General features: G+C 45.3%; 6 protein-coding genes across 19 annotated transcripts; 1 reads left to right on the forward strand and 5 right to left on the reverse strand.

Annotated features, from left to right (window-relative positions):
• Window positions 1-4,341: 4,341 nt before the first annotated feature.
• Window positions 4,342-15,844, reverse strand: LOC133748665 (vomeronasal type-2 receptor 116-like). The gene is made up of 5 exons (XM_062177597.1): window positions 15,762-15,844; window positions 14,914-14,983; window positions 12,836-12,952; window positions 7,761-7,884; window positions 4,342-5,255 (listed from the first exon to the last, which is right to left on the reverse strand). Exons 1-5 carry the CDS (start codon window positions 15,842-15,844, stop codon window positions 4,342-4,344), a joined length of 1,308 nt encoding a protein of 435 aa, XP_062033581.1.
• Window positions 15,845-16,495: 651 nt separating this feature from the next.
• Window positions 16,496-28,917, reverse strand: ZNF582 (zinc finger protein 582). The gene is given in 6 exon segments (XM_062177817.1): window positions 16,496-18,648; window positions 18,651-19,844; window positions 24,942-25,037; window positions 25,306-25,432; window positions 27,242-27,330; window positions 28,654-28,917. Coding segments are annotated over 5 exon segments (1,527 nt in total). The 5' UTR covers window positions 27,251-27,330; window positions 28,654-28,917; the 3' UTR covers window positions 16,496-18,547.
• Window positions 28,918-37,212: 8,295 nt separating this feature from the next.
• Window positions 37,213-55,135, forward strand: ZNF583 (zinc finger protein 583). 4 transcript variants are annotated; one of them, XM_062177813.1, is made up of 5 exons: window positions 37,213-37,311; window positions 38,180-38,400; window positions 42,640-42,766; window positions 43,046-43,135; window positions 52,858-55,135. In XM_062177813.1, exons 2-5 carry the CDS (start codon window positions 38,392-38,394, stop codon window positions 54,327-54,329), a joined length of 1,698 nt encoding a protein of 565 aa, XP_062033797.1. In that variant the 5' UTR covers window positions 37,213-37,311; window positions 38,180-38,391; the 3' UTR covers window positions 54,330-55,135. The 4 variants fall into 4 exon arrangements, with proteins under 4 accessions (XP_062033797.1, XP_062033798.1, XP_062033799.1 ...); XM_062177814.1 differs by having other exon boundaries at window positions 38,306-38,400; XM_062177815.1 differs by having other exon boundaries at window positions 38,337-38,400.
• A 10,809-nt stretch (window positions 55,136-65,944) lies between these two features.
• On the reverse strand, window positions 65,945-83,525 carry ZNF667 (zinc finger protein 667). 11 transcript variants are annotated; one of them, XM_062177808.1, is made up of 6 exons: window positions 83,467-83,486; window positions 82,090-82,149; window positions 81,687-81,777; window positions 79,949-80,075; window positions 76,441-76,533; window positions 65,945-67,586 (listed from the first exon to the last, which is right to left on the reverse strand). In XM_062177808.1, exons 3-6 carry the CDS (start codon window positions 81,744-81,746, stop codon window positions 66,007-66,009), a joined length of 1,860 nt encoding a protein of 619 aa, XP_062033792.1. In that variant the 5' UTR covers window positions 81,747-81,777; window positions 82,090-82,149; window positions 83,467-83,486; the 3' UTR covers window positions 65,945-66,006. The 11 variants fall into 11 exon arrangements, with proteins under 11 accessions (XP_062033792.1, XP_062033789.1, XP_062033791.1 ...); XM_062177805.1 differs by lacking the exon at window positions 83,467-83,486 and adding an exon at window positions 83,130-83,203; XM_062177807.1 differs by lacking the exon at window positions 83,467-83,486 and adding an exon at window positions 82,914-83,035.
• Window positions 83,526-90,484: 6,959 nt separating this feature from the next.
• Window positions 90,485-114,528, reverse strand: EDDM13 (epididymal protein 13). Its single transcript, XM_062177598.1, has 8 exons — window positions 114,444-114,528; window positions 108,665-108,691; window positions 105,608-105,661; window positions 99,720-99,746; window positions 98,929-98,955; window positions 94,059-94,183; window positions 92,256-92,293; window positions 90,485-90,509 (listed from the first exon to the last, which is right to left on the reverse strand). Exons 1-8 carry the CDS (start codon window positions 114,526-114,528, stop codon window positions 90,485-90,487), a joined length of 408 nt encoding a protein of 135 aa, XP_062033582.1.
• Window positions 114,529-134,362: 19,834 nt separating this feature from the next.
• Window positions 134,363-139,231, reverse strand: LOC133748668 (zinc finger and SCAN domain-containing protein 5B-like). Its single transcript, XM_062177600.1, has 3 exons — window positions 138,848-139,231; window positions 137,120-137,308; window positions 134,363-134,794 (listed from the first exon to the last, which is right to left on the reverse strand). Exons 1-3 carry the CDS (start codon window positions 139,229-139,231, stop codon window positions 134,363-134,365), a joined length of 1,005 nt encoding a protein of 334 aa, XP_062033584.1.
• Window positions 139,232-142,395: the final 3,164 nt, after the last annotated feature.

The following is a 142,395-nucleotide window of genomic DNA, read 5'->3' on the forward strand; positions in this document are numbered from 1 at the left end:
TATTTAAGACGTGAATATTTTTAACACCTTAATGGCACTTGATATTAGGAAGTCATCTCACAGCAATCCCCCAGATAGGAGACCTGGGGACAATATTTGCCCTGAGGTCATGCACCTATGTCTCGGTTCCAGAGAAAAGCAAGTGAAAAAAACATGTTTGGAATTTGCCACATCATGCCCTCATGTGTCAATGTCTTAGACCCTTGGGCATCAAGACTCCAGGACTGTGGTTCCCCTGAGCCAGAGGCTGTTTGGCCGTGTTGTGTCCTTAACGGGTCCAAGCCATGTTTTGGCTTTGAAGGGTCCTGAATGAAGTTGGAATGCCCGAGAGCTCCTGGGTCGGCAGAGCACTTCCCGGCATCCCAATCTCTGAGTCAAGGTAGAGGGCATCTCTGAGCCAATGTGGCCTCACACCCAAAGTGTCTCAGTCCACTGGGTCTCTACAAGAAAATACCAGGAAACAGGAAGCTTAAAAAGTCAGAAAGTTATTGCCACCTGTTCAAGAGACTGGGTCATGCTGGCAGCCCCCTCTGTGTGCTCAAGCCTGGATTCACTGAGGGTGCCTTCTCACTGTGCCCTCACACTGGGTCGGGGTCACAAGCTCCCAGGGGCCTGGTTTTTCAGGGCAGGTATCCATTCTTCAACACCTTCACTCATGACCTAATCACCTCCCCAGCAGTCCCCGGGACATCCACCAGTCTGTGCAGGTTAGGATTTTTACATATGGGTTTGAGGGACACAATCATTCAGACAGTAGCACAGGATGCATTGCAGCCCCACAACAATCCTCACTGTTCACGTTCCGGAGCTGCCATGTTGATGTAAGGAAATGGGCTTCCAATAGGCCATGGCCAGCGAGGAAAGCAGCATAACTTTCTCTTCATTTATTTTAACGTTCTGTCCCTTGACATTGTTTTTAAAGAAGGTGGTGGCTGTACACACACCATTTGTCAGCTGAGTGATCCTTACGTTGAATTTGCTGTTCTAGCGTTCAGGGCTGGAATCTTCTGAGTGTCACAATATGAGCACATGTTCATTTAACACACATTGGTGTTAATTTTGATCCCTGTGACAAGGGGCTGCCCATTTCCCTATCTATTGGTTCAAATCTCTATTATTTCATAACTTTCCGCTGGCAACATAGAGTCATTCTGTGAGGATACACTTGAAGAGATGTAAACATCCTACTACTTCATCAATGCTTCTAAGACCAGATCTTTTAAAAAGATTTAATTTATTTTATATGAGAGGTAGAGATACAGACAGTAGAGAGATCAAGAGAGGGAGAGAGAGAGAGAAAGAGAGAGAGAGAGAGAGGTCTTTCCTCTGTTAGTTCACACCTCAAATAGCTGCAATGGCTTGAGCTTTGCCAATCACAAGCCATGAGCCAGGTGCTTCTTTCCCGTCTCCCACATCCACTCCAAATCATTGCAACGGCCATACCTGAACTGATCTGAATACAGGGCTTCCCCAGGTCTCCCACACGGGTGCAGGGGCCCAAGCACTAGGGCCATCTTCCACTGTTTTCCCTGGCCACAGTAGAAAGCAGGATCAGAAGAGGAGCTGCTGGGACTTGAACTGATACCCACATGCAATGGCAGCAGAGCAGGTGGCAACACTATACCCCAGCCACAGCGTCAGCCCCTCCCTACCTTCTTTTAAAGAGCAATTTCTGACTTTATGAGATGATGTTATATTACAGAGTCACCTTATGTTTGGCCTGACCCAAACCTAGGATCAAGAACTGTGGACGACTGGTTGTCTTCAGTGCAGGATGAAATCATACATCAAGAGTGGGCGTTAAGTTCACTCCATGCTACTGGGGTGAATTGTTCTCTGCCTTTCAACAAGAGCTGGGAAATATGTCCACATGTCTGCTAAATGAACAGACACGTGTGGGTACAGACATAAACCCTTTCAGAGTTGTTTCTAAAGTTGAAGAAGGTATTTTCCTTTGTATATCAGACTCTAGAAAGTGATGACTTAGTGAACAGACGTAAAAGCTATGGATAAAGAGTAGCTTTGCTTCACTCTACCCCCGTCCTCCTTGGAGAGCCTCCCCACTGACTATTAAGCAGGATGTGCCCTGGTGATAGTGGTACAGCCCCTGTTAGTGCTCATTAGCTTTCTCCTTTCCTTTTTCTTCTCTGGACAAGGACTTGCCAGAGTTCTTTCTACCCCTTCTATTTAGTGCTTTGTCAGACAAGGTGGAAGTGTGGAGTCATCGGAAGTATCGTAAGTTTCCACTTTATCTTTGAGTTTACAGTTTTCTGCTTGTAGTAATGCTTTTACTTTTCCACTTATTTTTCTTATTTCTCAATCCTCCCAGTTTTCTACTGAAAACAGTTTTAAGACTTTTCTTGCTTTGAGATGGAACATCCTGTTGTGTATGCACTGTTTGTTTTCTCACAATTTGTAGCCATTGCATTAAGAAAATCCAGGGGCTTCCATTGTGGTGTAGCAGATTAAGCCATCATCTACAGTGGTGGCCTCCCATATGGGTGCCAGTTTGAGCCCTGGCCACTCCACTTCCTTTTTTTCCAGATATTTATTTATTTATTTGAGAGGTAGGTTTACATACAGTGAGAAGGAGACACCGAGAGAAAGGTCTTCCATCCATTGGTTCACTCCCCAAATGGCCATATTGGCTGGAGCTGAGCCAATCTGAAGCCAGGAGCCAGGAGCTTCCTCCGGGTCTCCGGCATGAGGAAGTGGCCCAAGCACTTGGGCCATCCTCTGCAACCTTCCCTGGCCATAGCAGAGAGCTGGAAGGAAGTGGAGCAACCGGGACTGGAACAAGCACCCATATGTGATGCTGGTGTCGCAGGTGGAAGATTAACCTACTGTACCACAGTGACAGCCTCTGGATTTTGAATTAATGATGCAGAGTGAAATTGGGTGTGGAGAAATGAGACCCCAGTGTCTGTTGCATAAAGAGGTCTGCAGTTGCCGGAGACAGAGCCAGAAAACCTGACTGGCCCTTTGGCACATTCAGCTCCCTCTTCCCCATCCTTCATTCTGCCACCAAGATGATGTTGATGTCGTAATGACTGTGCCTGGCTCACAGCCCTCGCAGGCTCCCATCCACCATGGAAGAGAATCCTAGAGCCTGAATGTAGCCCAGTAGGAAATACCAATTTGGTCCATCTTCCCAGCAACATCTCCCATCTCTTCCCTTCTCACTTTGCAAAACTGTAGTGAGATCATGTTCTTGTGACTCTGTTCTTTGGGGAAAGGTGTTTGATGCACCTAGGAAGACCATTCCTCTACTCATTTTCCTGGTCAGCCTCGCACAGATATATACCCACAGTGCAATTTTCTCTGCTATCCCTGTACTTGGTAAATCAAATTAGTGGATTTGGCCCTAGCTGAATAAGAAAATATGTGATTTCTCATTAGATGTGTCATCTTTACTGGACCCTTGGTTACTCTGATATTAGATCAACAGTATTCTGGGGTTTCTGGTTGGTTGTTTTAGATGAGTGTTGAAGTTGGTGGACTTTGAGCAAAGAACGTTTCCCTTGCTTCTCTGGGTGGGTCTCCTGTAGTCAGTGGAAGGTCTGAATTGAAAACCAAGACAGGAGACTTTGCAGCAGGCAGCTCTGGAATCTCATCGACAACTTCAGCAGGACACTAGACAAGGCCTGCAGCCTTGGCCTTCCTGAGTTCTGAGCCTCCTGGTCTAACCTGCAGATGTTGGACATATCAGGCCTCATAATGGCACAGTCCAATTTCCTGTACTCAAGCACATTTATCTGTGATGTCACACATAGGATAGTGGTCCTGTGGCTCCTGAGGTCAGGAGAAGGTGTGGAAAATAGGTCAGAGGTTACAAATATGTAGTGAGTTATACGAGTAAGTCTGATGCACACAGATTAACTACAGCTAATAATCTTCCATACCGGAAACAATTTAGGAGCATAACTTTTAGCTGCTTTTGTGTTGCACACAAAGGAAAATATAACTACGCACATGATGCATATGTGACTTTGTTTGACTCTAGTCATCAGTTCACTTTGTATAGCCACATCAAAACATCATGTTCTGCAATTTAAATATGTAAAGTAAAAGCATGTTAAGAGTAGCTGACATGACAGAATTAGAAATTTTAGGTTATCATAGAAAATTAATTTACAAGTCAAAAGAAAACACCTACATGTTATTAAGGTGAAAAGAAAGAGGTTAATGTGTTCTGAGCTGTTGCAGAAAGAAATGAGAGCCTCGTGTCCAATGAGAAGGTGCAGTGTTCTGCTCTATCTCAGTCCTGAGGACTAGAGCGGTGTGCTTAGATTCAGCCCTTGCTTTCATTTTACAAAACCCGGGAGTAAATGTACAGTCTGCTTATGGTCCCCTAGACCTTGCTTTCTCCTTTATTCCTCGTAAAACATTCCTGTTCGGTCGGACCAGAAGGATGTAGAACTTTGGGGCAAAGATGCAGCCCAGGAGTCCAGCACTGGAGGCCAAGATGGAGAAGACCTCCACAGCCACCATGACCTTCCCCTTGGTGCTATTATACACGGGAATGAAGGTCACCCACACACTACAGAACACCAGCATGCTGAACGTCAAGTATTTGGCTTCATTGAATGTATCAGGCAGACTCCTGGCCAAGAAAGCCACTGAGAAGCTGCCCAGAGCCAGGGACCCCAGGTATCCCAGCACGAGGTAGAAGAGAGTGGCAGAGCCCTTGTTGCACAGGACCAGGAGCTGCTGAGGCTCAGCATGTGTGTCTGTGTCAATGAAGGGAGGACACGTTCCCAGCCAGATTCCACAGAGCACCACTTGGAGGAGGGAGCAGATGGGAATGACGGAGTTAGGTGCCCCGGACACCAACCACTGCCTCATCCTCTTCCCCGGTGCCGTGGCCTTGAACGCCAGGACCACGGTGATGGTTTTAGCCAAGATGGTGGACACAGCCACTGTGAACACGATGGCAAACGTGGTCTGCTGGAGGATGCAGGTGGCTGTGTTGGGACGGCCAAGGAAAAGCAGGGAGCAGAGGAAGCACAGACAGAGGGAGGCGAGCAGGGTGTAGCTGAGGTTGCGGTTATTGGCCTTGACTAGGGGAGTGTTTCTGTGCTTCACAAACAGCCCGAGTACCAGAGCAGTGAGCACAGAGAAGCAAAGAGCCACCCCGGCCAGTGCTGCTCCTAACGGGTCTTCATAGGCCAGGAACACCACGACCTTGGGCAGGCACCGATCTCGTGCAGGATTTGGGTACTGGTCGTCTAGACAGCGCACACACTGCTCCACATCTGGTGAGACAGGCAGGGCATTATTTGGCTGGCAGTGATTTTCGGCATTCACTCACCCCTGGCACAGAAAATATTTCTCTCTACCTGTGCTGCCGTAGTTAGACACCAACCAAGGAATATAACATGGAGTATATTTACAAGGCAATTTTCATCCTCCTCTCCTTTTCTTCCTCTTCTTTTTCTCTCACTCTCTCTCATTCTCCCGCTCTCTCATTGAGCACATGCATGTACTCTCTCCCTTGCTTGGTAATAGCAATAAAATTCATATATCCCCTTTGTGATTAGCTTTTATGTTCAAAGTGTAGTTTTCTGTATCACAATGAAACCATCATCTATACCTATTTTAGCTCAATACATCATTCTCCCATATTTTTATTCATTCATGTAAAAAAAATAAGGAACTAGCAAGGAAGGGCCTAGGTTCTGGGTGACATTACATGATCAAGACATAGAATGTGGACTTGAAGAACTTTGGAATTCCATTTTTAACCCCTGAGATATTCCATTTTTCAGAAAAGGAAAATGCACCATAGAGTGTAATCCATGCATCTGATGTCCTGGAAGAACTAGGATTCAGATGAAAGGGAATGTGAGTGAAACCCTAGCATATTTCTGCCCTCCAACACCTTTCTTATCGTCAATAAAACCCATAAATTTTCGCCTAAAATGTTCTAGTTCAGCAAACTATAGAAATTACAGAGATATTCCAGGGAGTTCCAGGTTTTAGTATATAACAGTAAGAATAGTGATATATGTGAGGAGATTTGTGGTAACTATAAAACATTTCAGAATATGAATACAGAGGTCATAGGAGTGTCAAAAGGCAAAGAAAGAAACCCTGTCTCAGTTTAAACATACATTTTCACACGTGATAGTCAATGTCCCCTCTGTGAATGTGGTCTGGAATCCAGTCCTCTCATTATCCTTCCATTTTGCCTTCTGAACACTTTGTCAAGTCCCAGTGTTTGTTAGAATGTCACAGTGGACACCTTATAGATGACAGGAACTGATAACATTTAGAGTCTTCTTGTCACTAAATAGAGTATCATTTTAGCAGTTCATCCCTGTTTCACTCACTTCCATTTAATCAATTCTTATGTAGGCATTAGCAAATTTTGGTAATCTTCATTTCATGCTTGAAGTTACTATAGGAATGTTTCTTGGTATCAGCGGAATCACTGCTTTTTGCTATAATTAATATCAAGCATATTTTTTGCATAAATTGAAACTCTTAGTTACTATACTGATTAGCTAACTGGCAAACTTACTGAAGTCTAATATTAATTTTAATGGTACTTAATTATAAGGCAGAGAGAGAAAGAGATGGCAGGAGACACAGAAATGGGAAGAGATAGAAAAATAAAGAGGAAGAGAGATTTTGCCCTCTGCTGGTTCATTCCCCATAGCCTGACATTGACAATGCCGGGCCAGGCCAAAGTCAGGAACCTATTTCTCTCAGGTAGGGATCCAAGTATTCAAGTAATTATCTATTTATTTCCAGGGTGTGCATGATAGGAAACAGGGGTTGGGAAGGGGCAGCATCATGCCGGAGGTGGTCAAGCTGCTGCCCACAATGCCGGCATGCTATATGGGTGCCTATACCAGTGCCAGCTGCTCCACTTCCAATCCAGCGACCAGGTAATGTGCCTGGAATATCAGAAGAAGAGGACTCAAGTAATGGGCCCTGGCACCAGCATGGGAGACCTGGATGGAGTTCTGGCCTCCTGGCTTCAGCGTGGCCCAGTCCGGGCCATCATGGTGTTTAGGTGAATCAAATAAAGGAAGACTTCTTTCTTTGTCTCTCCTCTCTCCCTCTCCCTCTGTATTCTCATTTTCCAGAAGATAAAGAATTCTAAAACATGCACAACAGCACAGAGCTGGATTGGAAGTGGAGGAGCTGAGACTGGAACCAAGCATTCTGGTAGAAATGCAGACATGTCAACATGAGTTAGCAGCTGTGTCCGACAACCACTGGAGGTCTCTCTCTTCTCTGCTACTTCTTTCATTTAGACTATTTTCCCATGACCAATCCCACCATCATGATTTCTAGCTGTGCACACTGGGAGAGTAAGCAGTCTCCAGCACTCTCTGTTCCCATTCAGGTAAGCTTACATGTGTTCTGTGGGAAGTGCTGGACCTGTTGTAGGGGGAAGAGAAGAGTGCTAGGATAGGCTGCTTAAAAAAATAAATTAATAAAAGCAGGGACTGTTGTACCTGAGTGCCTACAGTCATGACTACACAGAGGTGAACAACGGGGATGAAACAGGCCAGAGTTTGGATTCACTTGCATCCCTCATGAGCAATATGAGTGAGCAGTGCCAAGGACAGTCAGGCTGAGGTGGTTCTTAGACGCCTTCAAGCCCGCAACACATGATCTACGCTAAGCTCTCTGTCTCTAGACCCCAACAAATTTCAAATTTGCATCTCATGCCATGATGTCATGGTAGTCAAAAGCCTAATTTAAGTTAAGTTAACCAAAACTACAGAGATTTTAAATTCTTATACCTGTCTCATTAGAAATCTCATTCTCTGGACAAGGGGTACAGTCGAAGCAACAGGCAGCCTGTCCCTCCTGGTGGGTCTTCCAGAATCCTGGGCCACAGCTCTCACTGCACACAGAATGGGGAATCTAAAACAAATCAGAGAGTCTTGAGATGTGTCATGATGGTTATCTGATTCTGTTCCCACTGTACTTTTTCAGAATGTCCAGGTGCACAAGAAATCGGCACACTCCATTTGTGGCCTGGGCACTCTGTTTGATCAGGCTACACTCAGTTATCCACAGGGAAACATTTTCTTGGACATTCAGTGGAAATCACCAGAGTAAGGAAAATGGCAGTGCAGAAGGGAAGCATTTACATTCTTCTCAGCAGTACATGGAACCTTCTCTAGGATTGACCACATACTAGGCCATAAAGCAAGTCTCAGCAAATTCAAAAGAATTAGAATCATACCATGCAGCTTCTCAGACCAAAAAGGAATGAAATTGGAAATTAGCAACTCAGGAATCCCTAGAGCATATGCAAACACATGGAGATTGAACAACATGCTCCTGAATGAACAATGGGTCATAGAAGAAATTAAAAGAGACATGAAAATGTTCTGGAAGTAAATGAGGATAACAGCACAACATACCAAAACTTATGGGATACAGCAAAAGCAGTATTAAGAGGAAAGTTTATATCAGTAGGTACCTACATCAAGAAATTGGAAAGGCACCAAATAGATGAGGTTTCAATTCATCTCAAGGATCTAGAAAATCAGCAGCAAACCAGACCCAAATCTAGTAGGAGAAGAGAAACAATTAAAATCAGAGAAGAAATCAACAGAATTGAATAAAAAAAAATTACAAAAAATCAGCCAAGCGAAGACCTAGTTTTTTGAAAAAATAAAGAAAATTGACACCCCAATGGCCCAACTAACTAAAAAAGAAAAGACCCAAATCAATACAATCAGAGATGAAAAAGGAAACATAACAGACACCACAGAAATAAAAAGAATCATCAGAAATTATTGGACACATGTAACCTACCTAAATTGAACCGAAATTGAACCAGGAAGACATAGAAAACCTAAACACACCCATAACTGACACAGAAATTGAAACAGTAATAAAGGCCCTCCCAACAAAGAAAAGCCCAGGACCAGATGGATTCACCGCTGAATTCTACCACATATTTAAAGAAGAATTAACTCCAATTCTCCTCAAACTATTCAGAACAATTGAAAGAGATGAATCCTCCCAAATTCTTTCTATGAAGCCAGCATCACCTTAATTCCTAAGCCAGAAAAAGATGCAGCATTGAAAGATATTTATAGACCAATATCCCTGATGAACATAGATGCAAAAATCCTCAATAAAATTCTGGCCAATAGAATGCAACAACACATCAGAAAGATCATCCACCCAGACCAAGTGGGATTTATCCCTGGTATGCAGGGATGGTTCATTATTCGCAAATCAATGTGACACACCACATTAACAGACTGCAGAAGAAAAACCATATGATTCTCTCAATAGACATAGAGAAAGCATTTGATAAAATACAACACCCTTTCATGATGAAAACCCTAAGCAAACTGGGTATGGAAGGAACATTCCTCGATACAATCAAAGCAATTTATGAAAAACCCACGGCCAACATCCTATTGAATGGGGAAAAGTGGGAAGCATTTCCACTGAGATCTGGTACCAGACAGGGATGCCCTCTCTCACCACTGCTATTCAAAATAGTTTTAGCCAGAGCCATCAGGCAAGAAAAAGAAATTAAAGGGATACAAATTGGGAAGGAAGAACTCAAACTATCCCTCTTTGCAGACGATATGATTCTTTATTTAGGGGATCCAAGGAACTCTACTAAGAGACTACTGGAACTCATAGAAGAGTTGGCAAAGTAACAGGATATAAAATCAATGCACAAAAATCAACAGCCTTTGTATACACAGGCAATGCCATGGCAGAGAAATAGCTGCTCAGATCAATCCCATTCACAATAGCTACAAAAACAATCAAATACCTTGGAATATACTTAACCAAGGACATTAAAGATCTCTATGATCAGAATTACAAAATCTTTAAGAAAGAAATATAAGAGAACCAAAAAATGGAAAAATCTTCCATGCTCGTGGATTGGAAGAATCAATATCATCAAAATGTCCATTATCCCAAAAGCAATTTATAGATTCAACGAGATACAAATCAAAATACCAAAGACATTCTTTTCAGATCTGTAAAAAATGATGCTGAAATTCATATTGAGACACAAGAGACCTCTAATAGCTAAAGCAATCTTGTACAAGAAAAACAAAGCCAGAGGCATCACAATACCAGATTTCAGGACCTACTACAGGGCAGTTGTAATCCAAACAGCATGGTACTGGTACAGAAACAGATGAATAGACCAATGGAACAGAATAGAAACACCAGAAATCAATCCAAACATCTACAGCCAAATTATATTTGATCAAGGATCTAAAACGAATTCCTGGAGTAAGGACAGTCTATTCAACAAATGGTGCTGGGAAAACTGGATTTCCACATGCAGAAGCATGAAGCAAGACCCCTACCTTACACCTTAGACAAACATCCACTCAACATGGATCAAAGACCTAAATCTATGACCTGACACTATCAAATTATTAGAGAGCATTGGAGAAACCCTGCAAGATATTGGCACCAGCAAATACTTCTTGGAAAAGACCCCAGAGGCACAGGCAGTCAAAGCCAAAATTAACACTTGGGATTGCATCAAACTGAGAAGTCTCTGTACTGCAAATGAAACAGTCAGGAAAGTGAAAAGGCAACCAACAGAATGGGAAAAAATATTTGCAAACTATACTACAGATAAAGAATAATCGGAATCTACAAAGAGATCAAGAAACTCCACAACATCAAAACAAACAACCCACTTAAGAGATGGGCCAAGGACATCAATAGACATTTTTCAAAAGAGGAAATCCAAAGGGCCAACAGACACATGAAAAAATGTTTAAGATCACTAGCAATCAGGGAAATGCAAATCAAAACCACAGTGAGGTTTCTCCTCACCCCGGTTAGAATCTCACATACAGAAATCTACCAACAACAGATGTTGGCGAGGATGTGAGGAAAAAGGGACACTAACCCACTGTTGGTGGGAATGCAAACTGGTTAAGCCACTATGGAAATCAGTCCTGAGATTCCTCAGAAACCTGAATATAACCCTACCATACAACCCAGCCATCCCACTCCTTGGAATTTACCCAAAGGAAATTAAATTGGCAAACAAAAAAGCGGTCTGCACCTTAATGTTTATTTTAGCTCAATTCACAATAGCTAAGACCTGGAATCAACTTAAATGCCCATCAACAGTAGACTGGATAAAGAAATTATGGAACATGTACTCTATAGAATACAGCAGTAAAAAAAAAAAAATGAAACCCGGTCATTTGCAACAAGATGGAGGAATCTGGAAAACATCATGCTGAGTGAATGAGGCCAGTCCCAAATGGACAAATATCTCCTTCTCCTTTTCTTCTTTTTGGTCTATTGCAAAAGATTATCTTCCAGTTCAGATATTCTTTCTTCTGCTTTACTTAGTTGTTGCCTAGGCTTCCCACTGTATTTTTATTTGTCATATTAATTCTTCATTTCTAGCATTTCAGTTTTTTATTAGTATTTGTGTTTCCAAGAAGAATTTCTTATCCATGTCACTTTCAGACTTATTTAATTCATATAACTACTCAGTGTTTTGGAGTAATCTTACCATCATTCTTTTGAATTCCTTTTCAGGCATTTCATCAATCTCCTTGTCTTCACAGCTTAATATTTAAGTATTATTGTGATCATTTTGGGGAGTAATAGTGTCTTCTTTGTTCATGTTTCTATTATTTCTATGTTTATTTTTTCTTCTGGACAAACACTTGTTGATATCTCTTCTGAGGGGAAGGACCCATAGGCAGTGGAATGCCACCACCTTTGGTGGATATCCAGAGGTGTGTGTTGGGTGGGACCAGGGAGTTCTGGCCAGCATTTTTGAGTGAGAAAGAGCCCAGGGTGACACCCAAGTTATTTGTGGTAGATCTCTATAGTCAGTAGAGAAGATAGGATGATCACTCTGGCTAGCATGATCACTGCCCCTATCCTTCTCTATGCCAAGGTGAAACAAGTGCCTAGGGTGAGCTCACTGTGGCTGCAACCACCCCCTTCCCAACTCACCTCAGGTGCATAGTGTGAGCATGGAGCCCTCCACCATGTCCATTCTTGTCCCTCAGAGAATTCTGAGCTTCTGGGCTCAGACTCAGTAATTGCCTAAAGACCCGGCAACACCTCACATCTTTATTGGTTTCCCAGCCTATCGCACAGTCACAGGACTGCTGCAGCCACAAGGTGCAAGGTTCCCACAGTCACAGGATGCAGGGGATCTACTCTTTGCCCTTTGAGCCTATCGGTCCAGAGATAATTACCCCACAACCTATCCCTGAAGCCAGCCAACTGTCCAACAGAGGTGGCAGGTGATCCACATTGGCAAGCTGAGTCTGACACTTTGGTGGGAGGAGGGGAGGGGAGCAATGTGCCAAGTGGGAACCTACCCCATGTCCAGCTTTCCAAGCCAGACTCAAAGTCAGTGGGGACTGTGGATTTCTGACAACATCCATCATAGGTGCACAGGCCACAGTCTTCACTCACCTTTTTCTGCAAAGGTAGTGCTTACCCCGCTGGTCACCAGGCACCTTGGAGGGGGGAAGGGAAACAATGTGCCCTCTGTCCACAGAGTTAAGTGGCCACCCTGCCCCAGCCAGTCATCTGCCCAGACTCAAAGTCAGTGGGGACTTCGAATTTCTCCCTGTGACAAAACTCACCTGAGGTATGCTGGCTGCAGCCGCCTCCACTAGCCTTATTCTGGAAGATGGTGCTTCCCACTCTGGTTGCTGGGCACCTTGCTGGGAGGGGGGAGGGGAGCCAAGTGCCCTCCATTCACTGTTAAGTGGCACCCTTCTCTCTGCCAACTCGTCTGTCTGGACTCAGCTAGTGGGGCTCACAAGGTTCTCCCCCAGACAAGATCACCAGTGGGGCACTGGATTCTGTACCTGCCTCTTACCTTGTTCTGGGAAGATGGCTCCCCTGCCTGCTGCTGGCCACAGGAGTCAGTGCTGGCATCCTGGGAGCTGCTGTGTGTTTCTACAATCTCCACTGCTCCATGGAGGCACCCTTCTTTCTGCAGACTTTTCACTCAAAACTTCTCTCCAACTGTCTCCTAGGAAAGTAGATCCTCCCATTTTACTAGTGTCTTCTCATGATCAAAATCAGTGCATCTTTTCCTTATTCATCCAGCTTGGAACTCCTCAGCAAGTCTCTTAATTCTTCTGTGGTTTTTTTTTTTCCTTCTACAAAAAAGAAAAAATCATCTAGGGGCCAGCTGTGTGGTATAATGGTTAGAGCCACTGCCCGTAGTGGCAGCCTCCCATATGGGTGCCAGTTCAAGTCCTGGCTATTCTACTTCTGATCCAGCTCTCTGCTATGGCCTGGAAAAGCAGTGGAAGATGGCTCAAGTCCTTGGGCCCCTGTACCCATGTGGGAAACCTGGAGAAAGCTCCTGTCTCCTGATTGGCCCAGCTCTGGCCATTGCACCCATTTGGGTAGTGAACTAGCAGATGGAACACCTCTCTCCCTGTCTCTCTGTAACTCTGCCTTTCAACTAAATAAATCTTTTTTAAAAATCTAACCACAGGGTTGTATTGAGGAATTTTGATTAGTGGGATTAAGAGAGGTGTTCAGCAGAGGCTGAATTTCACACCTCGAGAATCAGAACACAGGAAGATACATTTTTCTTGGTATAGTAAAAGTAAGTAAAAACAGGAAAATTCTTTTTACTGTACATCTTTTATACATCTTCAAGTTTTTGAATGATGAGGTCACACTAGTAATCCAAATATTAACATTTTAAAATAGAAGTGAATTAAGAAGTACTACTTAAGTAATATGTAGGAAAAAAGTTCCTTGAAATGAAAATTTTAAAAAGGCTCCAAACTGCATACCCAACTTATGATCCTAAATTTCAAAGATAAACTTTTATCAAGTGCCAGACAGAAATACTTTCTTAATGAGATAGCCAAATACAGCCAGCCAACTACAACAACTAATCCCAGAAATCTGTAAATATGCCACATGGCAAAGAGGGATTAAATTGCAAATAAGAATTTCAGGTTCTTGGGGCCAGCATTGTAGCATAATAGGTTAAACTGCTGCCTGCAATGCCAGTATCCCAAAATATGCGCCAGTTCCAGTTCTTGCTGTTCCACTTCCTATCCAGGTCCCTGTTAATGCACCTGGAAGGTGGAAGATGGTGTAAATTCTTGCCCCCCCCCCCCCCATCTATGTGGAAGACCTGAATGAAGCTCCTGGCTTCAAACTGGCCCAGTCCCAGCCATTGCAGCCATTTGGGGAGTGACCCAGTGGATGGAAGATCTATCATCCCCCTAATTCTGCCTTAGAAATGAACACATTTTTTAAAGGAATTAAGGTTCTTAATCAGACGACTTTTAAGGTCAGATAATCCTGAATTACACATGTGAGGCCCTAAAAGTGGGAAAGAGGCAGAAGGGTCAGCATCCGACTTGTCTGGTAACTTCTGCCTTTGAGATGAAAGAGTGACACCAAGCCAAGAAATGGGGTTACCCTCTAGAAGCTGAAAAAGCCAAGGAAAAGGATTCTCCCATTCTACTTCCTAAGGAGAACTCACAGCTGCCAATATCTTGATTTTTGTCTGAGACCTATTCAGAATTTTTACTTCCAGCTAAATGTTTTCTTAAAAAAAATAGTATTTTTAAAAAGATTTAACAGGTAGAGCTAGAGAGAGGAAGAGATAAGGAAGGTCCTCCATCCACTGGTTCACTCCCCAAATGGCTGCAATGGTCAGAGCTGAGCATATTTGAGCCAGGAGCCAATAGGTGCAGGGACCCAGGCACTTTGGTATCTTCCACTGCTTTCCCAGGCCATAAGCAGAGAGCTGGATCAGAAGAAAAGCAGCCAGGACTCAAACCCCCACCCACATGGAATACTGGAGACAAAGACAGAGGCTTAGCCTCCTATGCCACAGCGCCATCCTCAATAAGTCTGTTCTAATTTGTTAAATTTTCATTCTTTGTTATAGTAGCAATAGGAAACAAATATACCTACATAGGCCAAGATAACCAGACTAGTACTGGGTTTCTCCAAGACCAGAAGTCTGACTTCACTGACATGACATCTGTAGAGTAATAAGAAAAAAAACCCTGCAGTCCAAGAATGTTGTTCTCACCTAAGATATAATTTATGATGGTGCAAGAAACTTCTGGAATACAGAGTCACAAATGACCATTTACTGAATAACTATGAATAATTAAGAAAACAGTCCAGTAAACAGCATATGAACTGAAACTGGAAAACAATGAAAAATGGGACCAGCAAGGATTATCACTGGGTTTGTGTAAATTTAGTGGCAATATGGGTAAGTCTGAGAAGTAATAGAAGTATCAAAACATTGATCTCAGAGACCTATTAGCTCAGTTTTCATTAGGTTTTGAAAGATTTAAAAATGAGCTTTCTAGTGTACTCCTCCTACTGAATACATCTTTCTTTCCTTCTCGCATCTCACAAACAAAAGCTAACTGCTGAGCTTGTAACAGACTAAAGTGTTCAACACATCAATAATGCCTGGCCTTGGGAAAGCCAGCTCAAGTTGGAAACTAATCTGACTTAGCCCAGGCAGCATGACCAGAGGACTGAATTTATTGTAACAGACTATAAAGGGATGCAAATAACTAAGAGCACAGGAAGCACTGCCATCTAGGCTGAACAGGCCTTGTCCCAGTCAACAAAACACTGAAAGCTCCTAACACAGTATTTTTTATCTTTCAGATGCCAGCCAAATAATATCCCGCTATTGCCTCCTAACGATAAAACCATCAAGCAGCTTTTTCAATGAACTATGTTGACATCCACGGTTAACAAAATACCATTATCAGGCACACAACCAGCTCCAGCACCTATCTGTTCCTGACTTGCCATTAGTCACATCCTCCGCAGCCCAAACTCCCTTTCGTACTTCTTGAGAGCCTAGTCTGTTCATCTCCTCACCCACCTGTAGGTTAACTCTTTCATTTGTCCTTTAACCTTTTCCTCATTTATACTGACTTGGCACCATTGACAGGGACCAAACTTTTGGTGATAGAAGTAAAGGAAAACCTAAGATTGGTTTCTTCTGGCAAGAGATTAGCCAATAAAATTCTGTGTTAGAAAGTGTGAGGTCAGGCCCACGCCGTGGCTCAATAGGCTAATCCTCCACCTGCGGAGCCGGCACCCCAGGTTCTAGTCCTGGTTGGGGCACCGGATTCTGTCCCGATTGCTCCTCTTCCAGTCCAGCTCTCTGCTGTGGCTCAGGAGTGCAGTGTAGGATGGCCCAAGTCCTTGGGCCCTACACCCACATGGGAGACCAGAAACACCTGGCTCCTGGCTTTGGATCAGTGCGGTACGCTGGCTGCAGCTCGCCGGCTGCAGTGGCCATGGAGGGGGAACCAACAGAAAAGGCAGACTTTTCTGTCTCTCTCTCTCACTGTCCACTCTGTCAAAAAAAAAAAAAAAGTGTGAGGTCATTCTGATCAAATAATGACTATTAAGATGGGGAGATAACCACTATCCTAAGGGCACAGTGGAAATTCCAATTAATCCTTTGAGTTTTAAAACTCAGTTAATTTTTTTCTTTAATAAGAAATAACTCAGATCAAGTGACAAGCTGAAAACAAATGGATGGGCAAGTGTACCAGGCAAACAAACATCAGGTACCAAAAGAACTGCTCTAGGCCAAGGGTTGGCAAACTTTAAGAGTCAGAGACTAAATATGCTTTTGTGGTCATGTAAACTGCTGTGCCTACTCATTTGTGATGTAGCTGTGCAGATGCAGACGATAAACAAATGAACATGGCTGTGTTCCAGTAAGACTTTATTCATCAAAGACGCAGCAGGCTGGATTTGGCTGGCAAACCTCTGTGATAGGCAAAATTGGTTATTATGTAATTATAAAACCTACGATTCATAATGAAGGGTTAGTAATGTATTTTATAGGCAAAGAACATAAATTAAAAAGCAAATGTCTCTGGAAGTTCAAGATCTAGGTTCAAAAAACTTCAATTTTAAGAAATTCCAAGCCTGTAATTCAAATTATGTAAAACATGGGAGAATTTTATCATTATAATTCAGTGGCTTGATACTTATTAGAAATGTGTACCCTAAAATATGTATTTTCTCAATGTTCATGGAACATACACAAAAATCAATCCTGTATTGAGCCACAAAGAAAAAAAATGTAAAATTCAAAACAGTAGGTATCTTCAGGCCACTTTTATCAATCATAATAAAGTAAAATTTTACTTAGTATGCTATTGGTTACGAGTTTACAAAATATACAACTAACAAATTTCACCAATAAAGGTTTAGTTTTCCTATAACAAGGCATCAAAGAAGCAGTTCTAGCTGAGTGCTTGTCTGAATCCTGTTTTCTCCTCCTGGTTCCAAGATAGCTGCAGGCATCACACTCGAATAGCAAGATGTTTACAAGCAAGAAGTGAGAAAAGGAGTCTTCCATCACTGTTGCTGTGGATTCATTCTGAGGTGGAGGAGTGTGGTGGGGGCAAGAGGTGCGGGGTCACCAAACAGACCCCAGGAGTCAGGTGAAAGCAGGCCAGAGGCAAGCAGCCCTTAGACTCATTTATTTCAGTTGGTACAGCAGCTTAAATAACCAAGATAGCCAATCTGGTCGAGGGGCAGTTTATGCCCTAACCAATCACAGCCTGTTGCCAGGCAGGCTCTGTTGCCACGTGGTTTCCAAAGCCATCCAATCACAGCCTGTTGCCAGGCAGGCTTGGTTGCGAGGTGGGTTTCAAAGCCATTCCTGAGTAACTGAAGCTCACTTGTCAGCGGCTACTTGGCATGGCCTTCTCATTCCACCACACAATACATCTCTTCTGAATGAGAAAACTCTTTCCCCAAACCCCCAGCATATGACACTGGCCAACACTGTGGGACATATGGCCACCCAAAGCTGCACACACTACAAAGTTAGTATCTGATATTTTCAGACACTAAGGCAAGGCAGGCTCTTCCATTAAGGAGAAGAGGGCATGGGTGCTGGGTAGGCAACCAGCATTTGTCTGTCATGGAATTCCTGATAACCCCAATTATGAAACACTCCCAAACGTAGACCACTCCTGAATCACAAAGTAATTAAAACTAAGATTCCTGGACTGGACTACCCTCACTCTCTGTCTTTATTTCATTCTTCCATTTCCTGGGTTCTTGGCAGTCTTGAATAATACATTTAATGTGTATTTGATATAGTCTTTCAGGTTTCATGTAGATACACGACCTTGGCTGTAAAGATTCCACTGTGGGTAGGTCTGGGTGCATCTTTTGGCAGCTTATACATTATCATTCATGGTAATTTTGATTTTTTTTTTTTTTTGTGAACCTGAGAGTAATTTGGCTTTTCGTTTTCTATTTCCAAGAAAATTAAACTTCAGCTTTTGCTATGATTATTACAATGTGGTTAGAAAATGTGATTCTGAAATGTATTAAACATCTTTTTCCCTTCTTCCTCTGCTTCTTAGGCAGCCATGGGTTAAACCATTTACAACCATAAAATGTTTCTTGGGATAGAAATTTTCTGACATAGGATAACCTCTAAGCGAATGTATTCTCACTTGTATTAGAGTCCTGAAGACTTTCTCCAAGACACAGGCGTTAGCTTGGATCAGCCTAAGCTAATGGGCTTTCCTTGTTACTTCCATTCATATGGCTGCTTGCCAACATAAATTCTCTGATAATTAATAAGGGATACGTGCTGATAGGCCTTTCTACATTTATTATATTCACATGTGTTTCTCTGTTATGCAGCTTCTGATGTTGAACAGTAGTTAAATCGTGAGTTAAGGTCCTCCTACAGTCCTTGTATTTATAGGGTCTTTTCTCAGTATGAGTTCCTTGATGTTGAATCAGTTGTGAGCAATGACTAAAGGCCTTCCCACATTCCTTACATTCATATGGTTTCTCACCTGTATGAATTCTATAATGCACAGTAAGATGCGAGACCCGTTTGAAGGCCCTTCCACATACTTTACATTCGTAGGGTTTCTCTCCAGTGTGAATTCTCTGATGCTGCTTAAGCTGTGAACTCACTCTAAATGTCTTTCCACATACTTTACAATCATACGGTTTCTCACCAGTATGAATTCTCTGATGTCGAATAAGAGTTGAGCCCTGATTAAAGGCCTTCCCACAGTCCTTACACTCGTAGAGTTTTCTGCCAGTATGAACAGTCTGGTGTTGAATCAGCTGAGACCGATGACTAAAGGTCTTCCCACATTCCTTGCAAGCATATGGTTTTTCACCAGTATGGATTCTGTAATGTACTTTAAGATGTGAGATCCGATTGAAGGCCTTGCCACACTCTTTACACTGGTATGGTTTCTCTCCAGTATGAATTCGCTGATGTTCAATCAACTGTGAACTTCGACTAAAGGCCTTTGCACAATCCTTACACTCATAAGGTTTCTCCCCAGTATGCACTCTCTGGTGTTGTATGAAATTCGATCCAGAATTGAAGGCCTTCCCACATTTCTTACATTCATAGGGTTTCCTTCCAGAATGAATATTCTCATGTTGAATCAGTCGTGAGCCATATTTAAAGGCCTTCCCACATTCCTTACATTTATAGGGTTTCTCATTAGTATGAATTCCTTGATGATTAATAAGAAAATCCTCCTGCCAGATGTTTTTTCTACATTTGTTATATACAAAATGTTTGTCTTCAGTATGAATTTTCTGATAAAAAGTAAGGGATGATTGATGGTCAAAAGTGGGCATTTCTTCGTGACTGATTAACATTTGATTGAAAGGTCTATGTGGATTTCCTGGCTGTCTGTCAAACTGGCTTCTGCCATCCCAATCATCCAGGACACTTGAATGCTCAAGATCATTACTTGTGAGATGCTCCCTTACCCCCCACTGGGGTACCTCAATTTCACAAAGAGGCTGCTCTGGAGATGATACCCTGGTATCATATTGGGACTCCAACACTGAAAAAGAACAAAAAGGCAAGCGTTTTGTTTATTCCCTTCCCTGGAAAGAGGACTGCAGACAAAACTGGAAGGTACAGACTGCAAACAGCTATAGCCCCTTCCTGTGGTTAAGCAACTGCAAAGTGAACAGGGAAAAGAGAGAAAGGGGAAATATCATGAGGTGAGATGAGGGAGGTAACCAAGTGAGAACTGATAACAACAGGTCTAAAATGCTAGTGTGACTCACTCATCTCTGAACCGTGTTTTTTTTAAATGAGTGTTTCTATGAGACTCTAGAAAAGACAAAAATAATCTGTAGAGTGACAATTAGAAATCACTGGTTGCCTGAGGCTGAGAAACTGAGCAATAAGGAACAGAGAGAACTATCAGGGTAAAGCAGATATTCTGTCTCAATTGTGTTGGTGGTTACATGAGTGTAGAAATCTATCAACACATGGCTGGCGCCGTGGCTTAACAGGTAATCTTCCGCCTTGCGGCGCCGGCACACCGGGTTCTAGTCCCGGTCGGGGCACCGGATTCTGTCCTGGTTGCCCCTCTTCCAGGCCAGCTCTGCTGTGGCCCAGGAAGGCAGTGGAGGATGGCCCAGGTCCTTGGGCCCTTGCACCCGCATGGGAGACCAGGAGAAGCACCTGGCTCCTGGCTTCGGATCAGCACAATGCGCCGGCCGCAGCGGCCATTGGAGGGTGAACCAACGGCAAAAAGGAAGACCTTTCTCTCTGTCTCTCTCACTATCCACTCTGCCTGTCAAAAAAAAAAAAAAAAAAAAGAAATCTATCAACACTTATCAAGATTATACTCAAAACATGTACTTTATTAAGTATTCTATTGGGTATAATACATTTGGATTTCACAAGATGAAATTAGTTAATAGTTGTATAACATGAACATAATATTAAATTGTATACTTAATTAAAATGATATATATTATGAGTATTTTACAACTTTTAAGAATGCAAATAAAAGCAACGGAATGAGTGTGGCACTGGACCCACACCCTGCCTCAGTGGCCAGAGGACATGTGGGAGAAGGAACGAGCCAGAGCCTGCCAGGGATGTGGCAGTACGGTAGCAGTTATTTTCACATACCCACTGGAAGTTATGGGTATGCTGCTGCCACCTTCTGTGACAGTTCCTGTATCCGACAATGAGCTGAGCACCAACTGAGCAGAAGCTTCCCTTGGATCTTCCCACTGCTTAAAGGTAACCTTGGTAAAAGAAGGCTCTTGTTCCTTGTTTAAAGGATTAGGTCCAGTTTACTGGAGATGGGCACCCCTGCAAAGCAACAAACTTCACTGCTTATTCAAATTCCTAGGACAAATTGAATGGGATATGTGGTCCTGACTTGACACACGGGGCATGATTGCAGCTACAGTGGCAAGTTTTTCTCAGTTACAGTACGTAACTCCACATGAATTAAAAAGTCTCCTTAAAGCTTGATGTGAGACAGAAAAGCAAATGAATGCCTTTGACTGTGGCCATAAAGTTTACCAGATGGGTGGCCTTAGAGGGCTTCATGGGCACATGTCTGCTGCACACACTGGTGTATCAGAGATTAACTCATTTTATTATTTGTGAAAATGCTAAGCGAAAACTACTGAAATACAGGATTGCCTCTACAATGGAAAATACTGAAGACTGAAAAGGCATTAGATTTTTGTGGGAATGATGTTGGCTGTCACTTTAAAATTTTATGCCACAACTACTATGCATTTATGTATCACTGCAACAAGATCATATAAAAAGAACAACAAAGATATTAGCTCAGATACTGTGTTTGGATGTTCAAGAGGAAGTCTATGGCTCTTTTTGCTGTGGTCCAACTATTCATCTGGTGATATAAACTGCAAACACAACCATTAATGATGGCTACCTATGTATTATTTACTCAATGGTTAAAGACACCTAGTTGGTATCTTACAAGAAAGAAAACTAAGAGATTGCAGTAGACTGTGGGACAGTAAAATTAACATGGTGCTGAAAGCTGGGTTCCCAGTGTAACAATATTGAGGTGGCGGAACCTTTAAAAAGGAGGGATTAGAGGATGGGGGCAGGGGGAGGGGCAGTGACCACCACTGGAAGGGACTAATGCCCACCTCAGAGGAGGGCAGGTATCATGTGACTGAGTCAGCTCTCCTGAGAGGAGGCTGTTATCAAATGAGGCCACTCCAGGTGCTAGGGCCCCTGCGCAGCAGCCAGTTCCCTTCCTGCTTTTCTGCCACTGTGAAATCACCCTTATTGGGACTCCAGTGCCATCCTGTTTGGGAATCACAATCCAAATAAACCTCTTTATAAGTTAACCAGTTTCAAGGATGAAAGTACAAAATTGAATTGAAAGATAACTTAATTTTCCTGCAAAAATATTTTGGAATCCATTCAGTTTTTTCATAATATGGTATCTCCCATGAACTTTTTGAAGACACCTCAGATATTTAACAATGATTTAAACTGCATTTCTCTCTCTCTCTGCCTCTACTCTCTGTGTAACTCTTTCAAATAAATAAATAAATCTTCAAAAGGGGGGGAGGGCGTGCTGTGGCGCAGAGGGTTAATGCCCTGCCCTGAAGCGCCAGCATCCCTTATAGGTGCCAGTTTGAGACCTGGCTGCTCCACTTCCCATCCAGCTCTCTGCTATGGCCTGGGAAAGCAGTAGAAGATGGTCCAAGTCTTTGGGCCCCGGCACCCACATGGGAGACCTGGAAGAAGTTCCTGGCTCCTGGCTTCGGATCAGTATAGATCAGCACAGCTCCAGCCATTGCAGCCAACTGGGGAGTGAACCATTGGATGGAAGACCTCCCTCTCTCTCTCTTTCTCTCTCTGCCTCTCCTCTCTCTGTGTAACTCTGACTTTCAAATAAATAAATAAATCTTTAAAAAAAAATAAATTGCATTTTTAAAAGAGTATTTTAGACAATGTATTTTTTGCCCATTCAAATCTCTTCCTCATCATGCCATTGTATTTCCCATTAATCATTGTATAGATTAATGACTTTTACACTAATCTTTTAAGAGATCTAAATTGTTTTACTTTAGCTTTTGCTAAATTATTTGAATGTATACCACTGCATATATAAAGAATTAAATAATGGCCTATCACTCATAACTAAAGTCAAGTTCTTAAGAGTTGGTATCTTTTGATTCATGTGAGGTTTGCTATTCTTGCATTTATGTAGATGGCTGTAAATCATGTGCACTTGCTCCATATTTGTTAACTAGATGACTTTTATTTAAATTGTTAGAAGTTAAATATGTACTTACAAAAAAGAAAAAATGATGGGGATTCTGTCTAAAGAACCCAGCAACCAAGATGAAAGGATTCTCACTGGCTAAATCTGGAAAAATACGAACACGATGATAAATAATGGTGATGGGTTGTAATTTAAGTGATAGAAGATCGACTAATCTATTTGATAAAAAATAAATGCATAAATGATGAAAAGGAAAAAGTTCTTCTTTATAGATAAGCTAACTAATGAATGAGGAAGAATAAAGTTTTTTTTTTTTTTTTTTAATCACTATTTTGTAGTCATTGTAGGCAAGATCTGACAGAGAGAACTCTCAATGGATTCTGAATCTGGCAAATGAAAAATCTGTTGAAAGGACATTTAGGCCAGCGCCGCGGCTCACTAGGCTAATCCTCCGCCAGCGGCGCCGACACACACCGGGTTCTAGTCCTGGTCGGGGCGCTGGATTCTGTCCCAGTTGCCCCTCTTCCAGTCCAGCTCTCTGCTGTGGCCCAGGAAGGCAGTGGAGGATGGCCCAGGTCCTTGGGCCCTGCACCCCATGGGAGACCAGGAGAAGCACCCGGCTCCTGCCTTCAGATCAGCATGGTGCGCTGGCTGTGGCAGCCATTGGAGGGTGAACCAACGGCAAAAGGAAGACCTTTCTCTCTGTCTCTCTCTCTCACTGTCCATTCTGCCTGTCAAAAATAAAAGAAAAGAAAAGAAAGAAAGGACATTTATATGTTCTTAAAGTTCCCACAAATCATAGTGTGGCCCTCCCCTCCAGTGGCTGCCCACAGACAGAATCCAAACCCCTTAACATGGCTGCCATTCCCATTTTTCCTTTGTGCTCCTTGCCTTGTTTCCAACTCCAGCCACATTAGTCATCCTGCCTCTCAGAGGTACCAGTGCTTCCCCTGGGCAAGTCTTTGACACACACCAGCTACAACTGATATTTTCCCAACTACAACTCAACTACCATGTCTCAGCTAAACTGTCTTATACTTGGAGAGGCCACCAGTCGCACATGCACCCCAACAGAAACAGCTTTTTCTTTCATGTATCTGCATACACATGCATGTATGTGAATGCCTATTTTCTCCCCACAGTATGTGTATGTGTATGTGTAAATGTCGAATTCTCCTTACAGTATCAGTTCCATGAAGGCAGGGATTAAGTCTGCCTACCTTACCAAAGTTTACTGTAGCACGTTCTATGGTGCATAATAAAGGCTCAATATGTATTTGCTGACCAACTTGTTCCTTTAGAAAAAGTAGTCAAATGGGGTGAGTGGCACAGGGGTTAAGAAACCCCTTGGGATATCCATATCCCATATCACAGTGTCTGCATTTGAGTCCCAACTCCACTTTTGATTCTAGCTTCCTGTAACGCACACCATAGGAAGTAGCACCAATGCCTTAAGTAGTTGGGTCCCTGCCATTAACATGAGAACCTTGTACTGAGTTCTGGCTTCAGCATAGCCCACCTCTGGCTGTTGCAGGCATTTGGGGAGTGAACCACTGGATGAGAGATCCTGCTTTCTGCCTTTCAGATAATAAAAAAATTTGCTAATTGGATAGAAAAGGAGAAGTGGTCAAAAGATAGAAACATCTTCCTAAAGAGAAAATGCTTTCCTCAGGAACAACCATATTTGTACTGTAGCCCTAAAATGCAAGTGGAATTTTCAAATGTTCCAGGAAGGAAAAAGCAACTACTCTAGTCATATGCTACTGACAAACCAACAAAGATGATAAGCTACACTTTCTGAATTTGGCAACTTGGAGGGAAGATTTTCCAATGAAAGAGCCTACTTCCTTGCCAATCAGCTAACATGTGAACCCACAGTAGCTGCTCCCTTCCCACTGATGTCTCACTCACCTGGACACAGGTCTCCTACTGTCACTCTCTCCTTCATCCAGGGCTCTCTGCCTTGCTCCAGAAAGGAGATCACATCAGGTTTGGATATGCAAAGACCTGGAGATGAAACATGCCTCCTTATTATAGTGTGTGTGAGGGGTGGGGTGAGGGAGGATAAGGTAGGGAAGCAGAACCAGGGCTTGGTCACTGAGCAAAAGGGGCATTGCAGGGACACCAGGGGAAGACATGACAGTCATCTGAGGGTGGGAAGATGCAGCTTCAGCCAATGGGCTGCACTTTCACCTCAAAAATGAGCATCTAGTCACAAAATGAAGGCACTCAGAAACTGACCAGGAAGGGATGAGCATAGACCAGATTACCTTACCCAATGAGACCAGGCTACTGTAGGTCTCCAGCATCACGTCTCTGTACAAATCCCTCTGGACAGGTGCCAGCCATTGCCATTCTTCTTGAGAGAAGACTATGGCCACATCCCTGAACAATTCTGACCCCTGAAACAACAGACATGCATGATATATGTGTATTTCAATGTTTCACTGTGGTATGAGAGCAGTTGCATGGGTTTCTGCAGGAAGGGGTTGTTCTAATGAAAAGAAAGCAGGGGCTGGTTGTGAGCAGATGATAGTGGACTATGGGCCTGAGAAAAACAAAATGTTCAAACATTCTGAAACACTCCATTTTATTGCAAATCAAAGCTCTTGTGCACAGATATGGGATGGGATTAAACAATTAAAATCAAATCAAATGCAATTTTCCTTACTGTAAGAAACAGTGTATTAAACATGTTGTCTACTCTGCTTAGCATATAATAAATTCTCAAAGTGACAGATTTATCATTTTTATCTTCATAGAATAATAATAATACAAAGCTTTTTGATGGACTATCTTCAAATATTCTGTTCAAAAATATTCTATAGGGGACAGTGCTGTGCCACAGCAGGTAAAGGCCACCAGTGCTGGCATCCCATGTGGGCACCAGTTCGAGTCCCGGCTGCTCCTCTTCTGATCCAGCTCTCTGCTATGGCCTGGGAAAGCAGAAGAAGATGGCCCAAGTCCTTGGGCCCCTGCACCCTTGTAGGAGACCCAAAGAAGCTCCTGGCTCCCAGCTTCGGATCGGCGCAGCTCCAGCTGTTGTGGCCAGTTGGGGAGTGAACCAGCAGACAGAAGACCTCTCTCTCTCTAACTCTTTCAAATGAATAAATAAATCTTTTTAAAAAATAAAAATATTCTATAAGAACTGTTTTAAGAGTGGGTATTCAGCCTAGCAGTTAGGATGCCCATGTGTCACGTCAGAGTACCTGCACTAGATTCCTGGCTCTTGATTCCAGTTTCCTAGTAATATAATTCTGGGAGGCAGCAATGACAACTCAGATAACTGGGTTCCTGCTCCCGTATGGGAGGCCTGGATTGAGTTCCCAGTTCCCAGCTTCCATCCCAAAGGCCAGCCCTGGCTATTCTGGGCATTAGGGAGGGAACCAACGGATGGAAGCTCGGTCTATCTGTCTCTCAATTACATTTTTAAGAATTTCCATTTTTCTATCTTACAAAGAGTATTTTCATGTATGTCAACACTTTCTTGAAGAGCTAAGTTCACTGCTGCATCAGAACATACCACAAGCATTTTTTATGAGAAAAACATGAATACTGAATGTGCAATTTCCTATCAAGTGAAAAGAAAGACTCATTCGTTTATTTTATATGCATAGGTTGGATCAGATCTCCAAAGCTCTTCCAAGTTCTAAACATGTGCACATCTGACTGTCTCCCTTGCCATCACCTACCAGCCATAGCTCTGCACAGCTGTTGCTCATAAGCTGAGGAAGCCAACACAGAGTGACCCAGCATCAAACACCTTTCAACTTCAAACTAGAGGTCGAACACCTAATCTTTCATAGAGTCCCAGCTAAGCCTCAATTACACAAGGAAACATAACTCTCTCCCAAAGCAGAACACTGCAACAAGGCTGAATTTGAGTCCAACCAACACCACTTCCCCACGTAATCACTAATAGTAAGTGCTGATTTCTCTCTCTTCAAACTTCAGTTCCTACAAGGGATGCTCTCAATTCCTAATTGGAAATGGACTTCAGCTCCACTTAGCCTCCTGGCAGAAGACTGAACCATGAGGATATACAGAATCCTATACAGCATGAATCCATGAGGAGGGAGCAATGGGAGAGGGACTGGTTGTGCGGACCTTTTAATTCCCTAAAATGGGAACCTCTAAGAACCGAATTCCTGTGTGAAACCCACGTGCCAAGTTTCAGGATAAGCAAATATTTACATGATTTTAAAACTCACGAGGGACATGACTTTTAGAATGTCAAGGGCTGACGAGTTCTCCTCCTGGATCCTCCCTTGGGGAAGGGCAGATTCCTTAGGTGGCAGAGCTGGGGGAGGAAAGAGCAAACATGAGAGGCTAGGCTTGCCTGACAGCTTCCAGAATGCCAAAGTTCAAGTCCCTGCCTGCTGGCCCTCCACCAACCACAAAAATTAGAGCGTTGAGACAAACCATCATCTTAACACAACCTCAGGAAATCACCGTTAGCTGGCAAGGAGACAGGGAACCATGGTTCTTTCTGTCCTGTTTCTACTAAATACTCAGAAGTTCTGCCTTCTCTGGAGACGCAAATCTGAGGGAGGAATGCTGAGACCTGTTCTCACGAAATCCCACCTCAAGGACAAGGAGGGCTCTCAGCAGCCCAGGGATCACAGAGCACCCACATAATTTGCATCCTCGGCCCAAAATAAAGCCTTGCCAGGACCAAGCCATTTGACTTTGTCACGTATCAAATGTCACACCAGGAGGCTACCTGGCTCTTTTTGGCATTTCCAAGTTCACAAAGAGCCCCACGACTCAACCTGAGGCTTCATGGGTTCTGCCCTGAGTTAAGAAACAGGGTGGGGCTGCAGGGGACAAGTGGACAACTTAGATGGAGCAGGCCCAGTGCTCCATTATCAGCACACGAATATGCCCTTCCATTAAGACACGGCAGTGTACAAAACTGCACACACAGTGTTATCTGCCGCAAAACTGGAAAGCAGTACACAAAAGGCACTTCTGGTGCCAAATGACTGGGTTAATTCTGAGGTAGCTTTAGTATGCAATGCCAAGCAACTCTCAGAAACGATGTTGGGCAATGTTAACTGACCAAAAAAAAAAAAAAAAAAGATGTTCGCAATATGTATCCTTTGTACAATATGAAGTCAGTCAGCAAAACAAAAGCCAAGCCCATGCATCCACCGACAGGAACGGCAGCTACTAAGTATTTAGAGCGTTCTCATTTAAACCACTTCTCTAGTGTATCGTTAAGTGGGCGGCACTTTGTAAAGGCGCGTAGGACAGCACCTTGCCCGTCACAACTATTTAATTCTAAGCAATGCGTACGTGAACTAGTCACATGATGGAACCGGCAGTCTCACGATGACGTCTGTCAGTATTACTGGAATCGCCGTAGAACACTCTGGCACACGTAGGGCCTGGATTGACTCGACTGTTCCACTGCTAAACATGGAATTCGAACGAGGTCGTCTAAAACGTCCCCGAGTGCCAGGCTGCTTCTGAACTGCTGGTTCCAAACCTTTTGGGACCACGTCATTACGTCCTGGAGGGAGTTACTGCAGCCGTGTGTCAGCGCACGCATGGAACAACACTTCACCCCGGCTTCAACCAAACACTAGCAATCTAGGGCCAAGGACCCCTCCACACCCACCTACGAGGTCCAGGGGCCTGGGCTATGACGCTGGGCGCAGAAAGGGGGCGCTGGCGGGGCCCGTGCCCCAGGGGCCGGCGGGAGACGTAGTCCTGAGCGGGAAAAGCCACAGACGGCCGCCGGCGCCAGACGTCCCGGCTTCTCTCAGGTCCGAGGCCTGCCTGGCCGTGGGTCTCGCTCCCGCTACATCCCAGGGACGCCCGCAAAGCCCCAGAAGCCCTCACGTGCCGCCGCCTCGGGCCCAGGTGCCGCCGGCGCTGCCGAGCGCTCCCACCCCGGCAGCGGTGAAGTGGCCGCCTGGAGCCGGAAGATGGCGCAGACGCACGAAACACCGCCGGCGCGGCACCGTGATTGGGCCAGCGCCGCAATGACTTCTGGGAAACGTAGTCTCCACCAAGCCTCGAGGCCGGGCAACGCGAGGCTTCCGAGTGTGGACGGCGCATGCGCGCGCGCGTCCCGCGTGTTGGACCCCGCGTCGCCGTGCCACCGTCCGCCGCCGCGGCCTTGCCGGCTGCGCGTGGTTCTGCAGCCGTGCGTGCGGGGCTCTCCCGGCGCTCCGCGGGGTCCGCTTCTCGGGGGCGTGGGTGGTGGCTTCGGTGGCTGTAACAGGTCACGGCGGCCTCACACACTGTGTGGGCTGTGAAACACCTCAGCCGTGAAATCGCCGGTTCCGTGAGGTACAAGTTCACCCGAGGAGGGGGAGGGGGAAAGCGAGGCGCCTGTCGGGAGCTGACATGGGAAACTCGGGTGTCCGGAGTGCAATGAGCAGAGAGCGACTTGGTGGCGGCTCCAGTCAAAGAATGTATTTGTCGGCCGGCGCCGCGGCTCACTAGGCTAATCCTCCGCCAGCGGCGCCGGCACACCGGGTTCTAGTCCCAGTTGCTCCTCTTCCAGTCCAGCTCTCTGCTGTGGCCCGGGAGGGCAGTGGAGGATGGCCCAAGTGCTTGGGCCCTGCACCCCATGGGAGACCAGGAGAAGCACCTGGCTCCTGCCTTCGGATCGGCGCAGCGCCGGCCGCTGCAGCTATTGGAGGGTGAACCAACGGAAAGAAGACCTTTCTCTCTGTCTCTCTCTCTCTTACTGTCTAACTCTGCCTGTCAAAAAAGGAAAATGGTTTTCCCCAAGCTGGCATAATCTCAACTTATTGTAAGTCTCGTATTTTTATATGTTTAGTCTGATGCTGTTAAAAGACACTTCTTGTTAACATTTGTGAGGGGATCGCAATGTTGTGGAGGATGGTACGGTTAAGCTCTAGTTGGACAAACTAAAGTTTCACCCTGGTATTCCCCATCCTCTTTCCCCCTGCTCTCTGGTTTTAAGTCCCATTATCACATCTGAAGAAATTAACAGTCGTAATATTCACATACATACAGCCCAAGTTCAGGTTTTCCACACTTGATTCTAATTTTTAAGTGTATACTTTACTGAGGTGTGTGACCAACTACCCTACCCCAACATTATTTTTTTTAACTTTTTTTAAAACTTTTATTTAATGAATATAAATTTCCAAAGTACAGTTTATGGATTACAATGGCTCCCCCCCCCCCAAACTTCCCTCCCACCCACAACCCTCCCCTTTCCTGTTCCCTCTCCCCTTCCATTCACATCAAGATTCATTTTCAATTCTCTTTATATACAGAAGATCACTTTAGTATATATTAAGTAAAGATTTCAACAGTTTGCCCCCACATAGTAACACAGTGAAAAATACTGTTTGAGTACTAGTTATAGCATTAAATCACAATGTACAGCACATTAAGGACAGAGATCCTACATGATATTTTTTAAAAATTGATTAATTTTCTATGCAATATCCAATTTAACACCAAGTTTTTTTTTTCATTTTCAATTATCTTTATATATGGAAGATCGATTCAGTATATACTAAGTAAGGATTTCATCAGTTTGCACCCACACAGAAACAAAGTGTAAAAATACTGTTTCAGTACTAGTTATAGCATTACTTCACAACTACTTATTTACTTATTTATATGAAAGAGTTCCAGAGAGACGGAGAGGGAAAGAGAGGGAGAGAGAGAGGTCTTCCATCCGATGGTTCACTCCCCAATTGGCTGCAACAGTCAGAGCTGTGCCAATCTGAAGCCAGGAGCTTCTTCCTTGTCTCCTACGTGGGTGCAGGAGCCCAAGGACTTGGGCCATCTTCTACTGCTTTCCCAGGCCATAGCAGAGAGCTAGATCTGAAGAGGAGCAGCCGGGACTAGAACCAGCACCCATATGGATGCATGCCGGCACTGCAGGCGGTGGCTTTGCCCACTACGCCACAGCACCAGTCCCACTTTTAACTGTTGATCCAGCCTCTGATTCAGGTTCATACAATGTATTTACTATATCTTTAAACTTTCAGTTTAGGAGAGAATTTCCACCTGTTTCACACTTAAGACATTGATCTTAAAAACTCCTTCAACTACAAAAGATTAATTTTCACCTGCTGTAACCTTGTAACCTGTAACCATGTTGAAGAACAGATCCTGGGGCAGGCGCTGTGGAATAGCAGGTAAAGCCTCCACCTGAAGCACCGGCATCCCATGTGGGCGCCAGCTGGAGTCCCCACTGCTCCACTCCAATCCAGCTCCCTCTTATGGCCTGGGAAAGCAGTAGAAGATGGCCCAAGTGCTTGGGACCCCACATCATGTGGGAGACATGGAAAAAGCTCCTGGCTCCTGATCGGCACAGCGCTGGCCATTGTGGCCATCTGGGGAGTGAACCAGCAGGTGGAAAATCTCTCTGCTTCTGCTCCTGCCTCTGCTTCTGTAACTCTGCCTTTCAAATAAATCAATCTTTTTTTTAAAAAAAGTCTGTTATAAAAAGTAAAAACAGTTCCTGATCAGACTCTAAAGAAGTCTCACTCATACCCTACAATCTCCTTACTGCACATGTCAGTGCAGACTAGCTTTACCAGTTTTGAACTTTGTGTAAGTAGAATTAAAATGTGTGTCAGCCTTCCTCCAACATTTTATTTGAAATTTGTTCATGTATGTGTTGTACATCTCAAGGACATCAGTTCTCCAATACTATATTCCCCCATGAAAATAGACGGGTGGAAAACATGCATGAATGTCTAGGAATACCCCAAGAGGAAAGCTATGAGGATATACTAACCTCATCAGATGTTAAAACATCCTGATCAACTTTTCAGTTAAAACTGTATGGGATTGACCTATGAATTGTTAAACCAGTAGAATAGAATACAAAGTCTAGAAATACTTTCAAACAAGGAAATTTAGTATACAATAAAGAAGATAAATCAGGTTAAATGGATGTTCTTAATAAATTACATTGGGGAATAACTGGGAGAGTCATTTAGAAAAGATTCAATTGTATTCATACCTTCTTCTATTAGAATAAAAATTCTAAATTGACCTGAGGTCTAAGAGAAGCTTTAGAAATACCAGAAGGTTTAGAGGTAAATTCCATTATAAACTGTATGTGTGAAAATTCTTTCTATTTGTGGCTGAAAACTCTAGACTTAGTAAATGAAAAGACATTTTTTAGAACATGAAAGCACTTATGCCGGCACTGCTGCTCACTAGGCTAACCCTCTGCCTGCGGCGCCAGTACCCCGGGTTCTAGCCCCGGTTGCTCCTCTTCCAGTCCAGCTCTCTGCTGTGGCCCAGGAGGGCAGAGGAGGATGGCCCGAGTGCTTGGGCCCTGCACCCACATGGGTGACCAGGAAGAAGCACCTGGCTCCGGATTGGCATAGCTCCAGCCGTAGCAGCCATTTGGGGGGTGAACCAATGGAAGGAAGACTTTTCTCTCTGTCTCTCACTGTCTAACTCTGCCTGTCAAAAAAAAAAAAAAAAAAGCACTTATACAAAGTAAAATACTCTATAAGCAAAGGCAAAAGACAAACGAAAAATTGGAAGAAAATATTAACACCTTTATATACCTCAGATAAAAGCTAGCAATTTTATATAAAGAAAACAAAACAAACAAGAAGCCATAAGCAACTTCTGATCACTCAGAAAAGCATGGATAGTGATGTGGAAACTATTCATCATAAAATTGAACAAATTGGGGCCGGCGCTGTGGCGCAGCAGGTTAACGCCCTGGCCTGATGCGCCGGCATCCCATATGGGCACCAGCTCTAGTCCCGGCTGCTCCACTTCTGATCCAGCTCTCTGCTATGGCCTGGGAAATCAGTGGAAGATGGCCCAAGTGCTTGAGCCCCTGCACCCACGTGGGAGACAAAGAAGAAGCTCCTGGCTCCTGGCTTCAGATCGGCGCAGCCAATGTTAATATGAACATGTGAATTATCACCACTCTTTGGCATTATAAAGCTGCAGTGAATAATTATGTACCACTTTTTACATGTTTGTGTTTCCACTTTTTATTTTTTTATTAAAGGTTTATTTATTTATTTGAAAGAATTACACAGATAGAGGAGAGGCGGTGGGGGGGGTCTTCCATCTGATGGTTCATTCCCCAGTTGGTCGCAACGGCTGGCCAGAGCTGTGCCAATCTGAAGCCAGGAGCCAGGAACTTCTTCTGGGTCTCCCACATGGGTGCAGGGGCCCAAGGACTTGGGCCATCTTCTACTGCTTTCCCAGGCCATAGTAGAGATCTGGATTGGAAGTGGAGCAGCTGGATCTCAAATTGACACCCATATGGGATGGCAGCGCTTCAGGCCAGGACGTTAACCCACTGCACCATAGCGCTGGCCCCATGTGTTTTGACTTTTTAAAACATTTATTTGAAAGCCAGAGTGACAGAGAAAGGAAGAGACAGAGAAAGGTCTTCAGTCTACTGGCTCATGCCCCAACTAGTCACAATAGCCAGGGCTGGGTCAGCCTGAATCCAGGAGACCAGAACTCCACCAGATCTCACACATGGGGACCAACACTTACAGCACCTTCTATTGCCTTTCCAGTTGCAATAGCAGGAAGCCAGATTGAAAACAGAGCAGTCAGGAGTTGAACCAGCACTTCTAAATGGGATGTCACTTTGCAAATGGTAGCTTAACCCACTGTGCCACACCACCAATCTCTGTATGTTTTCGATTGATTTATTTATTTGAAAATCAGAGTTATAAAGAAAGAGAAGGAAATGCAGAGAGAGAGAGAGAGAGAGAGAATGTCTTCCATCCTCTGGTTCACTCCCCAAATGGCTGCAATGGCTAGAGCTTCTTCTGAGTCTCCCACATGGGTGCAGGGGCCCAAGGACATAGGTCATCTTCCACTGCTTTCCCAGGCCATAGAAGAGAGCTGGATCGGAAGTGGAGCAGCCGGGACTTGAACTGGCGCCCATATGGGATGCTGGCACTGCAGGTGGCGGCTTTACCTGCTATGCCACAGCACTGGCCCTTTTTCACTTTTCTTAGCTATAAACCTAGAGCTGAAATTGTTGGATAATAGTTACTCTAGGTTATAGACTGAATTGGGCCTCCCCCAACATTTGTCGAAGTCTCAGTTCTAGTACTTTAACTATATTTAGAAATACAGTCTTTAATGGGTATAATTAAGTTAAAATGAGGCTGTTCATAGGAGATTCTAATCCAATGTAACTGGTGTCCTTGCAAGGGGGTAGAGACACAAGGGATGCACAGGCAGAGAGGGAAGAGCAGGTGGAGAAGCAGGGAGAAGACAGCCATCACAAGTCAACAACAGGGTCCTCAGGAAATACCACAACTGCCAACATCTTGGCCTGAACCTTCACCCCCGGAACTTTGAGAAAATAAATTTTTGTTGCTTAAGATACTTGGTCTGTGGAGTCGGTGCTGTGGCTCAGTGGGTTAAAACCCCGCCTGCGGCACCAGCATACCATATGGGCACCAATTTGAGTCCCAGCTGCTCCTCTTTTGATCCAGCTCTCTGCTATGGCCTGGGAAACCAGTGGAGGATGGCCCAAGTCCTTGGGCCCCTGCATCTGTGTGGGAGACAGGGCAGAAACTCCTGGCTCCTGGCTTCGGATGGGCGCAGTTCTGGCTGTTGCGGTCATTTGGGGAGTGAACCAGTGGAATGGAAGACCTCTCTCTGGCTCTACCTCTCTCTACCTTTCAAATAAAATAATTCTAAAAATAAAAAAAAAATACTTGGTCTGTGGCATTTTATTATGGCAACCCTAAAAAATCAATATACTCCATGCTAACCTTTTGAGAAACTTCCACAATGCTTTCCAAAGCAGCTGCACTATTTTAGATTCTCACCAGCAATGTATGAGGATTCCAATTTCCCCACACTCTTGCCAGCACTTACTATCTTTTTTATCCTGGCCATCACAGTGGGTTTGAAGTATACCACTGTGGTTTTCATTTGCCTTTCTCCAATGACTTAATGATGTTAAACATTGCTTCAAGTTCTTAGGAATCATGTATATATTTCCTTTAGAGAAATGTCTATTCAAATCTTTGTCAACTTAAAAATCTGTAGTATCTATATTTTTATCAATGAGTTGTAAGTGGTCTTTACATGCTCTAGATGCATGTCCTCATCAGATATCTGAACTGATTTTTTTCTTTGAGAGGCACAAAAACAGTTCTAACGGGGAAGTTTAGCCTTTTCTACAAATACTAATGCAGCGATTGCACATCTATCTGTGGGGAGCCAGCCCCCACAACCTCTGCTGTCTGCCTGCCTGCCAAGTCCTGCCTGTAGACTGATGTGAAGTAAAACAACCAAACGTTCCCACCATTCCAATGTGCACAGAAAGGCTATCAAAAGGACAGTACATACCCTCAAGGACACTCTCTAAAACAGGGGGCTGCGGTATGTGATATGCCATGGAAGCCTCGATCTCTCTCTTCCTAACTGCCTCATTGACCGCTTGCTCCTACACTGTTCTTAGGGTGGACCGGTAGTCAACGACGGGTAAGCACTCGCAGGCTTCTCTGGCAACCTAAGATGGAGGACAGAACATGCTTCCTGTATCCTTGATGACGGGTAAGCAGAGTAAGCGCTGCGGGGCACCTAAGACACACAAGAGTCCACGCCTTCAGCGTTTAACCCGAGGGACTTGTGGGGGATGGGCCCTCCCCCGCGGCCCTCTGGACAGTGGAGACACCAGTAACCATAAACACCAGGCCATTCTTATACAAACAAGAAGGGGGAGATGTCAGGGCTAGTGGCCCTGGCCCGAAATGAGATGCAGCAGGCTGAGGCTGTCCCTTATCTAATCCTGTTTCCTGTGCTTATTGTTCTGAAGGCACAAGACTCATTCCTGCAGGCAGGATGTGACTTCTGATAAAGGTTTATGATGTTCTTTGCTCTATCAGCAGAGCTTATACCCTGATCTTTGCTACCTTGTAAACTTGTTTTGTTCCTGTGCTATGCATGATTGCACACAATGAATGTTATCTGTATGGGGCCTGGGGTATATATCCTTGTCTTTCTGTGTGCTCAGGGCTGGAGGCTGAAGAGTTTCCCCAGGGAGACGGCCTCCAATCCCTCATCCCCGGGCCCCCTACTTTGGCCTGGAACGGGACGAGGCAATAAACAGTGTGATGAATTGACTGAGTGCTGCTTCTCCGTGTGGTTTGTCGGGTGGCCTCCGACATCTATCCATAAAAAATGAGAGAACACTGACCTAAACATTAAATATATCATACAAAAGTTAACTCAAAATGGATTGTGGGCTTAGGTTTGTTTCAGTACTAGCCCGTGAAAAATCAAACAAGGCTTTCTTATTATAATTGATGGTGAAATAAATGGTGCCTCTTCTGCCCGAAGATTCCATGATTTATCTCTACGACTCAAGATTCTGCACTTAGGAAATTCTATTAAACTTGGATATGGTAGGCAGACATCTACCGGTGATTACTCATTTAAGGACAAATGTTTTACTGCAAATCAAAATACACTTTGATTCACCTTGTGACTACCAACCCTCATAGAGGGTTCTACAAACAGAAGAAATTTACGAGAAAACAGAAAGTATTACCACCTGGCTTCTTCAGGTTACAGATACCCAATCTCTTCATATGTCTGTGAAATACGGGGGAAAAAAACCTAGAACTTTGATGTCTTACCTCGCATAGGGTTTTAGCTTGAAAAAGAAACAGGAAAAAAAGAGACCAAAAAAAGAGACAAACACGCAAAAGGAAGAAGCAATTATTTCAACACTCACACAAAACCAAGTACAATGTAAACTCCGTACACGGAGGACTATTTCCCAGTATTGACGGCCGTAACCGTCTCCGGGCCCTCACGGCTCCCCCCCCCACGGCGGGATGCGCGTCTACCCAGCGTGGGCTCCGTCACGCCGGAGAGTTCTGTCAGCGCCCCGGCGGCGACAGCGAGCACACCCGGCGCCGGACCCCAGCCGCGGGCTCGCCGCCGCGCCCCTGCGCATGCGCCACCGCTGCCCGACCACCAGGCCCAGCGGATCCCGGGGGTCGGAGCGGCGTCCCGTGGGCGGCAGAGGTGGCGACGCGCGGGTCGGACGACCCGAGAGCTCGGGCTCAGGTCTGAAGACGACTCGCAGGCGAGACGCGGGACCCAGCGGCGGTCCCGGCGCCCCGTGGCTAGCAGTCCCAGAATGCTCTGCGCCGCGCCGGCCCGGACCTTGGACTCCATTTCCCGGCGGCCCCTGCGGCTGCCTGCCCGAGCGCCCAGGCACCTTTGTGAGCGCGGCCGGCGGCTGGAGATCGAGCCCCGGCCCCGGCCCTCTTCTCCGCGCACTTTGCGGACCCGGAGGGAGGAGTCGGTGAGGAGGGCGGGGGCGGGCGGGCACCTGGGCAGCCCCACCCCCACCCCCGGGACGGGGCTGGCGCCGGAAACGGGCACCGGGGGCGGCCGAGCCGCCGTGTGGGAGAATGTGTGTGACCTTGTGGGACAGCGTGTGTGGCCGTGCGGGGCCTCGTGCAGCGCCGTGAGACCGTGTGGCAGCGTGGGACGGTGTGGGAGGAACCTGTGAGGGTGCAGGGTCGTCCTACCGTGTGTCCCGGGGCCTGTGACCGTGTCTGCGAGGCGGCGGGTGAAGCCATGTCGTCGTGTGTGGGCAGTGTGAGGGGTGTGTGGCTGAGACTGGGCGTCCGGATCCCCAGACCCGGGATGCTTCTGCGACTCCCTTTTCAAGGCAGTGTGGTCCGGTGGAAGAGAACTCGGGACTCAGAAGTTGGGATGGCTGTTCGCACGGGCAGCCGCTCCCGCCCCTTTCCTCTCCCTGAGAAGTCCAGGTGGATTTCCAGTTAGAGTTGCACAAGCCAGGAACAGATCCGGCCTGTCCTACTCCTGGACATGGGCCCCTCTGGTTCTCCAAGGCATTCGCTCTGTGGCTTTTTCTCCTGTCCTTGCAAAAAGGGTAGGGACAAACGCCCTGTCAACATCACCGCCTGGTGAAGACTAACAAGCCAGACTTGGTTTCCACTTTGGTTAATTATATATTACCATGACACCTCAGGTAATTTCACCAACAGTCTTCCTGTGTGAAAGTTTGCAAAACCCTTAGTTGATAATGCCATTCCGTAATTACGTTACTGTTTATAAATAGACAACCTATGCACAGAAAATGTATATTCTTGAGATCTAAAGCATTAGGAAACATAAACTTTATATATTAATTACTTCTTCAGTGACACATAGATCTGCTTCTGCGGTGGGGAGAGAAACGGAAGGAGAAGGAAAGGAGCTACAGGAGGCTCGTGATGCTGGGAGCTGCAGGAAAGGCCTGGTGTTTTATGGTTTGTTCCCTTTCCCAGCTGTTTCTCAGGATTCTTCCCTTCTCCACAGAGGAGCCTGAAGAAGGAGGACCGAAGAACTGTCATAAATTCTTAGTCTTAAAGCCATGTCCAAGGTAAGGACGCATTTCTTTTCTCCGAGTTGCCCTTTCACTTTTCAGGTTATGTGAACATTTTGCTTTTCTTTCCAAATTCCCCAGCCTAACAAAGTCCATTTATTGAGTAAACTGCTCTTCACGTCTTCCATTCCACTAAAAGGAAGTGCTAAAAAGTCCAGTGATCTTTTTTCTCCCAGCCAGCATTTTATCTTCATTCAAGAAATAGTTCAACACTTTGTGTGAGTTCAGTGTTTTGTCAGGCAGGTACATACTCCTGTGTGAAACAAAAGGCTTCACTGTGAGGACTTTATTCATTGTGGGTGAGGGGTGTATTCAGTTGTGACTGCTAGCAGAGGGCTTTTCCAGAGATCTGGATTTGAAAGGAAGGCAAGAAAGCGATGTGGGTAGTGTTTTTTTGTTTGTTTGTTTGTTAAGATTTATCTATTTTGCAAGTCAGAGTTAGAGAGAGAGGGAGATATATATGGAGAGAGATCTTCCATCCACTGATTGACTCCTCAAATGACTGCAACAGCCAGTGCTGGGCCAGGCCAAAGCCAGGAGCTTCTTCTGGGTCTTCCATGTGGATGGTAGGGACCCAAGTACTTGAGCCATCATCCGCTGCTTTCCCAGGTGCATTGGCAGGGAGCTGGATCAGAAGTGGGGCAGCCAGGACACAAACTGGCTCCCATATGGGATGCGGGCATTGCAGGCTTTACCAGCTATGCTACAGTGCCAGCCCCCTTATTGCACAGTCTTCATCATATCATAGGCAGAGTCTCGTGCTCAGTATGATTTTGAGGAACGGGATGTGTTGAGTCTTGAGTATTAAAGTGTGAATCAGCTAGGAGAGATGTTTTCTACATGCTCTGAGCTTTGATGAGTAAATTTCCAGGGGAGTAGTGATGTACCATTTAAGGGACATTCTGAGCAGCAGGCTACAGCTCTGATATTCTATGTCATCCAATTAAGATTAGTAGGATTAATATCAGAAAATAGAAGAACTTTTTTGAAAAATATACAGTCCCATGTTTTTAAAAAGCTACATAAATCCATAACAAAACATCAAAAATACATGGAATAGGAACCAGAAGAAATGAACCAAAAGAGCATATAATGTCCAGAAATAAATACAAGTATAAGAAAGGAAAATATTTATTCACTCACTGCATATGGTTATTAAAGACTGTGTACTAAGTACTGTGGTAGGGGCCAGCACTGTGGCCTAGTGGGTTAAGCTGTTCCTGTGATGCAGGCAGGCCACATGGACACCAGTTTGTGTCCTGGTTGCTCCACTTCCAGGCCAGCTTCCTGCTAATGGCCTAGGAAAAGCAGCAGCAGGTGGCCAAGTGTTTGGGCCCCTGCCACCCACATGGGTTACTTGGATGAAGATCTTGGGCTCCTGGATTTGGTCTGGCCCACCGTTGGCCATTGGGGCCATCTGGGGAGTGAACCAGTTATCTCTCTCTCTCTCCCTCTCTCTCTGTAAATAAAAAAAAATTTTTTTAAATACTATGGTAAATAGGCTGGCGCCGCAGCTCACTAGGCTAATCCTCCGCCTGCGGTGATGGTACTCCGGGTTCTGGTCCCGGTTGGGGCACCGGTCCTGTCCCGGTTGCTCCTCTTCCAGTCCAGCTCTCTGCTGTGGCCTGGGAAGGTAGTGGAGGATGGCCCAAGTGCTTGGGCCCCTGCACCCGCATGGAAGACAGGGAGGAAGCACCTGGCTCCTGGCTTCGGATTGGCGCAACGCGCTGGCTGTAGCAGCCATTTGAGGGGTAAACCAATGAAAGGAAGATCTTTCTCTCTGTCTCTCTCTCTCTCTCTCACTGTCTAACTCTGCCTGTCCAAAAAAAAAAAAAAAGAAGAAGAACAGTACTATGGTAAATAGACAGTTGTTGTCTTCATAGAATTTAATATCTACTAACTTGCTTATTATATGATAACGTACTGATACTATTTTAAATCAGTGGGGAAGGAATGGGTTATTCATTTAGAGAAAAACAGCTTTTCTCACACCTATAAACGCCTAGTTAAAATATACAGAATGATTGTAAAGAAGAAAGTCAGATGCAGAAATCAGCTAGGGGGCCGGCGCCATGGCTCACTTGGTTAATCCTCCGCTTGCAGCACCAGCATCCCATATGGGCGCCGGATTCTGTCCCGGTTGCCCCTCTTCCAGTCCAGCTCTCTGCTGTGGCCCAGGAAGGCAGTGGAAGATGGCCCAGGTGCTTGGGCCCCTGCACCTGCATGGGAGACCAGGAGGAAGCACCTGACTCCTGGCTTTGGATTGGCGCAGCGCGCCGGCCTTAGCAGCCATTTGGGGGTGAACCAACGGAAGGAAGATCTTTCTCTCTGTCTCTCTCACTGTCTAACTCTGCCTGTCAAATAAAAAAGAAAGAAAGAAAGAAAGAAAGAAAGAAATCAGCTAGAACAACACTGTCCAATAGAATTTCCTACGATGATTGATGATAGAAATGTTTTATATTTGCACTGTCCAATCCAGTAGCCATTAGCCACATGTGGCTTTGAACACTTGTGTATGCTAGCCTGACTGAGGAACTGAATTTTCCATGTAGATTAATTTAGATTTAAATAGTTTTGTGTGACTAGTAGCTACTGTATCTGCACAGATTTAGGCTCATAAAATGAAAAGGCCAGGAGGAAGATTATGGATGATCTTATCCGAGTTACTCATTTTACAGATGAGGAAAAAGAGGTAAAGGAAGGAAAGGGATATGTCTGTGTTACTAGTTAGTGACTGAGTCAGATTTAAGAAGTTGTAAAATACTTTGAGGGTTAGTAGCATAGATGATGGTTAGAGATTTGAAGAGAGTAGTAGAAAATAATGAAGGACATTGGAGAAACTCTGCTGGGGGCCATCATTTCACTTCCCAGGAACTTCATCAGCTTTCTGTCTTACTGGGAATGAAATGCTGTATCCTTCCTGTAGCCTATAAAATCCTATGGAAGTGTTGGAGTTTCTGTCCAATTGATAATCGGCAGTGCCCTTTCCTGTTTGACACAGGTTTTGTCTTTTCAGACCCAACTCATGTTTCCATCCTTTCTCAAAGGCCTTTCTCAGATTGTTCTGCTTTCAGAAGTGTTTTAGAGATGTTTCAGTAGTTCAGCTTTTCAAACAGCTAATGCATGCAACTATTTCTTGGAACTATACTCTTCTGCCCCTGATGGATAGTTGCCACTTTTAGAAACATTTATTTATTTTATTTATTTGAAAGGTAGTCAGATAGAGATCTCCCATCATGGGAGATGGGCCAAACTGAAATGAGGAACCATGAACCAAAATTGGGTCTTTCACATGGGTGGCAGGGATTCAACCACTTGTGCCATAACCTGCTGCCTCCTACCATGTGCATGAGCAGGAAACTAGAATCAGGAGTGGAGCCAGGCACTCTGATATAGGATGCAGCATCCCAAGTAGTATCTTAACTACTATGCCAACTACCTGCCCCACCTCCTTAGCATTTTTTACATTGCTCAGACACTAGCAATTCAAATATTGACTCATTTTTCATTAAAATTCTTTCTGCCTAAGATGACCAGTATATTTGAATATACCTTCAAAAGGAAGACTCTGCAAAGAGTCATATAAAAGTAGGGGTAACAGTGGGGGATCTGTCACTCAACTTGCTTTTTTAACGCATACATCTGTGTAAGTCATAGTTTTGCAAAATCACTTGTTTACTATGCCTATTACATATATTTAATGTTAGAAAGTCAACATTATAAGCATCAAGTATATTTACATATAACCCTATTGATATCACCAGAACACTGACCATTCTGTTGTACAGCTGGGAAAAATACCAGTTTAGACTGCTTACATCTTAGAAGGTTTAACTCGTGACCTGCCCCCACACTCTTTCTTTACTGCCCATTGTGTCTTGATTTCCCTATACTGAAAAATGCTCTGGCAATTCATTTGAATAATGGATTATTTTATTCTTGATTGTTTACAGTGATGGGTTATTGCACTATTTTGTAATTGTATATGTTCTATTTTCTCCACCAGTAGAAATTATCTCTGAAATGGTACACTTCCTATGACAAAATATCAAAACTAAGCATAGAGAAGACATCTAATAATTACTTGTCATATGTTGATAAAACCCAAGATGCCATCAGATAATTTCACTCTATGTACTATTTCTCTCTACAAGTGCAGTCAGTATGACTCTTCGGCCTAGGCTTATGTGAGGATCTGAACCGTAACTGAGCCAGAACATGTTTATGTTATTTCAGGATTTGGTGACATTTGGGGATGTGGCTGTAAACTTTACTCAAGAGGAATGGGAATGGCTGAACCCCGCTCAGCGGAACTTGTATAGGAAGGTGATGTTGGAGAACTACAGGAGCCTAGCCTCACTAGGTGAGAGGATTGCCCTGCAACTTTCAGTGCTATAGCTGGGAAGCCTCTGTATGCTTTACTGCAATCTCTCTTTCTTGTGGTCCCCAGAATAGGTTGAGTTTTATAGAATTGGTAAGCTTTATTAGACTATTTTCTGCAACTTCATCTTCCCTAGTCTTCAGAATACTTTCTCTCTTCGTTCTTTTTGTTAACTTCCTCTTGTAATGCCCTACTTTCCTAATGTCTGACTGCTCTTGATTTGGACACATGGCTCATTCTCCCTTCATTTCTTCTACACAGGAGTCTCTGCTAAGCCAGATGTGATCTCATTATTGGAGCAAGGAAAAGAACCCTGGATGGTGAAGGAGGGAACAAGAGGCACATGCCCTGGTGAGTGAAAGTGAACTAGTGAAGTGGAAGCCATTTCCTGGAAAAAGCTCAGGTATTCTGAAAAGTTCCAGCTTATAATTGTTTCTTCCTGAAAGATTTTATTAAAAGCTCAAGGCCTGGGAAGAAACATTGAGGTAATTTTAGCATGAGCTCCCCTAATTTATTCTCTGTGTATTTTATTTCCTAAGTTACTGTCGTCTCTGATGACCCATTTTTTCATTCTCTGGGTCCTGTGTTACTCATTCCTTTTAGATTCAAAGATTAAGGCATTTACTTATTCACATATTCTTTTGCCAAGATTATTCAGAGATTTCTAAACCATCAAGATAAAAAAGGTGTTTCTAGTTTTATTTTCAGGACTGGGTAACTGGAAGGTGATAGCACTTAATAGAAATAATCAGAATAAAATGATAGGAGGAAAGATGATGAATTTACTAGGAAACATGAGAGATTTATTTTTATGAGATGGGGAGATTCCCAAGGGAAGAAATGCAATATGCTATTGGGTTGCAAAACAGAGGCTCAGAAAAAAAAGTGTGATTTAAAGATATTGATGTGAGGCCGGCACTGCAGCTCAATAGGCTAATCCTCCGCCTATGGCGCTGGCACACCGGGTTCTAGTCCCGGTCGGGGCGCCGGATTCTGTCCTGGTTGCCCCTCTTCCAGGCCAGCTCTCTGCTATGGCCCAGGAGTGCAGTGGAGGATGATCCAAGTCCTTGGGCCCTACACCCGCATGGGAGACCAGGAGAAGCACCTGGCTCCTGGCTTCGGATCAGCGTGATGCGCCGGCTGTGGCGGCCATTGGAGGGTGAACCAACGGCAAAAGGAAAACCTTTCTCTCTGTCTCTCTCTCACTGTCCACTCTGCCTGTCAAAAATAAATAAATAAAATAAAATAAAATAAATAAATAAAGATATCAGTGTGAGTGAGCGATCACCCGTCTTAAGAGTTTGCGAGACAAAGCCTGATGCTTAGGCGTTTATGGGGAAATGGGTCTTTGAAAACTTTCTCAGTGTTCTCTAGAGTTTATGGCTTTGGTTAAATGCTATATTTTTCTAGGTAATTATCCTATTCATTTGGTTATCATATTTCCATGAACTTGGGCAAAGTAACCTATAATTTTTATTTCTTTTATATCTATAATGGTTTCCAATTTTAATTTATTTTATATAATCTATTTTAGAAGAATATATTTATTGGGTTTGCCTGTCATAAATCATTTTTTATTTTTTAAGACTCAGCTTACAGATTTATCTATTAGTGCTTCCATTCTTTCTTTTCCAATTCACTATTTTGGCTTTTCTCTTAACTAATTCTTCAAATTTTATTTTGCTCTCCATGTTGCTAAAATGAAACCTTAATCTATTCTTTTCATCCTCTCTTAAGTAATGAAATTACTAAGTATTACTAATTTTCCTCTGAGTTTATCTTCAGCTGTCTTAGAAAAATTCTGATACTACATATCATATATGTAAATTTACATTGTATCTAAGAGTTGTCTAGAATAGAGTTTTCTGGTTTTATTGTATTTTGATCAGATTATCTTACTATATTTGAACAGATAGGATTATTAAAGAATTATTTATACGCAGTAAACTATATCCATATTAATTATACAATTTGATGAGTTATGACATTTGCATACACCCCTGAAATCATTACAGACAAGATACAGCATTTCCATCATAACATAACATTGCTTGTCTCTTTGCAGTCCATCTTCTTTTCCACACCTAGTTCCAAACACTAATCTGAATCTTGTTATTTTAGATTAGTTTGCATTAAAACTAAGGGGAAGCACGTAGTATCTATTCTGCTATATTTGGCTTATTCCACTCAGCATAATTACTTTGAAATTCATCTGTATTGTGGCATGTATGCAAGTTGAGCTGTATTATGCTAAATAGTATCCATTCACAACAAAATGTTTTATACATCCACTAACCTGGGGACATTTAGGTTGTTTCCAGTTTTTGGCTATTATAAAGCAAACTGCTATGAAGTATGCAGAGGACGTTGTGTGAACCTTCGTATTCATTTATTTTGAGTGAATAACCAAGAGTGGAAGAACTAGTCATATTAAGCATATGTTTACTATTTTAAGAAACTGTCAGATAGTCTTCCAGAGGGATTGTAACATATATTCATTCCCTCTAGCAGTATATGAGAATTCCAGTTGTTTCCAAATCTTCATCAGATCTTAGTAATTTTCAGTAGTGTTTCTAATTTTAGTCATTCTAGTGGCATATTGTGGTTCTAATATGCGTCTCTGTGATGACTAATAATGTTGAACATCTTTTTTTTTAAGCATATTGGTCATGCATATATCTTCCATAAAGTGTTCGTATCTTTTGTCCCAGTTTTATTGGGTTGATAGCCTTCTAATTATTGAGTTGCAAGAGCTGTGTATATAGTTGTACTAAAATTTTTCTTTATTTATTTGAAAGATCTCCCATGTATTGGTGCACTTCCTAAATGCCAACCACAGACAGGGCTGGCCCAGCCCCAAACAGCAGGGACCTCAATCTGGGTCTCCTACGTAGGTGGCAGGGACCCAGCTACTTAAATCATCACCTGCCACCTTTTAGGGTGCATGTCTGCAGTAAGCTGGAATTGAGAGCAGAGTGGGGACTTGAACCAGGAATCTCAAGCAGTGTCTTAACAACTACACCAAATGCCCTGCCCTCCCCGACCTGTAGATAGTCTTAAAAATAAGTCCTCTGTTATTTATATAATGGGATATATGCATGCCAATTGTGACTTGCCTTTTCGTTTTTATGCTGCTCTCTTTTGTAGTGCCAAAGTTTTCCATTTTTAAAAGATTTATTTATTTATCTGAAAGGCAGAGCTAGAGAGAGAGAAAGGTCTTCCATCTTCTGGTTCACTCCCCAGATGACCAAAGGACCCAGGAACTACATCCATGTTTCCCGCAGATATGACAGGGGCCCAAGCAGGAGCCATCTTCTGATGCTTTTTCAGGTGCAGTAGCAGGGAGCTGGATCAGAAGCTCCCTGGCAGGACTTGAACCAGCAACCGAGCACGGGATGATGGCATCCCAAGTGGCTGCCTGACCTGCCGCACCACAACACCAGCCCTGACATTTTTCAAATCCAGTTTATTCATTGATTTTGGTCGGAGCTTCTTTTTCCTATATAGGAAATTCTTGCTACTGACAGGTCACAAAGGTTTTCTTTTAGGAGTTATGTATTTTTAGGTTTTACATACAGTCTGTGATTCATTTTGAGCTAATTTGTGTGTCTTAATATGAGGTAAAGCTTGAGGTTCATTTTTTTCCATGTACATACATATCTGTACAGTTGCCTCTTTACTCCTTGTAGGGACTTTCCTTCCCCATCGTATTGCCTTAGTGCCTTTGCTCAAAATTAGTTGATTGCATTTACATGAGTTTGGTTTTCAACTCTATTCTGTTTCAATGACCTATGTCTGTCTTTCACTACTACCACAGTTTGAATCCAGTAGCTTTATCATAAAAAGGACAATTTGTAAAATTGGTTTGACTATTTTATTTTAGATCATTTGCATTTCATATACATTTCAGATGAAATTCCTCTCTTAGGAATATTTTGTAGTATCCAGTAGAGTGGGCTTATATGTCTTTAAAAAATCTATTCCCAAGTTATTTTATGGTATTTTGAATGCTATTATAAATAGAATTATTTAACATTACATTTTTCCAATAGCTTGCTGCCCAGTATGCAAAAATATTAATTAATTTTAAGACTAACTTTGTATCTTATTACCTTCTGGATTCATTGGGTAGTTGTTCTAATAGTTGCTTTTTTAAAAGATTTATTTATTTATTTGAAAGGCAGAGTTACAGAGAAGGAGGAAGACACACAGAGATCCTATCTGCTGATTCACTCCTCAAATAGCCATAGTGGCCAGGGCTCGGGCAGGCTGAAGCCAGGAGCCTGAAACTCCATCCAGGTCTCCCATGTTTGTTGCAGGAGCCCAGGTACTTCAGCCATCTTCCTCTGCTTTCCAGTGCATTAGCAGGAAGTTGGATCAGAATTGGAGTGTCCACACTCAAACTGGCTCTCTTATGGGGTGTCTGCATTGCAAGCTGTGGTTAAGCACTGTGCCACAACACTGTCCTCCCTAGTAGTTGTTTTGTAGGTTCCTGAGAATTTTTGTCTAAGGCAACCATGCCATCTGCAAATACAGTTTTATTTCTTTACTTATGATCTTTATGACTTCTTTTTCTTTACATATTGCAATGACTAGGACCTCCTGTACAGTGTTGAACAGAGTGGTAAAAGCAGATATACATGTACTCCAGTCTTAAGAGAAGTACATTCTTTCACTATTACATAGATATAAGCTGTAGGTTTTTCTTAGATGTTCTCGATCAGTTTGAAGAAATTCCTTTCTATCCTGGTTTGCTAAGAATTTTTATAATAAATAGGTCAAAAACTATTGAAATCATCATGTGATTTTCATTTAATCTATTAATACAATGAATTACATTGATTTCTAATATTAAACCAACCTTGCATTTCTGAGATTAAACCCTACATGTCAAGATTGTGCTTCTCATATGTTACTGGATTTGATTTGCTGCAGTTTTATTAGGAATTTTGCATTTATGTTCATGTGCTACATTGAGCTGTACGTTTACTTTGGTAATTTCTTTATCTGGTTTTATTATCAAGTAATACCAGTCTTATGAAAACAGGAAATATTTTTCCCTCTTTTATTTTCTGAAAGAGTTTGGATAGAATGGTATTATTTCTTCTTTAAATGTTTGGCAGACATCACCAGTGAAGACATCTGTGCCTAGAATGTTTCTTATGTAATAGGTTTCATAGTTATATAGTTCTTGAGTCAGCTTTGGTAGGCTATATCTTTCAAGAAATTTGTGCTTTCAAGAAATCTGAGGCAACGAGTTGCCTAATATGAGTTATAAATAATATTATCTTTTTTTTAACATTTTTTTTTTGACAGGCAGAGTAGATAGAGAGAGAGAAAGGTCTTCCTTTTTGCCGTTGGTTCACCCTCCAGTGGCCGCTGCGGCCGGCGCATCTCACTGATCCAAAGCCAGGAACCAGGTGTTTCTCCTGGTCTCCCATGCGGGTGCAGGGCCCAAGCACTTGGGCCATCCTCCACTGCCTTCCCGGGCCATAGCAGAGAGCTGGCCTGGAAGAGGGGCAACCGGGATAGAATCCAGTGCCCCAACCGAGACTAAAACCCGGTGTGCCGGCACCGCAAGGTGGAGGATTAGCCTGTTAAGCCACGGTGCCGGCCAATAATATTATCTTTTCAATGTCTGTGGGATGTTTAATGATAACTCCTCTTTCAGATCTAATGTTGCTGATATCTGTTCCAAGCAAAAAGACTTGGTCAATGATCTCTTCAAAGAAGATTTGGCTTCATCTTCTTTTTGTTTTCTCCTAAGTGATTTTCTCTTCTTAACTTTTTTGTTTCTGTCTACTTTCTTTGTCTTTGTTTCAGTCTTTTCCTGACTTCTTTTTTCCAAAGATTTTTAAAGGCACACTGAAAGAAAGAGAGGGAGAGAGAGATTTTCTGTCTGCTGGTTCACTCCCCAAATGGCCATAAGAGCCCTGGGATGGGCCAAGCTGCAGCCAGGAGCCAAGAACTCCATCCAGATCTCCCTCATTGGTGGCAGGGGACCAAGCACCTGCGCCATCATGTGCTTCTTTCCCAGGTGCTTTAGCAGGCAGCTGGATTGGAAGCCAAGCAGCCAGGACTGGAATTAGCACTGTGAGGTGGGATGCTGGCGTTGCAGGTGGCTGCTTAAACTTCATATGACACCAACCCTTTTCTTCACTTGCTTGGTGATGCCTTAGATTATTGATTTTCAGAGTTTAAGTTTTTTTTTCAATATAAGTATTTTAAAACTATAGATTTTCCTTTAAGAACTGTTTTAGGTGGGTAGGATTTAAGGAAAATAAATTATTTTTTGAAAAAGAACAGTTTTTAACTGTATCCCACAAGTTTTGATGTGTTGTACTGTCATTATTGATCAATTCAAAGTATTTTGTAATTTCTCTTGTTATACTCTTTAGCTCATAGATTATATAGAAATATGTATTTCAATTCCAAGAGATTTCAAGTTTATTAGACCTCACTATTGATTTTTAATTTAATTCTGTTGAGGTTAGAAAACATACTTTTTATGATTCCAGGATTTTCATTTTCTTGAGACTTGATCTATTTTGCCCAGCATGTGGTTGTCTTACTGAAGGCACCATGTGCACTTGAATGCAAGTTGCACCACTGTTGGGTATAGTGTTCTATAAATATATTAGATCAAGGTAGTTAATCCTGTTGAGATTCTCTAGGTATTAACTAATTTTTGTCTAGTTTTTGTCAGTTGCTGAGCAAAGCATATTAAAATCATTCATTAGGATTATGCAATTGCCTATTTTTTTTTTAAAGATTTACTTATTTATTTGAAAGAGTTACACAGAGGAGAGGCAGAGAGAGAAAGACAGTGAGCGCCTTCCATCTGCTGGTTTACTCCCCAATTGGCCTTAACGGCTAGAGCTGCACTCATCTAAAGCCAGGAGCCAGGAGCTTCCTCCGGGTCTCCCATGTTGGGTGCAGGGGTCCAAGGATCTGGGCCATCCTCCACTGCTTTCCCAGGCCATAGAAGAAAGCTGGATCAGAAGTGGAGCAGCTGGGACTAGAACCGGCGCCCATAAGGGATGCCAGCACTGCAGGCAGCAACTTTACCTGCTATGCCACAGCACCAGCCCCGCCTATTTCTTATAACCATTTTGTTTTATGTATTTGAGGCTTTCTATTAGCCACCTACACACTTCTGGTTATTATGTCTTCCTGAGGAATTGATCTATTTATAATTATGACATGACTCTCTTAATCTTTGGTAATACTCTATTTGAAGTCTATTTTATCTAATATGAATATAGTCTTGTACCCTTCTTACACTTAACTGTTTTAATGTTACAGCTTTCTCCAGTTACCATATCCTTATAGTTAATGTTTTCTGTAGGCAGCATATGGCCTGGCTTTCCTTTCTTATCAGTTCTTTCAAAGTTGGCCTTTTCTTGGATGTGTATGCCATGAATATTTAATATAATCATTCACATAATTTTATTTGAGTCCATCATTCAGTTTTTTCTTTGCTCTTTATTTTTGTGGCTTTGTTCCCACTTTCCTGTATTCTTTGTGGTTGTCTGAATATTTTTTTAGAATTCTACCTCAATTTATATGATGGATTCTTACCCCTCTTCTGATCTAATTAACCAGAAACTGCAAAGGTCAGCAATCTGTAATTCTGATACTCTAAAACTTGAGAATCATGGCTATAATTATTGTAATATTACAGCATGAATGGTTCTATCTAAGATGAATTAATATAATAAAGACCATACCTGCATTTTTACTTTCTTATCATACTTTTATAAATTTGCTTCTGGGTTTAATTAGATTCAGTGCACCCTGTCATTCACTTCATATTCCCTGCCCAAAGAGCTCTAGGATTTCATCTGCATGTTGACCTTCTTTTGAGGTATTCTTGAAAGTGATTTGTAATTATTTATTTAGAGGGAGGGTAGAGTTTAGAAGGGCATTGAGATAGGGCATCAAGAGTTAGCAGCTTCAATTCAAGTATTCTGTCTTTAGATTTTTCTTCCTACCAATTCTGGCTATCTAACTAGTTCATATGTCCAGTACAGTGGTGGTTTTATACTTGATTTAAGCCATTTACCCCATTCATGTAAGCAGATGATTCTAATGAGAGGATGAATTAGTGTTCTATATCATGTATTCTTGATTCATTAAATTGTTAAATACCTTCTATCTGCCAAGCCTAACTTAGGCAATGGGTATCCTTAAGTTAAAAAAAAAATAAAATAAAAAACAAGTCTTACATGTGAAAGTTTACATTCTAGTGAGGATACAAGAGTAAATTAAAATGTAATATAATATTAAGTAACAAATTAAGTACTATGAAGAGCAAGATAGGAAAACAAGTCGGGTGTAATATTTTATCTTAGATGGTCGAAAAGGCCATAATGAATACGTAATATGTGAGCAGAACCTCAAGTGAAGAAATGTATTGAAAGAATGGGTCCAGCAGATATCTGGGGGATATGTTTTGTAGACAGAGAAACAGCAAGTGTGCTACTTTTAACATCTGAAAAGTGCTAACCCTTATAGCTGAAGAGGAATAGGCAAGCGAGAGATGAATGAAAGATGAGGTCAGGGCTGGTGTTGTGGTGCAGCAAGTTAGGGTACATCCTGCAATGCTGGATCCTTCATGGGAATGCTGGTTCAAATCCTGGCAGCTCTGCTTCTGATCCAGCTCCCTGCTAATGTGCCGGGGAAGGCAGTGGAAGATGGCCCAAGTCCTTAAATTTATTTTATTTATTTGAAAGACAGAGTTACAGAGAGAGAGACAGAGAGGTCCTCCATCCACTGGTTCACTCCCCAGATGGTTGCAACATCTAAGCCAGGAGCCAGGAGCCTCCTCTGGGCCTCCCATGCGAGTACAGGGGCCCAAGGACTTGGGCCATCCTCTACTGCTATCCCAGGCCACAGCAAAGAGCTGGATTGGAAGAGTTGCAGCTGGAACTAGAACCGGTGCCCACAAGGGATGCCAGTGCCTCAGGCCAGGGCCTTAACCTGCTGCGCCACAGCACTGGCCCCAAAATACTACCTTTCACATACCTAAATAAAAAATAAAATGGGAGGTTGCTGTTGTGGCTTAGCAGATAAGGCTGCAGCCTACAATGCCCACAGCCTATATGGGCTCTGGTTCATATCCCAGCTGCTCCACTTCTAATGCAGCTCCCTGCTAACGCATGTGAGAAAAGCAGCAGCAGATGGCCCATGGGGAGACCTGGAAGAAGCTTCTTAGCTTCTGGCTTCAGCCTGGCTCAGCCCAGGCCATTCTGGTCATCTAAGGAATGAGCCAATGGATGGAAGATCTCTTTTTCTCGGCTTCTCTGTCTCCCTCTCTCTGTAACTCTGACTTTGAAATAAAAATAAATCTCTACAAAAAGAAAAAAAAAAAAAAAGGTCAGAGAATACCAAATCATTGTCATTTTGTAAACCTTGACAAGAATTTTGCTATTATAATGTGTTGGCAACCACTTGAGCCAAAGAATGATGTGACCCAATTTGGGAATGGAATGGGAAAGCCAGAGTAAAGCCTGAGTAAGTTGATAAAAGCAAGCAGCTTGATACAAAGTTATTTTTTATGAGGGCAATTTAGCTTCAGGGATCAACTGAAATTTTACATTTAAGTGGAACTTAGCACCTAGAAAAGGTTTTTAGGAAGACTTTCTTTTCTAACTGCAAAAGTTTCACCATAGAGTCTCATGAGCATCCTAAGGCCATCTGGTGTATCTTTAGGTATAGGTATCCAATGGAGGTTTTTAAAGCTAAATTATCCATATTTTAAAATTGGCTTTATAAAGATAATTCAGCTTGAATGCAGGATAACCTGCAGCAAAGGAGGAATGATGTTGAGGATAAAATAATGTGATTTTAGATGACTTCTCAAATGTTTTCTGACATGTACCTTACTGGTTTTACATGATTATTTCCTTAATCAACTATTTGCATTCTCATTGGTTATAACTTCATACTTTTTAGATTGTATTAAGAGCTATTAAATCCTTGAACTTCACATGTACTTTATTCACTCACTTTTATTTTAGAAGTTTATTATATTATAATCAATAAATATAAAATGTTTTGATATCTTTTAGATTGGGAGTATGTATTTGAAAGCAGTGAATTTTCCTCAAATCAAGATATTTTTGAAGACTCATCCAAACTAATGACAATGGGAAGAAGCCATCTTAGTCATAGCCTTGACTGCCGCAGTTTGAAAGAAGATTCTGAAAGTTTGGACTGGTGTAAAAAACATTTGGGAAGTCAGGAGCCACATTCTAGTCAATTGATCATCACTGATAAAGAAATCCTCTCTGAAGATCAAAGTAATAAGTATAATAAATCTTGGCAAACATTCCATCAGGTTGCAATACTAGATATTCAACAGAATTTTCCCACCAAAGAAACAGTACATAAGCATGTGCCACAAAAAAGAAGTTACCGAAAAAAATCTGTTGAAATGAAACACAAGAAAGCCTATGTAGAAAAGAAACTTTTGAAATGTAATGAATGTGAGAAAGTCTTCAACCAGAGTTCATCCCTTACTCTTCATCAGAGAATCCATACTGGAGAGAAACCCTATGCATGTGTTGAATGTGGGAAAACCTTCAGCCAGAGTGCAAACCTAGCTCAACATAAAAGAATACACACTGGGGAGAAACCCTATGAATGTAAAGAATGTAGGAAAGCCTTCAGCCAGAATGCACACCTTGCCCAACACCAGAGAGTTCACACTGGAGAGAAACCTTATCAGTGTAAAGAATGTCAAAAAGCCTTCAGCCAGATTGCACACCTGACTCAACATCAGAGAGTTCATACTGGAGAGAGACCTTTTGAATGTATTGAATGTGGAAAAGCCTTTAGTAATGGTTCATTTCTTGCTCAGCATCAGAGAATTCACACAGGGGAGAAACCTTACGTATGTAATGTGTGTGCAAAAGCCTTTAGCCATCGTGGGTATCTAATTGTACATCAGAGAATTCATACTGGAGAGAGACCCTATGAGTGTAAGGAATGCAGGAAAGCCTTCAGCCAATATGCACATCTTGCACAACATCAGAGAGTTCATACTGGAGAAAAACCCTATGAATGTAAAGTGTGTAGGAAAGCCTTCAGCCAGATTGCATACCTTGATCAACACCAAAGGGTTCATACCGGAGAGAAACCCTATGAATGCATTGAATGTGGGAAGGCCTTTAGCAATAGTTCTTCACTTGCACAACACCAGAGAAGTCACACTGGAGAAAAGCCCTATATGTGTAAGGAATGTAGAAAAACGTTTAGCCAAAATGCAGGCCTTGCTCAGCATCAAAGAATTCATACGGGAGAGAAACCTTATGAATGTAACGTCTGTGGGAAAGCCTTTAGCTATAGTGGATCTCTGACCTTACATCAGAGAATTCATACTGGAGAGAGGCCCTATGAATGTAAAGACTGCAGGAAATCCTTCAGGCAGCGTGCACACCTCGCTCACCACGAGAGAATTCATACTATGGAGTCGTTCTTGACTCTTTCCTCACCTGCCACATCCAATCAGTTACCAAGACCTGTAGGTTTTATCTCTTAAATCTGTTAAGAATCTGACCCCTCTAATCCATTTCCACTTTATCATCCTAGACTAATACATATTAATCTGTTTGATACGGGATATGGAAATAACATTCTACTTGGTCTCTGTACTTTCACAATTCTTTGTCAGTTGTTCACATTGCATCAAACCTATATTTTTAAAAAGTAATTCTGATCATATCATTTCCCTCTTATTAAAATCCGTCAGTGGCATCCCTTAGTTGTAGGTTAAAGCATACATTCCTCAAAATAGCTTAAAGATCCCCAACGTCCTCCAATACCTTTTTGTTGGACTACCTTCTAAATCCCTTTTTCAAGTAAGTATCCATCTTGTTTTCTGGATACTCATCCAAAATTAAGAACTTATTCCAACATCAAATAGATTTTGGTTCCAATCCTTCCTCTTCCATTTTGTAGCCCTCTTATTAAGGGGTCCATTTTGTTCTTTTAAACTTTAATCCTCTTATATTATGGAAATAATAATGGTACTACCTCAAAAGTTAGTGGGAAAGGTAAATAATGCATGTAAACTCAGCAGAGTGCCTAGCATAAAATAATAAATATTAATGTAAAGAAAAAGTTACCATGTATAAAAAGAAGAGCTGATATCTCAGCCACTCACCTGAGAAATAAGCAGCAACTTAGGGTCGGAAAGGTAGGAAGTTTTTTGGTTTTTTTTTTATCGCTAAGGAAAGAAATTGCGAGGAGTTTTGATAAAGAACAGCAGTAACTCTTTTGCAGATAGTGATGAGGATATATGATATAGTACTGATCTTAATTTCCATGATGATATAGGTTAGATGGTGGCTTCTATTTCAAAATGAATATATAGATACTCTATGACTTCATTGACAAGAAAAGCAACCTCATTAGATATTCAACAATTTTAATAAGTGAGACTTTCTTTTAGAACAGGCAGAGTTAACGGAGATGTATTCATTATTAACATGGAAACAAAGGCAAAACAGAAATTTGAAAACTTGAAAAGACAAATAACTAATGAAGAATTTAAAATGAAGTGTAGTTTGACCCCCTTTCCTGGTTCCAGTTGGAAAAAATTGTATCAAACATTTAAATTAGAAGAAGTTTCCAAGGTTCCATAACTACAGGAGAAAAAAAAGCAAAACATTAGGTTAGTACTCGTAAACTGCTGCTCAAACACGTCTGATTTGGTATGTGTTGAGTTTCAAATGAACAGGAATACCTTTGGGAGAGCATTTGTTTTCCAGTTCTCCAAAGTTCAAACCATTACATATTTATTTCTATCTAGTGTGCTTTATTCTTTATTTGTATTACTTTCCAACTCCTGCCGGCTTTGAGTATGCAATCCATACAGTAACCAGTTCATATATGAATACAGATACAAGGAAAATGATGAAAGTTTAATGAAGGATGAAAATGAAGACTTGAATAGACACTTAGCTCTTCTCTGGGGGAAGACTTACTGTTACACAGATGTTAGGAACTCACAGATTAATCTGCAGATTCTTTGTACCTAACAAAATCCAAAAAAATGTTTCAAGGTTTGAAACATTGCATGTGAACATACACACTTACACATTCATATAGATATGCACATAAAATACGGAATAAAAGTGACTTCACATCAGTGATTTTATAGTACTGGGAAAATTGATTCTGTTCTGTATAAAAACAAGCCTTTTGTCCTGTACTTGAAAGCTTATTTACCTAAATGTGGAAAGGAAAAATTAGAGAATATTGACATTTTATAGTGATGGATAAGAACAGTTTTAAAAATGGCATGAGATCTAGAAGCCTACTCCTCTCATACACAAAGATTTATAGGTTAACTGCATAAGAAACATATTTTTTAATGTTCAAAGAGTTATAAGATTCTTTTAAGCTTCAGAATGGGAGAAAATCATTACAACACATAACCTATAAAATTAATATGCTCAACATAAAAGTGCTCCTACAAATCATTATAAAGTGACACCTTCTGACCCCTATGGGCAAAATACATAAACAGGCAATGTGTGACTTATAAACTAGGATCAGAAAAAAAGAGATAGCCATTTTCCAGTATACTGCTACATTTTCATTGTGAAAGCATAGAAGAAGAGATACTTATGTGTGTTGATGTGGGAAAGTATGAGTTTGTATAAGTTTTCTGGTTGGCAATCTGACAAAATTTTCATTGGGAAAACTAGGCACACAACTTTACTTCTCCCCAGATCCCATTCCTAGGCATGTGAAAGGTACCGAACAAAAGGACAGAAGGGTAAAGGGGTCATCAGTTGATGAGAGAGTTAAATGTTGTAAAAGACAAAAGGAAACTAGAGTTCACTCACAAAGTACAAATGGCTAAAAACAAACACCTGCTTAACCTCCCCTTAACTTCAGTGTTTAAAAGGTTAACCTAAGTATCAAGGGAAGCTTAACAGTATTTAGAGAAACAAAGTTAAACAGTGTAATGTCAAATATTGGCAGTGATGCAGGGAAATGATTACTAACATCGCAGCTACTGTAGAGGCAGAGAGGTGGGTTTTTGTTTTGTTTTGTTTTGTTTTTTTTTTTTTTTGACAGGCAGAGTGAACAGTGAGAGAGAGAGGGAGAAAGGTCTTCCTTTTCCATTGGTTCACCACCCAATGGCCGCTGTGGCCAGCGCACCACGCTGACCCGAAGCCAGGAGCCAGGTGCTCCTGGTCTCCCATGTGGGTGCAAGGCCCAAGCACTTGGGCCATCCTCCACTGCACTCCCGAGCCACAGCAGGGAGCTGGACTGGAAGAGGAGTGACCGGGACTAGAACCCCGTGTGCCGGCGCCACAGGCAGGGGATTAGCCTATTGAGCGGCGCCGGCTGAGGCAGAGAGATTTTTTTAAATAGACAATTTAGAAGGCAATATAGTTAGTACATGAAACACTGGAAGCAATTTTTTAAAATTTTCTTTAGCAATCATGTCTAAATTAAGCAACAGTTTAAAAAATGGACTGATAACATTGGTATGGGTTTGAATAAAAGACTGGTTGAAAAAGAAAATATTCTGGAACATAGTATATTTAAAAATACATTTCTTTTTTAAAGATTTATTTTATTTATTTGAAATGCAGAGTTAGAGAAGTAGAGAGAGAGGTCCTCTATGTGCTGGTTCACTCCCCAGATGGCCACAATGGCCAGAGCTGCAGAGAGCCAGAGCCATTAGCCAGGAGCTTCTACTGGGTCTTCCACACAGGTGGGCCATCTACTGCTTTCCTAGGCCACAGTAGAGAGCTGGCTCGGAAGAGGAGTAGCTGGGACTACAACCAGTGCCCATATAGCATTTATGCAAATACTCAGATTTTTTAACATGTTAAATGTTTCTTCTGGAGAGGGAACTGGGATTGGCTGCTAAGTCAAAGGGAGACCTAATGTATCTATACTGTCTGAAGTCTAAACCAAGAAAATAATAATTAATTTAAAATTGTTTAAAATATGAAAACAAATTGAACTTGTGGAGAACTAGGTCAGCTAAAGAGAAGACCTGGCTGCCTAAATTAAAGCCTTTTTGGAATTTGGAGGACCCTCTCAGAGATTTGCCAATCCTAGACACGGGTGAATTTTCCCATTCTTAGAAACACCTACAGTGAGAGTATGTATCCAAAGAATTCCCTATCATTTAACTAATTAAACCATGTCATGTGATTAAGATGAATAAGTCTCAAGAGATAACTAAATATAGAGTGGGAGGAATCATGTTACAACAGAAGAAAATGAAAATTTTATCAATCTGATATTTGAACACATGTTCCATTTTTAAAACAATGAGAAACTATCTTTTTAAAGGGAAAAATTAGGTAACAGAACTAAGTTTTGAAAAAATACATTGCTGTGGTTTGAAAGAAATTTAAGGGAAAATCTCAAGTATATAAGAATAAAAGAAAATGACAGACAAAATGGGACAGGAGAATCTATAAGGTCCAACATCTATTTTCTGAAATAGAAAATGCAAGAGTGTATCAAATAAATGATTAAGACCCTTTCTAAACTGAAGAAGGTATGAATGGTCAGCTTGCAATATAACTCAATGTTTGGACAGGATGCATTGGGAAAACCAACCACAACGGGTATAAAAAAAAAAAACACCAGAAATATGCTTATGAAATCTCAGATTTAACACGAGAACAACATTCTAAAAGCTTTCAAATAGTGTCTAGGTCACATAAAAAAATGAAAGAGCAAGAATTAAGAATTAAGATAGCTTTGGTTTTTCTTAAGTCGTAGGAGAGAAGACAAAATAGTATCTTCCAAGTTATGACGTAAAATTACCTTGAACCTTGAAGCCTATACCCAGCCAATAATTATTAAAGACCAAATATTGCTATCTTTGAACATGCAGTTTACTTCCATATATCCTTTTTGGGGATATTAAATGTAGGCTCTAGCATAATGTGGATCAGAAAGGAAGAAAATAGAACAGGCTTCAAGAACAGGCTTCAATAAATAGTGGATCTAATACACAAAAGCGATGTTGAGGATTACTAGGATGACCACTCTGCAACAAGCATAGAGAGCAACCAGACCAAATTATTGCTAAGCTAAGAATTCAGGAGTCAATGAAGAGAATTTTCATGAAGAATGGAATGCATTCCATTAAATAGAATTCATATGAAGTTGGAGTATCTTAGTAGTATGATGGAGACAACTTTATTCTTAAAAAGAAGCAAAGACAGACAATTACTGAGAAAAATGGGGGAAAAAACCATAGCAGTCATCATGGTCCTAATATTAAATGTGACAGTCAAGGACTTGCATTCTTCTCCTTTCCATTCTCATTTCAGATTATTTTGGAGGCAGGCAAAGGAAGCTCCCATCTGCTGGTTCCTTCCTCAAATGCCTGCAGAGACTAGACAGGGAGTCCTGCCAGGAGCTGGGAATGCACTGCCATTCTCCCACAAGGGAGGGAGAAACCCAAGTACTAGAACCATCACTGCTGCATCCTGGTGTTATGACCTACAACCAGAAATCAAACCCAGATCCTCTGATGTGGGATGTACATCATCATAACCATTAGGCTAAATGCCTGCCCCATGAATATTTGTTCAAACAATATACTAGTTAACACATACAAATCTTACATGATACATCTATTTTCTTTCTTCCATCCTTTGTGCTTTTCAAATCTTTTACTTTCATATATGCTATAAACATACAATGTATTCAATGTGTACAATGTATTTAAGGTTTATTTTGAGAGGGTTACAGAGAGAGGTAGAGACAGAGAGGTCTTCCATCCGCTGGTTTACTCCCCAGATGGCTGCAATGGCCAGAGCTGCACCGATCCAGAGCCAGGAGCCAGGAGCTTCTTCCAGGTCTCCCAAATGGGTGCAAGGACCCAAGGACTTGGGCCATCCTCCACTGCTTTCCCAGGCCATAGCAGAGAGCTGGATGGGAAGTGGAGCTGCCGGCCTGGAACCAGCACCCATATGGGATGGCGGTACTTCAGGCCAGCATTTTAACCCACTGTGCCACAGCGCCATCCCCTATGATGTATTCTTTATTTTAGATAGCCAGTTGTCTTTTAGGTAAAAGGAAAATTATTTTGCATTCACTTTTTCCATTTCTAGGTCTCTCCATTTCATTGTGTACAAATATATCCAAGTACCTATTGTTTCATATTCCTTTTGCTTGAGAAACTCCATTTACTATTTTCCATAAAGTGACTCTTCTAGTACTGAGTTCTCTCACTTTTCTCTGAAAAGGTCTTTATTTCTCTGTTAATTTGCAATATATTTCCATGAAAAATAGATTATTATCTCTTTCAGCACTTTAAAGATGCCACTACACCATCCTTTTATCTTTGTTCCTCTGTATATGTCTTTTCCCCCTCTCTGACTTTAGTATTTTGTTTTCAGCAGCTTGACAATGCTATGCCTAGGTGTATATAATGCATGAGTGTGCTTTTGGTATGTATCATTCCCTTTTTTAAAAAAAATTATTTATTTATTTGACAGGTAGAGTTACAGTGAGAGACAGAGAGAAAGGTCTTCCGTTGGTTCACTCTCCAAATGGTCGCATCAGCCGGAGCTGCGCCGATCCAAAGCCAGAAGCCAGGTGCTTCTTCCTGGTCTCCCATGCAGGTGCAGGGGCCCAAGCACTTAGGCCATCCTCCACTGCTATCTCAAGCCACTGAAGAGAGCTGGACTGGAAGAGGCGCAACCAGGACTAGAACCGGCGCCCAAATGGGATGCTGGCACCGCAGGTGGAGGATTAACCTAGTGTGCCATGGCACTGGCCCCGCTATGTATCATTCTTGATGTTTCTGAGTTTCATAGATTTATGTTCTGGGGGGTCACTAATTTTGGAACTTTCTTGGCCAAAGAAGTTTCTTCTTCAGCTATTTCTTCTACCTCGTTTTCTTTATGCCTAATGGGATTCCAATTATGTGTGTGTTCTAGCAGTATTTTCCCACAGCTCTTGGATACTGTTTTTATATTCCCCCCTCCCCTGGTGTTTCAGTTTGGATATTTTTTATTAGTCTAGCATCAAGCTTATTTCTTGGGTGTGCCAAACATATTGATGAATGTGTTGGAGACACCATGCTTCTATTACTATTTTTCATTTCTTAATATTTCCATTTGGTTACATTTTTCTAGTTTTTAAAATTTTAATGTTTTTAGTTTTTATTAATATACAGAGGACAGATTTAATATATTTCATAGGTACAATTCAAAGAAGATAACTGTACTTCCCTCCCTTCCTCTTTCCTTCAGTCTTCCTCTAAGTTTCTGAATCTCTCCCCAAATGTTGCCTATTTTGTACTTTTATCCAACTGGTAACTTATCATTAAAGGGATTTAAAATTCCATGTCCTATAGTTCACAAGGGTTAAGTCACTTCTGAATTTAGTTCTGATGATTGCCTTGTTTCTTGGGAGGTGTTTTCTTGGGTTTTGGAAATAAATTTTAAAAAATTTACTTGAAGGACCAAGACAGTTCATTCCTCAAATGTCTATAATGGCTGGGGTTGGGTCAGGCAAAAGCCAGGTCTCCCACCTGGGTGGCAGGAACTCAATTTACTGGGCCATTACTGCTGCCTGCCAGTGTTAGCATTAACCTAGCTGAAGTCAAGAGCCAGAGCCAGGTATCAAGCCCAGGTACGCTGATATAGGACACAGGTGTCTTAACCAGCATCTTAACAGTTAAGCCACTCACATTTTTATGTGCATTTCTGTGTGCCATTTTACTTTTGTCTCCTCTGGAAGCCAGGTATCTTATGAGAGACAGTAAAAAGTTAAGTAGGTCCTGAGAGGATATGTCTTTCCTTCTTTTAAACCTATAGTGTTTGTGTATGTGTGTGTGTTTTAATATAGGGTTAAGGTTTTTTTGTTGCCATGGTTAACCCATAGGCTTTAAAATCCACTAGTGTTGCAGTTCATTTCTCAACAATGTTGCAGTGGATTCGTTTCTGAGAGGAGGAGCATGGTGGGGGCAAGAGGCACGGAGTCACCACACAGACCCTGGGAGTCAGGTGAAAGCAGGCCTGAGGCAGACTCATTTGAGTTAGTACAACAGCTTATATAGCCAAGACCAGCCAATCCATTCAAGGGGCGGTCTATGCCCCAATCACAGCCTGTTGCCAGGCAGTTTTCAAAGCCATCCAATCACAGCCTGTTGCCAGTCAGGCTCTTGCCACCAGGCAGTTTCTAAAGCCATCCAATCATGGCCTGTTGCCAGGCAGCTTCTGTTGTCAGCGGCCATCTTGGCATGACCTTTTCAACTAATTCCACCACATTTCCCCCTTTTCATTTATTTTTGAGCAACGGGAGGCATGATTCTTGGCCATACCATTGTTGACCCCATTCCATGTGGTCTCTGTATGCAAAGGTCTCCATACACAGCTGTGCCTGTCTTAGGTTGTCCCCCAGGGAATCTTACCCGTCACTGACTAACCAGCCCTCAAATTGAGAGACCACAGGATTGCTTGCTCAGATGGGGGTAGGAATGAGGAACAATGGTAATCAGGAATGGCATGACCGCACACAGGCTGTGGGCCGTTTGAGTGGCTGACAGAGTTAGTGGGGTGCAAAACAGTAACAGATATGGCTATGGGCAGTTTCTCAGGGTAGGATAATAGGGCAGGTGCATCTGCTAACAAGGCAGATTCTGTCTTGTTCAGCTGGTTCTGGCAGGCCTGATGTTTCTGGCTGGTACCCAAATGGGCTGTGCTGCATTCTCTGGAAAGACAAGCATATCCTTGACCCTTGGTTAGCAGAGGGTGTGGTCCTTTCCATTCTCCTGTCAGGGGGTCTTTCCACCTAAGCATAGGGGCTGGGGTCTGGGATGGAAAGGATCCCCAGTGTTTATAAGCTGGGCTGATCCCTTGGGAATCAAAAGAAAATTGATAGTGAAAAGGACCTCAGTCAAAGCAAGTTGTGGGTCTGAGGGCATATGATGGTTTTTCTTTTTTAAGAGATCTTTAATCATCCAATGAGTTCTTTCAATGACTGCCTGTCCCTATGGGTTGTATGGGATACCTGTGGCAGACGGTATGTTCCAAGATTTCAGGAAGGAATTAAATTCCTGTGATGTATACGCTGGCCCTTTATCAGTCTTTATGGTCCAGGGGACACCAAGGACCAGCATGGATGACTTAACTGCCTTTATCACATTACTAGCCTTTTCTCCGGATTGGGCTGTTGCAAATACAGCCTTTGAATAAGTATCTACCACCACAAGGACAAACTCAAGTTTACCAAAGGATTTAATGTGGGTGATATCCACTTGCCATAGCTTATTAGGAGAAAGGCCTCGTGGTGGAATGAGGTGAAAAGTTCATGCCAAGATGGCTGCTGAGGTGAAAAGCTCATGCCAAGATGGCCACTGACAACAGAAGCTGCCTGGCAACAGGCCATGATTGGATGGCTTCAGAAACTGCCTGGTGGCAAGAGCCTGACTGGCAACAGGCTGTGATTGGATGGCTTTGGAAACTGCCTGGCAACAGGCTGTGATTGTTTGGGACATAGACCGCCCCTTGAACGGATTGGCTGGTCTTGGCTATACAAGCTGTTGTACTAACTCAAACGGGCTGCTCGCCTCAGGCCTGCTTTCACCTGACTCCCGGGGTCTGTGTGGTGACTCTGTGCCTCTTGCCCCCACCACTCTCCTCCTCTCAGAAATGAATCCACTGCAACATTGTTGAGAAATCAACTGAAACACACTAGTGATTATTTTTAGGAGAAAAGCTAGTTTTCCCAGAGTTTATGCCAATGCCTGGGTCTTTTTCAGGTTTAATGTTTCTATGGATTATGCTTCAGATACTATTTTCATTCATTCAGATATTTGCATATTTACCACTTAACTGTGTACCAGTTGCTGTACCAAATGTTGGTACTTTTAACTCCGCAAATACTCCACTACCCTCTGCCATTATTATATGCAGCTGTACTTTTTTCTCTGCCTTGAATAGCCTTCCAACTTTTGTGTGCCTTGTAAATTCGTATTCTTCTTGTAATGCTATCACCATCTCTAAAGCAAACAATCCCTGCCCCTAAACTCTCCATCATCATGGAGTTCATCCTCCTCAGTTCTACCTGTGCATCTTAGACATCGCTGTTTACCTGGTAACTGTAGGTGGCTGGGATTATTAACCATGTCTTATTAGTTTGTACGTCCTCAAGGTTTATTACTGATTGGTCTAAGGTAGTTACATATACAACAAATATGCAGGAGAGATGTTTGCTAAAGAAGTAAAAATCCTTTAGCATCTCTTAAAAAGCAAAATATCGTCATAATAGACATCTACATCAGTCTAGTGACTATTCAAATAAAGCATTTTTCTTGTCAATTAGATTCTCTCAGTTTTCATCAAAGTTAGAGTGATCTAACCCACATGATCATACATTGAACAAAATTGTCAACATATGTGTTCTCAAATTCAGCTTTTGCAGGTGAACTTACATAGAAGAGCTCAACTGTGTATACTCTAAGTTTTAAAAAGAACTCCGATTTTTATTTCTCACATATTGTATACAAGCTGCAAAGAGGAACTGATAGCTACTACATAGAGTGAACAGTTGATTAGGAAAATGCCAGTATATAAATCTAGAGTTTTCTCAATATGGTAGCTCAAGCAACTACAACAAAATACCATAGACTGGGTGGCTTACACAAGACAATTTCACTTCTTGCTGGAAGCTAGAAGTCCCAGATCAGGGCATCAACCTGGTCAGATCCTTTTGAGAGCCCTCTTTCCGGTATGAAGATGGCTGCCTTCTCATTGTGTTCACACACAGTGCAGAAAGACAGCAGGCATCTTGGTGTCTCTCCTTAAAAAGGCACTTCTCCCATCATGAAGATCCCATGTCTATGACCTCATCTAACCCTGTTTCCCAAAAGCCCTATATCCAAATATTGTCACATTGCAGGGGAGGACTTGTGCATATAAACTGTGGAGTGGAACAAACATGGAGTCCATAATGCCACATATTCCAACAATTACTTATTGCACAACAGCATTATTGCACAAAAATATCAAGGTATATTCATATAAATATAAACAATTTACTTTCAAATGCAAAATAAATAATTTCTCCCTGCTCTAATCTTTGTCATTCTTCAATACATCCTGGTTATTTTCCTGTTAACCTATGTTGGCCTTGTTAGGTGTTCACACCATAAATAGCATATGTCCTCATGTCCAAGGAGACAGTATAGTGATGTCTCCATTGCTCCACACCATTGTGAGTGCTATATTTATCCACCTAAAGAATCACTCTTTATCCTCACGTACAAATTCAAGTGAAAGGGGCACTTGTTTTCCCAAGAAGCTCCATAAATTTGATAGTTCTAGTCCTGAGGAATAGACTCACTCTTCCTGTGATTCTACATGAGGCTCAAAGCCCCACTGACAAAAAAACGGACTTCACAATTCCGCTTTGTTGGCTCTGGCTAATGAAATATCTTTAAAACTACATTGAAAGTAAAATATCAGTCATTCTTATCAAATGAGAAGTTTTCATTCACAAAGACAGATCTAATCTTCTGAGCTTGCCTCATTTGATTTCAAATCCTCAGGTTAAAGCAACCAATGATTTTTGTTCTTTGGCTATCAAAGTGGGATACAACATCAATTAGTCCTATATATATAAAATTTATATTATGGACAAGTACAGACAGTCTTTGACTTAGGATGTTTCAACTGGTGATTGTTTAAATTTACAATAGTAGAAAAGTGACACTTCTCAGTAGAAATTATTCTTCCAATTTAATCTTTTCCTGGGCTAGCAACATGTGGTACAATGTTCTCTCATGATGCTGGGCTGTAGTGACAAGCTGCAAGTCTCTGTCACCCAGGTGACCACGGGAGTAAACATGGTATTCAGTGTACCATGCTGCTAAGCTGATGTGCAGTGGGTTAGGAGATACACATTTTCTTTCTTTAAATTTTAAATTTTTTTTTTTTTTTTTTTTTTTTTTTTTTTTTTTTTGGTGACAGGCAGAGTGGATAGTGAGAGAGAGAGAGAGAGAAAGGTCTTCCTTTTTGCTGTTGGTTCACCCACCAATGGTCGCTGCGGCCAGCACATCTTGCTGATCCGAAGCCAGGAGCCAGGTGCTTAGGGGATACACATTTTCAACTTAAGTATAGTCACCTTACAATGAATTTATTGGGACATAAATATGTACATATTTTCACATTTGTTTCTACTTTTGCCTTTACAGATTTAAAAATAAAAAAGCCTTAGGTTTTTCCTTCACAATGTGTATTCTGATGACGAATCAAAGATGAGCTCCGACTATATGCCTTTCCACATTTACTACACTCATAGGGTTTCTCTGAAGAGTGACTTCTCTGATGTCGAATAAGGTCTGAGCCACTGCTGAATGCCTTCCCACATTCACTACATTCATAGGGTTTCTCTCCAGTATGACTTCTTTCGTGTAGAATAAGGGATGTGCGCTGACTGAAGGCCTTCCCACATATCTTGCATGTGTATGGCTTCTCTCCAGTGTGAATTCTTTCATGCTGGGCAAGGTGTGCACTCTGGCTGAAGGTTTTCCCACACTGATCACATTCGTATGGTCTATCTTCAGTATGAATTCTTTTATGTCGGGTAAGAGATATTCGATGACTGAAAGCTTTCCCACATTCCTCACACTGATAGGGTTTTTCTCCAGTATGAATTCTCTGATGTTCCGTAAGAAATGATTGGCGGCCAAAAACTTTATTACATTTATTGCATTTGAACGGTTTTTCTTCAGAATGAATATTCTGATGTATTTTAAGGTTTGCAGTTCCAGAAAACATCTTCCCACATTCCTTACATTCAAAGAGCTTCTTTTTCTTTGTATGAACTTTCTGATGTTGAATAAGGGATGAATGCCTATTGCAGACCCTCTCACATTCATTGCATCTGTATAGCTTTACCCCATTATGAATTTTTAGATGCAGAGTAAGGGTTGAAAGCTGCCTGAAGACCTTCTCACATTTATCACATGAGTAGAGAATCTTTGTAGTGTGAAGTCTTTGATGAAGCATAAGCGGTAAAATCCTATTAAAGGATTTTTCACATTTTCTGCATTTATAAGGATTCTTTAAATGGTGAGTTCTGGGCTGCAGACTCTGACTTAAGGCCTCTTTATTTCCATAGGTTTTCTCTTCAGTATGAATTACTTTATGCCTGACAAGGACTGATCTCTTCTTGAAGCCTCTCCTACATTTATTACATTTATGTATTTTTTTTCTATTGTGCATTTGCTTATGACCTAAAAAGGATGACACACAACTGAAAACTCTGCCACATGTTTCGCATCGGTGGGCATTCTCAACAACATGAAATTTGTGATACATACTTAGAGATGGGCACAGGCTCAAGGTCTTCCCACAGTCAAAGATCTCCCTTCCACCATGAATTCTCTGATGTACACTAAGGGTTGCTTTCTGACTGAAGCTTCCCCCACATTCATCACATTCATAGCTCTTCTTTGTATTATGAATTCTCTGATGAAGAATGAGGGATGAGATCCGTCTGAAAGCTTTTCTACACGTATTGCACTCATAAGGCCTCTCTCCAGTATGCAAGTTCTGATGAAGTTTAAGAGATAAGCTTCGACTAAAGGTTTCCCCACATTCATTACATTTTAAGGATCTCTTCACTGTATGCTCTTTCTTGGGCTTTATTAAGATTAAATTTTTGTTGCAGTTCCTCTTTCCTGTAGGAACTTTTTGTTGTGGAGAAACTGGTTTTTGATAGATGCTTTGCCCAGATTTGTTGCATTGATTTGAAGGAAACTTCTTGGTCTCACACTTAGACCTTTTATCTAAAAGACAACAAGAAACTAAATATTTTTCTGTTCTGGAAAAATGAAGTTTGTATAACATAAATGCAGTTATCATCATCATCAATCATAACAATTTTAATGTTTTGGCATACTTTTTTGTCATATTACGGGTTTTACAGAAATATTTAATAACTAAAACAGTAGAATATGCAATTTGAAAATTAATAAAGGTTTTAGTTATAGAATAAATTTTATACCATCTATCATATTCAATTTTATGGGTTGTTCATTAAATGTTTTTTTGCATTTATATTTATTATATTTATTGTATTATTTTATTATATAAAATTTCCCTAAAACACTCACTCTCTCCCTCCCTCTCCCTCTCTGTCACTCTGCCTTTCAAAAATAAATAAATAAATAAATCTTTAAAAAATAAAAAAGTACAAGGGGCCAGTGCTGTGGTGTGGTGCCAGCATCTCATACTGGAATGCCACTCTGAGTCTCAGCTGCACTGTTTTGGATCAAGCTTCCTGCCAATGCTCCTGAGAAGGTAGCAGAAGATGGCTCAAATACCTGGGCCCTGCCACCCATGTGCAAGACCCAGACAGAGTTCCACACTCCTAGCTCCTAGCTTCTGCCTGGCCCATACCTAGCTATTGTGGCCATATGGGTAGTAAACCAGTAAATGGACTATTTCTCTCTCTCTCTCTCTCTCTCTCTCTCTCTCTCTCTCTCTGTGTGTGTGTGTGCATCTCCCACCTTTCAAATAAACCAAAAAATACTGAAACAAACAAACAAAAAAACACCACTAGATTATACCCTTGAAATGGGTGAAATTTTATGATACATAAATTATGGCTCAATGAACTTGTGAACTTTTAGAAATGTACTCTTGGGGCCAGCGCTGTGGCACAGTGGGTAAAACTACCACCTGAAGTGCCAGCATCCCATATGTGGTTTGAGACCCTGCTGCTCCACTTCCAATCCAGCTCTCTGCTATGGCCTGGGAAAGTAGTAGAAGATGGCCCAAGTTCTTGGGCCCTGGACCTGTGTAGGAGACCTGAAAAGAAGCTCCTGGCTCCTGGCTTCAGATTGGCACAGCTCCGGCCACTGCAGCCATCTTGGGAGTGAACCAGCGGATAGAAGACCTCTCTTTGTCTCTCTTTCTCTCTCTCTTTCCCTCCTTCCCTCTCTCTCTGTAATTCTGCTTTTCAAATAAATAAATAAATCTTTTTTAAAAAGCTACATGGCGGGGGGGGGGGGGGAGCCATTGTAATCCATAAGCTGTACTTTGGAAATTATATTCATTAAATAAAAGTTAAAAAAAAAAAACTACATCAGAGAAAAATTCAGTATTTAAAAAAAAAAAAAAAGAAATGTACTCTTAAAATCAAATCTCAAGGGGCAGGCATTGTGATACAACAGGTTAGGCTACTGCTTGGGATGCCCACATCCCATACTGGAATGCTGGTTCGAGTCCTGGCTACCCCACTTCTGATCCAGCTCCCTGCTAATGGCCTGGGAAAAGAAGAATATACTTGGGCTCCTGCCACTCAAATGGGAGATCCAGATGAAGTTCCTGGCTCCTGGCTTTGAACTAACTCAGCCCTGGCTGTTGCAGCCACTTGTGGAGTGAACCAGTGAATCTCTCTCTGACTTTCAAATAATTTTTTTTATTTGTATCCCTATTTTTATATAAAATTTAAAAATTTAAAAAATCTATTCACACTGAAAACAAGAGTACTGTGACAGAGGGAGACTCAGAGAGGGAGGAAGAGAGGGAGGGACAGAGAGAAATCATCCAACTGCTGGTTCACTCCCCAAATGCTTGCAATGGCCAGGACTGAGTTGACACCAAAGCCATGAGACAGGAACATAATCCAGGTCTCTCACATTAGTGGGAGGAATCCAGTCACTTCAGCCAACCCCTCTACCTCTCCTCTGTCCACATTAGCAGGAAGCTGGAATCAGGAGCTAGAGTCAGGTATGCAATCCAGCTACTCCAATTAAATGATGCAGGTGCACTAACCAATAGGCCAAATATCCACCCCAATACAGAGTATTTAAATATTTAGAGGGGTAAACATCTGTGGCCAGCATGGCAGTACAGCAGGTTAAACCACACCCACAACACTAACATCCCATATAGGCACTGGTTCAAGTCCCAGCTGCTCCACTTGCAATCCACCTTCCTGCTAATTAGCCTAGAAAAGCATTAGATAGATAGATAGATAGACAGACAGACTGACAGACCCAAATGGAGTTCCAGGCTCCTGGCTTCAGCCTGGCCCAGTCTCAGGTGTTGCGGCCACTTAGGGAGTGGAAGACCTCTATCTTTCCATCTTTCTGTCAAATAAATAAATACATCTTAAAAATTTTTTCAAAGGGGCCAGCATTGTGGCATTGCAGCTAAAGCTGCTGTCTGTGGTGGTGGTATCCCATATGGGTACTGGTTCAAGTCCCAGCTGCTCCACTTCTGAACCAGATCCATGCTAATGGCCTGGAAAAGCAATGGAAGATGGCCCAACTGCTGGGGACTCTGCCACCCATACGGGAGACCTGGAAGAAGCTCCTGGCTCCTGGTTTTGGCCTGGCCCAGTCCTAACCATTGCAGCCGTTTGGAAATGAACCAGCAGATGGAAGATCTCTCTACTCTCTCTATTCCCCTCTCTGTAACAATTCCTTTCAAATAAAGAAATTATTAAAGAATTTTCAAAAAATGGGGAAAAAAAATCAAACTCAGAGAAGAAGAAAAAACCATAAAGAGAAAAGATAAAAAGAGTAGGTCAAAAAGAATGAATCTATTAATTAACAAAATAGACGAACAAGTAGAACATAAAAGCCCAAATGATTTAAAATACCTGCTGGTGTGGAAGAATGATTATCATCCTGAGTGTGTAGGGCACCACAAACAGAACAGGCCTTAGAGCTCTGCTATTCAATCTGGTAGCCATGGGGCATGTGCAGCTACTGATCACTAGAATGTGGCTGGTCTTATCTTCCATCCATTGGTTCACTCCCCAAATGCCCACCACAGCCAGGTCTGGGCCAGGGCAAAGCCAGGAGTCAGGAACTCTATCCTGGTCTCTCATATGGGAGGCAGGGGCCTAGGTAGTTGGGCCATCAACTGCTGCCTTCCAAAGTACATTAGCAGGAAGCTGAATCAGAAGCGGAGCAGCCAGGATGGGAACTGTTACTATGATATAGAATGCAGTCCACGCAAGTAGCAGCTTAACCCACGGAACTACAATGCCAGCCCCAACTGCTCTGGTTTGAGATGTGCTATGCAAGTGTGAAGATTTAGTATTAAAGAAAAGGATGTAAAATATTTTGTAAAAATCTTGATTAAATATTGTAGTATTCTGGATATATTGGGTTAAATAAAATATATTATTAAAATTTTTCTAAAAAGCTATTTCATGTAGATACTAAAAAGCTTTAATTATATATGTAGTTCATATTTTTTAGAAGATTATTTTATTTATTTGAAAGGCAGAGTTACAAAGAGAGGAGGAGAGAAAGGAGGAGAAGGGAGGGAGGCAGGGAGGGGGCAGGGGAGGAAGGGGGAGAGAGTGAGAGAGAAAGGGTCGGGGGAGAGATGGAGAGAGGGAGGTGTCTTCTATCTGCTGGCTCACTACCTAGATGGCCCCAATGGCTGGGGCTGGGCCAAGCCAAAGCTAGCAGCCTGGAGCTTCTTCAAAGTCTCTCACGTGGGTGCAGGGGCCTAAGTACTTGGGCTATCTTTCACTGCTTTCCCAGGCACATTAGCAGGGAGCTGGATCAGAAGTGGAGCAGCTGGGTCTCAAACCAATGGCCATATGGGTGGACACTTAACCTCCTATGTCACAACACCGACCCCTGTAGCTCACATTTTATTTCTACTGTACAACTGTGCTGTAAAGGTAGACTTGGAACCTACTGAAGTAACAATTAACTATATCAGAGTGACAAACTGTTAACTATACTCTTATGCTTTTTAAAATGAATAAAACTACTTACCTCACAGGGTTTTTTTTTTTTTTTCTTGAGAATTACACATAATAAGTACAAAATCTGTGGTACATACTATATTTCCCTATCTGCCTTTCCAGTATCCAAAACTCTGAGAACTGATGCTTTCTTTTTTCTTCTTTGGTTGATGTGTGTAAATTGAAGGGAGACCCCCTCTGAACGCAGTGAGGATATTCACAGCCTTAATTTGATCATACTTATGAAGACTACTCATACTTTTTTTGTAGAAATATTAGTAGTGTTTGATTTTGGAGTGCTAATCCAGCCTCTCTGGGTATATCATGCAATATTCAGTATTTTTACCTTCATAAAATCTGAACAGATTAATTAAGAAACACATCTTGCTCCAAGGATTCTGCAGAAGGTTTGTGGACCTGCAGTTGTTTAATATCTAGTAGTAGCTACAATCATAATTCTTAGGAGTAAAGATACCACAGTGTGGCCTAATGGAGAATTAAGGAAGGAAGATAACCGAAGTTTTCAGTGATAATAATAGCAGCTCCCAAATAAGAGATCCATGATTTATTCTAGAATCCTGGCTGTTCCATATCTCAAAAGTGACATCAGCTCTGCTGGTTTTTCCACCCCTCAAATTCCTGTCTTCTCTTCATCTCTGCAACTTTCTCTATTCAGGATCTCACTCATTCTGAGTTAAATCTAACAAATATCTTTAGCTTATCCCCTGTCTTTAATCTGAAAGTTCTCTAAACCATGTCATACAAATTAACCCCAGGTGAATTAGCTCAATATTAAAATATAAAACAATTAGAAACAAACTAAAATAATATGGAATATATCCAAAATTCTAGAAGGCAGAATAATTTCTAATCATGAAAACGGCATGAGAAATTACAATGTGAATGTGAACACCTTCAACCACACAAAAATGAAAACAATTTTCATATAACCAAAGAGAAAAGCAAGAGGTAAATAAAAATAAAAACCACAGGACAGGATGGAAAATACTTAGAAGTAAAATGTGGTATTGAATGGTTAGTCTCTTCAATGTTAAAGGTCATGCTGAAGAGAAGAAAAAAAGCAGTCACCAGTAGATAGGAGGGGAAAGATAATAAGCAATTTAAGAAGAATAAGAAAACTGGAAAACAAACAAATGCCAGTAAATATACACAAAAGATACTAAGGGCCAGTGCTGTGGCACTGGAAGTTGGAATCAGAAGCTGGAGCAGGCATCAAAACAAGACACTTTAATATGGGACAGACATCCTAACCAGCACCTAAACCTGTAGGCCAAGTATCCACTCCCAAGTAAACGTTTTAATGACAACATCCAATACTAGTAAGTATTAAAATCCAAGTGATACCATACCCCCTTATTGATGGTGCTTATTTGATAATTCCCCCTTTTCAGTTACACTCATGGCTACAATTTATTATTGTGGAAAACAGAAAGCAAGATAGTACATGGAAAGGCTAACGGGCAGATTCCAGAGAAAACCAGGTACAAGCTTCCAGGAACCATGTCCCTATTAAGTTACACAGTCTGTGCTTCATTCAGCCAGCAATAAATTGTGACAACATGTGTGAAATGCTGTCTACTAGTAAAGCTCATTGGAGAGTCAGTGTGCAGAATTTGTACTGAAGCTGGCAATTTGACAATCCTTCTGAGAAGCAATTTAGCAGTCAGTGTCTGTAGTCTAAAAAGTGGCTGTACCCTTTAGTCCAGCAATCCCATTTCTGAGACTCAATAGTATAGAAAAAGATAAAATAATTAACATAAGTATGTTGACTTTAATAGAAGAAATCAGAATCTAAATGAAAAATGAAATACAAGGAATCACTAATAGAGTATTTCTACTGGGGCCAGTGCTGTGGCATAGTAGGTTAAGCCTCTGTATGTGGTACCCCCCTAAGGGTGCTAGTTACTGTCCCAGTCACTCCTCTTCCTATCCAGCTCTCTTGTTATGGCCTGGCAAAGCAATAGAAGATGGCCCAAGTATCCCTGCACCCACGTGGGAGACCTGGAAGAACCCTTGGCTCCTGTGATCGGCCCAGCTCTGGCCATTGCAGCCATTTGGGGAGTGAACTAGTGGACAGAAGACTTCTCTCTCGTTCTCTCTGCCTCTGTCTCTCTGTAACTCTGCCTTTCAAACAAATAAATAAATAAATCTAAAAAAGAAAGAATATTTCTACTAAAATAAAATGTGAATGAATATATGAACTTGATTCAAAAAAAAAACAGTGAAAATCAGTTTTATGAAATAAACCAGTTATCAGTGATAACTATGTTCACTCTTTTGGTCTTTTTCTAAATTTTACATAATGTGGCTAAATTTCTTCTGTAACTTAAGATATTCTGCTAAAGGCTATCTCTTCTCCTCTCCTGTCACAATGAAGACATTGTGTTTGCACCATGCTGCCATCTGGAGTCTTTCTATTACACACCCTTTAGAACCTTGAAGTCACACGTCAGTTGCCAGAGTTGGTGGCCTTTCCTCCCAGCTTACACTATGTAGTTGACACTATCTCCTAGCATGGCATGTCCCACGTCCAAAAAGAAATACTATCACTTAGCATGGCATGTCCCACATCCAAAAGAGTATGTTAAACAAACACACACATAAAAGAATATATAAATTGACCAACTGTATTATTTAGCTTTTTGTGACTACAACAAAATATCTACAGCAGGCCACTTTATAAAGAAAAGAGATACATTTTGGCTCATGGTTCCGGAGGTCAATGGTCCAAGATGGGTAGGCCTCTTGCGTTTGGCCTCTAGTGATGGCAGTCTCACTGGCAAAGTCCCAAGGTGGTACAGAGTACACATGGCAAGAACAGGGAGTGTGTATGTCTATGTCTTTTCTTCTTACAAAATTATCAAGATTCAAGCACAGCGGCTCTACCTTAAATTTCTAATCCAATAGAAACCACTTTCCAAAAGTCCCACTTTGTAGCTACTTTTAATTGAATAAAGTTTCTACTCTCTTAACACCATTAACACGTGACTTTGGGGACTAAACTCGAGTTCAAGGGGACAAATATTCAAATCATAGCACCAACCATAGAGGAATTCTATTTGTAAAGGAAAAAAATCCTTGCAAAGTAGCTGAAAAGAACAATTATGGAAATTTTTTTTTTACAGAATTAAGAAAATAATGCAAATTTGAACATTATCATATTACTATAATCATCAGAGGTTAACAATATCCTCTCTGAAGGGAAATATGAAAGCAGACACCCAGTGGGGTGCTAATGAGGATGAGGGTGAAAAGAGCTGAGACCCGGCCCTCACTAGGTTAATCCTCTGTCTGCGGTGCCAGCATCCCTTGTGGGCGCCGGGTTCTAGTCCTGGCTGCTCCTCTTCCAGTCCAGCTCTCTGCTGTGGCCCGGGAGGGCAGTGGAGGATGGCCCAAGTGCTTGGGCCCCTGCACCCGCATGGGAGACCAGGAAGAAGCACCTGGCTCCTGGCTCCGGATTGGCATAGCTCCAGCCGTAGCCATTTGGGGGACGAACCGTCGGAAGGAAGACCTTTCTCTCTCTCTCTCTCTCTCTCTCTCACTGTCTAACTCTATCTGTCAAATTAAAAAAAAAAAAAAAAAAGGAAGAGCTGAGACCATCAGCTGGGCTTCAATCCTGGCTCCAGTGCCACTACCTAACAAGGTGACCTCAGCCAACTCACTGAAACTCTCTGAGCATCAATTTGCTCCTCACACCACGCACCGTAATAGCAGTCCATACTTCATGAGGCTGCTGGTAGGAACCTGTGCTTAGAAATGGACCCAACACTTCGTTAGGACTGACTAATGTTGATTTTCTCCCTTTAAGGACTCATTCTGAAGAGACAGACACTCTATACAGGCCTGGAGTTCTGCAGTGTGTGTGGAAGCTCTCATATGATGTCAAGAGGCTGCTCTCACATTGCCTCTTACACAGAATTCCCATTTATACACTGCAACAGAATGAATGTTATACCTCCCAAAATTCATATGTTGAAACATTTTTTAAAAAGATATATTTATTTATTTAAAAGGCAGTCATGGGGGAGGATGGGATTTTCCATCTGCTGGCTCACTTCCCAAATGGCCAGGACTAAGCCAGGAGGCAGGAACTCCATCTAGGTCTCTCACATGAGTAGTAGGAATCCAAGTACTTGAGCCACCTTCCACTGCTTTCCAAGTGCATTAGTGGGGAGCCAGATTGGAAGCAGAGCAGCTGGCACTCGAACCAGTGCTCTGACAGTGGCTTAACCCACTGTCAGCCAGCCTCCGCATGTTGAAATCGTATCTCCCAAGGCCATGGAATGAGGAGGTGGGGGCCTTTGGGGGTGATTAAAGTCATGAGGTTCCACCCTCATGAATGGGATTAGCACCCTTAAAAAAAAGGACCCATGGGAGAACATGTGCCACTATGGGTTCAGTTGTCACTTGGGACACCTGCATCCCACATTGGAGGGCCAGTTCAAGTCCTGGCTACTCTGCTTCTGATTCAGCTTCCAGCCAATGCATCCTGGGAGGCAGATGATGGTTCAAGTGGGTGAGTTCTTACCACCCATGTGGGAAATCTGGATAGAGTACTAGACTCCTGGCTTCAGCCTGAGCCAGCCCTTGCTGTTGTGACCATTTGGGGGAGTGAACCAGCAGATGGAAGATGTCTCTCCCTTTCTCTCTGTTGCTCTGCCTTTCAAGCAAATGAAAACAAATAAACTTTAAAAGAGGCACTACAGAGCTCCTTGGCCTCTTTCACCATCTGAGAAACACGAACCTGGAAATCAGCCTCACTAAACACTAAATTAATATACAACTTGATCTTGGACTTCCAATGCCCATGACTGTGAGAGGCAAATTTCTCTCGTTTAGAAACCATGCGGTGTATGGTTTTCTGTTATAGTAAGACATAGCCTTGGTTCTCTGTCACTCACCTGGGCCACGGTGTCTTCTCAACATCTCCACCATCCAGGGTGCCTTCCCTTTCTCCAATAAGGTGATGACATTTGGTCTCCGAAAGGAAAGACCTGCAAACAAGACAAACATGGAGACTGACCATGATGTGAGCACCATGGAAGTTAGAACCAAACCCTGTGCCAACAGGTTTTATCAGCATAACGTAAGCACATAGAATGGGAAGGGCAGGTGGAGAATGGGGAGTGTTATACTGTGATGTGTAACATGAAATATACACTGGGTTTTCATCCCTGCCTCATGGCACACAGCTCCCAAATTCCTTAGGCTCTTCAAAGTGATAGGGGTGTCTTTGTAGGCTAATGAGTAATTGGTGGTCAAGGCCCATGAACACCCTCAGTATGGGCTGGTTGTCTATGAAACAACCTTGTGATTAAAGGGTGGGAAGCTTTATCCCCCTCTGACCTCCTAAAATGGGAGAGGGACTGGAGACTGAACTGATCACCAAGGGCCAATGGCTGTAATCAAACGTAATGAAACCTCCACAAACCCAAAATGCTCTCCAAACCTTCTGAGCCGCTGAATACACAAAGGGTAGCACACCCAGAGAGGACACAGAAGCTCTGCGCCACTTCCCCATCCTCTATCCAGTGCATTTCTTCCATCTGGTGTTCATCTGTATCTTTTGTAATATCTTTTATATTAAATCAGGAAAGTATTTTCCTGAGCTCTGGGAGCTGCTATAGTAGATAACCAAACTCGAGGAAAAAGTAATAGCTTATGCCAGTTTATAGTCAGTCAATCAGTCAGAGGTCCAGAAGCCTGGAGTTATAATTTGTGTTTGAAGCAGGATAGTCTTTTGGGACTAACCCCTTAACTGTGGGATCTGATGCCATCTCCAGGTACGGTCAGAACTGAATTAAACTAAAGGATACTTAGTTGGCTGACTACACATGAAAAACAATTTAGTTTTTTAAATTTCACACAGAGAAGATGAAAATTCAGTTATAGCCAGTAGAGTTGTTTATTTCTAACTCTACAAAGCAATTATTTTCCTGGAAATTGGGTAAGACACTCTTGAGGCTGATTATAAGGTTGCCCCTATCCTTCTATGCTGTCTTATGAGGCCAGGGCAAGGGCTCTGCAATCCACACCTCCCCCTCACCAGCTGCTTCTGTTCACTGTCCACTAATACAGCCTATGATGGTTTCAATTTCTAGGTTTTTTTTTTCCCTAAAGATTGTTTATTGTTTTTTTGAGAGGCAGAGTTACAGTCAGAGAGAGCAAGAGACAGAGAGAAAGGTCTTCCATCTGCTAGTTCACTCCCCAGATGGCCACAATGGCCGAAGCTGGGCTGATCCAAAGCTAGGAGCCAGGAGCCCCCTCCGGGTCTCCCACATGGGTGCAGATGCCCAAACACTTGGGTCACCCACCACTGCCTTACCAGGTCATAGCAGTGAGCTGACTGGAAGAAGAACAACCAGGACACAAACTGGCTCCTGTATGGGATGCCTGCGAGGCAGGCGAAGTTTAGCCTACTGCGCCACAGCGCCGGTTTCTCTAGTTTTGTTTCATAAACTCCCAGAACTAGCTCATCTTGATCCCTTAAAAATATAAACAAACCAGGCAGCGCATCCCACCACCCTTTCATAAGCCTGAGTCCCAGCTCTGCAGGGCCTTCTAAGTCCTAAAAACCTCAAACTCTTCCCCTTGTACCCCAAGCCCCAGGGAGGGTGGCAGTGTCTTACAATTACCCTCTCTGTGTTCCATCAGTGTCTACAATGAGCCTTTTAACAGTAACTGTTAAATCAACTGCTTATGAAATTTTCTCAAAACAACTGGGGTGTCCTCAAAAAGTTACACACAGGAGCCAGCACTGTGGCATAGCAAGTAAAGCCACTGCCTGTGGTGCTAGCATCCCATGTGGGCACCACCAGTTCAAGTCTTGGCTGCTCCACGTCCAATCCACCTCTCTGCTATGGCCTAGGAAAGCAGTAGAAGATGGTATAAGTGCTTGGGCCCATGCACCAGTGTGGGAGACCTGGAAGAATCTCCTGGCTCCTGGCTTTGGATTGGTGCAGCTTCAGCTGTTGCAGCCATTTGGGGAGTGAACCAGAGGACAGAAGACCTTTCTTTCTGTCTCTCCCTCTCTCTGTAATTCTACCTCTCAAATAAATAAAGTCTTAAAAAAAAAAGAAAAGAAAAAAACCTTTCAAGCAATGTCTTTATGTTTCTAAAAAAAGTTACACATACAGCCAACATTGTGGCACAGTAGGTTAAGCTGCTGCCTGCGTCAGTATTCCACAGGAGCACTGCTTTGAGTCCTGGTTGCTCTACTTCCAATCCATCTCCCTGCTAATGCACTCAGGAAAGCAGTGGAAGATGGCCCAAATGCTTGGGCCCCTTCCACCCCCGTAGACCTGGATGGAGCTTCAGGATCTTGGCTTTGGCCTGGCCTATCACTAGCTCCAGCAGCCACTTGGGAGTGAACCAGTGGATGAGATCTATTTATCTATCTATCTAACCTCCCCCACCCCGACACACACCCATTATGTTGCCTTTCAAATAAATAAAGAAATCTTTTTTTTAAAAAGTTACACATAGAATTTCCATATGACTTAACAATTCCATTCTTAGGTATCTACCCAAGAAAAATGCAAACAAATATACACACAAAAATTGGTACTTGAATATTCACAGCAGTATGTTCACAATAGCCGGAGAGTGGAAACAACTCAAATGCCCATCAGTAGATGAACTGATAAAAAAAAAAAGTGACCTAGCCACACAGTGTAATATTATTCATCAATGAAAAGAAATGAGGTACATATTCCAATGTGGGTAAACCTCAAAAACATTATGGTAAGTGAAAGAAGCCATATATTTATGATTTGTAAATTTATGATTTATGATTTGTAAACATCTAGAACAGGCAACCCTACAGCGACAGAAAGTAGACTGCTGGTTGTCTAATTTGGGGGAATGAGGGAATGAAAAGTAACTGCTAAGGGGTTATCAGTGTCTTCTGGGGGAAGTGGAGGAGAGGGGCAGGGAGGGAGAGTGCCCTGGTCTACTGCTTTACTACTCAAATGCCTGAATCAGTCAGGGCTAGGCAGGGAAAAGCTGGAAGCCAGGAACACATTCCAGATAATGGCAGAGACCCAATTACTTAAGCCATCACCGCGGCTTCCTAGGGTCTGTATTATCTGGAAGTAGGAGTTAGAAGCCACAGCTGAAAAACTGAATCCATGTACTGTGATACAGGATGCAAGCAACTTAACTGTAGGGATAAACATCCATTCTGAAAATTTTCCAAGACCGCAGTGATGGATGCACAACTCCAAATACACTAAAAACCAGTGAATTATATATTTCGTACAAGAGGATTGTACAGTATGTGAATTACAGCTCAATGGGACTAGTAAAAACACACAAACTGGAGTAACTTCTGTTTTCCAGGCTGGACCAGACCTGACTGACATATCCCTGGACAGGCTAGTTCTAGATTAAGGGGAAGGAAAGCCTTACCGAGGGAGACCAGGTTCTGGTAGTTCTCCAACATGACTTCTTCATACAAATCCTTCTGAATGGGACTTAGCCATTCCCATTCCTCCTGGGAGAAGTAGATGGCCAAGTCTCCAAATGTCACTGGTGCCTGAAATGTAAAATCACATGTCCAGTCCTACCATGAGTTTGTGTTTTCACACAGCTGGAAAAATATAGCGAACTCATCTCAAACATGGGGAGACATACGGGATCAGGAATCTTTTGAGGTTTGAAGGCCAAAAGGGGCAAGTGTATTAAATAAAGTTAAGTACAATACAATGTGATTTGTGTAACTGCTATTAAAGATTATGTCGCATAAAAGCATAGCAACTTGGATCTATTGGGCACTTACAAAGTCTCTGTACTTTTCTAAGCACCCAACTGTCCTGGCTCATTTAGTGCTCATGCTAACCAACAAAGAAACACTGCCAACAGAATCAGAGTGATGGTACAGGTGACAAACCGAAGCCTAGCGAGATGAGGCAACTGACTGAAGACCTTATAGCTAGCAACTGGTGAGCTAGGGTTCAACCCGGACAATCTGGTTCCCAACTCAAGCTGCTAATCACATACTCTCTAAAGATCACGTGACCATGGTAGGAAAGGGTCTCAACAAGTATAATTAGTTACCAACCAGTTGATCCTAACTTAGGCACATTACCCTAACTTGACCTGGCTGGCTTACCTACTCATTGTTGCTGGTTTAAAGGCAGGAAAAAGGGATCACAAGGAAAGCATGAGAAGAATTGAATTCTGCCAAAAACCAGCATGCGTGGAAGAGGACCTCAAGTGAGAACATAGCTAGTTGACACCCTGATTTCAACCACTGGAGACCTGACTAAACCACGGTGCCTGTACCCTGACCCATGAAATTGCACAAGAAATGTATACTGTTCTGAGCTGTAGAAATTACAGTAAATTTGTTATAGCAGCAAGAGGAAACTAATGCACAGAATTTGGAAGGCAAATGTGTTTCTTTCAGGAAACTGAATTAAAGGTGCCTATTCTGGAAAAGTACTTGATCATCTCCGGGGTGAGGCTCACTGGTCTCAGGAGACTGACCCTGCCCTCACTGCCCTGGCTCCATTCAATAGAAAGACTGTGCAGTGCTAGCTAGACAGAGCTCCACGCAAGTATGGGTTCATAAGAAGCAGCAAGCGACATGACAGCATTAACCATGGAGCAAACATGGAATGTCCCTGCCTCAGCAGGTCCCACCTGGGCATGTACCCCCCACCCCCACAGAAATCACAGGGGCTCTTGGCCTTCCAGGAACAGCATTTATCCCAGCCTGAACAGATACCTGGGAACGCTGAACAAAAAGGCAGGTGGTCATGTGCACACTGAGGGGGACAGAGAAAGGACTGCTGGTGGCTTCCTGGGCTGCTGGGCCCTTCTCAGCTCGTGCTGAGCCACGCACGACCCCTGGTCGGTGGTCGGCGAGAACCAGCTACACCGCCGACACAGCGGTCACTGCGTGCTGGGCTCCGGATCCCCTCGCGGCCCCCCGCCACCCCCAGGCGGTGAGCTTTTCTCTTTCACCCGGGAAGAAAGCCTCCAACAACCGGACGGTTTCCGATTCCCGGTGACAGGAGAAAACCAGGGACCAGGGCTTGGTGGGCGCCCAATGGGCAGGAAGTCTCCAAGGATGGACAGCAAATGCCCCACATATTACAGGGTAAGACAAAATGTTCCTGAAGAAAGAGGAATCACCACTTACCTTGGATTTCAATTTCCCTCGTACTACAGGCATTCTTCCCCCCGCCTTGAAGGTCCACATTTGGAGAGGAGCGGTGTCCAGGAGGGCAGGGCTGGGGACAAGAGAGATCATGAGGTCCACTCCTGTGGGTGGTCCCAGTTTCCAGACCTCTCAGCTGGACACATATGTGCGTGCATGCATACATACAAACAGAAGCCGGAACACCTGGAGCTTTCCTGTGCTCTCCTGGGGTCAGAAAAGGGCACAGGCAACATATTGAGTTCCTAAGATTACAATAGGCTACTGATCAGGAGACAAAAGAGCAATGCGCACACCTGGCCATCCATCGGACAACTATGTACTGATTGTCTGTTGGGAACCAGGTGCTGGGAGACCAGAGTTGGAAAACATCAAATCCAAGCACCTTACACGTCAGCAGGGAGAAGCCAGTCCATACAGAGTACAGGCATAGCTGAAGTCATCCCTATGAAAGAAGGGAGACGGAGTGGCAGGTCAGGCAGGGAAGGTCTCTGCAGGCGGCAATAGTGGGCTGAGGTCCAAATGGAGTATGAGCCACGATGGTGAGGGCAAGAGCATCTGGGCAGAGGCACAACAGGTGCACAGGTCCTGTGGTGGGGGCAGGTTTGGGTGTGTAAGGAAGCCAGGAGGTCCATGTACGGAGGCAGGGTAGTGATGTGGGGAAAGAGGTGGTGGGGGCAAGAGAGGCCAGGGCAGGAAGAGGGTGGCGATCAGTTTGGATCAAGACATCGCGGGGAGAAGAGGGGGAGCGCTGAGTAGAGGAGTGACACAATTCCACCTAACTTCCAAAAAAGCTTTTTGGGGTGGCTATGTGGCAAATAAACTGCGCGTTGCGAGGAAGAAGGGGGAGAGCAAACACTGAAGGGAGGCCCATCAGACAGCTGTGCTTTAATCTGGGGGCCGGGGGTCTGGTGCTGCGGCACAGAGGGCTGAGCCACGCACGACCCCTGGTCGGTGGTCAGCGAGAACCAGCTACACCGCCGACACGGCGGTCACTGCGTGCCGGGCTCCGGATCCCCTCGCGGCCCCCCGCCACCCCCAGGCGGTGAGCTTTTCTCTCACCCGGGAAGAAAGCCTCCAACAACCGGTTTCCGATTCCCGGAGCGGCCGCTCGGAATTCTCCTCAGAGGAGCCGGTCTGCAGCGCCAGCGAGCACGGGGACCCCCCGCGCGCTGACCCACGCCGCGCCAGCCCCTCTCCCTCACTCACCACACAGCCACCTTCCTTCTCCCGCAGGCGCGCCGTGACCCTCACACACAGGCCGACTCCGCGGCGCCCCGCACCTCACGCCCGGAGCCCACCACACCGGCGCGGGGCCCCGGGGAACAACGCGTCGGCACGCAGAGGCGCCCCACGGGGCACTCGCACAACCCAGCGCAAAAGCAAACCGCAGGCGGCCGCGGGACCACGGCGCCAGCCGCTCACCTCCGTCCTCGCAGTCCGAGACCGCGTGAAAACCCACCCAACCAGCCGGGCAGCAACCCCGCGGCGCGCCGCCCCTCGCGCCTGCGCACTCCCCTCCGGGACCCCCGAGCCCCAAGCGCCGGCCCCGCCCCTCCCACGCGCAACACGTAGGCGGACGTACGGCCCCGCCCCCAGGGCGTCCCCGGAAGCGCGAGGCCCCGCCCCCAAACAAGCCCCACGCGGAGCGCACGCGCCAGCCCTCGCCTCTCCCGGAAGTGGCCCCGCGTCGCCCTCCTCACGCGTGACAGCCTGCCGCGGCGCGAGGACACACGCTCAGGCCCTCCTCATACGCACGCACCCAACAGCCCCAGCAGCCCTTGCTGCGGACCCCACAGCTCTGCCCTGTCTGGAGCCGACGCGGAGCCGCACGCCCGCGCGTGCGCACCACGAACTCAGCCTGCGACTCCCAGGAGCCTTCGAGGTAAGGCGCGACTACGGGCCGCCGCGCTCTGACCTGCCGGTGAGGTTCAGCGGGCCGCGCCCGCTGCCAGCCGTCGGGTCCGGAGACCCGGCGACCGCGGAGAGGGGCGGAGGGGTGTTCCTGCAGGCCGGGAGTAAGGACTGTCGCCGGCGCCTTGATAGAATGAGAAGGCGTAGCAGCCATTGCGGCTCCTGGACTACATTTCCCAGAAGCCCTCGCGGTCCGTGGCTGCGCCGGGCGGTGTTGCGCCTGCGCGGCCGGCGGGCTGACTGGCGGGCTCGCGGTGGAGGCGATTCGGAGGCTGGACGCGAGGAGGTGTGGAGGGTCCGGAGGCGCCTACCGCGAAGGCCTTTGAAGTGACCGTAGCGAGATCATGAGCCTCGTGCGAGCGGGTGTGAGGTGTGGCCCCGCTTGGGCAGCCGAGACTGGCGGGTTGTGATTGCGGGGGGGTCTACACTGCGGCTGCTACGTTCGGGATCGTATTTTAACCGACACTACACATTATTTGAGCCTCCAGGATTTTCTCTACCTCCCGATTTCCCCGGGGGTGAAGGGTGCGTGTTTTAGGATTTTACATCAAGAGGAGCTCGGGTGTGGAATGGCTAAGGTCTTCCATCGTTAGCATCAGCGTTTTTCTCTTGTAAGTGTTCAGTGCGTTTATCTGTGGAGTGAACTAGTGGATGGGCGCTCTCCACCACCGTCTCTGTGTCTGCTTCTGAAACAAGCGAGCAAAAATGAATAAATAACCATCACAGTCACCAAAATAGGAGGCGAGCGGTAAATATGTAAAAACAGCCAATGCAGAGCAGAAGTCAGTAGCTAGTGGGCCGTGGACCACACCCAGCTTCGGCTACAAGGTGTGTCCACCAGCAGTTTCCATGCCTAAAAAACAGGTGCTTTCCACATGAATTGGGGTTTCTTGAGAACAGTCTCAAGAGAGACGAACTCTGGGTCTCGATCCACTTTGCTGGAGATTTATGGTAGCTCCCCCGTCTCCCACAATCCTGTTGACGCCCTGTCTGACCTGCTCATGTGGGATCTGTTCTTAATGTGTTGTCCAAGGTGAAGTAATGCTATAACTAGTACTGAAACAGAATTTTACACTCTGTGTTTCTGTGTGGGTGCAAACTGATGAAATCTTTACTTAATACATACTAAATCGATCTTCTGTATATAAAGATAATTGAAAATGAATCTTGATGTGAATGGAATGGGAAAGGGAGGGGGAGATGGGAGGGGTGCAAGTGGGAGGGAAGTTTGGCGGGGGGGGGGGGGGGGGAAGCCATTGTAATCCATAAACTGTACTTTGGGAATTTATATTTACTAAATAAAAGTTTAAAAAAATAAGAAAAAATAAATGGAGGTCTTTATGTCTCATAAGTCATAGTTATGTCTAATTGATCACAAAAGATGTATCGTTATTGGGTGCTTCTTTAAAGTTAAGTTTCTTGGGGCTGGCACTGTGGCTCACTTGGTTAATTCTGCGCCTGCGGCGCTGGCATCCCATATGGGCGCCGGGTTCTAGTCCCAGTTGCTCCTCTTCCAGTCCAGCTCTCTGCTGTGGCTTGGGAGGGCAGTGGAGGATGGCCCAAGTGCTTGGGCCCCTGTACCCGCATGGGAGACCAGGAGGAGGCACCTGGTTCCTGACTTCAGATCAGCGCAGCGCCAGCTGTAGTGGCCATTTGGAAGTGAACCAACAGAAGGAAGACCTTTCTCTCCCTCTCTCTCACTGTCTATAACTCTACCTGTCAAATAAATAATAATAGAAAAAAACATTTAAAAAAAAAGTTGTTTCTCAAAAAAAATGAAATTAAATTTGAGATGCAATGACTTTGAACAGCCCTTGTCTCGACTGTTGAGGAACAGTTTTTTTTTTTTTCGTGCAAATTGTTGAACTCTTTACTTAGTATAGACTTGGTCTTCTGTGTATAAAGTTAATTGAAAATGGATCTGAGTGGAGAATGGGACTGGGAATGAGAGAGGGAGGAGGTGGAGGGGTGGGAGGATGGGTATGGTGGGAAGAATCATTATATCCCTAAAGTTATACTTATGAAGTGCATGAAATTTGTATTCCTTTAATAAAAGTTTTCTTTGGGAAAAATTTTAAAGAAAAAAAGGAAACTGTTAGTATGATAGTATTACCTAAACTCCACACTTCCTTCGCATTTCCCCAGGTTTTTCTCTGTCCTCTTCCTGCACCAGCTGGGACAGCACGCCACACTGGGTGTCTCCTCTGGCCTGTAGCCTGCTGCAGACTGTCCTTGTCTGATGCCCAGGAGGTTCTGAAGAGCCCTGGCCGGGTTGCTGTAAAGTGCTCGCCCTTTGAGTTCGGTGCTTGCTCCTTACCAGGCTTGGGCTATGGGTAGGAACTGGCTGTTTAGTTCAACTGAAATTTAAAATTGACACATTCAGTTATTGGACAGGTATTTTGGAGCAGTTTAGAACTGTGACTCTACCCTTCCACTGTAAATTCTGTGTTCTGTAATTTGAAGAAAATTTAGCATTCAAATTGAGGTGTGCCATAAGGAAGAAATACACGATTAATACAGATTTGATACAAAAAGAATGTAATTGGCCTAATTAATTTTTTTTTTTTTGACAGGCAGAGTGGACAGTGAGAGAGAGACAGAGAGAAAGGTCTTCCTTTTGCCGTTGGTTCACCCTCCAATGGCCGCCACGGTAGGCGCGCTGCGGCTGGTGCACCGCGCTGATCCAAAGCCAGGAGCCAGGTGCTTCTCCTGGTCTCCCATGGGGTGCAGGGCCCAAGGACTTGGCCCATCCTCCACTGCACTCCCTGGCCACAGCAGAGAGCTGGCCTGGAAGAGGGGCAACCGGGACAGGATCGGTGCCCCAACCGGGACTAGAACCCGGTGTGCCGTCGCCGCAAGGCAGAGGATTAGCATAGTGAGCCGCGGCGCCGGCCTTGGCCTAATTAATTTTTAAATCTATTACATATTGGAAGGATAATTTTGGATATTTTTAGTTAAATCATATATATTCAAATTGTTTAACCTGTTTCTTTTTTTTTTTTTTTTTTTTGACAGGCAGAGTTAGTGAGAGAGAGACAGAGAGAAAGGTCTTCCTTTTCCGTTGGCTCACCCCCCAAGTGGCCACTACGGTTGGCGCACGCCGATCCGAAGCCAGGAGCCAGGTGCTTCCTCCTGGTCTCCCATGTGGGTGCAGGGCACAAGCACCTGGGTCATCCTCCACTGCACTCCCGGGCCACAGCAGAGAGCTGGACTGGAAGAGGAGCAACCGGGACAGAATCCGGCGCCCCAACCAGGACTAGAACCTGGGGTGCCGGCGCCGCAAGCGGAGGATTAGCCTAGTGAGCCGCGCCGCTGGCCGTGTTTTTTTATGTGCCTTTTAGTTTATAATAGCTGTGGCTCCCATTAGATTTTTTTTTTAAAGATTAATTTTATTTATTTGAAAGAGTTAGAAGGCTGGCGCCGTGGCTCACTAGGCTAATCTTCCGCCTGTGGCGCCAGTACACCGAGTTCTAGTCCCTGTCGGGGCGCCGGATTCTGTCCCAGTTGCTCCTCTTCCAGTCCAGCTCTCTGCTGTAGCCCGGGAGTGCAGTGGAGGATGGCTCAGGTGCTTGGGCCCTGCACCCGCATGGGAGACCAGGAGGAAGCACCTGGCTCCTAGCTTCGGATCAGTGTGGTGCACTGGCCGCAGCGGCCATTGGAGGGTGAACCAACGGTAACGGAAGACCTTTCTCCCTGTGTCTCTTTCTCACTGGCCACTCTGCCTGTCAAAAAAGAAAAAAGAAAGAGAGAGGCCTTCCATCTGCTGGTTGCTCCCCCCCCGATGGCCGCAACAATCGGAGCTGCACCCATCTGAAGCCAGGAGCCAGGAGCTTCCTCCGGGTCTCCCACACAGCTGCAGGGGCCCAAGGATTTGGGCCATCTCCCACTGCTTTCCCAGGCCATGCAGACAGCTGGATTGGAAGAGGAGCAGCCGGGTCTTGAACTGGCGCCCATAATGGATGTTGGCACTGCAGGCCAGGGCTTTAACCTGCTGCGCCACAGTGCCGGCCCCTCCCATTAGATTTTTATTAGACAGTACCACCCCAGATGATATAATTAACCTTAATTGAGAACATACTGTGGGCTCTCTTTGTTCACTTTGCACTGCTGTAACAGAGTAATTCATGCTGGGTAATTTATAAAGAGGAGAGGTTTATTTCACAGTTCTGGAGGCTTGGGAGTCCAAGAGCAAGGGGCCGGCGTCATGTGTCGGCCTTCCTGCTGCGCTTTCACGGGGCGGAGGTAGAAAGGCTCTTTTTCTAGCATTCATCCCCTCATGCCCTGAACACCTCCCAAAAGTCTCCACCTCCAACACTGTGCCACTGGGAGTAGGTTTCTTTTCTTTCCTTTTCTTTTTTTAAATACATTTAGATTTATTTGTTTATTTGAAAGAGTTACACAGAGAGAGAAGGAGATGCAGAGAGGTCTTCCATCTGATGGTTCTCTTCCCAGTTGGCCGCAACGGCCAGAGCTGCACCGGTCAGGAGCCAGGAGCTTCCTCCAGGTCTCCCACACAGGTGCAGGGGCCCAAGAACTTGGGCCATCATCCACGGCTTTCCCAGGCCATAGCAGAGAGCTGGATGGGAAGTGGAGCAGCCAGGACTTGAACCAGCGCCCATGTGCGATGCCAGCAATTCAGGCCAGGGTGTTAACTTGCTGCACCACAGCGCTGGTCCCAAGGGGAGTAGCTTTCCGAAACATGAATGTGGGGGGACACATTCAGATAATAGCAGTGCCAGACATTATGTTGTATAACTATTATCTCATTCAAACCTTAACCCTGTGAGGTTGACTCAGTAGAATCTCTCTCTCTCTGAGACTTCACTGTTGTTGTTTTTAATATTTACCTTCATGGCCTCATTAGCTCATAGGCTGAATTTTTTTTAGAGTTATTTATTTATTTGAATGTGAGAGTTACACAGAGAAAGGAGAAGTTGGGTGGGGCACTGCAGGTGGCAGCTTTAACTGCTATGCCACAGCTCCGGACCCAGACTTCACTTTCTATGTGATCTCTGGAATAACCAGCATTCTCCAGCACCTCTGTAAAACATACCTGCGGATGTGGAAGGCTCAGCTAATGCCCATGGCTAGCATAACGCTTATCCAGTAAGCCTGCATCCCCTCACACCTGCCTTCCTCCTGTCAGTTCAGTTGTGTGATTACCAAGAGCAGGTTGTATTTTATTCCCAATTTTTCATGCTAATAGGATCTGTTTCAGTTAGGTAATACAATTAACTAACATAAACCATGAAAATGTACATAGGTGAATACCTACTTTTTTTTTTCAGGGGCAGAGTTACAGAAAGAGAGAGAGATGTCTTCCATCTGTTGCAATGGCAGGAGCTGGGCCAATCCAAAGCCAGCAGCCAGGAGCTTCTTCCAGGTCTCCCATGCAGGTACAGGGGCCCAAACACGTGGGCCATCTTCTGCTGCTTTCCCAGGCCACCGGCAGAGAGCTGGATCAGAAGAGGAGCAGCGGGGACACGAACCAGTGCCCATATGGGATGCTGGTGCCACAGGCGAAGGCTTAACCTATTACACCAATAGCACCAGCCCTAGGAATTACTTTCATTGAAGTAAACTTAAGTGATTGGGGAAGACAAGTTAAAGGCCAGTCATTAATAAAAAACAATGGAAAAAAATGTGTTAAATTCAAATTGCCAAGCTAGGCACAAAAATGAGATTTTCCTCTTTTTAGTCTAAAAAGTTTCTAGGGCTGGCACTGTGGAATAAGGTTAAGCCACCACCTGCTGTGCCAGCATTCCCATATGGGTCCTGGTTGCCCAACTTCAGATTTAGCTCCCTGCTAATGCACCTGGGAAAGCAGCAGAGGATGGCCCAAGTCCTTGGGTCCTTGCACCCATGTGAGACCCAGAGGAAGCTTCTGGCTCAGCCCTAGCCATTGCAGACATTGGGGAGGAAACCAGCAGATAGAAGAGCTCTCGCTCGCTCGCTCTCTCTCTCTCTCTCTAACTCTGCCTTTTAAGTAAATAAAAGGGTTCTGTTTTCAAATTGCTTTACTTGAGAGCCTATGTTCCTGCTCCCTATTTAGGGGACAAATTGCAAGTCCATAGACCGCATTAGGAAAAAAATAAACAAAAACTGTTGGTCTTCTATCAACAGATTAGCAAATGAGTGTATGTATATGTGTTAAAACAAAATGGTCACAATATCTTTACCCATGGTAACCAACAGTTTGTTGAATGAACCAAATAATGGTTCTAATCATGATGATGAGGGCTTATACTCTACTATATGGTAGAGTAAGGCATTAAGAGACAGTTACTTCCCCAAGTTACATATGCAGTAAGGGGTGGAGCTGGTGTTGGAATCCAAGAAACTCTCTGGAAAACTAGCACACAGTAACTCCTGGAGCAGCCATATTTTCAGACCCATATTTATTTCCTAGGTGAGAGGCCTCAAATCTTTGTACAAAGAATAGGGGCTTTGAAACAGTCACATGTGGGTCAGATCTCAGCTCTGTAGCTTATGTGATCCTGGGCAAGGTGTTGATCCATCTGAGTCAGCAAAGCACAGCAGTACCTTCCAATAGGGTTGTTGCCCAAATTAAATGATATTCTCCTGTGTTGGGTGAATGGAAGAACCAAGCAGTCCACCATTTCAACAAGTTGAGTTTTATTATAGAAATACTGAAGAACGGTTGGCAGTGGTCTGGAAGAGACCTGTCTGGAGCAGATGCACGCTCAGCTGCTCTCTGAGCCCTCAGACACCTGCCATGACTCTGGGCAGGCAATGGTGTTCCTCAAAGGGCCCAATCCACGCCCTCCACGTCAGCAAGCCCTGGGACAGAGGGTGCCTGGGCGGTGGAGGACTTGGGAAGGTTGAGCTGAGGTGGAGCAGGCTCGCTAGAAAGAACAGCAGGGGTCGTTTCTAAGGAACGGGACAAAGGAGAGAGAAATGTGTCCGTGCATTTGTGTATGCCTTCATACATCTCAAGCTTCTTGCCTTGTGCCATCCCCCACCCACTCCCATAGGGCTTGGCATGACCAGCCCCAAGCTCACCGCTTCCCACTTTCACCCTGGACCACAATCCTCTTTCAGCTACTTTTTCCCTCCGCCCACCAGGCTGCCCCACCAGCCAGAACACAGCCCTCTCAGACCTCATCAGGGCTGGCTCGTCCTCATCACTCAGCACAGCTGTCTCCTTCTTAGAGAAGGGCTCTTCCAGCTACTCAGGGAAGAAGCCGCCCCTACAGTCCCCCTCTGTCCCCAGCACCTGTGAGATGGCTTATTTGCCACTGCCCCACCTCCCTTGAGAAGTTGCTTCCTGAGACCAGAGGAGGCCATGCTGGTCCCTCATCCCAGCACACTGGAGGTGTGCAGAGTTATGCAGGAAGTAAATATACAAGGGTACTCCAGAAAGTTTGTAGGAAAGAAATCAAAATCCATGCATGTTTCTTTCATAATATTTTCTATGAACTTGTGTTAAGGCCCCTCACACTGCATAGATTTCAAAATTTTCTGCATTAAAATAAACATCTTTCAATTCCATTTTCCATGAACTTTTTGATGTGTCTTCATGCTGTATAAGGTTTGCTTGTGGGCGCTGGAATCCTGGGGATGGACCAGGTTTCATCTTGCTCCTAGAGGGGCTCAGTCTCGTGGTCTGCAAACTGAGTTCTAGGGAGCCAGCTCCAAATTTGGAAATTTTTTGTAATTGTTTTTGCAAATGCAAAATGGTTAACAAAGTTAACCATTTTAAAGTGTACAGTTCTCACTATGCAACCATCACCAATTTCAAATAGAGCATTTTCATCAACCAAAAAAGCAGCTCATGAAGCAAATACTCCCTTTCTCCTGCCCCTCCACCTCTGGCAACTACAAATCCACTTTCTGCCTCTGAACTTGCTTATTCTGAGTATCAACATAAATGGGGAGGTGGCAGGGAATGCTGAATGGCTACAGAAGTTATTTTGAAATGATGGACATTTTCTGTAAATGGATAGTAGTAATGGTGCCCTACACTGTAGGTACTAAACAAATGGTAAATTTGTGTTTTGTGGCTGGCACCGTGGCTCAACAGGCTAATCCTCTGCCTGCAGCGCCGGCACACCGGGTTCCAGTCCCAGTCGGGGTGCCGGATTCTGTCCCGGTTGCCCCTCTTCCAGGCCAGCTCTCTGCTATGGCCCGGTAGTGCAGTGGAGGATGGCCCAAGTGCTTGTGCACCTGCATGGGAGACCAGGAGAAGCACCTGGCTCCTGCCTTCGGATCAGCGTGGTGTGCCGGCCACGGCGGCCATTGGAGGGTAAACCAACGGCAAAGGAAGACCTTTCTCTCTGTCTGTCTCTCACTATCCACTCTGCCTGTCCAAAAAAAAAAAAAAAAAAATTGTGTTCTGTGCATTTTGCCACAGTTTCTGAAAATCGACAATAAAATGTATGGAAGAATGTATGAGTTCCTCCAGAAGTACATGTACTGTGCTTCATTGGACTCGTCGAACAGTGGCTTGGAATTACAGGTGATACACTCAGGATTTCGTGCAGCTGTGGGATTCCGTGATTGGAGCTTGCAAACCCACTTACCGTTTGCAACCTCAAGTGCCAGGCGGTTGGGATGAATTGCTCCCCACCCACCCAACCCCAGCATGGGCAGAATCCCCTTTGCTGCATGGCATACCTGATATCCAGTTCTTGGTTGCAGTAGTGGCAGTAACACTTGGGAGGTTGACAAGGCAAGGAATGGGAACAGAGGAAGAAGCAGTTGAGGTGAGGCCAGTAAGCTCCCTTCCTCGCCTTTCCTGCCTACCTCCATCTCCGCTCCTCCCTTCCTATCCTGGCTTCCTGTGGTCTTGCTGACCTGTCCAGCTTAGCCTCACCTCTCACTGCTCACATTCTACTTCATCTTCCAGCCAGTTGTCCTCACCCCATAGGCAACACGATCCACTAACCCAGGGATGTCCCATGAAGTTTGGGGCATGGAACAGCATCCCCGGTCTCCACCCACTAGGTGTTAATAGCACTCCCTCTTCTTGTTGTGACAACCATATGTGATCCCAGGCACTGCCAAGTGGCCCCTGGGTGGCACTCACTCCTGCCTGAGAACCGCTAGTCTAACCACAGGCTCAAGTTGAAGTCTGGGCCCCATCTCCTTTACTTCACACTGGATCCTCCAGCAGTTCTTTGTGGAGCTACTGTAAATGTCTCCTCATCTCCACTGCCATCCCCAGAGCCCCTGCCCCGACTGGGACCTCCACCTCTCGGTCTCTCTGCCCCCACCGCCGTCACCAGATCTCCTGCCCCGACTGTGGGACCTCCACCTCTTGGTCTCTGCTTCCACTCTTGGCCTGATTCCTGCTGCCTCTGTACACATACCACCCAGAGCAATCTTTCCAAAACTCAAATCAGATCTCTCTGATGGCTCTCCACCACCCTTAGAAGAGAAGCTTCCCCTGGCCCTGGCCTGCGAGGACCCTGTGCTAGCTCTGCCCTTGGCACACAGTGCTTCTCTTCCTTCAGGCCTGCCTTGCATGTTTGCTTTGCTCCCAGTGGTTGTCCCCGAGCAACTCACGACCCAAGAGCCTTCTACCTACACACCTCTCTGTCCAAATTATCTCCCCAGGAAAAGCAGCCCACTGCCCTGCATGTCCTGTGATATCACCCTGACTTCATTCATTGGTTTTGGAGCTTGGTGCTTGTTTATCCATAGCCCTTCTGCCACTGTCATGTGAACCCTGTGGGCTCAAGGACCTCATGGATTTTATTCTCTCCAGAGCCCTCAGCACCTCGCATGGGCCTGCTACACACAACGTGTTTGAGGAACAGATAGATGACTACTTCTTTCTTGCACTTTGCCTTTTCACTGAGTCTTTGCACACGGTGTCCCCTCTTCCTGGGAGCACCCTTCCCTCATTTCTGCTCCTCAGTGGCTAATTCCATCCTTTCCGTAAGAGAGAATGAAGGGATCTCTTTGAGGAAGCTTCCATGAGCTCACACCCACCCTTCCTCAGGGAGGAGGGTAGGATAAGAGCAGTCGCCTACTGCACTGACAGCTCCGGAGGACCTATGAGATACAGCCACTCGCTAACGTGGGCATCTCCTGGGATGCCCGTCTCCCTCGCAAAACTAAGACCTGCTCAAAGGCGACTTGTCCAGCAGAGTCCCCAGCAGCCATAAAAGACTTGGTCCTGGAAAACCTCCCTTATGTGAAGACAGAGAATGAGAATGAGTGAATGGTCATATTTCACAGAAAACCCCAGGGCTGTGCTGGTGCAGAATGGAGTGGCTGTTATCCCAGCCTTGGGAGGGGAGGGTGCTTTGCACAGAGATCGCTCTCCTACCTTAAATGGCTTGGCACGGCTTGGGCTCCCTTTCTTCCCCTTCTGTCTGCATCACCTCCTCTTCTTCTTCCTCCCTAGCCTTCCCTACTTCTCCCTCCTCCCTCCTAATAGAAAGACCACCGTGGGAATGGACCCCTCTTTACCCAGTCTCCTTTGTTGTAGGACGTGAAGAAGAAGGTCATCATCATGTAGGCACATTTCAAAAAGTTCCATGAGTTCCTCCTTGGGAATGGTCTCTTGGAAGGGGTGGTGGCTGGGATGAGCTTCACTGGAGAGAACCAACAGGCATTGCTTTCACTGAGGGCGTGGCCGCTGCACTCAGGATTCCCTGCCCTCTGCGAGTCTTCATCTGAGCTGCACACCCAGCTCCACCTGCTGGCTGTTGCTGCTGGCTTTCCCCCATACGAGGTGGTGCTCACTGTCCCTGGCAAAGTACCCGTCGTCTTCTTGAGCTCTCTCCCTCCTCACCTCCAAACATTGCCAAGTCTGCCTCCGTGTTTCCCAGCTCTCTCACCAAACCACCTGTCCTCGTGGTCCCAGCCTCCCAGGCTCTCTTGGTCGTGGTTTCAGCCCATCATCTGGCTGACTTCCTCACTTCAAACCTAATGGGATGGGGTGGGAGTTGGGCACATTGGCTAAGACACCAATGAGATGCCTGCATCCCACTTAAGAGGACCTGGGTTCAAGGCCCGGCTTCTTGCTAATGTGCACCCTGGGAGGTAGCAGGTGATGATTCAGGTAATTTGGCTCCTGCCTCTCACGTGGGAGACCAGAATCGAGCTCTGGGCTCCTGGCCTTGGCCTGGCAAAGCCCTGGCTGTTGTGGGCACTTGGGGAGTGACCAGCAGATACAGGATTTCTAGCTTTCAGTCTTTCAACAAATAAAAACAAAAATTTGTTTTAAAAAAAAATGGTTACAACCTGGGGCTGGCGCTGTGGCATAGCGCGCAAAGCCACCTCCTGCAGTGCCGGCATCCCATATGGGCACCGGTTCATGTCCCAGCTGCTCCACTTCTGATCCAGCTCTCTGCTATAGCCTGGGAAAGCAGGGGATGGCCCAAGTCCTTGGGCCCCTGCACCCTCGTGGGAGACCAGAAGAAGCTCCTAGCTCCTGGCTTTGGGTCAGCGCAGCTCCAGTCATTGTGGCCATCCAGAGAGTGCACCAGCAGATGGAAGACCTCTCTGTATCTCCCTCTCACTGTCTACAACTCTAGCTCTCAAAAAATAAATAAATAAATAAATCTTTTTTTAAAAAAATAAAAGCATTACTTCTAGAAAACTTAAATTTTTACAAATAAACATACCTGTCTAAACAATTCCTATATCAAAAAGGTGGGACATTACTAGTATAAAGGTAAATGCAAATGAAAAATAAATAATCCTCCTGTTGAGAATTAGGACAAAATTTCCTCTGCTTTTTTCTTACAGAATCCAGTTTAGAAAACTTGTCTCTTTGAAATGGGTACAAATCTCTTCAAAAGCTAACTAAGCGCTTTGCCAGTAGTATGACCTTGATTATGACCTTGGATGTTTTTCTCAAGGACCTCAGAGCCATCGCTTGGAAGCCTAAATATTGAGGAAGGTAGCACTGCTTTTCTCACAGTTCCTGAGAGAGGGTGGAGACTAACTTTGGTGGGTATCTTGCTCCAAGTTGTAAAACCGCCTTCTGCTTGTAAGACAGGAGAGTGAGTCTTTTCTTTGGATAAAGCTGGTGCAGGTGGTCACCTCGATTTCCAGGTGATGTAGCAGGAGCCTCAGGTGACAAAGGGCGCTGTCAGCTCTCTCCTGTGCAGGCTCACTGCTGTTCACCTGGATAATGTGATTGCAGTGGTGGTACCTGCGTGGCCATAGAAGAGCCCGGGGCTTCTGTGTCACTGCAGCCTCTCAGTTTGTATCTGACCCACTGCCTCTGCAGTAATAAAACTGCTCTGTCTGCTGCCTTGTGGAGAGGTTTTCTGGTTGTGCTAGATTTCCTTGGCTCTGTGGCTGAAGGATATCCTTTTATGATATGATTTCCATTACTTTCTTTTGACTTACTCATTAAATGTTTTCATCATTGCATATTTTTCTTTTTAGTTGAAGAGTTATATAGCCTAGGGCTGGCACTGTGGCTCAGTAGGTTAAGCTGCTGCCTGTGGCGCCAGCATCCCTTATGAGTGCCGGTTTGCTTCCCGGCTGCTCCATTTCCCCTCCAGCTCCGTGCTAATGGCCTGGGAAGCAGTGGAAGATGGCCCAAGTGCTTGGGCCTCTATACCAATGTAGGAGACCCAGAAGAAGCTCCCAGCTCCGCCCATTGTGGCCATTTGGGGAGTGAACTAGTAGATAGTTTGTCTGTCTCTCTCCCTGTCTCTAACTCTGTCTCTCAAATAAATAAATTTAAGAAAAAAGTTATGTAGTCTTCAACCATTCTTTAGTGGTTATAGATTATACCATCCATCCTCAACATAATAGGTTTTAATGCTACTTCTCTTACCACTTATTTATTTATACTACTTAAAAGGCAATGTTACACAGATTCAGGGAGAGACGGAGAGAGATCTTCCATCCATTTGTTGACTCCCCAGATGGCAAAAACAGGAGCCAGGAGCTTCTTCCAGGTCTCTCACATGGGTTTAAGGGCCAGAGGACTTGAGCCATCTTCCAGTGCTTTCCTAGGCACATTAGCAGGAAGCTGGATTGGAAGTGGAGTAACCAGGACACAAATCAGCACCTATGCAGGATGCTGGTGTCACAGGCAATGGCTTAACCCTCTATGCCACCAAGCCAGCCCCCAGCACTTCTTCAATACTACTTATTGTTACCACTGTTTCCACGCCTCTGTACAATGCTAGGAACATGTTAACATCTTCCTGCTCCAACCTTCCTATTGTTACTGTGAATTTTCTTAATTCCTGCTAGATACTAGTGTTGTTTCATTCCATTAATGTTCATTTTTACTTAGCCATGTATTTACTTTTTCCATTATTTTTAGTCCATCTTAGAATTCATGGTTCCATATGGGATATCATCTTTCTTCCTGAAGTATTTCCTTTCGTGTTTCCTTAGTATACCTTAACTAGCAACAAATTATGTGTTTGGATTTTTTTCTGGAAAGTATTTTGCATCCATTTCTAAACATGCAGAGTTCCAGGTGAGCAGTCCTCTTCCAGCACCGGAAGCCTCTGGTGCCCTCACCTTCTATCTCTGATCACTCCCAATGAGGGGCTGCTGTCATTCTTCTCTGCTCCTTGGATGACAATGTCTATATTGTGGGCTGAGTTGTGTCTCCCCTAGAGATAGGGTTAGGTCCTAACCCCCAGTGCCTGGGAACGTGAGTCTAGTTGGAATCAGGTCTTTCCAGATACAGTCAAGGCCAGATCCCACCGGGTTAGGGTGGTGCCAATCCAGCCACTGGTGCCTCGTCAGAGAGGGAAGGTTTGGATGCAGGGCGCACAGGAAGAGCACGGTGTGATGGCAGAGGAGTGACGACAGGTGCTGTGATGAGCCGAGGAATGCCGTGGATGGATGCTGACCACCGGAAGCTGGGAGAGGCAAGGAAGAGCTCCTCCCTGGAGCTTCTGAGGGCAGCACAGCGGCCACATGCTGATTCCAGACTTCTAGGCGTCATTGCTGTGGGACGGCGAGTTCCTGCTCCTCTAAGCCGTCCAGGAGACCGATCCGTGTCTCTGCTTTGCACCCGTGTCTGGCAGTGTTCTAGGAGTGTTTTTCTGTGTAGTCCTTTCCCTTGAGGTTCTCAGGGTTTTAAAAATCTTTTGCTTGATGGTGCAACTTTCTCAGTCATGAACCTACCTGATATTTTCTCGGCTTCATTGTCTCTTGCTCCTCCTTCTGAGATTCCAGTTTCACACAGCACAGCTTTTCACTGCCTCATACGTCTCTGCTGCTCTTGTCAACAGTTTCCAATTTTATCCATTGTGCTTTGATTTTAATATTTTCTCCTGACCTGTTTTCTAGCTCCCTGGTTGTCCTATTGCTAAGCCCAATAGAAGAAATTGAATTCTTAATTCCGGTTGCATATTTTAAATTCCAGAATTTCCATATTTCATGTCATAATTTTCTGGTGGCATTGCCCTGTCCTCTTAATAAGCCTGGTTATTATAAAGCACTTATTTTCGACATCTGGGTCACCTGAGGTTTCTCTTCCCTGGTTTCATTTCTTTTGGTTTTCAGCTGCACAGTCCTGTTACTCAGTCCTTTTATGGAAATGGCCAGAGGTAAAGAGAGGGTCCGGCAGTCCACAGAAAGCACATGAGTAAAGATGTGCCCTCCTACTTCAGTCGGGTCTCCTATCCCGGAGCCACACGGTGGGGGCCCACCTACCTCAGTCGGGTCTCCTATCCCAGAGCCACACGTGGGGCCCTCCTACCTCAGTCTGGTCTCTATCCCAGAGCCGCACGTGGGGCCCGCCTACCTCAGTCGGGTCTCCTATCCCAGAGCCGCACGGTGGGGGCCCGCCTACCTCAGTCGGGTCTCCTATCCCAGAGCCTCACGTGGGGGCAGTGCAGTCTGCAGGCTGGGGTGCCCTTCCTGAGAGCAGCCTCTCAGATACAGGGCCTCTTACCTGGACCTCCTGCGACCCTCTCCTCCGGGATCTCCATCACAACCCAGACCAAAGGAGTCCCCACCTCTGGGTGGAAAAGGCAGGGCCCTGGGGCCTGCATTGTGCTGCAGCGGGTTAAGCTGCCACTGGTGTTGTCGGTGTCCCGTATGGGCGCTGGTTCAAGTCCCAGCTGCTCCACTTTTCATACAGCTTCCTGCTAATGCACCTGAGAAAGCAGTGGAGGATGGCCCGAGTGCTTGGGTCCCTGCACCCATGTGGGAGACCCCAAGGAGGCTCTTGGCTCCTGGCTTCAGCTTGGCCCAGCCCTGGTCATTGTAGCCATTTAAGGAGTGAACCAGCAGATAGAAGACCTCTCTCACTGTCTCTCACTTTCTCTCTAACTATGCCTTTCAAATTAATAAATCTTTTTTTAAAAAGAAAAGAAAAGGAGAGGGCAGGGCCCCAAGCACTTACCTTCTTCCTTGCAGTCATTTGTTTCTTCTAAAATGGGGAAGGAAGAAGAGGGGGAGGGGGAGCAAGAGGAGGAGAAGGAAAGAGAAGGAAGGGAGGGTGGGGAGGAGGAAGAGAGGGAGGAAGAAGGAGATGGAGGGAAGAAGAGAGGAAGAGATGGAGGGAAGAAGGGATGGAGGAAGGAAGGGGAGAAGGAAAGAAAGGAGAAAAAATAAAATACTGAATTATGAAATAGGTGGAAACTAAACAGTGATCTCGGGTGCATTGGGCGCGGAGAGAAGGGACTGCTGTGGGCTTCCTTGGTGTTCCTTGGTCCCAGCACTCCCCTGCCTCGGGGCCTTTGCACATGCTGCTCCCTCTGCCTGGAATGCTCTGCCCTCTCACACACACACATCTGGCTGCCTCACCTCCCGATGTCACCTCCCCTGCTGGTCCTCTAAAAACATCCCAGCGTCTCCCACATTCTTCCCCTCTGCCTCACCCAACAGCTGTGTAACCTGCTTTATTATCATCTCCTTTCTTTCTCTTATTGGAATGCAAGCTGCATTCAGGCTCGTATTTCTGTCTGTTTTATTCCCTGCTATATCTCTGATACCTAGAATAAGACTCAGCATAGAGTAGCTAACATTAATTGATATTTGTTGGACGAATGGAAAAAGTTAACATTTTCTGCTGCCAACAATGGTTGGTTTGATGTTATTTAAAGTCTTCCAACATAAAAAGAAAAAGGTGAACAGCACTGTATTTCTGTGTCGGGGAGAATCATGGGGCCCAGTAGCCATCACCAGACTCACCACTCAACACCTGCAGGCTCAGCAAACCTGAAAGAAAGCAACAAACAAACAGTCCCAACCAAGAGACAATGAGACAAATGCCGCAGACCAACGGGTTCAGCAACCTTGCCCAGAGCTGCTGCTACTCTGAGAGGTCCTGCTGGTCTCCCTGGCACTGTCCTCACTTCTCCGTCAGGCCATTGGCTTATATTATAATACAAAGTTCTGTCTTGTCTGCCTTCTCCATCAGACTGTAATACAAGGATCTGTCACTTGTCAACCTCCTCCATCAGATTATAATACAAGGATCTGTCACTCATCTGCTCCTCCATCAAACTATGAGTTTATGGAGAGGTATGAGCAGGTGAGATTGAGGTTTCAGGTTCCCCATACTCTGCATGGTCCTGTCATATTCTAGGCAATTAAAAAAATATATTCTTGATGAGCAAGCCCCAAGACATGTGTGCAGGGAGGTACTTACCTAGGATCTCTGATGTCATCCATCCAGAGGAAGTATGGTGCAGGAGGTGGGCACAGGTCAAAGATGCAGACAGGGTCCAGAGTGTTGAGTCCCAAGGGCCATGGAAGGAGAGGCCAGAGCAGGAGACACAATCACACCATCAGAAGGCAGAGGGATGGGGAGTGGCTGGGAACAGAGCTTAGGACAGATCTTAGCGAACAGTTAGACTACAGCAGTGAACGGGAGCAGAGCATCATGTGGGTGGCATTGGGGGACCAACAGTGGTCAATTTCTCAGAGACAGGAAGTAAAATAGTGGCTGCCAAGGACCTGGGGAAGGGGGAGAGTGGGAGTGGCTGCTTAATGGGTTTGGGGCCTCCTTCTGAGGTGAAGAAAAGTCCTGGCTCTAGATTGGGGTGGTAGTTGCACAACACTGCAATGGTGCCATGTGTCACCATATCATATAAAGTGGCAAAGGTGGTATGGTTGGGCTTTTTGTTTTGTTTTAGATTTTATTTATTTGAGAGAGTTACAGACGGGGAGAGACAGAAAGGTCTTCCATCTGCTGGTTCAGTCCCCAAATGGCCGCAATGGCAGAGCTGTGCCAATCTGAAGCCAGGAGCCAGGCGCTTCCTCCTGGTATCCCATGTGAGTGCAAGGGCCCAAGCACTTGGGCCATCTGCTGCTGCTTTTCCCAGGCCATTAGCAGGGAGTTAAATTTTAAGTGGAGAAGCCAGACTGGAACCGGTGCCTACCTGGGATGCCAGCTCTGCATGTGGATGCTTAGCCTACTATGCCACAGTGCCGGCCCTAGGTGGTAAGTTTTATGTTACATATTTTACCACAAAAAAATCAAAGAGAGCATGTGACTTCTTTGTCAAGCAGTGACCTTTTTCAGCAATGGCCTCTTGAGATAGCCAGAGCTGGACTCTGAAAGGAGAGTCTGGCTGTGCACAGGACAGTGGGCAGCACAGCCACATGGTTAAGCCATGGCGTCAGACCGGTGTCCATCACCACCCACCTTGTGCCTCCAGCAAAGTGCACATAAATTGGGGCCGGCACTGTGACACAGAGGTTAATCCTTCACCTGCAGCACTGGCATCCCATGTGGGTGCCCATTCAAGTCCCGGCTGCTCTTCTTCTGATCCAGCTCCCTGCTGTGGAAAACAATGGAAGATGGCCCAACTTCTTGGGCCGCTGCACCAGTGTGGGAGACCCGGAAGAAGCTCCTGGCTCCTGATCTGCTCAGCTGCAGCCATTGTGGCCATTTGGGGAGTGAAGCAGTGGATGGAAGACCTCCCTCTCTCTGCCTCTGACTGTCTGTAACTCTACCTCTCAAATAAGTAAATAAAAAGTTAAAAACAGACACCCAACCTGTTCAAAGGTGAAAATGATGGAGCTATTATTCTTCCAGAAAAGGATGGTCAGATTCTGAGGGAGGATCTGGGGCAGAGAAGAATGGGAGTGAGTGGAAGGGCCAATGTGTGCCCCTAGAATCTTACGTTTCAGTACTGTTGACCCGCGAGCATCCAGGAGGACATCCGGTCAGTCATTGGGCAGCAGCAGGCGTGCAGGTCAGGAGGAAGAGAGAGGGTCAAAATGCCTCTGTCCTGCTCACCCACCCTTCTGGTCCTCAGGGCAAAGGGGAAGTGGCAGTGCCTTCCAGGGCTCACGGAATGGGCTGGGGGATGGGAGGGGGCTCTGGAAGCTTCCGGGACACTTGACTCCTCTGGAGACACTAGGAAGTCTGGAGGGGGAAAGCTGAGGAGGGACTGGGCCACTTGCCCTTGGTTCTCCTTATTCCATGTCCTCTGCACAGATGTGCCCACCTCAGTCCTTCCTGGTGTTCTGGTTCTCAGTGCTTGAGAGTCCTTATGAGACCCTGCTCAACACTTGGGGACTTGAGTGGCTAAGGGCTCACCTTCCTGCCCACACGGTGTGGTGCAACTCCAGACCCACATGTGCCTGGGCACATCTCACAACTTCCTGTGCAATCACAGGATCAGGGAGTCTCCAGCCGGTCCCCAGCCTCCTTCAGGGATGGAGGCCATGGACAGAGGGTTTTCCTCAACCTGTGTCCTAAATTGAGAAGATCTACCCAGAGATCTCTTTCTTGTTTCCTCTCCATCCCCACATCTAGAAACATTCCAGTTTCCCAAACAGAAGGAAAAATAACTTACTTTTCACTGGAACATACCACCAACCAGCCATCAAGGAATCAATATGGAAAAATGAGCAAAAGACAGGGTCAGCATTAGCACCCCTCCTGTCCCTGGTCCGTTCCTTTATCCATTCATCGAATATTTTAAAGTTATTTAAAACCTTACTTTCAATATACCATTAAAGTACACCAAAATGGAGACCCACCCTGAGTGACTCAGTTAGGCCTCCTATCACCTCAGTCTTGCTTGGTCTGCAAACTTAAGTGAATCTTAGCTTGGGCTATTTCTTATAAATACCTACAATGAAAGACAAATAGAACTTAGGTTCACCAATCAGAAGCAGCCAACACCCTTCTATAACTAGGGATTTTCCAACAGTATAGACCAAATAAGGCAGCTCTATCGCTGTGGCCATCACACATTTTTTCTGCTTCACTTCCAGGTCCATCCTATGAGGGCCTCGCCCTGATGGAGCTCCCAGAGCACTTTCGGTCTGGAGCTCCCAACTCATAAATTGTTTGCTCAGATAAGCTCCTTGTAATCTCACTGTGCCTCAGTTTACCTTCTAAGCAGTATTAGTGATGCACAGAACATGGGCGAAGAATAGCACAGAGGAGTCCTGTGTCCCCATCACCCAGTTTCTCCCAGTGGTAGCCCCTGGTGGAATCAGAGCATGCTATCAAAACTAGCAAACAAGTGCTGGCCCAGTACAGCTGTGCATATAAGACTGGTGAGACCTAGGTAAGGCCCTGGGCTACAGGCCTTACCTAGGTCTCACCAGTCTTATATGCACTCGTTTTTGGTGCTTTACTAAATATTTATTTGATGGTCAAATTGACATAATAATTATCTTTATAAATGAAGGGAGGGAAATGCGTGTAGTGGGGGAGTTTAGGTTTAAAGGGCTCAGGCAGAACAGGTGGGTACCACTCAATCACTGCCTCTCCATCTCCAGGGCAGGCTGGGAGTATGAGGGAACTTCTGAACACTCATGGAAAATGAAATGAAATGATAAGTTTCTTTCAGCACAAGGAATTTTTTTAAGTCCTTGAATACAAAGGATCTTCAAAAAGTCAATGAAAATGTGTGATATGAAAAAACTATGGATTTCAATTTTTTGCATTAAAGCCTGTTTAACTTTTTGAAGTAGGACTTGAGGGAAAGAGGGGAGGTCAAGGGGAAAGCACCGTCCCCTTCCTCATCTGCTGCACCCTGGAAAGTGATGGTGCCCCCTGCTAGACAACTGGACTATCAAGGCGAATTTGGCCGGCCTGTATGGCCAGAGTAGTGTGTGAAGGAACCATCACGTAGGAAGTGTGTTACGCACACACACCTCGCTCCATCATGTAAGTCCTCCTTCTTAGGTCTGAGCTGGGATCCTAGAACTGGATTTTAAGCAAACACTGAGAGGCGTTGCTGTAGCTCAGACATCAACAAACTTTCTCTGTAAAGAGCCAGATGGGAAATACTATAGGCTGTGCAGTCTGTGTGGTCCCAGTTGCAACCACTCAGCTCTGCTCTTGCAGGACAGAAGTAGCCCACAGACAGAATGTGAATGAGTGGGTGTGGCTGTGAGTTAATGAAGCTTTATTTACAAATCAGGCAGCAGGAGTACCGGTTTGCAAAACCTGCTCTATCTCAGTGGTTCTCAAACCATCTGTACCAAGTTCTCAAAAGCACCTGGGAAACCTTTCCGAAAAGAGTCATAGATCCCAGCCCTCAGTATTCTCATGCAGATGGCTCAAGTGAGGCACAGAAATCTATTTTTTAAAGTTTCTGATTCTCAGCTAACTTGGTGGGGGTAGAGAACTTGACTTCCATGTGATTCACAGTGCTGCCACAGAGTTCAGCCATAGAGGAAGGTGCTGCCATATTGGTTTTCTTCAACTCCTTTGATCTGAACGTGGATTAGTTGTTGCAAAGGCATTGTTTTCCTTTAAGAAACATTTCTGTTGCCCAACCCTGTGCCATGGACCTAAAAGGTCGGCAAGCCTACTTCTGTCTTCCGAGGACACTGCTCCACCACCCTTTTTCCTCGGGATTTTCCCTCCACTCTCTGAAGGGTCCAGCTTCTTTCTCGCCTCCAGATTCTCATTTTTCCTTCTGGAAGGCTAAAGTGAGGAGGGCTCCTTCTCATTACAGCAACTTCTAGTAAGAAATCTAACTTGAACTTGCAGATGTGCTGGTAATGGCTTGCAAGAGATGATTGTTACAATTGCAGGAATTTTACATGCCAACTCTTAAACTGTTAGCAGCATGAAGTCAACTAAGATTAGAGTATTTATATCATGGAAAAATGACAGTGGCTGGGACCACCATTGTAGTGCAGGTTAAGCAGCTGCATGCAATGCCGGCATCTCATGAGTGCTAGCTGGAGTCCCAGCTGCTCCGTTTTCATCCCACTCCCTGCTAATGCACCTGGGAAAGCAGCAAAAGATGACCCAACTACCTGGGCCCTGCCACTCATGTGGGAGACCGGATGCAGTTCCAGACTCCTGGCTTCAGCCTGGCTCAGCCCCAGCTGTTGCAGACATTTGAGGAGTGAACCAGCAGATGGAGGAGATATCTCTCTCTCCTCCCTCCCCCGTTCTCACTGTAACTCTGCCCTCAAATAAATATATTTTTTTCTGGAAAAAAAATGATAATTGCTGCCAATCAGGGTTTCCCACAGGTTTAGACTTCACCATTTTCTGTTTGTGCTGATGTAGTCCCAGTTACCAACTAGTGGCCAAGTGCCAGGGCCTGGACCAACCCTACCCCCAAATTTTGGAAAGGAATGCCAAGCCTGGATTGGCTTATGAGAGTCTCATTTCAGCAACACAGACTGTCAGTACTTACTTTCTTCTTCTGTTCTATCTGGGGGCGAGGATGCAGGCAGCCAGGTTCCAGGGGAGGAGAGGAGTAGAGAGGAAAAACAGGCATTAAAACTCGAGTCCCAGACACCAGTAGAAAAGCATCCCTGACCCATCAGGGGAGCAGAGGTGGAAGTGCTACTGGAGATGAGGAAACACAACCCACGGGTTCGACAGCTGAAGGCACAGATGCATTGATGCAACCACTTGGTCTCCTAGCAACTGTTTCTGGAGCATCTGCTGTGTGCTGAGCATTAAGCAAGGTACAGAGGATGCAACGGAATGTAACAGACAAGATCTGCGGGCTCAGGGGGCTTACAGTCGAGTCAGAGAGGCAGGCAACAAAGACATCCCAAAGTAGGGTATTGTGGGATGAGTGTTCTGGGTAGACCTGCAGGGAACAGTGGGAATCTGTAAGGAGGGGATGGCTGCTGACCTTGTGGGGGTACCAGGGTAGGCATCTTGGTGGAAGTGATGTTGTGTCTGAGACCTGAAAGACGAGCAGGGATTAGGCAGGTAAAGGAATTTGGGAGGGGAGGGAGAAAAGTGCCCCCGGTGGGGGGAACAACATGGGCATGGGCATAGGCAGGAAGGAGCCCAGAGCTCCAGAAGGATTGGAAGAGGTCTAAGATGACCATGGCACAGACACAGCTGGACAGTACAGGAGGGAATGGTGCATAGCCCCACAGGGACTCAGAAAGACTCCAGAGTTCATCCTAAGAACAGTGGGCCCTCGGGGCCAGCACTGTGGTGCAGTGGGTTAACGCCCTGGCCTGCCGCACTGGCATCCCATATGGGCAACAATTCAAGTCCCGGCTGCTCCACTTCCGATCCAGCTCTCTGCTATGGCCTGAGAAAGCAGTGGAAGATGGCCCAAGTGCTTGGGCCCCTGCACCGACGTTGGAGACCCAGAAGAAGCTCCCAGCTCCTGGCTTCAGACCGGCGCAGCTGTGGCTGTTGCAGCCAATTAGAGAGTGAACCATCAGGTGGAAGACCTCTCTCTCTCTCTCTCTCTCTCTCTCTCTCTCTCTCTCCCTCTCTCTCCCTCCCTCCCTCCCTCCCTCTCCCCCCCCCTTTGTGTAACTCTGACTTTCAAATAAATAAATAAATCTTAAAAAAAAAAGAGAGAGAGAGAAAGAACAGTGGGGCCTCACAGTGGGGCCTCACTGAGCAATCTGGACCCGTGCTCAGATCCTGGCTATCATTTACCAGCATCATGGTCTTCGGCAACTTTATGTCAATCTCCTCCTTGTACAATCAGAATCACAGCTGAGAGATCATCCTGGAGCCGAAGTGCCTCCCAGAATGCCTCAGTGTCAGTGTTAAAGTTGGAAAAATCCTGGGCAGATGCAGACAGGTGGGCTGCCCTGGATCAGGGTGTTGCACGTGAGGACCTGCAGGTGCACTTGCTCATCTGAGGTGCTGACTGAAGTTTTTGTTAGTTTCCATTTTGCCACCAAGGCTCCACTTCCTAGTGAGCCTCACTTTTCCCCATCTGTACTGTGTGCATGATCTCCAGCCCTGTGGGTCTACGACACCTGCCTCCTCCACTCTCAACTCAGACTCTGCAGATATTAGAAGGTTAATGAGGGATTATTATTATTATTATTATGCATGATATCATATGTAAAGGGAAGGGGCTTCAAAAAGTTCATGGGAAAATGGAGTTCAATGGTAAGTTTGTCTTGCACAAGGTCTTGAGGCCCGTGCACAGTTCTTACATAGTATGCAATTCCATGAACTTTTGGAAGACCCCTCGTAATGCCTAGTGATGGTCATGTCAGATCTCACCATAATGCCCATGTGAACTTCATCTTTGGCTTCATGGCAGGCACATCACATGTACAATAAGAACATTTTGTTTATTTTGTGAAGTCCAGCTGCCCTCCTGGGAGGGAGATGCTGGTATTTCTAGGTGTGGTGGGTTATCTGATGGTAGGTGTCAGGGAGAGCTGGATCCTTCACTTCTCAGAGGGAAAGGAGAGAAGGAAGGAGGGGAGCCTTCCACTCAAGGCTGTGACTGTTCCTGGTGCTCTGACCTTTATCAGAACTCAGTAATTGTATGTAAGACCAGACCTCCTGGTTGACAAAATAGTGCACAGGTGTTCACCCACCCAAACAGAGAAAACTGAGGAACTGTCTTTGTAGGAGCAGCAGACACCTCGAGGAGGTCTTTGGACTTTAGAATCCTCAGAAGAGTGGGACGAGAGATTGGAACCAGCTTCAACCAGCGTTCTAACTCCTGCATTGTCACGGGCAGCCTGTGCAGTGTGTTAGGACTTTCCCTTGGTTATGTGTATGATAAACTATGGAGCTGGGTTGTGTTTCTGGGACCCCAGCTTATGTTCACCCTGCCAGGCAACTCCAGTAACAGGGTATGAACCTTGGGTGATGGCCAGGAAGCAGATTCAGGTGGACTGGATTCAGCTTTAACTCCTTAGTGTCACAGGGTGAGAAAGCTTTTCCTTTTCCATTTGTCTTTCTGTCAGAAAGAAAGCCTCAACATGATGCCGACTCATCTTTAACACCTCTCTAACACTGACACTAACACTTGCCAACTTTCTCTTCTACCAAAGAGAGAAACTCGCCTTAAGTGAAAAAACTCAGCAGAAAACAGTGCCTTGTTAGGATTCAGCGAGGTTTTGTTTCCATTATATTTATTTTTATTGCAATTTTCTCTGATGACAGGTGATACTAGATTTCCACTTAAGTGACTTAGCAGTTTGCTTTTCAAGTTGATCTATTTCAGAAAAAAAAAAAAAACTGAGTTCACTTAAAGAAAAATAGAAACAGGAGTATTGCTAGTACTCCAACTGGCAGTCAGTCTATCTGTGAAAAAGTATGGAGGCCCGTTTGAAAGCATTATTATTAAAAATTAAAAAGTTTGATAATATCCTGCATTGCTGAAGGGATGGAGAAATAGGTATTCTCATGGGCAGTTTATGCGAGTGTGAACTGAAGTGTATACAGATTTAAAACGCGGATACCTTTTAACCCAGCCATTTACCTTTAAGGAACTTAACGTATTTATTTGAAAAAAAAAAAGTGACAGAATCAGTAATTCTATAAGGATATTTGTAATGTCATGAAAACAAAGCAAGTAAAATTATATTAGGAAAAAACCCTAAATATTCATGAACCAGAGACTCATTAAATTATCAATATGAATTGAGTATTACTGAAGTAGTTGAAGGAAAGAGGCCAGATTTTATTGATGAAGCACATGTTATAACTCAAAAAGTTATAGACATATATGAGTATTTTCCAGGTCCACATATTTTTAAAACCTAAGAAATCCGTAGTCTAACAATTATTAGGTAAAATTCCAGCTGTAACCTTATGTAGTAATAAGTATTTTCATTACATTAAAATGAACAAAACATATGATTGGATAATATTGGAAACTTTTTAGACTATAAATAGGAGCACGAATAGCTTAATTACCTGTACACAAGAGAAAGCCCAGGACCAAGTGAGATGACCCCACACTTACCATCTGGGGACAGCCTGTTCATCAGACCTGGGGAAGAGACATAACTGATGAGGCACAGACACAACAGAAAGAAGTATTCCCAACTGATGGGTTTTCTCCGCTCAACAGATGGAACACTCACAGTGTGGCTGCGCTGCCTCAGACATGACTTGGGGTTTCCTCAGTTTCTCACCAAACCCTTGTCCTAGCTCCGTCACAGCAGGCATCCCTGACTCTAATGTAAGTCACTTTCTACTTACAGTCACGCATTGCTTCCTGGTGTGGTGAAAACGGATTGTTAGGTGACTTTGTCATCGTGTGAACGTCACAGGATGAGCAAATTCAGAATACTACAGGTTACAGAGGATAACATCTCATAGGATCACCATCACATGTGTAGTCTGTCCTTGACATGTTGTTATGAGGTGCACGACTGTATTTGTCTGTTCCCCACCAGACCAGGAGTTTCTAAGGAGCGAGCACTGCATATCTATCCTTGAGCTGCCATCATGCAGGTGTGAGTTCAGACACACACCAGATGCTGAGTCATTCTTGCTGGAGGTTCCCCCCAGACTGCCAGCCCAAGGTCATTTGTGAGCATGGCAGAATATTTACCTATGATCCCTGGTTGCAGTCCATCCAGATGGAGAGTTGAGGTGGCAGCCAGGGTCATAGATGTGGCACAGAGTGTTGGGCCCGAAGGATAAGGAGATGAAGCCATAATTAGAAAACCGGAAACAAGCTCAGTTTCTGGGATCTGGGACCAGGATGGGAAGTAGACTGTGGGCCACGGTGAGCTGTTAGGAACTGAGGTCCAGAACCCTATGATTACTGAGTGCCCTTTGCCCTGCATATGGAGGAGAGCTTAACTGAGCTGGGAAGGGGCTTGGCCATGCATCTTTTCTCAGTCATGCTTGGAAAAGATAAAAAGATAACCCTGTATTGACTCTATAAAGAGGTGCCAAGCTCTTTCCTTCTATCTACTTCACACCAGTCCTGAGATCAGAGTACCGTTCCCATAGTGCTGATGGGGACAGATGCAACTGAGAAATCACATGACTTGCTAAGATGTAAGCAGTTGGTAAGTGAAAGAGCAAGAACTCAAACTCCGGTCTCTCCAACTTCCTCTGTAAATCTCCATTTACTGGTCCACACAGTAAGACTATTAGCTGGGGTGAGGCTTCCTGCAGACTGAGAAATCCTACTAAATTTGTTAATTCAAAGTGCTGTGCAGGTCACAAAATCATACTCTGCCAGCACTTTAAGTCATCCAGAAGTCAATGCCAGGTTCTGCTCTCTGACCTCGGTGTTTCCTTTAGCCATATGTGGACCATCTTGAAACTCGGACCACCAAAAAACAAAAACCCACACTCTATTTCCAGGTAACGATTTCTTTTCTTGGTTTGGGGAGCTGAGGAGGAAGACCATATTTTGTTTTCATCAAAGGAGATGTTACAGTGCTCAGTTATTCTAGTTCCTAGATTAGAAACTTGGCTCTGGATGGCCAGGAAAAGGCTTGTTGAAAGCCAGCAGAAGTTACCCCTTTTGTACAAGGATAATGGGAACCACAAGGGGGAGAGATGGAGGGAGAATCTTACCTTTCAGCACTGCCCGGGAGCAAGCAGCAGGAAGGAGAGAACGAATGTGGCCAATGGAGATCGTGTGTCAATAAAGATTCAGAGAGAAAATGAAAATAATAAAGTCATTCTTTGCATCTCATCGCACCCACCAGGTCCTGAGGTAGGAGAAAGAGCCAGATGGAGGGGCTATCCTAGGGTGTTGGGCCCCTTTGGACACACATTTTTTTCAGAGGTCGGAAACCCCAGGGGTACCAGTTGTCTGGAGAATCCAGCCCCTCAACCCTCCATGAGAATTCTGCCATTGATTTTCAGTGTCATCCCCACTTCTCAATTGGAGATCAGCATGGTTAGTTCTTGGAAAAGAAGAGGCTCATCCACCCTGTACCATGGTTTTCTCATAAAAATCCCACCAACAAATACAATCTAATACATTGTACGAAATTGTGCAGACCCAACTCATGTTGGGTCATTTAATCCCACTTAAAATCTGATCAAAGGCATACATATAGACTTGGGAAGCCACACAGGTGAGTCTTGAATCGTGTGCAAAACTAGAGCATCTCTAATCTGAGAATGATGTTCTGCAGCTTTGCCTTTCCCTCTCAATCCCTTCCTTCTCTGATTGAAGGGTCCTACTTTGGGCTCCTCATTGATTCAAAGAGAAAGAGATGTGACTTACATTTGACTGGAAGGAACAACAGAACCAGGAGTCAGTGAGCGAGTCCACATGGAAAACAAAAATGAGGAGCAAAGTTGGACAATGCTGACATGACCTGGCCCCGTCCAGCTCCACACGCTTTTCTTCACTCCTCCATGGGATTTGTGTGTTGCCATATTGGGAGGGACTTTCATGAGAGACTGTTTTTATGTAGCTCAGCACATATAATTTGACAGAGATCAATACAGTGGTAATATTATATTGACATAGGTGTTGAGAACCCTTCTTTAACATTTTAGTTTTAAAAATTATTCTTGCAGATAAATATCTACTTATCTAGATACTAAAGTAGACATACCCATCTACATAGATATCCAGTTATCCTGTATAGGTGTCCAATAAATAGATATCTATCTATATATGGATACAACCTAATACATACATATTCAGTCTTCTATATCTGTAGGTTCTGTAGTCATGATTCAACCAACTACTGGATAAAAAAAAATACTTTAAAAAAATGACATCTGAGGGCCGGCGCCGTGTCTCACTAAGTTAATCCTCTGCCTGTGGTGCCAGCATCCCATATGGGTTCCAGGTTCTACTCCTGGTTGCTCCTCTTCCAGTCCAGCTCTCTGCTGTGGCCTGGGATAGCAGTGGAGGATGGCCCAAGTTCTTGGGCCCCTGCACCTGCATGGGAGACCAGGAGGAAGCACCTGGCTCCTGGCTGCAGATTGGCATAGCTCCAGCCATTGCGGCCATTTGGAGACTGAACCAATGGAAGGAAGACCTTTCTCTCTGTCTCTTTCTCTCTCACTATCTGTAAACTCTACCTGTCAACTGGTTAATGCCACTCTTAGGATCATTGATTACTATCCTCACCCTGTTTTTTATGACCTTGTCTAAATATGATCAGAGTTGGCGAACTTGGAAGGCTTCCATAGCCTTGGCAACTCATGACGACAGCCTAGGGTGGTTAGTGGTGCCATAAACTAGAGTGTCAATTTGTTGGGTCAACAACAGGAGTCACTGTGCACTTGCTCCTCATGTGAGATCTCTGTCCTTAATGTGCTATACATTTTGATTTAATGCTATAACTAGTACTCAAACAGTATGTTTCACTTTGTGTTTCTATGTGGGTGCAAACTGTTGAAATCCTTACTTAATGTATAGTAAATTGATCTTCTGTATATAAAGAGAATTGAAAATGAATCTTGATGTGAATGGAAGGGGAGAGGGAGCAGGAGAGGGGAGGGTTGCGTGTGGGAGGGAAGTTATGGGAGGGGGAAGCCATTGTAATCCATAAGCTGTACGTTGGAAATTTATATTCATTAAATAAAACTTAAAAAAAAACTCTACCTGTCAAATAAATTTTTAAAAAATTTACATCTATGTTGAACATGTTCAGGCTTTTATTCTTGTCATTATAATATAAGCAATAGCATATAACAACTGCTTCCAAAGCATTTATAGTGTGTTAGGCATCATAAGTAACCTACAGTTGATTTGAAGTATTTGGGAGGATATGCCTAGGTTATATGAAACTACCACAGCATTTTATAGAAGGGACTTGAGCATCCTTGGATTTTGGCGTCCATGAGGGTTCTTTTATGGCTGAATAATATTCTGTTACAGGCATAGATAACATTTTGTTTATCATTCATCTGTCAATGGATGCTTGCATTATTTCCACTTTCTGGCTCTGTGATGAGTACTTGTGCACCTTTTCTTGTTTGTTTCTGTTTCAATCTCTCTTGGGCGTATACCTAAGAGTGAAACTGCCTGGCAGCACAGTGTCGAAGTTTCTGAGGGACTTCTAGGCTCTTCCAGAGCAGCAGTGCCATTTTCCATTCCCAGCAATGGTAGATGAGGCTCTGGCTTTTCCACATTCTGGTCCACACTTGATATCATCTATCTTTGGAATATAACCATCCCAGTGAGTGTGCGATGATATCTCGTTGTGATTTTGACTTGCATGTTCCTGATGACTAATGAAGGTAAATGTCTTTTTGTGTACCTATTGGCCATTTGTATAAATAAATATTTTAAATTAAAGTGTTTAATTTATAATAAGATAAATATATAGGCAGATTATTCACATTGAAAAGGAAAAGGCTCCCTGGGGTCCTGAATCATTTTTAAGGCCCTGAGATCCTGAAGTTTGTGAGTCCCCAGCTAGAAGGACAGTGGGTCAAGGTGTCACTGCAGGGGATAAGGATACCTACCACCTTTCTTCCCTCTCAGCCTCCTTTCCCCAGAAAAATGAGTGGAGGAGGGAAGCTTCTTTTCATTGTGTGCCTCGATATTAGACAAAGATGGCAGTGACTTATCTTACTAGTTATACCCCAACCCCAGGGCAAAATCAGTACCCAGTCGAGGTCCCCATCCCTCCCCAGGATTCCCAGAAGTGTGTAAGATCCAGAGGGGAATACAAGCATGGGGTTTCCACAGTTCTTACTTTTTTCTTCAATAACGACTGGGAGGGCAAAAGCGTCAGCCATCCAGTTCACAGCAGGATCGGGGGCAGAGAAAAGGGAGAGAATTCAGTGTTAGATTCAGATCACTGCAAAAACCAAGAGAACCCGAGCTGTACATGGGCCTGGAGGACAGCTAAGCCACCCAATTTTTGTATCAGCAAAACTACTTAGGTCAACCCATCCATCCCCCACCCTTCCGTCTGTCCATCTACCCAGCTGCCCACCTACTCACCCCCTCGACCACCTGTCCATACATCCATGTATCCATGCACCCATCCACTCATCCTTCTACCCATCCACCCAGTATTCCCCATGTTCTGGGCACTGGCCTGTACTTGGTGCTGGAGATGCAGGTAAACAGATCCAAGCTCTGCTCTGAATGCATCTACAGTGCTGACTGGAAAGACAGATGCTAGCACAGGAGTAAAAAGGCATTCCAAGCCCTGTTCTCATGGAGCTTGCAACCTGTCGATGTTGCAGTCATATTACAGGGACACTTCAGATTGAGTGTGTCCAAAGGGAAATGTGTGGCCGTTATTCTACTCACCAAAAAATGTCTGTTAATAAAGTAACAATCCATAAGATCATATGGATATAAATAAATACTTGAATAAATAAGTGGGGGAGAAGAGTCCAGTCTTCCTCAGCTTTGTGACAGAACTCCAGTGCCCTTCCCAATGTACTTCCTGGTGTCTGCATTGCAAGGCCTGGGGTCTCGCTAGAACTCTTCAGTGATAGTGAAATGTGGACTCTCAGGCACTATTCACACATGGCCTCATTGACTTGGAGCTGGGGATTCTTGTGACCCTCATTGGCCAGGTGAGGACAGCAGGGCTGACACAGGCAGTGCCTCTCCCCCGAAGTCACAAAGAGGCATTGACAAAAACTGGTATGCAGACGTATGCCTGTCTGTCTCCAAGGACAGGGACTCATCCACCCCAGCGTCTCCGCCAAGGGCAATGAGAATGTCTAACCCTGTAGCAAGAAACTACAAAATTCAATAGGTCCCCTCTGAATGCACCCACAGGTGCCTCCCCAACCTAAGGAGCAGCACAGGGGAGATGAGGGGTGGGTACAAGCGTTACCTTGCCGAGGAATGCAGGCTTCTGCCAACCCAAGGAACACCAGGATCACCAGGGACATCCTCAGAAATGGCAGCGGTCGGCACATAGTGGGGCTAGGATTTGAGATGCACCTGCTCCTTTCAGGGCAAACGGGACTCTGATCACCTACCACCCTCCCAGACTCCAAGGGCAAGACTAACTGCCCACACATGCCCCGGAGCGTGCCTGGGACTGGCAGGTGTCCAGACCTGTGCCCACACTGCCAGCTGCCAGCCAAAGAACTGCTCCTTCCCACTGGCACCTGCTGCTTTATCTGAAAGAAACCTTTAGAACAATTTCATGCTGTGCACAATGCTTGTCATCCTACAACCCACGGGCCAAATCCAGCCAGTCTCCCATCTGTGGAGGGACCGTGAGTTAACAGGGATTTCTGCATTTTTTTTTTTTAGATATATTTATTTGAGAGGTGGAGTTACAGAGTGAGGGAGAGACAGAAAGAAAGGTTTTCCATCTGCTGTTTCACTCCCCAATGGCTGCAATGGCCGAAACTGGGCCAATCTGAAGCCAGGAGCCAGGAGCTTCATCCAGGTCTCCTCTGCAGATTCAGGGGCCCGAGCACTTGGGCCATCCTCTGCTGCTTTCCCAGGCCATAGCAGAGAGCTGGATTGGAAGAGAAGCAGCTGGGACTTAACTGGCACCCATATAGGATGTCAGCTCCACAGGCGGAGGTTCACCCTACTACACCACAGCACTGGCCCCAATTTGTACATTTTTTAAATGACTGAGGAGAAAAGTGCAAAAGAAGAATATTTCATTATATACAAGCTTTGGGGCCGGCACTGTGGGTCACTTGGTTAATCCTCCGCCTGTGGTGCCGGCATGCCATATAGACACCAGGTTCTAGTCCTGGTTGCTCCTCTTCGAGTCCAGCTCTCTGCTGTGGCCCTGGAGGGCAGTGGAGGATGGCCTAAGTGCTTGGGCCCTGCACCCGCATGGGAGACCAGGAGGAAACACCTGGCTCCTGGCTTCGGATTGGCGTAGTTCCGGTCGAGACAGCCATTTGGGGGGTGAACCAACAGAAGGAAGACCTTTCTCTCTATCTCTCTCTCTCACTGTATATAACTCTACCTGTCAAATAAATAAAAAAGACATGATGTACAAGTTCCATATGATGTGAATTCCAGTGCCTACTGTAGATGAAGTCTTACTGGGACACAGTCATGTCCAAACATTTATGTATTTATGGCCTGCATGTTACAATGGCAGAGTTGAGCATTCAGGACAGAAATGATCTGGCCCACAAAGCCTGAAATATTTACTGTCTGGCCCTTCACAGAAAGTTTGTGGATCCCTATCCTAGAAAAACCGTAAATTTCAGAAAAGCAGCAAAATAATGCCTGCCATACTTCTACTTGCAGATTAATGTTGTCGTCACATTTTTGCATGTATTCCCTTCCACAGATGTCCACAGGGAGCACTTGCCATCTGTGTGCTCTTAGAAAGTGATTTAATCACTTTGCACCCGGTTTTCCTTGTCTAGGAAATGGGAATAATGGTATTTCCCTCCTAGGGTTGTCGAAAAGATGCAGTATGTGCCTATCGGCAAAGCACATACAACAATACATATATTCTCCAAGTGTGTATAAACACACAGAATGAAACATAGATATATGTCACACATACACATAAACTTAATACACTTAATACACATATGAGGGGCCTCAAAAGTCCATGGAAATAGAATTAAAATGTAAATTTATTTTGGTGCAAGAAATGTTTAAAATCCATGCGCAGTTTTTTTTATAAGTCATGTTTTCCATGAACTTTTTGGAGACAATATATAGGCAATACCTGCACGTTATTTACACACATGGTACCTAACATGAATACACACCTCGAGACATCATCTCATGCATCAAGTGTTTGAACTGCTTTATCATTTGCACATGATGGCTACCAAACATTTCTCCAAGACTTCATATATTCTATAACCACAAGGTTTTGTAAGCTTATCTTAATTTTTTATTATTAAAGTGAAGCTTCTTACAAGTTGTAGAGCAGTGAAACTTCAGTGTGATGCTGTGGTGGTGGATACAGTACAAGAGTGGGCCCCAACTTAAACCACGGCTCCACCTGATAGCATCATATCAGTATTCACCCGTCAGTTGTACCAGATGTTCCACATTAACGCAGTTCACAAAAAAATAGGGGAAAGTTGTATGGAGAAGGTGTATGAGAATTCTCTGTACTTCAACTTTGACTCAAACCTATAAAACTTATCTTAAAATGAATTTTATTAATTTCTTAACAAGAAAGCTATTCACTGTAGGAAACTGAGGGCACAGAGAAAAAGACTAAAATCAGCCAACGAACCAGGGACCACTGCCGCGCCAGCTGTGGTGCGTTTCCTTCCAGCCCTTGCTATGCTTAGGTATACCTTTTTTTTTTTTTTTTTTTTTTGACAGGCAGAGTGGATAGTGAGAGAGAGAGACAGAGAGAAAGGTCTTCCTTTTTGCCATTGGTTCACCCTCCAATGGCTGCTGCGGCCGGCGTATCGTGCTGATCCGAAGCCAGGAGCCAGGTGCTTCTCCTGGTCTCCCATGGGGTGCAGGGCCCAAGCACTTGGGTCATCCTCCACTGCACTCCCGGGCCATAGCAGAGAGCTGGCCTGGAAGAGGGGCAACCGGGACAGAATCCGGCGCCCCGACCGGGACTAGAACCCGGTGTGCCGGCGCCGCAAGGCGGAGGATTAGCCTGTTAAGCCATGGCACCGGCCAAGTATACTTTTTAAAGTGTTTCCAAATAGGGTGACACCAGAGATGCTGTTTTGCAATGTGTCGTCTTGTCATTGTGTCTTAGTGGCAGCATGACATCACATTGCATGGACGATGGGAGAAGAACCTGCATGTGCTGGGCACTCACTGTGCCAAGCACAGCCCTAAGCTCATCACGAGGACTCACTTTCCCATCACCACAGTCTCATGAGGAGGGCACCACAGGCCACTTCACTTCCCCACTTACAGACGAGTGAACTGGGGCACAGGGTAACAAAGAAGCTCGTTCAAGAGCCAGAGCTGGGGGGCCAGTGCTTGGCATAGTGGGCTAGGCCTCCACCCAGCACCAGCACCCCATATAGGCACTGATTTGTGTCCCAGCCGCTTGGCTTCTCTGATTGTGGCGAGAGTGGTGGAAGAGTGGTGGAAGATGACAAGTCCTTGGGCCCCTGCACCTGCGTGGGAGACCCAGAGGAAGCTCCTGGCTCCTGGCTTCGCATCAGCCCAGCTCTGGCCGTTGCAGCCATCTGGGGAGTGAACCAGCGGATGGAAGACCTCTCTGTCTGTCTCTCCCTCTCTCTGTAACTCTGCCTCCCAAATAAATAAACAAAAACTTAAAAATAATAATAAATAGAGCTAGAGCTGGGATTTACACTCAGGCTGTCTGGCTCCTGGTCCTGTGGCGACCAGCTCCATCTGCTGCTTCTCACAGTTGGGAGCTGGGTCTGGGAATCAAATGGAGGCACTCTGGTGTGGGATAAGGGCGTCCCAGCCAGGGGCTGACTCACTCGGCCGGATGCCTGCCCCATCCCTGCTAAGCAACTGCACGGCCGCTGGTGCTTCACTGAGCATATCCTCATGGCATCTACGCAGTAGCCTTACCCCTCCTGTTACACTGGAGGGCCAGAGCTCGACTCCTCCTTGGCACTCAGGGAGTCCAATTCCAAGGCCTTGTCCTCCAGTTGTCTTCTCAGCAAGACCACATGTCCCCCCAGGGGAGACTTTCTCCCAACACATTCCTCTCACGGGATACATAGGATGAGCTTGTCTTTATAGGACATTGTTGCTGTGGATTGCCTGTTGCCAGGCAGGCTCCGTTATCAGCGGCCATCTTGGCATGGCCTTCTCATTCCACCACAGGACATTGAACAGCAGCTTTGCTGGGATCCAACTGCTAGACAGCAGCACCCCTGCTTCTGAGTTACCACAGAATGCTTCAGACATTTCCAGATGTCCCCTGGAGGACAGAACAGCCACCAGTTCAGAACTGTTGGGGTAGAAAAACACAGAAATGGGGCCAGCAGCCCTTTGCAATACCAGCATCCAATGTCAGAGTGCTAATTTGAGTTCCGATTCAGCTCCCTGTTAATGCCCCTGGGAAGGCAGCAGAAGATGTCCCAAGTACTTTGGTCCCTGCACCCACATGGGAGAACCAGATGGAATCCCAGGCTCCTGGCTTTGGGCCTGGCTGTCGGCAACCCCAGCCAGGGGAGTGAATCAGCAGATGGAAGATCAATCTCTCTCTCTCCTCACCTCTCTCTGTCACTCTGCCTTTCAAGTAAGAATAATTCTTTTTATTTTTATTAACATAAAGTAAACAGATTCATGTATTTCATAGGTACAGTTCTGAGAAGATAACCATACTTCCCTCCTCCTCTGCCGCTCCCAATACTCCTCCTTCCCTCTCTTCTTTTCATTCATTTTTGCAAAGATATAATTTTAATCCACTCTAATATCACCGCTAGTTTTTGACACTAATATTTGACAATTAAAAAGTAGAAACACTGTGGGGAAATTAGTTACACAAAGCAATTCAAAGATGGTGCCCAGAGGAAGTAAGGTGGGTGAAATCCAAAGTTGTTTACTACTAAAGCTAATTGGCCTTGCAACATCAGGGGAGGTAACAAAACTAGTAACAAGTGTATAGACATGTGGCTAGTCCTGTAAAAATCGCCCTATAAAATGACCCTTTAAGTGATTGGTTGGTCCTTAGCCCTGCCCCAATGACTCTGCAGTTTTGTGCTATAAAAGGCTCTGTTACACGCAAAATAAACAAGTTCTTGCTAGACTTGGCTCCCCGCTGCATCTGATTGTCTCCGGGATCAGGAGGCTGGGGAATGGGCGAGTGGCGCACTTACCTTTCCTCAGACCCAGTCCATCCTTGTACAGGTGGACTAAGACCCTACATCACCAGTTCCCACAGGAGTATAAAGAAAGACTAAAGGCCGGCGCTGTGGCTCAATAGGCTAATCCTCCGCCTTGCGGCGCCGGCGCACCGGGTTCTAGTCCCGGTCAGAGTGCCGGATTCTGTCCCGGTTGCCCCTCTTCCAGGCCAGCTCTCTGCTGTGGCCCGGGAGGGCAGTGGAGGATGGCCCAAGTGCTTGGGCCTCTGCACCCACATGGGAGACCAGGAGAAGCACCTGGCTCCTGGCTTCGGATCAGCGTGGTGCACCAGCCGCAGTGGCCATTGGAGGGTGAAAATTTAACAACTGGTCTCATGATGAGCTAGCTCCAGTACACTTGTGTAAAGTTATATTGTGTGCTTTAAAATCTCTTCTAAGACATGGGCATCTGGTACAGTGATTAAGCTGCTGCTTGGGATACCTGCATCCCATGTGAGATTGTCTGGTTCAGGTCTTGGCTCTGCTTCAGAGTCCAGCTCCCTGTCGTGCACCCTGGGAGGCTGCAGATGACTCAGGTGCTTGGGTCATTGCCACCTGTGTGGAAGGCCCAGCTTGGGTTCTCGGCTCCCAGCCCCAGCCTGGCCCAGCCCTGGCTGTTGTAGACATTTGGGAATTTGGGGAATGAATCAGTTGATGCAAGATCTCTTTTCTCTCCCGCCGACTTCAGTATCTCCCCCCCACACTCCCTAACCTCAGTTTTTCAAATAAAATGAAAATTGAATATAAACAATTTAAGTTCATTTTTTTAAAAAAAAATATGTATTTTATTTATTTGGAAGCAGTTACAGAGAGGAGATCACATTTTTTATGGCGTGGTATTTTACTGAATATTTCTCCCACAACTTGCTTTTCCCACTCAGCATTATGTATGTGAGGTCCATGCATGTCTGCGTGGAGCTGAGGGAGATGTGGAGCCAGGAGGAGACAGAAGGGACACCAATGGTCTCCAGAGACTACGGCTGGGAAGGAAAGAGGAGCAATGGCGTCTGCCTGGGAGGAACGAGGACGGTTCAGAACTAGGCCCCGGTGATAGTGAGCTGCATGGTAAGTGCATTGAATGCCACAGAATTGTGTACTTACAAATGGTTATGTGAATTTGACTTCGATCTAACATTTTTTAGTATGGAAAAATTAAAAGTTTTTAAAAATAACAATAATAAAATCATGTATTTCCAGTACAGAACAACAACAACAAAAAAGTACCAACGCAATGACCATACCTAAGCTGATCAAATGTGAACGTTAAGCCCATAGCAACAGCAGCTTAGCCTTCCACAGGGAGGCCAATGGCCAGAGCTCTGTGCAGGCCCTGGGGCAACCCCAGGGCTGGATGCTGGTGGGAGGGATGCGTTCTGTCCTAGTCCGGGAGCCATCACTCCCACAAGGCAGCACCCACGCAAGGTCCTGGCTCAGCTGGCACGATCTGCCGGCTTCAGCCGTGCTGCCCTGAGCGTGGCTGCCTGGCCTCCCTCTTCATGCAGCCCCCAGGAGGTCCTAGCCTAGTCCTGGGGCTCTCTCGTCAGTTCCTGCACACCTATCCTGGATGGAGGTACCCTTGTGGCCTCCTGAAACCCCTGAACAGAAGAGGGATCAATGATCAGGGGTTTCAGGTGTTTATCTGCAGTGTATCATGGGAATGAGTCCAGCTGTGAGCTCAGAAAGCAATGCGAGAGGGGGCTTCTCCATCCCCTGGATTCATGAACCTGGACAAATGAATTCTCCTCTTTGGACCTCAGTTTCCCAAGGAGTAAAGATGAAAATGTGATAACAACTGCTAATGCTTTTTAAAGTATTTATTTGAAGGACAGAGACAAACAGACACAGAGACCTCTCATCCTTTGGTTCACTACTCAAATACATGCAACAGCCAGGGCTGGGCCACACCAAAGAAGGAGCCAAGAACTCAGTCTGGGTCTCCCACATGGGTGGCAGGGACCCAGTCACTTGAGCCATCACCTGTGTGCAGTAGCAGGAAGCTGGAATCAGGGCTGGAGCCAGGACTCAAACCCAGGCACTGCTGTCCAGTGGGCCTCTGCAGTGAGACGGATGTCTGAGGAGTGCCCTGCCCAATGTGGAGCCACCAGCCACACATGGCTGTTGAACCCTCTGCAATGAGATGGATGTCCGAGGAGTGCCCTGCCCAGCATGAGCCACCAGCCACACGTGGCTGTGGAACCCTTGAAGGTAGTGTAACTGAGGAAACATTTCACTTTGACTTAATTCTAACTCATTTTGAAAATCTACATGTGCTAATGGATGGGGAAGTTTTAAACTGCCGTGCTGACTGGTGCCGCAGCTCACTGGGCTGATCCTCTGCCTCTGGCGCAGGCACCCCAGGTTCTAGTCCTGGTTGGGGCACTGGATTCTGTCCCGGTTGCTCCTCTTCCAGTCCAGCTCTCTGCTGTGGCCCGGGAGTGCAGTGGAGGATGGCCCAAGTGCTTGGGCCCTGCACCTGCACAGGAGACCAGGAGGAAGCACCTGGATCCTGGCTTCGGATAAATGCAGCGGCCATTTGGGGGGTGAACCAACAGAAGGAAGACCTTTCTCTCTCTCTCTCTCTCTCTCTCTCTCTCTCTCTCTCTCTGTCTAACTCTGCCTGTCAAAACAAAACAAAACTGCCATGCCAAGCCATCTCCGGGTCTTACCAGACAACCTACAAGACTGGAAAAGGAACCATGTGTGTGAACCATCCCCCTAACACAAAGCAGCCTGGGTGCTGGGGACACAGCCCCTAAGGAGTTTATAGGTTTGTGTCCTATCTCTATTTTAATGCCAACTGAACTATGTACTTGTTAAAATCCCTGCACAGCACTGAAAATAATACCCAATCTATTCACCAGTGACACACGTTACAGTTAGGGTAAGTTTTGCTGGCTGATGACGGGAGCTCAAGACTGAGAGCCAATGGTGTTGTTACTGATGTGTCCCCTCCCCTTGGGGCAGAGAGGTGGGGGAAGAGAAGAGCAAGAGAGAGAACACTCCCATTTGCTGGTTAATCCCCTAAAATGTCTACCACAAGTGGACAAGGCAGCCCAAAGCTGAGGGCCAGGAACTGGATGAAGGGCTCCCACTGGGGCTTCAGGGACCCAATTATTGAGCCATCACTCTGCCTCCCAGGGTCTATGTGAGCAGGAAGCTGGACTCAGAAGCCAGGGCTGGGGGGCTGGTGCTGTGGCGCAGCAGGTTAACACCCTGGCCTGATGCACCAGCATCCCACGTGGGTGCCGGTTCTAGTCTCGGCTGCTCCTCTTCCAATCCAGCCCTCTGCTATGGCCTGGGAAAGCAGCAGAGGATGGCCCAAGTCCTTGGACCCCTGAACCCACATGGGAGACCTGAAGAAGCTTCTGGCTCCTGGCTTCGGATCGGTGCAGCTCCAGCCGTTGCGACCAATTTGGGAATGAGCCAGAGGGTGGAAGACCTTTCTCTCTCTCGCTCGCTCTCTCGCTCTCGCTCTCTCCCTGCCTTTCCTTCTCTCTGTGTAACTCTGACTTTCAAGTAAATAAATAAATCTTTAAAAAAAAGAAAAAAAAAAAAAGCTTGAGCTGAAAATCACACCTGGTACTTCAACGTGGGATGCAAGTCTCTTAACCACTAGGCTACATCTGCCCCTGTTGTTATTTTTGACTTTTTCACTTGCTTTCATGTCAGCTGCTTGGCACACTCCAAGTCCCACACATGAAAACATTGTCAGGGGCTTGCGCTGGGCAGCAGAGGAAGCCACGCTCTGCAACACTGGCATCCATGAGTCCCAGCTGCTCCACTTCCAATCCAGCTCCCTGCTGATGCGCGTAGGAAAGAAACAGAAGCTTGTCCCTGCTGTACACATAGGAGACTGGGATAGAGTTCCAGGCTCCTGGCTTCGCCCTGGCCCTGGCCCAGTCACTGAGGCTATTTGGGGCGTAGAGATGCTCACTCACTGTCTGTATAACTCTGCCTTTCAAATCAATAGATCTTAAGGGGGAGGGAGGAGAGAAAAGAAAGTCCTTTCAGTCATTTTCAGCTACTCAGACCCTTGGAGTTTCAGGCACTGAGACTTTGAGTGTGCATGCCCCAGGCAGGTGTCTGTGGAGTTCACAGCTTCCTCTCACACCAGGGGCAGAGAGGTCAGGAAGGGGAAAAGAGGAGAGGTGTAGGATAAGCAGAGACCAAACCCCAAAGGGGCTCCTTCAGATCGAGACCCCAAGAGAATGGCATGAGGCACAGGCGAGGATGGAAACCCGGGAGGGGAGGCAGGAGGCCGCCCAGTTACCTGTGGCTGGACAAATGATGGAAAACCAGAGCAGTGATTTTAATACTGCTTGGGATTTCTGTGGGTCAGGATTTGGGGTTGGGCTCTGCCAGGTGAGGTTATCTCAGAGTCTTTCATATGGTGGCAAGAGCTAACAGGCAGGTTGCTGCGGTTACCCCATCTCTCCCTCTGCACTGTGTCCCTCGGCCTCTCCATGGAGGATGGGCTCCCTACAATGCAAAAGCCTGGGGCAATGGGACAATTCAGGGCAGCTCAGGCCTTCAGAGTAGAGAGGAGCTTGCATTTGGCTTTCTTACCTGCCCTGCAATGTGCCTTGTTACAAGCGAGTCTCACCCCCGCCCAGATGCAAGGCCAGGAACATCAGCTCCACCTCCTGGGGTGGCACTGGCACCCCTAGAAGGGACCAGACCGGAGAAAGGGAAGCTACAGCAGCTGTGCTATGTCTGGGAGATCTTCGAGGGCTCCATCGCTCTCTTCTCTGAATAACCCCGGGGCCTGCAGATGACCCAGCACACAGTGGGTGTTCTGTCCTATGGAAAGTTCTGCAGGTGGCACAGAGGAGGCCCACGGAAAGGTGGGCTTGGGTGTCCTGACACTGCACCCATCACTCCCTAGGGACAGCAGCAAGGAACAGGTGAGGACCAAGTCTGGCCACGCCCCCAGCTGGCAGAGCCTCCCCTGGGCTGTCAGTTCATGCTGTGGTCAGACAAGAGACAGGTGTGGAGGCGGCCAGCCCAGTCAGGGGAGGACACAGGGCACCCAGTTTCTGCGTCTCAGTGACCTGTGTGGCACTGAGGGGATGCTGCAGACCGTGTCCAGGCACACGCACAGGTGCTCTGTGTCCTCACTCACATCCCCAGGAACAGGGTGGCCAGACTTCAGGGTCTGCCCAGCTGCCCCCTCTGTCCTCTCAGCCCTGAGCAGTCACATGGGTCCTGGGTCTCCAACTCCTGAGTGGCTCCCTTGCCTCTGCTCTCTGCTCCACGTGGCGCTGTCCTACCTGGGCACTCACGTCCATCCTCCTGGCCTGCCACATACCCATCCGTCTGGTGCCTGACTCCAGCACAGAGCACTCCCCTCCACGCTCGTCGTGGGCTCTCAGTGTCCCTGTGGGCACCCCCGGACCGGAGCTCAGTTCCCTCTTCTCGGCATTGCCTGGGAGGGGACCCCATCTGGCTTTTCTCCACCCCCATCTGCAGCACAAGCCCCACCCCCAGCCTGTACTTCCCAGCTTTTCTTTTTTTTTTAACTTTTATTTAATGAATATAAATTTCCAGTATACAGCTTATGGATTACAATGGCTTCCCCTTCCCATAATTTCCCTCCCACCCGCAACCCTCCCCTCTACCGCTCCCTCTCCCCTTCCATTCACATTAAGATTCATTTTCAATTCTCTTTATATACAGAAGATCAATTTAGTATACATTAAGTAAAGATTTCAACAGTTTGCACCCACATAGAAACACAAAGTGAAACATACTGTTTGAGTACTAGTTATAGCATTAAATCAAAATGTACAGTACATTAAGGACAGAGATCCCACATCAGGAGCAAGCGCACAGTGGCTCCTGTTGTTGACCCAACAAATTGACACTCTAGTTTATGGCACCAGTAACCACCCTAGGCTGTCGTCATGAGTTGCCAAGGCTATGGAAGCCTTCCAAGTTTGCTGACTCTGATCATATTTAGACAAGGTCATAAAAGACAGGGTGAGGATAGTAACCAATGATCCTAAGAGTGGCATTTACCAGGTTTGAACAATTATACAGCATTAAGTGGGGAAGAGGACCATCAGTACACACAGGTTGGGAGTAGAGCCATTGGTGGTAGAGTAGAGGTTATGATTACAAAGGAATGAGGCCCAAGTGCACTAGACAGGGTCTAGAACAAAGGACAGAGTCATTATTAGAGGAGCTAAGAAAGGTGCTGTCTAAGCTACAATTAAGTTTTCTGATTGAGAGGCAAATAGAACCTGATAGAAGGGGCTTGATAATAATCTGGTGGGCTTTAGGCCTTGTAAGTTAAGAGGCCCAGACCTATCTATCTCTTCACATGGGGTATATCCTAAGGGAGGTGTGAACCTCCTAGGGGAAGGCACTCTGTTGACTTTCATTACTTGGCTGGCCTGGGAGGAGAGCTGGCCAGGTAAAGGCAGGTGGCATCTCTAACAAGAAATTTACAGTTCTGCCTGCAATGTTGCTGACCCTACTTGACCATACCCTCAGCTGCAGTGGTCACTTTGGAAGTTGGGCTGAGCGAAGGGATTTTCAGCTTGGAGCCAATAAGATCTGTGGCTCTGACCTGGGCATCCTTCGACTCCAGGGCAGGTCCATTTCCAGTGACCCAACTCTTGGCAGAGCTGCCAGGGCTCTTCACAAGCTGACTTCTGCTGAAGCCCAGACTTACCACATTGAAAGCCACTGCAGTGGACTGGCCTGTTGGGTCTCCTTGAGGGCAGATCACCGTACAGATCAGCCATTAATAGGCCTGCCACCCATTGCTTCTGATGCCTAGCTTTCTTTTCCTCCTGGTTTGTGTTAAAGAAGACCAGAGGATGCAAGTCAAGGGAGTGCCCATGTCCCATCTCTAATCTTCGGTGGCCTGAACTACAAGTCTATAGTCACAGGCATGTTCTGTAGTAGTTTTTCTAAGGTAGACAATGCCCATGAGGAAAATTATATTCTCACTTTAAAACTTTCTTTCCCTTTGGTCTGAAAGGGAGGTTTTTTTTTTTTCTACTTACTGTATACTTCGCTGATGGCGATGTGAATCTAGCTATGAGATTATTATTTAAGCTCTTATTTTGGCTATGCTATTACAGAAAAATGTTAGCCATCTCTTATAAGGTCTAAAGATTAAATTGTGCGTCCTACAGATTCCTTCATAATAGAATTAGTTCCCTACCTTGAAGAGAATAAAGAAATGAAAGAACAAGTTGGGCTTAGAATAGAGAAATGAGGGAGCAAGTCCTGGATCACTTGCTGACAATAGCAATATTACATGAATACTTAGCAAACCGTTTCAACCATTAGATAACAACTTAAGAAAACATTTACCAGAAGGTCCAATGCCTTCTATAAATTTTAAGAATCATGTATTTGAAAACACCTCTTAAATATCTAAGATGGTGTAGTTTGTTTAACCAGTAAACTTAAGCACAACCATATAAAATGTTTTTAGTTTCTTTCTACCAACAAGTTTAAAACATATGATACACAGATTCAGGTCACACAAATTAAAATGTATATTTGATTGATTTTAGCAGCTTAAATTTATGGACAATCTTATCTAAAAGCCATTTAAAATAAAACTCTTAATAAAATTTGCCCATGTGGACATACAATATGTACGCACATATAACATAGCATAATAGACCAATATCAAAATCCAAAATATCTGGTTGAACTAAGATTCCTTAAAATCATGACATAACATAGACCAAATTTGATCATTGTTACAAGGTGATTATTCAAGTCTTTGAAAATAAGCACATAGTTAAATAACCCATAGCTCTTAATAAAAATTCAGCTGTTTTTGAACAATTAGAATTTAACAGACATCAAGAGAACATAATAGATTACTTTAACACATTGCTCTAACAGTGCATCAGAGTTTAATTCTATGTCAAAGAGAAATTGAGCTTCCTGTGATCTTTTGCTGTGAGGTTTCCTTCCTTTACCTTCTTTCATATTGGTGACCATGTTTCTGTGTTTCTGTGTGTAAGACATCTTTAAGCATCTTTTGCAGGGCAGGATGAGTGGCAACAAATTCTTTCAGTTTCTGTTTGCTATGAAAAGTCTTAATTTCACCTTCATTCACAAATGAGAGCTTTGCAGGATATAATATTCTGGGCTGGCAGTTTTTCTCTCTTAGTACCTGGGCTATGTCTCGCCATTCCCTTCTAGCTTGTAGGGTTTCTGATGAGAAGTCTGCTGTGAGTCTAATTGGAGATCCTCTGAGAGTAATCTGACGATTCTCTCTTGCACCTTTTAGAATCTTTTCTTTATGTTTCACTGTGGTGAGTTTGATTACAATGTGTCGTGGTGAGGATCTCTTTTGGTCATGTTTATTAGGGGTTCTATAAGCTTCCTGTACTAAGATGCCTCTGTCCTCCAAACCTGGGAAATTTTCTGCTAGTATCTCACTGAAAATGCCTTCTAATCCTTTCTCCCTCTCCATGCCTTCAGGAACTCCTAGAACCCGAATGTTGGGTTTTTTAATAGTATCCTGTAGATTCCCGACAATATTTTTTAGATTTCTAATTTCTTCTTCTTTTCTTTGGTTTGCCTGTTTCCTTTCCTGTTCTCTGTCTTCTAAGTCTGATATTCTCTCTTCTGCTTCACCCATTCTGTTTTTAAGGCTCTCTAATGTGTTTGTCATTTGATCTATTGAATTCTTCATTTCATTATGATTTCTCGTCACAATCACCATTTCTTGTTCCACTAGTTGTTTCATTTCATTTTGATTCCTCCTTAATATTTCACTTTCACGAGAGAGATTTTCTATCTTGTCCTTTAAGGATTTCTGTAGTTCAAGAATTTGTTTTTGAGAACTTCTTAATGTTCTTATCAATTTTTTGAGATCCGCTTCTTGCATTTCTTCTATCTCATCATCTTCATAATCTTGAGTTGGGGTGTCTTTTTCATTTGGGGGCATCATAGTGTCTTCCTTGTTCTTGTTACCTCGGTTTTTGCGTTTGTTGTATGGCATGTTGGAGATATTTGGTTTCTTCACTGTGGTGTTTTTTTTTTTTTCTTGTTATACTATGACTCTAGATTAAGTGGACTGTCTGCTTTTGGTGGAGCCTTAGAGGCTTGAGATGGGTGTGGACTGAGAGCTGTGTTTGGTTCCTCAGGGTTGAGGGTGTGTCAAGATGACACTCCCAGGTTAGGTGTGGTAAATGTCTCTTTCTTTTGTTGATTCAAAAGGGAAGTAATTCCGCACAGCTGAATGTCATTGGAGGTAGTTAGCAGGCAAATGATATACCCACAGGGGCCGGAGATCAGAAGCTCTTTCCCAAGGACCACACAGGGAATCTCTGCTGCCCTCAGTGTGGGCTCCAATTCTCCTGCAGTCTCCCACTGGGTTGCCAAGTTAGATGCTAATCTCCAGTTATTTCACCCCTCCCCCCAGAGTCAGGTTTTTCTGCTAGGCTCAGGGCCGGTGCAGACCTGAGGTCGCCCTGCTTATGACGTATGTCCAAAATGGCGCCTGCTCTTTGTCTTGCTCGCCCTTGAGGGGTGAGTGGAGAGAGAGAAACTCGTGTCCATTTTGGTCACTTTTTTTTCCCTCTCTCTCTTCTAGTTAGCCTGGTGAACTTTTCCCCACGGAGTTTCAAGCCTCGTTCCCTCTAACCTCCTCTTTCCGCTTGCCCGCTGGTGTCTCGGGCTATGGAGGTTCGGCTCACCTCGCGTTCCAGCGCTGGTGCGTTGAGTCTGCTGCTGGTGTCCCGAACTTGGGCTCCCACGCTCTCCACGCAGGTCCACTGTGAATCACTAGTTCCGGAAGAGTTTCCTCTGCTGTTTCTTCCCCTACTCTTCCTTGACCCTGCAGTATCTCCACTTTTATTAACCTGTGTCTTGCCGAAGAATATCAATGTGCTCCCTTCCTATTCCGCAATGCTCTGCAAGCTTCTCTCTGCCCCCCCCCCCCGGCACCGTCATCACACGCCTGGGCCATGCCCTGGAGGACAGCTTCCCTGTGGTCCCTGCCCCAGGCACTCCCACAGCTGCCTGCCCACTCACGGCCAGGCTGACGCGCCTCTACTTTTCATTGGCACATAAGAACTGCACATGTGCATGGGGGATGGGGTGGTGTTTATGCCACAATGGTGTCATGGTCAGAGCAGAGCAGGTAGGCCCCCATCACTCCAAACATTTGCCGTCCAATGGACTCGTTAGGGAAATTGGGATAATGGCACTCGTATGTGCTAATCTCTTCCATGTCCTCCCAATTGTTCTGACTTTAAAATGTATAATATACATTTAAATGTATAATACATACATTTTAAAATACAGTATAATATGTATTATACATATAATGTACATATACATACACAGTGTGTATATATATTTGTGTGTAGATACTTGTGTGTCTAAGTGTGCATGTGTATATATACGTGTGTGTATGTGTGTATGCCATTCCATGGCCACAGGTTCTGCATCCTTAGAGTCAACCAATCCTGGACTGAAAATTTCAAAGAAAAAAAAATGTGTCCTAAACATGTCCAGACTTCTTTCCTTGTCATTGTTCCTTAGTGATACACTCTAAAAGCGATTTACATAGCATTTGCACCATTTTAGGTTCTGTGCAAATACTGCCACTGTTCTATGTAAGGGACTGGAGAATCAGGATTATGGTACCTGCTGGGGTCCTGGAACCAGCCCCTTAGGGGTCATGAAGGACTAACACACACACACACACACAATCAGAAAGACACTGAGTATTAACATTGCCTCCACATGGTGGGATTATGGGTGATACAGTCTCCATTGTCCCTCTTCTCCCAGATGTGTTCCAGGCATACACATGTCTTACCTTTAGGATGAGAAACACACTGTTGTTTTTCTTTTCTTTTCTTTTCTTTTTTTTATTTAATGAATATAAATTTCCAAAGTACAGCTTATGGATTACAAAGGCTTTCCCCCCTATAACTTCCCCCCCACCCACAACCCTCCCCTTTCCCACACACTCTCCCCTTCCATTCACATCGATTCATTTTCAATTCTCTTTATATACAGAAAATCAGTTTAGTATATATAAAGATTTCAACAGTTTGCCCTCACATAGCAACACAAAGTGAAAAAATACTGTTGGAATACTAGTTATAACATTAAATAACAGTGTACAGCACATTAATGACAGAGATCCTGCATGATATGTTGTTTTTCAAGTGAGCACAGAAGCAAACCAACCACCCTGGAGGCCAGCGATTAACCAGCCCTGTTTCCCAGGTGCTCTGAGTTAACTTTCCACAGCCAATTTAGCAGAGCGGGGCCTGGCACTTGCTCGGGGCCTCATCACCTTCGGCGCTAATGGCCCCTCCTGGAACCTCTCTGCTTGCAGGCCGTGTAATTGCCAGGACTTTATCCAGCTCCTTCCGCGCTGGCCAGAAAAATGACCTCCCCTCCGGTGGGGAGGTGAAGGCAACAGGGGAAAGCAGCACTGGGCCCGCAGGAGCCACCTGGGAATCAATCGGTCTGAACTGAGCTCCGGGGAGTGGGCAGAGAGCTGTGCTGGGGCTGCTTTTGTTGTTCTTTTGCTGAGAGGCTTCTGTCCTCTGTGGCCCCCACCCCCACTCCCATGGGGTCAGAACCTCGGCTTCCTCCCAACCCCAGGGCTCAGCTGGCTCCTGCCCACACTCCGGCTCAGAATTGCAGAGGAGTCGCAACTGTGGTCTGCTTGGTATCTAAATACTCACTTCTGATTCTTAAGTACGATATGAGCATTTTATCGTCACACATCTCCCTGTAGTTCTTTCCCTTGGTTCTCTTCCGCTCACGGGAATGCTGCCTCCAGTTTGCCACAGACCTTGACGTGCACACACATACAGATGCACACCCTGGCTGTGATGGTCAGGGCTGGGCCAGGCCTTAGCCCAGGCGCCTGGAGCTCCATCCGGGTCTCCCACGGGGGTGGCAGGGGCCTGTCTTCCCCTGCTTCCCCACCCAGGCCATTAGCAGGGAGCTGGATTGGAAGTGCAGCAGCGGGGACTCAAACCAGTGCCCATATGAGATGCCAGTGTCACAGGCTGTGGCTTACCCTGCTGAGCCACTGTGCCAGCCCCACAAAACTCCTTTCTAGAAGGCAACATACTCTTCAATCTATGGGTGGACCATAGAGTTAGCCACTCAGTCCTTCAGCACGTATTGTGGGGTGCAGGGCACTGTGCAGTACAGTTGTGAAAAAGAAGTGCTACAGTCAGGCAGCACAGAGACACATGGTGGTAAAGGCAGGGGCCAGGTGGTGCAGAGGTTAAGCCGCCACCTACAGTGCCAGCATCCCATATGGGCACTGGTTTGAGTCCCAGCTGCTCCACTTCCAATCCAGCTCTCTGCCATGGCCTGGGAAAGCAGCAGAAGATGGCCCAAGTCCTTGACCCCTGCAGCCATGTGGGAGACCCAGATGAAGCTTTGCTTTGGCCTGACCCAGCCTTGCCTGTTGCAGCTATTTGGGGAGTGAACCAACAGCATGATCTCTCTTTCTCCCTCTCTCTCTATAACTCTGCCTTTCAGTTAATTAAATTAAAAAAGTTGGTTTTTTTTTAGAAAAAATATATTCTAAAGACTTTTAAAGGGATATGTGAGTTTGAGTTCTTTTTTTTTTAATTTTAAAGACAGAGTTAGACAGTGAGAGAGAGACACAGAGAAAACTCTTCCTCCCATTGGTTCACCCCCCCAAATGGCCACTAAGGCTGGCGTGCTGTGCCGATCTGAAGCCAGGAGCCAGGTGCATCCTCTTGGTCTCCCATGTGGGTGCAGGGCCCAAGCACTCGGGCCATCCTCCACTGCACTCCCGGGCGACAGCAAAGAGCTGGACTAGAAGAGGAGCAACCGGGACAGAACTGGCAACCCAACCAGGACTAGAACGCAGGGTGCCGGCGCCGCAGGTGGAGGATTAGCCTAGTGAGCCGTGGGTCAGCCTAAGTGAGTTCTTAAATTCACTTGGAAGAGAAAGTGTACATCCCAGTAAAACCTCTTTTAGAAGTTAGAAAAAGAATGAACAGAACAGTGAGGAGAATGGAGCAGACCATCAGAACAGGTGAGCCCTCCCCCCACACAAGCACACACACAGGAAATCTTCCTGTGTGATAAAGTCACACCTTACTGCCAGTGTGTCACGTCTGCATGAGCAGGAAATGCTCCACAACAGAACGGACAAATCAGTGCAACCGGGGGCCGTAGGGGTGAGAAAGGAACCACATCGAGAGGGGACAGGCTGAGTCCAAGGATTGAAAATCCTAACATCCAAGGTGTGTGTGGGGACAGAAAGCAGGCCAGTGGCTTCCTGGGCATGGGGAAGAATGGGGCCTGTGCTCGGATTGTGCAGGCGGGTTATACACCTACACATGTTGGGACACGTTACAAAAGACACTGCAGGTCCCTGTGGCTTAGGTACTCAAGTAAAATTCTAGGAGAATGCTGAAGAAAGCAGAGATAGAGATCTCTCCCATCTGTTGGTTCACTTCCTAAATACCTCCAACAGCCAGGCCTACATTTGGAGTCTTGATACTCCACCCAGATCTCCCACATCAGGGGCAGGGACCCAAGCGCTGAGCCATCGGCTGCCTCCCAGGGTGCACATCAGTAGGTGTTGGGATTAGGAGCAGAGCCTTGACTCAAACCCGGGCACTGTATTGTGGGATGCAGCTGTCCCGAGCAGCTCGTCGGCTGTGCCAAATGCCTACCCCTGAAACTTCTTAATTTTTCCACGGAGAGACTTCATCAATACAACGAAAAGACAATCTATGAAGTAGGAGAAAATTTATTATCAATGAACCATGTCCTATACAGGTCCATGCCCAGAATATAAAGGATTCTGTCATCAACACCTGTGGACAGTAGGGGAGATGACACAGCTTCAGCATTTTACTCTGGAACTCATCACAGTTGAAATGTGTATACGAATTTTATCCTCATAAAATTGCTTAAAGGGTAAGTTGGCTATAATGGACTTGGAAAGTCCTGGTACGGTACTAGTTTATCTCTGTAATAGTTAAGGCTATTAAGTGTCTTGTGTAGTAGTATTTCATGATGAACTCACTGTTCCAGTAAAGTAAAAGGAAAAGAGGCAGGCAGAGTGCACTGCCATACAGAGCATCGCCTTTAACCTCACACGGCCAGCAGGCCTCCTTTTCATACAAAGATGCTCACTCACTGGTCTGTGGGAAGAACCTTTGAAGCATCAGATGTTATAAACTCAGATCAAGTGGTCAGGCAGTGGCATACCCACACCTGTGCAGCTGGCCCTCTGCTGACATCTGCTGGACTGTACAGAGCTGCATCTCTGAGAGTCTCCAAGCCTCACGCCTAGCCAGGATGCACACCTCTCACTGTCGCACGTTTTTCTCCACTGCATAACACAAGACAATTTCTCACCATGAGGCCTCATTGTGTCCCCCCTCCATAATTTAAAAACATAGCCACAGGCCTACGTAACATTGCAATGCCCTCTCAATTTTGTCTTGCCAGCCCTCGATGAGAGGGCAGCTGGATCATGTCCACAGGGGCGCACAGACAGGCCTGCTGGGACTTTCCTGTCGGTCCTTGTCTTATCTGGAGCACAGGCTTCTTTGGTGAGTTCTCCTCTGATCCTGTAGGTGTGAAAAGCACCAAGCCACTATTCCTATGTGGGGAATCTTCCGTCTTGCTAGGAGAGCTATGTCTTTTTTTGTTGTTGTTGTTCTAAAATTTATTGGTGGAGGGCAGGGAGGGTAAGAAACAGAATTTTTTAAAGACATTCCATATTAATCTCTGTTCACATTAGAAAAGTAGTGTCGGCAGAAAACATTCATACCAGGCAAATAAAACTACTTCAGTTCCATTATGGAACATGGAAAGCTAAGGAGATTTCTGCTCATTGGAAGAACAACACCATAAAACCTGAGGGAGGAGGACACAGGACTCAATAAAACCACAGCAGAAGCCGCTGGGCAGAGGGAATCAGCAGTAAAGATGAGAATAACATTTCAAACAGCTGCCGCTGTGTGCCATAAACTCACATCACACCATTTTATCATTGGCTTTCTTGAGGCCCAAGACCCGATTCCTGGGTCTCTGCTTTTAAATGGATCCTCATGTGGCGATTGAAAGTCCCCAGCTGCCGGAAGGCGCGGCCACACGTGTCACACTGGTAGGGCTTCGTGTCAGTGTGGATGCGTTGGTGGACGTTCAGGTTCCCCTTGTGGCTGAAGCACTTGCCGCAGTGCCGACATTTGTACGGCCGCTCGTTGGTGTGGATCCGCCTGTGAGTGACCAGGCTGGCCTCGTGGGTGAACCTGTGGCTGCAGACTTCACACGTGTAGGGCTTCTCGCCGGTGTGGATTCGCTGGTGGACTCGCAGGTCTGAGGCCTGCATGAAGCCCTTCTTACAGGACTCACACTGGTAAGGTCTCTCTCCCGTGTGTGTCCTCTGGTGTATGACCAACTGAGAGCTATAGTTAAACCTCTTGGGGCAGTCAGCGCACTGATACATTTTGACTGGTTTTTTAGCGCTGGGTGTGTCAGATGAATTCACCCCAACCTGTCTTGAGATGTCTCTGCTGTCAGAATGGGTGGCTCCTCCTTGCTCCTTGGAAGAGGTGGGGCTGCTGTCCAGTCTCCTCCTTCTGGAATGTCCTGGACGTCGTGTTGAAGCTTCTCTCTCTAAAACTGGGGTGGAAGACGGGTCAGTGTGCGCGTTGTCAACAGGACGTCCTTTTTGGGGGCTCTCCCCATCCTCTGCACAACCAAAATCTGCTGGAAGAAGATGGAATTCCACACATGGCATTTAGTACAGAGCATTTGCAATGAGAATCATTCAAAGCACACAGTGATGTTGGCTGAGAACTGCCCATCGACCTCAGAAGCCTACAAGATTGGACGGTAGGGCCCTGGACAGTCAGTGATGGAGGAGGTCTGTCCACAGATGGCCAACTCCCCAGGGACATGTCCCACCACCCCCCCACCCCCAACAGAAAAGGAAGAGCGAGCCAACTCTCCGGGGTCTTCAGTCTCCACACTCACCGGGACCCTCCGGAAGGTACGGCTCTGCAGGTTCCACTGCTGTCGCCTCTTGTCTGTCTGCCCGCATGTCCTCCTCTTGAAAGTCTGGCTTGGGGCTCGGCCCCTGTGGGTCTCTCATTGCAGGAATAATCCCTGGCAGGGCTTCCTCTCCCTGAGAAAGGCAACCAAGCAGAAGTACTCGTCTTCCTTCCTTTGGGACCCGGCTTTTCTAAGGACATAGTTTTGTGGATATGTCCAGACTTCCAGTGGGCCACCCATCACCCCACGTGAGCACCCTCACCCAGTTTCCACACCAACTTGTAACATCCGCTACACCAACCCCCATGCTTTCCACCCCTTCCTTTCTTTGCGCGGTCTTCAAAAAGTTCATGGAAAACCATTATTAGAAAAACTATTCTTGGTCTTCAAAATCATTTTCACACCAAAATAAGTGTTTCTTTTAAAATATGTATATTTCTGTCTATCTGAAAGGCAGAGCCAAGTGGGAAAAGGAGAGGAGAGAGAGATCTTCCATCCACTGGTTCACTTCTCCAAATGCCTGTAACAGCCAGTATGAGGCCAGGTGGAAGCCAGGACCCCAGAACTCCATCCAGGTCTCCCGTGTGTTTGACAGGGGCCTAAGCACTTAAGCCATCCCCTGCTGCCTCCCAGCTGCACATTATCAGGATCAGAAGTGGAGGTGCTGGGATTCAACCTGGCATGCCAGTAGGGGATGAGGGCTTCATAAGCTATGACTTAACCAACTACACCACAATACCCACTCCTAAATGTATCAATTAATTCCATTTTCCATGAGCTTTTGGAAGTATCCTCATAGTTCTCCCATCATCCAACTTCCCCTGCCCTGAACTCTGGAAGCAAAATGACTCCAGGCCAAGGTTGACATCTGGGGCTGGATAATCCTTTCTGGTGGGGACTGACCGATACTTTGCAGTGTACAGAGAAAGGTCCCTGGACCCACCAACCAGATGCAGTTAACACCCCTCCCCTCACACACACAACACTGCCACCTGGAATAAACCCAAAACTTGTCAAATATCCCTTGGAAGGTAACAATCACCAGAATTGAGGGGCACCCCTAATTAAGGAACGGACAATTTGTAGAAAATTAGTGCTCCAGTCAATCACTTCTTGAAGTGCCTTTGAGGAAACTGGCTGTGGGGGAATTACTCGTAGCTCACCCATCTGTGGGGCAAGTTGACCCAGGCCTCGTTCATCTGCACCCTGAAGGCTACTTTCCTGCTTTCCCTGCACCCTTAATGCTAAAAACTTAGTGGTCGGCCGGTGCCACGGCTCACTAGGCTAATCCACCGCCAGCGGCGCTGCTACTCTGCGTTCTACTCCCAGATGCTCCTCTTCCAGTCCAGCTCTCTGCTGTGGCCCGGGAAGGCAGTGGAGGATGGCCCACGTGCTTGGGCACCTGCATTGGCTTGGGAGACCAGAAGAAGCACCTGGCTCCTGGCTTTGTTTCGGCACAGCTCACTGGCCACAGAGGCCATTTGGGGGATGAACCAACGGAAGGTAGAGCTTTCTCTCTGTCTCTCTCTCTCACTGTCTAACTCTGCCTGTCTAAAGAAAGAAAGAAATACTTAGTGGTCAACGGACAAAAGCCTATTCCTCTTAGGCCCCCACGTGGCTCAGAAGCATCTAGGGATGTGATATGTGCATGGTCCATGGGTACAGTTCTGTCTGACTCACTCTACAGCTACACCAGATTTCCTTTTGTGCCTTCTCCACCTCTCCCCAGAGACCAGGGCAGCCCACTCACCGCTCCCCTTGTTGGGTCCTGCATCGTTTGGTTCATCTGCTGGCTTTCCTCAGGATGGATCTCGCTCACAGAGGACTGGTGCTGGAGAGAGAAGTCAGTCACATCATTCGTATCGCTGGTCTCAACTTTGACCATCTGCACATCGGAATTCTGCTGGAGAAATTTCTGTCCATTCAAGACGACCACAGTCTGGGGAGAGAAGGGAAAACACCATCAGACACCCTGAGAGAAGCTGAGTATACTGGCCAGGGTGTGGCCCAGTGAGTTAAGCCACCATTTGTGACACCTGCATGGCCTATCAGAGCGCTCATTCAAATTCTGACTACTCCACTTCCAATCCAGCTCCCTGCTAATGTGCCCAGGGAAAGCAGAAGATGATGGCCCAAGTATTTGAACCCCCAGCACCTACCTGGAGTCCAGACTCCTGGAGTTCCAGGCTCCTGGATTTGGTCTGAAGCAGCCCTAGCTGGTCATTTGGGGGGAGTGAACCAGGAAATGGAAGATCTCCTTTCTCTCTCTTTCACTCTGCTTTTCAATTCATAAAATTCATTTAAAAAAGAAAACATGAGGGTAGTTTTCATCCTCCCCATATGTGTTCTGCCATATTGCTCAAGCTAGCTTAAAATTCTTGGCACATAATTAGCTCTTCAGATACAGAAACCCCAGCTGAAATGTTTTGCTCTCTAATCTCCTGCAACTGCCCCATTCCTAAGGCCTTTGAAAAGCTCCATCAATCTGGCGTTATTTGGAAGAACTGGTGTCCAAATCCAAAGAGGAGGAAAAATCCCTCCTGGTAAATCAAGATCACCTTACACAGATTCAACCAAGCAAGGATTGAAAATATAACAAGGGGCCGGAGCCGTGGCGCACTAGGTGAATCCTGCGCCTGCGGTGCCAGCATCCCATGTGGGCGCTGGTCCTCGTCCTGGCTGCCCCTCTTCCAATCCATCTCTCTGCTTTGGCCTGGGAGAGCAGTAGAAGATGGCCCAATTTCTTGGGCCCCTGCACGCATGTGGGAGACCCGGAAGAAGTGCCCGGCTCCTGGTTTTGGATCAGCACAGCTCTGGTCGTTGTGGCCATTTGGAGAGTGAACCAATGGAAGGAAAACCTTTCCCTCTGTCTCTGCCTCTCACTGTCTCTAACACTAACTCTCAAATAAGTAAAGTCTTTTTTAAAATTAAAAAAAAGAAAAGAAAATCTAAGAAACCAGTGCCCTATTGGAAGACACTCACGCCCTATCTTGGCGTACCTGGGTTTGCTTTCTGGCTCTGCTCATTTCCAGCTTCCTGCCAATGCAGACACTGGGAGGTGGCAGATAATGGCCTGTCTCTTCCCTTTCCCTTTCTTAACTCTCTCTTCAAAGCATTCAGGCACTGAAATCACCAGGAAGAAAAGGAAACACCCCTCTCCCAGCTGAAACCCCACCTAATCCAACAGTTCTCCACTGGGAGAGATGTTGCCCCGGAACAACTGGTGATGTCTGGAGATATTTTTGGCTGTTGCAGATAGAAGGTGCCCCTGGCATCCAGGGGTAGAGACCAGGAATGCCATTCAACAGCCCACACTATTGCCCATGGCCCGCCAAGAATAACTCAGCCCCCAAACGTCACTGCCTGGGGTTCCCTAAGAGGCAAGCTCTCCTCCACTGGGGACAAACCTCTGGTCTGAAGGCACCGTGCAGCCCCTGCCCCCTCCCCACCCTCTGCCAAGTGTGAAGGTCTCACTCACCCACTGCTTGGGCTCCCTGTGGCTTCTCAGTACCTCTTCCAGCTGTCTGCAGCTCCTCACGCCATTTTCCTTGACTAAGACCTGGAGGTCCTGGGGCATGGAGATCATGAACTGCTCCAGCACCAGCATGTCCATGATCTGCTCTTTGGTGTGCAGATCTGGCCTCAGCCATCCGTGACACAACTCGACGAGTGTCCTCAGATCCTGGATGGGGTCTGAACACTCTGACCCGCTGAAGGCTCTGAATCTTATATGCCATTCCTCCGTGTCCCGGTCTGGCCCATCAAGGGGAGTGTCCTCTGATGGCATGGCAGACAGCAGCTGTGGGCCAGAGCTATCACAGGGCTGCTCATGGTCCAAAGAAAAAGTGCGCTCTGTGGCCATATTGAATGATGCACTTTGCTCTGAGATAGGCCTCCTAGAAGATGGTTGTCTGATGGACACCTACCAACAGGTCTATTCTGGTTTCTTGAGGAATAGACTGTTCAGAATACTGAGGAGGAAAAAAGGAAAGAACCAGATCAGATTGACTCCCTACCCCACCCTCCCCTCCCTTCCAAATCCAATCATGCTAATGCCAGACACCACCCTCTGGTTGGAATGTGAAAGCAGTCATCCCATCAGAAAATAGGCCCCATGCTCTGAACAACACAGGATTAGGAGAAGTTCTCGAAAATCTGTTGCCATAAAATGCACAGTCCTGTCACCTTCCCATGAAGACAAGATCACAAGGCAAATTTGTAGTCATACTTAGGCAGAAATACAGAGAAAAATCCCTGTAACCTAAGATATCATGTGGTGTGCTCAACATTGGAACTATTAACCTAAACATTTCCCAACACATTTCCTTGTTGGTCATAGAATGCCTGTTTGCTTCAGTGAAGAGACAACTCAAAGGAGCCCTGTGAAAGCTAAGCGCCTGGGGCCAGTGCTGTGGCTTAGCGGGTAAAGCCCTGGCCTGAAGCACCGGCATCCCTTATGGGCTCTGGTTTAAGTCATGGCTGCTCCTCTTCCAGTCAAGCTGTCTGCTATGGCGGGAAAGCAGTAGAAGATGGCCCAAGTCCTTGTGCTCCGGCACCCATGTGGGAGACCCGGAGGAATCTCTTGGCTCCTGGCTTCGGATAGGCATAGCTCTGGCTGTTGCGGCCAACTGGGGAGTGAACCATCAGATAGAAGACCTCTCTCTCTTTCTGTGCCTCTCCTCTCTCTGTGTAAGAAACTCTGACTTTCAAATAAATAAATCTGTAAAAAAAAAAAAAAAAACCTAGTGACCTTGTAACCTTCAGAAGGTTTCCATCCCTGACAGGATAATTACATGTTCTATGCATGAAGCATCACCCTGTGCCCCCTCGATCTGGACACTAATTGTATGTCAGTTAAAAACACGATTTTAAAAAGTGGAAGTACCCAAATCTAACTGCAAGAGGCAAGAGCTACTCTGTGGTATTCCCCATGCAACAGTTATGTGCCAATGCAACAGCTATGAGACTGCAATCCTCCCTGCCTTCCAGCAAACAGGATAAAGACCTGGGTGGCTGGAAAGCTGGAAAAAAAAAAAACCATGTCTGGGAGGTGCGCAGCAGACTCCAAGCAGCCAGGAAAAAGCAGCAGAGTGAACACTGCAAACTCATGTCTGAAAAGGGGCTCACATCCAGAATGTGTAAGGAACTCAGCTTACTAGCTAGAAAACAACTGGGTAGCACTGTGGTGCAGTGGGCTGAGCCATCACCCACGACACCGGCCTCCCTGCTGATGCTCCTGGGAAAGCAGCAAGTACTGGCCCAACTACTCGTAGGAGACCCACTTGGAGTTCCAGGCTTCTGGCTTCGGCTGGCCCAAGCATTTGGGGAGTAAATGATCCTCATCTCTCATCTTCCCTGCTATCCTGCCCTGAAATAAATAAATCATAAAAAAAAAAGACTAAAAACTAGGTTAAGGGATTGAATAGTTTTTTAAAAATTTTTTTTGACGGAGTTAGAGAGAGAGAGACAGAAAGAAAACTCTCCCTTCCGTTGGTTCACCCCCCAAATGGCCGCTGTGCCGATCCAAAGCCAGGAGCCAGCTGCTTCCTCCTGGTCTCCCATGCGGGTGCAGGGCCCAAGCTCTTGGGCCATCCTCCACTGTACTCCCGGGCCACAGCAGAGAGCTGGACTGGAAGAGGAGCAACAGGGACAGAACCAGTGCCCCAACCGGAACTAGATCCCGGGGTGCCGGGTTCTAGTGCCACTGGCTGAGGATTAGCCTAGTGAGCCCCGGCTCCAGCTTTTTTGTTTTGTTTTGTTTTGCTTTGCTTTTTTTTTTTTTTTTTTTTTTTTTTTTTGAGAGGTAGAGTCATGGACAGTGAGAGAGAGACAGAAAAAGGTCTTCCTTCCATTGGTTCACTCCCCAAATGGCTGCTACAGCTGGCACTGCGCTGATCCGAAGCCAGGAGCCAGTGCCTCCTCCTGGTCTCCCATGGGGCTGCAGGGCCCAAGCACTTAAGCCATCCTCCAGTTTAGGTTTAGATTCACCAGACTGGGCTGATTTTAACATTTAAAATAAAATTTTTTTGCCACAAACCATGATCATGCTTAAGTTCCCTCATGTTATAGGTATGTTAAGCAAGTCTGAGCTAACAATGAGGTACTTAGGAGTCACTTTCTTCCGCCAGCCCTAGGAGCCAATGGGTGATGCAGACCAATTGGGATGTTTCTGAAACGGGCCCCCGCTCCACGCACACTGACCCCAGGTCCCTCCCAGATATTGCTGTTAGCTCACCTACCTGCCAACTTTCAGCGTCCACCTCCTTCTATCTGGGATCCACACTCAAATGAGCCTGGAGCTGCAAAAACCTCTCCATATTTATAGGAGCTCCAAGCCCCTCCCTTTGTTATCTAATTGGTCCATGATTTGGCTTGAGGGCAGATGCTACATTTGTAAGAAGTGTTGATTGGTTGGCATTCCCAATGAGACCCTGTTCAGCAAGAGAAAATTTGATTTGTTGAATATGCACCTTTTGGAAAGAGTATTGGATTTCTTATTTGTTGTTTTGTTTTATTTTAAGAGTTATTTTTATTTATTTGAAAGACAAAGTTAAAGAGAGAGAGAGAGAGGTCTTCCATCTGCTGGTTCACTCCCCAATTGGCCACAATGGCCAGAACTGTGCTGATCAAAGCCAGGAGCTAGGAGCTTCTTCGGGGTCTCCCACGTGGGTGCAGGGCCCCAAGGACTTGGGCCATCTTCTACTGCTTTCCCAGGCCATAGCAGAGAGCTGGATTGGAAGAGCAGCTGGAACTAGAACTGGCACCTATGTGGGATGCTGGTGCCTCAGGCCGGGGGCTTTAACCAGCTGCGCCACAGTTCTAGCCCCCAAACCCAAACTTTAAGTGCTACCCTGAGTACTCTGAGCCGCTCTCAGAAATCCAAACCTCCAGTGGCAGGTGGTGGGAACCCAAGCCCACGACTGGCTGAGGGAAAGCCCTGGGTGTCCCAGGAGGCAACCAAGTGAATGTCACTGGTGCTGCGAATTCAGCAGAGCAGCAGAACATGAGGTGAGCAGAGTTGAGGGA

The sequence above is a fragment of the Lepus europaeus genome, chromosome 19, assembly GCF_033115175.1.
Source record: "Lepus europaeus isolate LE1 chromosome 19, mLepTim1.pri, whole genome shotgun sequence".
Classification (NCBI taxonomy): domain Eukaryota; kingdom Metazoa; phylum Chordata; class Mammalia; order Lagomorpha; family Leporidae; genus Lepus; species Lepus europaeus.

Bases quoted from the DNA above. Each gene is read 5' to 3' on its own strand.
- LOC133748665 (XM_062177597.1), bottom strand. From the start codon at position 15,844: ATGAACAGACTAGGCTCTCAAGAAGTACGAAAGGGAGTTTGGGCTGCG. The intron at 12,953-14,913 runs GTAGGTATATTT...AAAAGTCTGCAG, and splicing joins GTCTGGTTATCTTGGCCTAT to AAAGAAGGGTGCCTCCATGG. The intron at 5,256-7,760 runs GTATAAGAATTT...CTGTCTCACCAG, and splicing joins TGAGATTTCTAATGAGACAG to ATGTGGAGCAGTGTGTGCGC.
- ZNF583 (XM_062177813.1), top strand. The intron at 42,767-43,045 runs GTGAGAGGATTG...TCTTCTACACAG, and splicing joins CAGGAGCCTAGCCTCACTAG to GAGTCTCTGCTAAGCCAGAT. The intron at 43,136-52,857 runs GTGAGTGAAAGT...GATATCTTTTAG, and splicing joins AACAAGAGGCACATGCCCTG to ATTGGGAGTATGTATTTGAA.
- ZNF667 (XM_062177799.1), bottom strand. From the start codon at position 81,940: ATGTTGCCTGTGCCCTTTTCTGACCCCAGGAGAGCACAGGAAAGCTCC. The intron at 80,076-81,686 runs GTAAGTGGTGAT...TTTACATTTCAG, and splicing joins GAGGGAAATTGAAATCCAAG to GCACCAGTGACATTTGGAGA. The intron at 67,587-76,440 runs GTGAGTGACAGA...GTTGTCTTTTAG, and splicing joins GAGAAGACACCGTGGCCCAG to ATAAAAGGTCTAAGTGTGAG.
- EDDM13 (XM_062177598.1), bottom strand. From the start codon at position 114,528: ATGTGCCGACCGCTGCCATTTCTGAGGATGTCCCTGGTGATCCTGGTG. The intron at 105,662-108,664 runs GTAAGTGTGGGG...CTCGTCTTTCAG, and splicing joins GAACAGGCTGTCCCCAGATG to GTCTCAGACACAACATCACT. The intron at 92,294-94,058 runs GTAAAGAGGGGT...CAACCTCCCAAG, and splicing joins CCTACAACAAAGGAGACTGG to TGTTACTGCCACTACTGCAA.
- LOC133748668 (XM_062177600.1), bottom strand. From the start codon at position 139,231: ATGGCCACAGAGCGCACTTTTTCTTTGGACCATGAGCAGCCCTGTGAT. The intron at 137,309-138,847 runs GTGAGTGAGACC...TTCTCTCCCCAG, and splicing joins ACAGGGAGCCCAAGCAGTGG to ACTGTGGTCGTCTTGAATGG. The intron at 134,795-137,119 runs GTGAGTGGGCTG...GACTGCCCCAAG, and splicing joins AGGACCCAACAAGGGGAGCG to AGGTTTAACTATAGCTCTCA.